This window comes from Metopolophium dirhodum, chromosome 2 (assembly GCF_019925205.1).
Source record: "Metopolophium dirhodum isolate CAU chromosome 2, ASM1992520v1, whole genome shotgun sequence".
NCBI lineage: Eukaryota > Metazoa > Arthropoda > Insecta > Hemiptera > Aphididae > Metopolophium > Metopolophium dirhodum.
Genome location: NC_083561.1, coordinates 3,227,177 through 3,371,355, shown reverse-complemented (window position 1 = coordinate 3,371,355; position 144,179 = coordinate 3,227,177). Strand labels below are relative to the sequence as shown.

Here is a 144,179-nt window from a genome sequence, read left to right as displayed (position 1 = left end):
TTTGACATATTATACCTAAATCCAGAACGCCTGTTAGTTGCGATACTAAAACAGTACATTGATAATGAATTATAAATATACAATATACCTACCTAATTACTACATTTGAATCAAAGTCTTAAAAACGAATAAATTATGATTATGAGTACTTACATACTAAAGTCTAAGTCCTTTACTAAATACTTTAATCTGGTTTTTATTCTAAAAGACATTACCCGAACATAACCTATTATTTTTAATTATTAATAGAGGTATTACTTTTATATAGTTATATTAAATAACTAGCTAATAATTTGATTTTCTTACGTCATAATAAAAAGTACATTCACTGGTTATTTATACTCAACCAAAATATCATATAAATTAACTAAATTAACTGCAGTTTCCACTTTCCAATAACTTCAGCGCATTTAGTAAGTACCTACTACCTACCTAGGTAAAGTATAAAAATACGGTGCCATGTACCAACCTCAAAAGTATAACTGAACAAGCCGATCATTGTAATGTCTAAACACTAATTATTTCCAACAAAGTCTGAGCTTAGCTTATAAGTATATTTGGTGATATTTAGAAAAAAAATCTGTATTTAAAATAAAATTACCGAAAATAGTTACAAAATATTAGGATCATTGATAATAAAAATTAGATACAGTATCGGTACATATTTTAAAGTATAGTTTTTAATTTTTTTATTAGTACCTATATTTTCGAGTATATTTTAGTAGGTATATTACCTAATTTCTTTTATTGTCGAGTTATAAATAGCCATTAATTTGTTTTAATATTTTAATACTCATAAATATAAGTATAAACTTAAGTAGGTATCTGAGTAAAATAAGATTCAATTTAGAAAAACAGTTAAATATAACACATCTGTAGTATTTATAGGTCAAATTTGTTCGGTGGGCAATAGTTATTAAAGTACCTACCTACCTAACTATATAATGTATCATAATAATCATTAATTATTAATAATTACTACATTTAACTAAAATTACATAATTATAATATTCTGAAGTTTTTATTTATTTGGGTATATTATTTATTGAGTATTTTACTAATAGGTACCAATATAAGTATTTCATTTTAAACAAAATTGAATAAGTAATAGATAAGAGTTAGGTAGTTGATATAAATGATTAAAAATTAGGCCACAAGACAGGATTCGATCTGTTCAGTCGAAATCAGCTAGTCGATGGGTTGCATAAACAGTGGCCTAAAAAAGATTGAATAGGGTGTAATTCGGATTTAACACACGCACACTTATATGTTACAATGACGCGACATCGTTTGTAGAGGTTGGAGACACTATGTAGACCTTCACCCCTAGTGTTGTTCCGTCGTCGCATTGATTGATACCGGGTTGGTTATATAGCCCTTGTTGGCGCCTGTGCGATTATGATGAGGCATTGTTGTATGCAGTCAACCAAATATATTATGTACCTACTTGATATTTTAAAATGTAAGTACTTTAATAAGGTTTGTTTTAAATGTTAAACGTAGTTTGGTAAACGTTTGTTGTAATAACGGAAACATACGAGAAATGTTTTGATTATCGATTGAAAATTGCACGTATACCTAAAATCGAATGTTTTTTAATTAAAAGGTGACAATATTATAATAGACTAACTGATTAGGTTATTTGTATAACCAGGTTGTATAAAAATACCAAGACATTGATTAAAGGTAACAATTTAAAACATCATTTAATTAGACCATGTTTCACATTTATTGCATTTAATTATATCTAATTGTAGGTACCTAGTTTAAGTTAAAAATAAATCCCGAAATAAATTGAAATTATTAATTGATCAGAAATTCAGAATGGTATAGGTAATTCTGATTTTTTAGGTAATAAAAAATAAATGAGCAATAATAACAATAATAATAGGTAGGTATTTCAAAGATTAAAATTAATAAAATAAAATCTCCGACATGGTCTAAAATCAAAAATATGTGATAATTAACTTATTTACTTAGATACTAATAAGGGAGCATAAGGAAGTTAGATCATTAGACGAACACTTACATTTTGTATCTTCACTAATACTTTGTATTTCAATATCTAGAACAAGCTTAAATCAAAACCAACAAGTGATTGTTCTTAATGTTTTTAAATATTTAAAATTGAAATAACACTATCGATTAATAAAACAAAGAAGATAGCAGTGATTAATAAAATTGAAATTTAAGTGACATGTAAGCAATATATTGATGTATATGGTAAAATAAATAGATGGCTTACGTATTTTTAAATTTGAATTGTGCAGGTATTTATGTCGCTGGATTAGAGATTATAGCGATGGATACAACTATAGTCGCTAGAAACTCATAAAATATTAAATGGATAGAAAAGTCGAGTGGGCGCAACATATTAATGACTATAATACTTGAGACGCGCAAATTGTATTTATCGTTATCGTTTATTTCGAATAAAATAATTAATTAATGATATAATTTTAAATAAGTATTTACAAGGCTAGGTAGGTATTACCTGTCTGGTCTTTTTTTATTTTGTCTATTATTTGGCCTAAATTACTAATACAAGTTTTTAGTTTTCTGTAAAAATTTCAGCAAGTTTCCGAAACTTTGGCTTTTAGCCAAAATGTGGTTTGTCAACACCACTGCCGTGTAAAAATGCCGAATATAATTTAACTCAGTAAAATGTCAAAATTTAACATTTTATGTTGATTATATATTCAAATTCAATTAATCATAAATTATTATTGTTAAGTAGATAATGTACATTTTAAAATCAATGTTATAAAAGTACTATACGGAGAACAGTAAAATATCTAGTAAATATTAAATATTTGAACACGTAGGTATATGTTTTTGGCGTGCTGTAGTATCGAGGAAGCATTCAGTAGGCGGAGGCGGAATCTCGTCAAGATGACTACATTAACCGATGACCTACCAGTAAGATATGATGTCATCATCGCAAATAATATTATTCCAAATACTTACAATGGTTTTTTAAACGTAAAGAAAATACTATTAATCAGTACCTGTAATATTTTTAAATTAATTTTTGTAATTTAAAAAATGAAAATAGTAGGACCTAATTAAGTTTGGCATTTACAGTGTTTAGTTTACAATTTCAGTTCCGCAGTTTGAATCGAATGAGTCTATGAATAATAAAATAACTCAGACCTCAGTTGAAGTTAAATTTTTCCTCATCCGCCGAATAAGACTACTTTAAATAATTAAAAATATAATATGTACTCATGTCACGACAAGCCCAATTTCAATGTAAGATTTTCGTATTGCTGTATGTTTCAAAATATTAAAAAAACCTATGAAAAAACTTTTAATAGGTAGACAATTGTCTTCAAACCTACCTATCCGCCTGATTGATTTTATGTATCTACTTTCATTTCAATAAGTATGTAAAGACGTTGTTAACTTCTTTTTAAATCTTTTATTTCTTTTAAGCATGCTTGAACAATAGTTTACATAGCTCTATCATTTATCAGCAAAAATAATTCAAATAGGTACCTGATATTTTATTATAATTACTAAATATGTTATCCATTATTACTAGGTAGATATATTGCAAGAGGTATAAATTCTTATTTATGCAATTGATAATTTTTTACAGATTACCTACTAAATATTAATTTTAATATTGTATTTAATAAAATAAATATAAAATTTGGTAGGTAACATCAAGGTTTCAAAAATTGTAACAATTTTAAATTTATCATTATTTATTTTTGTTATTTTACATTTTCAAAAATGCTGTTTGGTCGATTATTAGTTTACATGTTGCTATATTTAAACATTATCTAGGTATACGTTTAAATCAAAATAATTACACAATGATTGATTGCAGAGGAATTGGCCTTACTTAGTTTTTGTAACTTGGCAGAAAGTAGTGATTTCCGCTTATATTATACCTAAATACGTCTCTCATTTGAACATCATCATCGTTAATATTAATTTAAAACAATTAGGTACTTATGCATTTATTATTATTTATTATAAATACGTAACAATATTTAAAAAAATAATAAAATATTATTAATTTGAAATTATATTTGGTAATATTATAATATACATTGTAATAACAAGTGGAAAATTAATTATCTATAGTACACTTTTTTTTAAAAACTCCGAAATTACTATGTAATAATATTATTGAGTCCAATAAATTGTAATCAATTGAATGTAAATACGATAAAACATTTACAATCGAGTTTACAATTAAATATTTAATGAATGATAGCAAATAAAATAAATTGGTTTTATGAATGAGATTATGAGAACTGTGTATAATTAAATTAAAATATAATATATTACATTCTTTTTAGTTTATATATTCATTAACATATTTTATTTACATACATTTTACCATGATAATATTTTATGATTGTGTATGATGACTATAGACATCTCGAAAAAGCTCTTCCTAAAATTAAACCTAATGTCGTCTAGCCTTGCAAAACTTGAGAGCGTACAATAATTAACAGTAGTCGGTAACACATACAATTCCAAACGGAAACGCCTGTTTTATTACCTACTTAATAAACGTTAAACAAACGGAATTCATTCATGGAGGGAATGCATGTGCACAGACATCATCGGACAACACTGTGGGACGATTTAAATTGAACGAGGAGAACCGGCCCGAAGACGATTGACGCCCATTGAGGGGGGCGACTTTCGCGAAACCATCAAACGCGCATTGTGTAACACAATCCTAAAATAGTATCGATACACGATTATCGTTCGGGCGTTATCGTCGTGGGTAGTGCGGGTCCTAATGAAATCTATAATTCTTAAAAGTGAAAAGTTTTCACTGAAAACCAAACACTACTAATTCAGCGGCTTTGTGTTTTTCAAAAATATGTAACCGTTATCATACAATTGGTCTCCGGTTTCGCGATAACAATGAACGACTTTAGGTCGGACCGGCTGTGGCGGATTAACGTGCGCAGAGTGCAGACGTACAGGTATAGGCATACAAATGTCACAAGTACTTTCAACGAACAACAAATAAATAGTTGTTCGAGTGGTTCGACGATTGTACTCAAAATGATGAAAGTGAGCAAAAGTGATTTTAGACGTAGGCCTTAAAAACGGTTAGCGAAGAAAATAATATGACCGATTCATGCGCAAGTGCCTCCTACCCTCTTCTCCGAACTTTTGCAGACGGAAATATTTCCGTTACCCCTTAGAAGCCGTCGCTTGCATGGCGGGCGGAAACGAGTTTCAGTGTGCAAATCCAACTGTGTCGGGTCGACGCGGCGACAGTGATGACGACGGGTGGTAAATACTACATAACTACTGTCATCGCTGTCGCCGATCTGATAATATTATAATACATATTATTATTAAACGTTAAAATTTAATATTACAATAGTAATGCACATCGTTATGTTGGTCAAGGCTACCGAAGCGGCGGCGAGTTCGCCAATAATTATAACCGCCGTTAAGCCGAGTGTGTGTGCACGGACATCTCACATTAAATAACATTTTACGAAAACGACCGGCATAAGACGATTACGATGAAAAAATGCATGATGCATAATAATAAAATTCGCTTACCTGGTGCCGAACCGCGGACGATCAAATATTATTCCGTGTTTGGGGTGGTGACTGATGGATATAGTATACTTCTATAGATCGCACACACAATACTATACTATCGTCGAATAGTAATATTACAATATTTCCGGGCGTTGCCGATCGCCTAATTTATTATTATCAGAGCATCATCACTAGTGTGAAAAAAAAATAAAAACAACACAACACAGCACACACAAAAAACCTCTCCGTAGCGTCCGCAGCCGGCCGACAAACTCAACTAATGGAGGGCGTCGGGCAGCAGCGGCGGGGCGTGCGCGCAGACTCGCGATCGCCGTCACGAACCGTCGACGCGTCAGTGTCGCCAACCCGTTCCCAGCTCGTGCCGGATAAGACCGTGTCGCCTCAGCCCAGCCGAAAAAAGGAAATACAATTATAGCCTAATATTATGTATAATATTTACATCACTTCACTAATTCATTTTTACCACATACAATATTAATATTTTATTATTCACAATATTATTCGATATTACTGTTTTAATTAATATCTACAACAAATAACAATCGATATCCAATCTTATAACCATTTTTCAATGTTTTCATTGCGCACAATCAATCACACAGTGTCCCGTTTCGCCAATCGCGTTGCCCGGACAAACATGACGACAGAACTTAAAAATCAAGAGCGCCAGTATGGAACAACTTTACAGCTATAATACTATAAAAGGTACTTCGCAACAACTAACAGATATAAAACCATAAGTAATGCAAAAAGATTAATCTTTTAACTTTGTGTGTGTAATTCCTACCTACATACTTAGGTACACTATTTTTCTGCTTCCGACAAAAGATGGACAATTCTTCTTAAGTTCGATTTTTTTTAATCAATTCATTATTAATATAGACAGTAAAAAAGCTGGTTAGTGGGTAACGCTCTGCTGTACCTACACTAGGTGTCTAGAGAGTCACTGTAATGAGTGTAATGGATGTGTTAAATTTGAATTCAATGACATAAAATCATTGTACACGAAAAACGATTCAGATTCTTGTCAGCCTATAACATTAGGCACTGTAATAACTAAAGATATAATGTACACGAATATAAATTAGTTATAATAGTTTAATTAAAATAATTACACGAAACATGAGGAGACCGACACGCACTGTACGACGTTCGATCGTCAACTAACTATCTAGTATCTACTGACTACTACTGATAATAATAATAATAATAATACTGAAATATTTTATAATATCTTACAGTACCTACTTAAGTTTGGCGTTTGATGATAATATATTGATATTATTGTGATTAATGTAATTTATTTTACTGTTAGGCATTAGCTATTAGTAATTAGTTATACCTTGGTATTTGGTACTATAGGTTAAATTCATTTTTGTTGAAAATATTGCATTTGATAATGCCATTGTCTGTAATGTCATTGATTATAAATACTATTATATCATTACTAGTATTTATAACCAATGGTAATGTGTATGCAATATAATAATATACATTATACCTAATTTCAAATGTTTCAATTACCCACGATTCATAAATAATATTTTTAAATTACGGAAAAATAACTAAAATCGTTATTTTTGGTTTTTATATGTAATTTTGTCCAAATTCGAACTTAAAATATCACAAACAGAACTAAGTTGTGTGTTTATATATTTTTTGGTTTCAGTATGAACTAGATATTTATGAGAATCCTTGTTATAAATTTTCAATCCTTAACTATAAAAAGCGGGTAAGTGGGTGTCTCTCTGCAGTACTTACAGTAGGTTACAAGTGGGCTGTAATGGATGGTGTTAAATTTTAATTCAATTATATAATACCATTGAATACAAAAACGAGACAGTTTGTCAGCCAAGGATATTTTATATTATATTTATATCGTTATAATTTACTGTAGCTGGCGTAAGTTGAATTAATATTATTAATTGCATATTGCCATATTTCAGAATTTGTGTAACATAATAATATAATTGAAAAATTTCAAATACCATGAATGATATTTTTAAAATATGACACAAAATTAAAAACGTTCTTTTTCCTTTTAATATCTAATTTAGTTCAAATTTGTACAAAAAATAACTATGAAAAACTGTGTTTATATATTTTTTAATTTTTTGGTTACAGAATAGTCTACTCACGTGGAACCTTAATTTAAATTTTCAATCCTTAGCTATAAAAGTCGAACATTTCATACATTTTTAACAAAATTATTTTAAATTTTAAATTTGAAAAATATTGTCAAAATTCAAATTTTAAATGCTCATAAAAAAAATTGTGCCTATGTATTTTTAATATTTTTTTTACAGCAATTGTAACAATATATCAGAAAACTTGTATTAAATTTTCATGTTTTTGGACAAAACGAATAAAATGTTATTGACATTTATAGAAATAATAACTGTCAAATTGGAAATTTAAAATGTCCTTAAACAGCTCAAAACAAGTCAAAATATTTCTAACATTTCATGATTTATAGAAAATGCTAATATAAAAATTCAGTGAAAATAGTAATAGTAAAATAATCTATGGTTAGGCATTCGTTTTTGAATTACAAAAAAAATAAGAAAATCGTTCCATGAGAAATCGAGTGGAAATTTGACTTTCCGGTAGACATTTTTTTCGTTAAAACATTTGAGGAGTCTTGTATTAAATTTTCAAATATAGATATAAAAGTAAAATTTTTTATGAATTTCTTACTCAAAATGATTAATACATTTTCAAGATTTCTACAAATTTTGTCAAAATTCTAAATTCAGACCATCATAAAAAATTATTGCGGACTTACGCTCAACTTTATTTTTAATTTTCATTAACAACAACTTATGAGGAACCTTATATTACGTTTCAAAATCTTTAACCGAGCAAAAGCAAACATTTTTATTGACATTATTTTTAAAATAACTACTAAAAATTAAAGATTCATATGATTATAAATAGCTCAACATGAGTAAAAATATGGTTTATAGAATTGCTTATACAAACATTCAGTGCAAATTTCATGTATTTATGTTAATTGTTTTTAAGTTAGGTACACCAAAAATCAAAATCAATTTTGTCAAAAACCGGTTTTGCCTAAGAAATTCCAATTTTTCCTTAATTTTTTTTTGGTTATTACCGGCGCTTTTGAATATAACTGGAACCTTAAATTTCTGAATTCACCAACTATAGATTTATTTTCCTACCAAAAGATGTTGAAGTTAAAAATTGAAGCATTATTATTTCAACTAATTATCGTGTATACACTATACAGACACAAAAAAAATATAACACACATCATTATAAAATCAATACGTTCATACAAAAAGGTGGAATTTTAGATACACTTGGAAATATTAATTAATTAAATAAATAAAAGCCTGATAGGCTTCGCAATTGTTTTCGCACCAGTAAATCCAATGGTCCTGACTCCTGAGTGAGGTCCAGTGACTAGTGGTAATTTAGTTAAAACGTTAAAGAATTTAGAATGAATACTTTTGTATTTAATATTTATACAAACTTCAAATCGGTATAGATTCGTAATATCATAGTATTGTATAATTGATAATTGTATAACGTTTTTTCAAAAGGTTAATCTTCAACTCCATTTTTCTATTATATCATTACACTTTATAGATAAATTTTAAATTTTTTAATTTATCATCTAATACAAATTAACATAGTACATTATTTAGACATTTTTTTATGAATATCTAACTCTTTTAAGCAAGCTTGTGATGAAGATAGAGAGTAATACGATATTGATTATTTTTAAACAAATAAATAAGAAAAACTACAGATTAATACATTCAAACAAAATATAAGAACAAATATTATTGAATAAAACTTAAATGAATAAGTATATTAAAATTAATTAAAACAAGCAGATACTTATTAAAAAAGAACTTAAACATGTAATTGTACCAATATTGAACGAAACGATTTAGCTCAAATCTAAAAATGACCATTTATATAAAATCTTTTTAACATTACTTTGCATAATGTGGATTTTTTTTTTGTACTAAATATTTATTGAGTTAAAATACATACGGCCTAGATAATCAATAAATGCTTTATCTAATACTATTATATATATTTTTTTATATTTATCAATAATTGGTATTAATTTGACTAAGTAAGTGAATTTATTATGAGTTCGAACTACAAAGAATTTTAGGGCGTGACGGATGGGTCAACCCTTACCCGTCATCGTTGCATTCCAATTATCAGATATTAAATAACAATTATAGTTATAGTGGGAGGGGTGGGAGGAATGTTCACGATATGCAACTGGTTCTAAAAAAATGTTTGTAATGGAATTTACAATAATGTTTATGATACTATATTGAACAGTATTAATATAGTAACTCTTAAAAACGAATAAAGCGAATACAGATTAAAGAGTCTTTAATAAAATGCTTCAATGCATAATAAAGTAGGTAGCTTAATTATAATAAATATGCGAGTGGCCTTGACTAAAAATATCAAGTTTTAATACACAAATCTATTATGAAAATAATAATTCTAAAATAGTTTGCTGATATTTAAGTTATTGAACTATCTATCAAAAAAAGTTTATGATTTTTGACATTTCTAGCATAATATATAATTTGTATGATGTATTATAATATATTACTTGATGTATTACATTTTCCAAAGGACAAAAAGGCAATTTTGTAGGTTTATGGTTATAAGATTCCTTTAAAAAGTTATATAACAGACTAATAGAATAAAAATACATACATGATTGTAAAATCAATAGATATCTCAGTATCTGAGCACCTATCTCATATTCTCAGTTCACTCAAAACGTAAAAGTAGATTTATTTTCTGTGTGGAGCACTGGAGCGATAAATGTATGAGTTATTTAATATGATGTGAAGGATTAGGGATTTCTAGCATTTGTATGTTATTTTTGTATAGTTAAATGAAGAGCAGGTCGAATAAAAAAAGTTGGGCACCGCTCACTGTAATGGATGTGTTAAATTTGAATTCATTAATATAAAACTATTATATGCGAAAAATGATTTTGGGCGAAGATGGGCAGACAGCCTTTATATTACTAAGTATAATTTATGGCATTATTGCTATTAAATTAATATATTTTATTGTTAATAATACAGTATATCTTTTATATTTTTTGATTACACTATGAATTACTTATATAGTTATATCTATGAGAAACTTTGTGGGTTTTTTTCATTAATGAAAATTTTAAGTTTCTATGGTTATTCAGTTTTGAATTACATCAAAATAAGTAAACCATTGCATGAGGTTTACGGGTAAACATTCAATGTCGAAAAACTTCAAACGTTCTTAAATCATCGCACGGCTCAGAATCTAACACAAACCAGGCTATAACTAAGGAATCAAAATCTAACATTTTGTGTACAATTTCCAGTATTCCTTCATTTTTTGTTTTTCCTGACGCTTTTGAAAACAACTGGAAATTGCTGACCTCTTAAAAGTACTAACTAGATTCACTTTCTGCCAGAGAAGATACTTTAGTTGAAAATCGAAGCATTACTTCGACTACTTATCGTGTATACTTACAGACAAAAGAATACCTAATTGTAAAAGTATCGATTAATGAACTAATTACATTTTCATTCTTTAAATGGATTTTTTTATTGTATTTTAATTTTTAACTATATAAGTTTAAAAAAATAATGATGATATACACGGCGATTCACCAAGTATCCTTACCCCCATTTATTCAAATTCTGATTTTCGGAATTTTTAAATATATTTAAATAACATATTTTCATATCATCGAAATGTTTTTGTACTACTTCAAAATGTACAGAAAAATTATCTGCTAAATAATGTACAGCAGAAAAAGGGGGTTCTCATTTAAAAAAAGAAGTTTGTATCACCACAGTACCTACACTCCTTAATTAGTAGTATTAAAAATCTTAAGCATTTGCATAATTGCAGAAAAAATGCATGCTTGGGGGTGAATCCCCCTGTCAAGTGTAAACTATATGATTTATGCGTCTATTCATTCTTATTCATGCATAGTAGGTAGTTTTAATTTTTATTAGTTTACTACAATGCCAGTGTAACAAATATGAAATAACCTAATAAAATTAAATGATACAATATGTTAAATCTCATGGTCGTCGTTTAAATATTTATGATTACCCATTTACCTACATAACCATGATCAATGTGTCTCCTAACTACTCCTTTTAGACATGACAATATAAATTTGAGTTGTACATATTATGTACAATGTACATTGTACATTTATTTTGTGCATATTATATTTTTGAATTTAATATATTATTCATGTATCACGCTATACATGTATCTTATTAAGTAATTTCTACAGGAGATAAACATATTTGATACCTAGCCTTTTATAATGAATTATCGAATCATTGATTAAAATGACTATGCTATCTTATACTGAAAACTGAACTTCTTATAAAATATTTGTATGCCTGTTTCCATTTCAATTCTCTATAATGTTTAATATTGGCATTGTTCTGAATAACTGGATCGCATCGTTTATGTATGTTATTCAATTATGTAGATAATAAGTAATATTGTAATAAGTTATTACTAATAATAATATAATTCGACGTTTGGGTTTGAAGTTATAAAGGTCAGTTATAGAACTAACCAATAGTTTTTAACTAGACGTATTCATTTTTATTACGATTTTATAAATTTATAATAATTTAATGATACATAGTTACATAGAGATAAATGCGATTCAATACATTTGTTCACACATTGTTGAAAAATTGTATTTTAGATTATGATTCTAAAATTCTAGATTAAAAAACTACAATATTTGTAAATTATAATAAAAACATTTTACAACGTACTATACTGTTAAGACGGTGATGTTAGTGTGTTATAATAGTACATTGTACAAATTATACATGCATTTGAGTAGGTATGTAAAAATTAGATGTCAATTATTGAACTCCTAAGCAAATTTTAACTAGGCTACTTATATTACACCAAATGCTGTTATATTACTCTCTATAGTATATAATATAGTGTTACATAATTACATTCACACTTCAATACTCCATACTAATATTATAATGTATAGGAATTTCATAGTCTATATTAGATATTATACTCTATCAGTATTTCTGAATCCCGGATCCGTCGTAATTGTAATTTGTAATACATTTTGTATACATGCCTAGACGTTGCGTGTGTTTTAGTTATTATTATTTGTTATTGTGTAAATATAGCACACACGCCTTATTATAAAAAGTAAGGCTGTTAAAAATATGTGTATACATTACCGTATATTTAGTAGGTACTCAAATTGAAGGAGTAAACTGTATACTATAGGTACTATGATATTATTACGGTCATGTCGAAATTCAAGTCAATGGCCTCAGGGAGTGGGGCGTTATTCACCGGCCGGCTCATCTAGTGTTGCCAATATTGGCTATTTTTGCATACAATTATTATGGAGATATTATAATATAATATTATGTAATCATGAGGATAAACCTATCATACTTATTAAAAATATTAAGTTCGAAACTAAAATATAAATATTGTTTGTATTCTCGATTTCCATCTCAGAACTATTACTTCCTAATTGACTAATTCATATTAATAGATATTTTCGAATATTAGTTTTGTCGTAATATAAACTTCAGCAGATAGTCACTATCTAAAATATTATAATGAACTTTTAGAGGACGCTACACCCTCGTGAATAATTGTCTTCGTCTTAAAAACGCATAACAGCAAATTGTACGTTCTGAATATTCCATTTTGTCTACTTCTGTTATGTTTAATATGACGTGAAATGATCTATCATACAGTTTTATATTTTAATTGTAAAGCTATGATTATTTAAAAATTGTAAATTGTTTGCACATGTTAAAATGCTCATAATTTGTTTTAAAATAAAATATATAAAAAAAAATCTAACCTGAGAGTATATGGGTGTAGCGTAATTTGTATATCATCCGAGTCAATCTTTTTCGCGAGCGTCCGGAAAATTTCCACCGTAATCGATTTTATAATCCTAGGAATACTAAAGTTATTTTTTTTAACGAATATATATTATTTATAATCTTTAAGCCAAATTAAGTTTTAAATTAAAAAAAAAGTTATATTAACGATTGTTTATTTTTAAATACGTACATATATATTTTATGAAAATACATACTTAGTCTTACTCGTTTTAGGTTTCTCTTGTTCTCTACTAGGTGTGGTCGTGTGGAATATCTTAAATTACTTCTGTATAGTAGTCCATCGCCTGTTTGTTGCAACTTTCGATTAGGTATATGGGACATCGTTTTTATACACTGCAGTCAATGACCAATATGGCAAGACTATTGTTGATTTTATAAAAATTTGAAAGATTTTAGAGCTATTTTTAGACATAAGAAAATTTCGACTTTTATTAGTTTTTTTTTAAACTATTTTCGATTAAAAATTCTTTGCTTGGTCAAAAAGCTTGAAATTATAATATAACGTTCCTCATAAATTATCTTGTTAGTGGAAATTAAATAAAAGTAGAGCGTAAATCCACAATAATTTTTTATGAGCCTCTGAAGTTAAAATGTTACCACAATTTATCTAAATCACAAGAATTGACAAATTATTTAGAGTTAGATATTCATAAAAATGTTTCAATTTATATATAAGCATTGATAATGTAATACGAGATTCCACTTATGTTTTCCTACATTTAACAAAAAAGTTTCCTGGAAAGAAAAATTAAATTTTTATGAGCTTTTGAAGTTAGACATTGGTATTCATCCGTAAATTAACAAATTCTCATACAACGATTTTCTTATTTTATTGTTATTCAAAAACTAATAACCGTAGCCTGTATAGGTACTTTAAATGTTTATTTTATCATACATGATAACATTTTTCAAATACTTCGTTTTAATTTGAGTTATTTACCTATATACATTATCAATTTTGAATTTTGAATTTTTTACTTTTTTTTTCTATAAATGTCAATTAAATTTTTCAATTGGTAAAAATGCTTGAAAATGTAATACAAAGTTCCTCATAAGTAGTTTTAATAGCAGTTGAGAAATATTAAAGATGTCTTTAAAACAGCAATTCTCATAAATATTTCATACTGTAACTAAAATCTAAAAAATATATAATTTTACAGCATTTTAAGTTCAAATACGGACGAAATTACATATTAAAACCAAGAATAACGACTTTAGGTATTTTGTTGTAATTTAAAAATATTATTCGTGGGTAATGGGGACTTTTAGAGTACATTATTATATTGTATAGGTACAGCAGTGTTTACTAAACTGTGGTTCACGGACCTCTAAGGGTCCGCATGTATGCTGAAGTGGGTCCACGAATTATTATTATTTATTATTGTTATAGGTTGTATGGTCGAATTGCACTTATTTTAGTCGAATTTCACTTGGGTTTAAAAAAGGAATTCCAACAAAAATATCATGCATTTGAAGGGATTAAAGGTTTATAAATCATTCATTTCCCTCCCACTTACAGGCTTAGGACTGATAATGATTTTAATCATTGGCGTAGTTAAAAATTATTGTTTTATACATACCATTGCCCATTATGTTAGTATAATATATTATATATACATATATTACGAGGACGCCACACCCGCATGTGTTGTCTCCGTCTTACAAACGCGTAACATACCAAATTTACGCTTAGAATTTCAAGTTTTATGCCGTTAACTTAAAAATTAGAGTGAATCTACCTATTATGAAACTTGATGGTAAGAATATTATCTGTGTTTTGTTGGAAGTTTTTTACGATAATCCAGTTTTCAAATCAGTTATAGCGTGTGTAATAAATTTAAATTAAAAATGCTCATAACTCACTTAAAAACTGAATTATCGTAAAAAAACTTCCAACAAAATATAGATAATATTCTTACCATCAAGTTTCATAATAGGTCGATTCACTCTAATTTTTAAGTCAACGGCATAAAACTTGAATTTCTGAGCGTAAATTTGGTATGTTACGCGTTTGTAAGACGGAGACAACACATACTGGTGTGGCGTTCGCTTAAATCATCAAGTATTATTATTGTTATTATTATAACTTTTCTTTAAACTAATTTTTGATTATTTTTGTTATAATAATATAATATATATAATTTTTTTATTCCTTTTTTTAAATCGTCAAATATTATTATAATAATAAACGTGAACGTCCATAGTGACCTTAAACTTTAACTCCTTATTTTGAATGAGTGCAGTTCGACCTTTTTTAAACCTAAGTGCAATTCGACCATTTCTTTTTAGGTAGTAAGTGCAGTTCGAGTATCCCGCCCTAAGGTCCGGTGGAGGAATGGTTTGGAAAACGCTGGTATACACTCAATGACATTTTCAAATGCAATTTTTTTTGGCAAATGTTAATTTAACTTCTTGTAGTACCTATTAATATCTAATACCTGATAGTAAAATAAATTACTTTATAATCTCAATAATATTATACAATTTACTCAGTTATATTAAAGGTTACGCTTAGAATCGTTTTTTGTAAACAATTGTATTATACCATTTATACCTATCATTAAATTCAAATTTAACACATCCATTACAGTGACTCTCTAGAGTCTAGACACCTGATGTACAGTAGAGCGTTACCCACTTACCCGGTTTTCTTATCTTCTATTTTTCTGTTCTTAAATGGGTCTTTGTAATGAATACTATGTTGATTCTTTTATCGTTTAAATCATAAATTAATAGTTTTGAAATGATACATATTTACATTTTTTAAATATATAGGTACATTTATGAGTTTCTGACAATAGGTACCTAGGTACTCTAAGTTATACCAATAACAGAACAAAAATATTCATACATATTTTATAAGTACATGCTGCTCAAATGCCATAAGAAATATATAATACATTCTATAGTTGATAGTTTTTATTTATAACTATTTAGAAATAATAAATTAAATATATTACATTTTTGATTTAAAAATGATTTCAATCATTTATTCTTATGTGAATCATCAATTAAAGTTTAAAATGTGTTGTGTTATTGTAATATTAGAAATCTACTTTAAATTTATATTATTTTATAAAATATAAGAGACAAAACACATTCTTTATGAGATAGTTACAGGTTTTAATTTAATTTATAAATCATTTTATTACTTTCGATCCAATAATATGATATATTTATTATTTTTTTAATTGTATACGAATTCTCGGAAGTTTTTGTAGTCTCCCCGCTATTACGGTAATACCAGAGAGCACCTAAGAAAATATACCTCACGTTTTTATGCTAATTATAAAAAGAAATGGGAAGTGGCTGGTTCGGATGTTCGGATGAGTCAGTGTAGTCCTGGTGAAAGCATTGATACGACGTCGTTTGGTCAACATGACCGATAGACGTACCCTAGCCGTACTTTTTACTTTGTGTACTTTTGGAGTCCCAAGGATTTTAGCCGCATCCAAAAATATCCCAAAATGGAAAAAACAGGTAAACAATATTATTATAATTTAAGAAGTATTATAAAAATGCTAACTTTTTATAACTTTAATAATATATTAAATCATAGTTATATTGTTTTGTGTTATTCACCACAAAATAAAAATATAAATCATGGACTAGTGAGTAATGATATAATTTGTTTGCTTGTTTGTTACATTTTTGTTACAGTATTGGTAAGGTGATAATTTCAATATTTTTGTAGGATTTATTTTAACGAAAAACAATTATATATTTTAAATGAATCAATAAGGGTTTAGTGGTTTATACTGACTTTCTAATTATGATTATCATCGGTCACGTTTATGTATACGACACTAGTTAAGTCCGTGATCAGATCTGGTAGCCTAGTGACCCACTATATAAACAAGGATGTGTTAGCCGAAGTGTCGATTTGTGTATCATACAAGTTATACATAGGTATGTTCTAAAACGCTCAGGTTATGTGCAACGGTAAAACTGATAGCCTACATACGATAAGCTAACAAAATTATTAAAACTTGAGACTATTCAATATTAAAATATTTTTGTAATTAATTATAATTTATAACACCGTTAAGAGATATCTGTATAATATAGTTTTTCTTAATAATAAACTTGAAAATATTTTTTCAAAAATTATTATAGAATATGATAAATAATATTTCCTAAATGTGGTACGAAAAATATTAAAGGTTGCATTTTCATCTAAAAACAAATGGTCTAAAAAAAATAATACGCGGTATGTCGATATTTTTCTTAAATGTATAGAAGCTAGAAACTAATAAAATCGTATAAATATTTTTGTCTCAATTACTTATTAGTTATTATTATAACCAAACAGCTTATATGTGTAGTAGAAACTTGATGGACAACTCTTTTTAAATATACTAGTTGAAAATTGAAACCAGTAATCAGTGGAATAATACTAACATGTACCTACAATTATTTATTATATGTGTATATTATACTTTATAAATGCGCGTCGGTACACCTACGAGTGTTTATATTACAGTTATATCTACTTTGCATAAGTATCATTTATTTACCGTCAATTAAAAATGTTTTTGAATTCTTTATAAAACAGTTTGGCCTTAAAAAATAAATATTTATGGATTAAACAATTTGATTCACAATTTCTTGCAAAACTATCCTACCTACCCAACTTTTTAAATACATATTTATAACTGATTGCAAAATATTTTTAAATGTATCATCATCAGACCTATTTATTATTATCAATTCACCACAAATAAATATAAAAGCTGACAACTATATATTTTTATTATTAGTTATCTATTTATTCCTTTGTCATTACGACTTTGGTAACATACATCATGAACTAAGAAGATTTTAACCTTGATATTATTCGCTAGTGTATGTATTTTACCAATGATCGCTTGTCATTAAAAGTGTTATAATTTATAAAAATAATTGATTCTATTGGGTATTTATAGAACTCTATAAGTATACTTTTACTGACAGACACAGTTCTTACCACATATAACACGTTAAACCATCATTGATAGCGAGCTCTTTCGCTGTGTTCAGAAGGAAGTAATACAGCGTAGGTGAGATGACTATTTTTATAGAAATATAAATCAGTGGTGTAGTCGGTCGTCGGTACTCGGTAGCGATTTTGAAAATAATAATAACAAATAAGAAAGTTAAATTGCAATAAAATACATGACGTGTATTTAATTAGTTATTAACAATTATATAAGTTTTTTAGATTTGATACTCTATTAACCATAGCTATACCTAACTATACGTTCAAGAATAATATGTTTCGATATATTTTATCGGAGTTGTATTGTTTTACATGATATGTACCTACCTAACTTTCTCAATATAGGCTTGCGAGGCGCCAGCAACACAAAATGAATCAAGTCATTACGTTTGTGATGACAATGGTGATATGAAATGCCTACCGGGGTGGATAGGTGACCTTTGCGATGTGCCAATTTGCAAAAAAGGCTGTGACCCAATTCAAGGTTACTGCAAACGGCCATCCGAATGCCGTTGCAAGTTGGGTGAGTGTCGAGTGACAGATAACGGAAATCATGATTCATCGGAATAGTATATAAAGACCAATCGCTTTGATATTATTGTTTTAGGTTTTTACGGCGAAATGTGCAACAAGTGTATAGCACTGCCCGGCTGCCAACACGGTTACTGCAACAATAGTTTCGAATGCAAGTGCTTAGAAGGCTGGGACGGCATATTCTGTTCAGAACGTAATGATGATTTTTTATTGAAAGTTTTGAAGATTGTGGACGGTGCATTAAAATTATCTAAATAATTTACATGTTTTATTTATGCGCAACGTACTAATAGCGGTATGCCATGAAGACTGTCATCCAAGTAAAGGGTATTGTGACTGGCCAGGAGAATGCAGGCAAGTTTAATTTACTTTGTGTAATTATTTTCGTCCTGTGTTGTATATCCAAACCATTTATTAACTATTAAATTTAGAGATATACGACTAATTTGTTTAAACTTTAAAGTATATTACTGAATATATTGAATTTTAAATGAATTGTTTTTGGTTGAATTAATAAAAATTTAAAAAATAGTATTTAAAGAAAAATAATTTCCTGTGGTTTAAATGTATTTATTGTAAAGAATTTAAAAAGTATAATACATTAATATGTACTTTTTATGTAATTTGAAAGTTTATGAATTAATATATGCTTTTTATGCAATTATAATTTACAATATGTTTATTTAAAAATAAAATTATTCAAGTTGCATAATTATAAATATTTTCAAGTCATAACCATACAAATTTTAAATTATGATATGGAGTTGTATTATAAATAATGTATATTGTATAATGCTTGCAAGTTAAAATTATACAAATTTGTATTTTTATAATTCTTGAAAATACTCTTACAAAGGTTAGTTCGTAATTTATTTTAATACAAAAACGATGTACTAATACATGTTTTTTTTTTATATTATCATGTCTATTGAAATTATACAGATGTCGTCTAGGTTGGACTGGTGATCTCTGTAAAGAATGTCAACCATTACCAGGATGTATGCATGGGACATGCTCTAAACCACTAGAATGTAAATGTGAGAAGGGATGGCAAGGAATTTTATGTCAGATACGTAAGTAAAATGTGTATAACATAATAACGGCTTTTTATAAATTAAAGGGATTTTGTTACAGCCGTATGCTCTGAAGGTTGTCATCGAGACCGAGGATATTGTCGTAAACCAAACGAATGCAGGTATGTAATATTATGTATAAATGAGTTATGATCAATGTTAATTACCTGAGCTAGTGTGTACACTAAAAATAAAAACAATAATTCAATGATGATATTAGGTGCAAGGTAGGCTGGTGGGGTAAGAACTGTACTCAATGTTTCGCATACCCAGGCTGTGTTCATGGAACATGTAACCGTCCATGGGAATGTAATTGTAAGCCCGGCTGGGGTGGTATGCTCTGCGACCAAGGTAGATACTTGTAAACTCAAATAACAGATAAATTAATTCCATTTTTAGGATTACGAGTAATTATCTTATATTTGTTTTAGAACTGAAATACTGCGAAACTAACAATGTCACATGCCAAAATGGAGCCACGTGTGTAAGTCTCCCAGAAGAAGATGGAAATTATAGATGTCTTTGCGCTGATGGATACATTGGACGAAATTGTGAAGTAGATAAAAAAAAGGTAATTTCTATAGGAAGGAACTAACTTACCAACCTAAAGGTACAAGGTAAAATAAAATGGACATATATTAATATATGTATGTAAACATGAGTGGGTTACGTACAATTTTAGGAGGTGGGGGGGGGGGGGCAAAATTAAAAATTCTCAAAATTGAAGCTAAATAAAGTTTCAATGTTATTTCAACATATAAATTTAAATATATTATGCTAGGTATAAATAATTCATATTTGTATTGTAAATCGTCATATATTATGACTAAATGCATTTTAATAAGTAGATACTTACAGTAAAATAAAAAAAAATTGTTGGAAAAATTATCATTTGGTATCGGTAAATGAGAACTGCAAATTATTCGTTTCATTTTAAACATAATATGTTGGATATCATTAATATTGGCATCCTCAATGAAACTATCCTTGTACAAGTTCACCCCTATATGATAAATATTCATTAAATTATAAGATCATGTAATTTTTCCAAGGGAGAATTAAAAAATAGTTTCTCTTTTGATTTATTGAAAAATTTAAATGTTAAATTCAATCCTATTTAAGTAAAACAATTACATATAATTAAAAATATTTTACGTTATAAATTGTTTTATAAACGTTATACCTTATACTATTTTTTTTATAGGTTGAAATCGTCGGGTTAATACCACCTAAGCCTAGCTTAATGCTACTTAAGTCATCAACAACTACACCTTCGACGGTGTCCGAAGATTTATTATTAGAAGGTGATGATGAATATGAAGAAGAAACTATAAAACCTAATTCCTCCATAGTTTCGTTGGTCAACGAAAATGAATCCTTAAATGAAACAATTTAATACTATAAAGACATTTATTAAAGCATTATGTCAAATAATAATTTATTCATCTTAAAATTAGTTTTATAATAATTGTTTTAATTTATTTATTTATTTATTACATTGAATTTGTACTGATACAACTATTATAAACAATATAATATTTTTATTTGTTAGTATAATTTATCTAATTAATTTTAGTTCCCAGCGGTCCCATACAATTGGTGTTAAATATACCGTCTAAGATGGGAATACGCGTGTGTCGGGTGCCCGGGAACAATACGTTTTTAATTGTACCATCACATTTGAATCAAACTATATTTGATAATATTACTGTGGATAAATAAATAAATTTATTTATTTACTTATTTACGCGGAACCTTGTTTTAAATTTTCAATCCTTAGCCATATAAATTGAACATTTTATACATTTTTAACTATAAATTTTTTTAATTTTAAATTTTATACATTTTGTCAAAATTTAAATTTTAAATGCTTATAAAAAAATGTGTGACTATGTATTTTGAACATTTTTCCACTGCTGTTGTTACAATATATCAGAAGCCTTGTATTACATTTTCAGGCTTTTTGACCCAACAAAATAAATTGTATTGTTATTTATAGAAAAAAAACTAAAAAAATTGAAAATTGTAGACGTCCGTAATTAGCTCAAAATGAGTAGAAATATTTTGAAAATTTTATAAAGTATAGAAAATATGAATATGAACAACTAATGAAAATTGCATGTATTTAGGTTATTTGTTTTAGAGTTACACCAAAAACGAAAATTGATTTTGTCGAAAACCGATTTTGTGTAAAAATTATGTGTTTTTCCTTAATTTTTGTTTTGTGTTTCCTTACGCTTTCGAAAACTATTTTACATTTTGACCTCCTGAATGCACCAACTAGATTCACTTTTCCATCAAACAAGATACTGTTGAAGAAAATCGAAGCAGTTTTACTGCTCCAGACGTTGGCAATAGACACAAAAACAAAAATAAAAATAAAAATAAAAAACACATCATTGTAAAATCAATACATTCATCGCTCCACTCAGAATCTAAAATTCAGTGAACATATTTTAAAGTATCTACGGTTATTCGTTTTTGAATTAGAATAGAATAAGAAAATCGTTCAATGAGAAATCGAGTGGAAATTTAACTTTCCGGTAGACATTTTTTCGTTGAAGGTTGACAAACATATTATTAGGAGTCTTGCATTACATTTTCAAATATAGATATAAAAGTAAAATTTTTTATGAATTTCTAACTTAAAATGAGTAACAATTTTTTTTGGTTTCCCGGCGCTTTTGAGTACAACTGGAACCTTAAATTTAATAGGTTTAAATTTAAGGTTCCAGTTTATGTATCTTCTGAATGTTGAAACACCGACTCAAACAATGATGACAGACACGAAAAAGAAATTTAAAACACATCATTGTAAAATCAATAAATTCATTGCTCCGCTCAAAATCTGAAACATATACCTAGAATTACCCAGTAACGTACCCGGGATTTTGTTAACAGTTTGGAAATAGTTAATTCTTTATTTCGAATTTTGATGAATCGTAACACACCTTACTTTATTGGTTTTATTTAGAATGTAGGTACATTATTGCAAACAAATTAAAAATATAACACTACTTAACTATATTATAGTTATGCATAATATATAGAAAATGCAAATATTATAAAAAAAATATGCATATATTTTTACGTTCACTGATATTAATTACCTATAGAATAAACTGACTTGTTCTAATTATAACAGCTGTCTTATTAATTCACATTATTAAATAAACTTTCGTTTTGAAAATCTCAGTTATGTACTATTCAACTACATACCAATATGTTTTTAATATTTTACCGTCACCTCTCCGGGAATAAAATCTGGGGTATTATTATGTTACATAAATACCTAAACCAGTTTTTGTTAACCTCCATACATAATATATATACGTATATATATATTGATATAATAGTAAACCCTTAACTCTTTTTGGATTGCATGAAAACCATTTCTTAGTTCTTAGTCTTAAAAAATTGTGTGCACACGCAGGATGTATTTCATCGACGTACAATGTTCAAATAATGCAGGTTTGAAATCGATATTGTATTATCTATCTTTTAGTTAAAAAAAAATACACAACAAATTATGGTTTCTGAAGCCTTATTAGTCATCAGTTTTATATTTTTAAAAACTATTATAAATTACAGCTCTCAGTAAAATGATGTATGCATATGAAATTACACTACAAGTGAATTATTATTAATCAAGATTATTTTAAATATTACAAGTGTGATTTTAATTGGATATACTAAATTTAAGAATTTGTACATATTAGTACAGAATTATTATACAAAAGCTGCACAATGGAAAATATTACATCCACCTTAATATTTTTTGTCAACGGTAAAAAGGTACGGATAAATTATTATTTTTTTAATCATAGAAAAAATTATAGAAAATCAATAAAATTTTAATATTTTAATGTATCATAAATTTGGATTATTCATAGGTAGGTATAGCCTATAGGCTATAGACATTAGTCAGTTCTTAGGTTTCTATAACCTAGTACATATAATATAAGCTAAAGTTAAACTTATGAAATAAAAATCCAAAAATGTATGATTAAAATATCGAATCCAAAAAAATCGAATGTCACAATATAAAGTAGAATATCCAATAAGGAAATAATAAAATCAAATAAAGATGAATTTGGAATTCTCATGTATTTAAGTACAAATTTACTATAGTCATAAAATTTTAAATCATATTACTGGCTCTTAATATTTTAAGCTTACACCCATTTACTATGTGGGGGTGATTCACCAAACACGCTCACCCGTATTTTTTCCTTTACAACCTACCTAATAACCTTATTTAAATTTTGATTTTTTAATTTTTAAATATACTTGAATACCATATTTTCAATTTTTTTTTACTTCTTTAAGAAGGTCCTGTGGTGATACAAACTTCTATTTTTCAAATGAGAACCCCCTCTCCTATTACTGTAAATTATTTAGTGAATCATTTTTTTTGAAAATGTTGCTGTACCTATTTTAAAATTTGAACGAGTAATTTCTCAGTTATTAAAATGTTTATACCTACTAAAGATAATAGTCCTTAAAAATGGTTACATAAAAATAGTAGATTTAGATCTATAATATTGAATTTAGTATTTATTATACTTCGACCATGTTTACAAATTATTTATGTTGATAGAGTAATATTAATCACAAATTAGTAATTACTTTTAAACCAATTATCATAGACCTGTTAATTATTATTCTTAGTATATTTAGTATACTATACAAAGTTTAATACCTAACTCAAAAATTACTTGTTTGAATTTTGATTCTGATACTTCAACATTTTCAGAAATATTATCCAGTAAATAATTTACCTACTGTAGAAAAGGGAACCTCTCATTTGAAAAACAGAAGTATGTATCTCTACATGAGATCTCCTGCAAAACACTCATCAAGTAGCACTGGGAAATTGGGATTTTCCCGGATGTCCCTTATATCTATATTATACTTACAGGCTCCAATGCCCAAAATTTTTTTAACAACTTTGTAATTTCAGCATATTAGTACTGGCTATACAGTTTTCGGGTGTAATTGAATACCTCAATTAGAGGCTTCTTATATAAGAAGTTAGTATAATATACGCATCGATACCCGAAGGCCGTTTTACATATTACGTATTACCTACTTGATGAATTGTATTTTAACCTCGTAACTTACGGACAAGGTACAACCACACGAAACTATGAAGTCTTGAGTTAGCATGCTCTTATTGGATATTCGGATTTGATTTCTCCGGATATTTTTTACTGGCCATTTTTTTCTCCGGGTATTTTATAACCAGATATTTATACGGTTTATCATAACTCATAAGTGTTATAACATTATACATTTATACCTATAATTTATTACACGCAAGATGGTTAATAATATAATTTTCGATACGTAAATTATAATATCACTTGTACCTACAAAATACATGTTTTTATATATACCTACCTATATACCATATCAATACGTTATAGTACTATTTACAATAAAACTAAAAATAGAATGCAAATAGTAACTATTAGAATACAATACTTGGAAAAGGTATCTATTCTTAATAATCACAATAATACTGAAGAGGTCCAACTGATTATCACGAGGAAAAAATTATATCTCATCATACAACATAACTTCTCGAACAATTTCTTGTTTGAACGATAAATTATATTGTTATAACGATATCATTTTCTAGTTTTCACCAGATAATTTCTCGTTTTCACAAAAAAAAACGTTTTTATTTATAGGGCCCCCGAAATGAAACCTCGTTCACTTAAGACGGTGTAGGTAACAAAAAATTAAAATTGTGTGTTTTTAGTGATCACATTTTTTACAGAGTAAATTTTAGAGTCAAATCAAACATAAATTGTCCAAAATTCCACAAAGCTTTGCAATAAGTAGCTGGTATATTGACGTACATAATTTTAATTTATGAACAAGAAATAATCTAATGCTCACAAGAAAATGTTGTCAATCACTCGAGAAGTTATGTTGTGTGAACGAGATGTAATTTTTTCCTCTTGATAATCAGTTGGCCCTTCTACGCTTCCATACAATAGGGTAACGCCAGTAATAGTAGTACATTGCACATATATTATATATATATGCAGAAATGCAGAATGCATTATGCATAACCTAACCTAACCTATAACCAGTATACCACAATTGTAGTTATCTAATTTTTAAATATATTTATATTAATCAAAGTATACCTACTTTGTAAAAAAAACGTATTGAACTTTATTAAACAGGTTGTCGAAACAAAAGCTGATCCACATTGGACTTTACTTTATTATTTAAGAAATAAATGTATCCTTTTTTAAATTATTGTCTTCAATTCATAAAATGAAACACGACATCCTAAACATCAATAAATTATGCCGATTAAAAATTCTTTAACTTCACCACTTCAGTGAGTTTATGTGGAACTAAATTGGGATGTGCTGAAGGAGGATGTGGAGCTTGTACTGTAATGGTATCAAAATATGATTACGTCAAGAAATATCCATTGTATCCTTTGATCTACTATAGAATATGAACGATCATATTAAATTAATACTGTCTATACATAAATACGCGTTTAGTGTATAAAGTGTACACTTGTATATTATTTATAAAGATAAAAGCTCTTTAACTAAATAATTAAACTTTAGACATATGTCTGTCAATGCTTGTTTGTGTCCTGTAGTCAGTTTACACGGGTGTGCTGTAATAACAGTTGAAGGAATTGGTAGCACAAAAACAAGATTGCACCCTGTTCAAGAACGAATAGCGAAAAGTCATGGGTCACAATGCGGATTTTGTACACCTGGTATTGTGATGTCTGTTTATGCCATGCTTAGATCATTGGAAAAAAAACCCGATGAAAATGACCTAGAAATTGCTTTACAAGGTAGATATAATTTTTTTTTAATTATAGTGTTTATAGAGCGTTATTGTTAACTATTATATTTCAGGCAACTTGTGTAGATGTACAGGTTATAGACCTATTTTAGAGGGTTTGATGACATTGACTACTTGTGATAAAATCTCTAATGGATGTTCCATGGGTAATAAATGTTGTATGAAAAATAAGAAAATCGAAAATGATGCTGAGGATATGTCCAATTTATCCGAATTTTTACCTTATGATCCTTCCCAAGAACCAATTTTTCCACCTGAACTTATAGTGAGAAACAAAAATGATATATTTTATTAGATATTATATAAATAGGTATATTTAATTATATTTGTGTAGCTTACAAAAGAGTTCGACGAAGAATATTTGATATTTAGAGGTAAAAAGACTACGTGGTATCGACCGACATCAATTTTGGAACTATTGGAACTTAAATATAAGTATCCCAATGCTCGGATAATTGTCGGGAACACCGAAGTCGGTAAAGTATACAATACATAAATATGAAATACGCACACATAAATTCACGATTGATATTTCAATATCGTTTTAAAAAAAATAGGAGTTGAAATTAAATTCAAAAACTGTCAATATCCAGTGATGATACAGCCGAATAAGGTGTCAGAGTTAAATGTCATTAAAAAGTGTACAAAAGGATTAATTGTTGGAGCTGCGGTAACTATTGACAGATTAGAAAACGAACTACAGAAACTAATTGATATTATGCCTGGTAAGAGATTTATATGATCAATTATTAATAAGAGACACTATTAATCACGTGATTATAATTTGTTAGATCATAAAATTCAAATAATAAAATCTATATTGGAGATGATACCATGGTTTGCTAGTAAACAGATTCGTAATGTTGCTGTAAGTTCACCAATCCATTTTATAATTTTCGTTTGTAATAATTTAATATAGTAATACGGATCCTACTTATTAAATCATAATTCTATATTTCATTAATTATCATTTTTGTAGTGTATAGCCGGAAATATTGTAACGGGAAGTCCTATATCGGATTTAAATCCAATATTTTTAGCTGCTCGTTGTCAGTTAAAAGTACAAAGTAAAAGTAATAACACATTTTATAATTGTATAATATTTAAGAATACCAAACAAATGTATTTATTTTACAATGTATATATTTAGAGAATGGAATAAGATTTCTGAAAATGGACAAAACGTTTTTTACGGGTTATAGACAAAATGCTCTACATCCAGATGAGGTTGTCATAGATTTGTTTGTTCCATTTACACAGAAAGTAAGCGTTTGGTGTACATTTTTAATGAAATAAAGTGTTGTAAGGTACCTAATTAAAAATTGATACATTGGTTTTAGAACACATTTTTTAAGTCGTTTAAACAATCAAGAAGAAAAGAAGATGATATAGCCTTGGTAAATGCCGCATTTTATGTAGAGATGTCAAATAATATTGTAAAAGACGCAGAGTTAGTTTTTGGTGGGGTGTCAGCTACGGCAGTCATTGCTCAAAAAACTAAATCATTATTAATCAACAGCAAATGGTCAGAGTCTTTGTTAGATGATGTGTATTTAGAGTTACTTAAAGACTTACCTCTGGCATCAAATGCCCCCGGAGGAATGGTGACTTATCGCAAAAGCCTTGTTTTAAGGTGATTATTAATGATTAAATAATCACAATAAATTATTTGTTATATTGTATGTTTGTACGAGGTGTTATATTTTTTAGCCTATTTTTTAAATTTTACCATTACGTTAGTAATCAATTAAGTTTTAAAATGATGGATGTACACAATTTAATTAATGTCAATAACCCTGCTACTCACATTTCTAAATACGCTCAATATTATCATATTGTCCCAAATTCTCAAAGTCCAGATGACGCTGTTGGTAAACCATTAGTTCACAAATCAGCTATACAACAAACTACAGGTAACAAATTATTTATAAATTAATAAATAACAAATAATAAAATTAAGACTCTAGTACCTACAGTCAAATGATAGATATTAGATAATATTACTTTTAGATTCTGAGCGGAGCGATGAATGTATTGTTTTTCAATGATTGTGTGTTTTATTTTTATTTTTTGAGTCTGTGTACATAATAAATAGTCAAAATAATGATTTGATTTTCAACTTCAGTATCTTGTTCAATGGGGAATTAAATCTAGTTGGTGCATTGAAGAGGTAAAAATTCCCAATAGTGTTAAAAGCGCCGGTCATAACAAAAAAAAATTAAGGAAAATCGGGAATTTTTCCGACAAAATTGATTTTGGTTTTTGGCGTAACTCTAAAACAAATGACCGAATTTACATGATATTTTCACTGAATGGTTATATTAGCATTCTAAATACACCAAATTATTTTCAAAATATTTTGACTTGTTTTGAGATGTTTACGGATATTTTCAGTTTCCAATTTTTTACTTTTTTTTCTATAAATGTCAATACATTTTATTCGTTTGGTAAAATAACTTGAAAATTTAATACAAAATTCCTCATAAGTTCGTCAAATTTTATCAAAAACTGTACAAGTTTTTACAACATTGGATATTCACTTGATTTGTCATGTAGTGATTTTCTTATTTTGTTGAGTTATTCAAAATCAAATAACTGTAAATAAATGAAAATTTAATTGAATGTTTATATTTTCTATACACCATAAAATGGTGAAAATATTTTGACTCGTTTTGATCTGTTTACGGACATTTCTGTTTTCCATCTTTTTAGTTTTTTTTCAATTATTGTCAATACAATTTTATTTGTCGGGTCAAAAAGAGTGAAAATTTAATACAAGGCTCCTGGTATATTTTACTATATCTAAAAATATTAAAAATACATATACACAATTTTTTTATAAGCATTTAAATTTTGAATTTTGACAACATTTATCAAATTTAAAATAAAAAAGGTGGGCAAGTGGATGTCGCTCTGCTGTACTGTAGGTTACAAGTGGGTCACTGTATAATGGATGGTATTAAATTTGAATTCAATGATATATCATTCTATAAGAAAAACGATTCTGAGTGGAGACGATATGTCAGTCTAGGTATAAGACATATTATACACTTATCTATGGTATTAAAAAAAAAATTGACCTATAATAAATTCCAAATTAATCATATTACAATATCCATTAGGTACATATAACGCGTTATACATCAACAACAAACCGTGATACTATCATCATAATATATCGATGAAAATATTACAAATTAGAAGTTTCAAGTGCCCACGAATAATATTATACAATCACAACAAAATAACTAAAATAGTTATTCTAGGTTTTTATGTAATTTCGTCCAAATTTGAACTTAAAATGACTATACAAATAAACTGTGCTTGTGTATTTTTTAGATTTTTTGGTAACCGAATTATCTATTTACATGGAATCTTGTTTTAAATTTTCAATCCTTAGCTATAAAAACTGAACATTTTATAATTTATTAATTACAATGGTTGATAATTTTCGAGATTTTGATAAATTCTGTCAAAATTTGATCTTTAAATGCTTATAAAAAAAAACTGTGCCTATGTATTTTCAATATTTTTCAACTGCTATTGTAAAAATATATCAGGAGTCTTGTATTAAATTTTTACACTTTTTGGCCCAACAGATAAAACTTTATTGATATTTATAGAAAAAAAAACTAAAAAAATTGAAAACTGAAAATGCCCGTAAACAGCTCAAAAAGTGTCAAAATATTTTCAAAATTGTATGGTGTATAGGAAATGCTAATATAAACATTCAGTGAAATTTTCATGTATCTACAGTTATTCGTTTTTGAATTACAAGAAAATAAGGAAATCGGTACATGAGAAATCGAGTGAATATCTAATGTTGTAAAAATATGAATTTAAAACGCTCATAAAAATTTAATTTGACTTTCTTGTAGAAATTTTTTTTTTGATAAAGTTAGACAAACTTATGAGGAATCTTGTATTAGATTTTAAAATCTTAGATTTAAAAAGAAAATTTTTTATGAATTTCTAACTCAAAATAATTTGCAAATTTTCGTGATTTTTCCGTATTTTTTCAAGATTTGAACTTTAAACGTGTATAAAAAAAAACTGTGACTAAGGATTTTTAATTTTTTTCATCTGCCTTTGAAACAATAACCTAGGAGCCTTCTATTAAATTTTCAAGCTTTTTTACCCAACAAATAAAATTTTATTGATATTTATAGAAAAAAAATTTAAAAAAACTGAAAACTGACAATGTCCGTAAACAGTTCAAAAAAAGTCAAATTATTTTCAAAATTGTATTGTGTATAGAAAATGCAAATATAAACAACCAGTGAAAATTTCATGCATCTACGGTCATTTGTTTTAGAGTTACACCAATAACCAAAATCGATTTTGTTAAAAATCGATTTTGCGTAAAAATTCCCGTTTTTCCTTAATTTTTCTTTTGTTTTTCACATCGCTTTTGAAAACTACTGGGAAATTAAAATTTTGACCTCCCCAATGCACCAACGATATTCACTTTCCCATCGAACAAGATACTGAAGTCGAAAATCGAAGCATTATTTCGACTACTTATCGTGTACACAGACACAAAAATAAAAAAAAAAATAAAAAATAAAAAAAAAAACACACATCATTGTAAAATCAATACATTCATCGTTTCACTCAGAATCTAAAAATGATTTTGTAGTTAAAAATGTATAAAATTTTCTAAGGATTGAAAATTAAAAAAAAGTTCCACGTAAATATAGATAAATAAATTACATTATTCACAATAATATCATAAAATATACTTAGTAATATATCATAGGCTGACTGACCGTCATTGTTTAAAATCGTTTTTCGTATGCAATGATATAATATCATTGAATTCAAATCTAACACCATCCATTACAGTGATCCGCTTGTAACCTATAATTGTACAGCAGAGCGACACCCACTTGTCCACATTTTTACTTACAAATACTACCTTTTACAGTTATTTATATATTATACCTACTATTATATATGTATTATTGTAGGTGAAGCGGTATACTGTGATGACATACCTCGTCGTTCCGATGAACTTTATTTAGCTGTTAAAACGTCTACACATGCCCATGCTAAAATTATAAGTGTAGACTATACCGAGGCTTTATCGCAACCTGGAGTGGTGATTGTAGTCGACGAAAAAGATTTACCAGGAAATCGGAATATGGTCGGTGTAATGCCGATTAAAGATGATTATGTATTTGCTAGAGAAAAAGTATAATAATATACTATACATTTGTTTACAATTTAAAGTGCTACGATTAAAGATATGGACAATAAAAATTAAATCTATTTCTCAGGTGGTAAATGTTGGGCAAATAATCTGCGGATTAATCGCTACAGATCCAATCACCGCACAGGACGCAATTAAATTAATCCATGTTCAGTATGAAGAATTAAAACCGATAATTACCATCGAGGTATGTAAAATTGTAAATCCTTATTTTTAAATTGATGAATCGAAAATCAAATTGTATGCAATATACATAATAATGGCTATATACTTGTATCCTAATTAGTAAATAGTATGTATATATCTATAATCTATTGGAACAAGACATGGAAATTATATGGTCTATGAGTGAACAGAAAACACGATATTATTACCCTGAAGTAATTTCAAAAATAAACCTGACATGGATATAAATTTATAGACTTTTTAAAGAACAATAAATGATAACTTGACAAATTAATAATATAGTCAATAGTTAAACGAATTTTCAGACGATATTTTTGGCCACTTTAAATTTTTACAGGAAGCTATTAAAAGTGAATCATTTTATGATGGCCGTTGCGCTTATTTGGAAAAAGGGTGCATAGATCAAGGATTTAAAGAATCAAATCATAGTCTAAATGGTACCTTAAGAATTGGTGGACAAGATCATTTTTATTTAGAAACTCAATGTTGTATAGCAATTCCGACGAATGAACATAATGAAATCGAAATAATCAGTTCAACACAATCACCAAACGAATTACAGGTATAACTTATACAATCATCATACATGATCCATTATTATTATTAATGTTTTATAAAAATGTAGTTAGTTTTGAATAAAAATTATATGTTTTAATTTTCATTTGAATTCACATTGATTTATATTTAAAGTAGCTAATGATACAATTTGTACACAAATAACAACTATAGTCTAAAGCATAAATATTTTATATATATTGGGGACGGAGTGAACGAGTGGACTAAGGCGTCGGTTGCAACGCACACTGACGCCGGTTCGAACACGGCCACAGGCGGCATTTTTCTTCTGGCAGTCACGGTATCCGGAGAGAGGTGCCCCCATCCTCCCACCAGGGCATGGCAAAAACCTACGCGTTCCCAACTTGAAATTCTGTCAAACCTAAAAACGTGTTTCAATCAACCGTTCCAATCCGTCCCTCGTCCCCCACTATAAAACAACAAACAAAATAGTTAATAGCCATATTATAGTTGCCAGACTTAAGTTCAGTAAAAAATATTTTATAAGATTATAATAATAAAGAAAGAAAGAAATATGTATACTGTTGTTGAATATTGTTAATGAACAACAATTTAATTAAATTAACTATACTCAAAAATTGAAAGCTTGCAGTAATCAAAACTTATTAAGCTATAATAATATTATAATTGTGTATTTTCGTTAAATTAAATTTTAAAAAAAAAATAAAAACAATAATTATAAAATACATTATAAAGACCTATACCTATAGTATATATTTTATATTATTTTAAATAACCATACAATATACCTAATACACCTAAACAACTTCTTATACGTTTTATAAGTTATGCAATATGAATTTATATCTACAACCTTTATAAATTAATTTAAATATAAAATACAATCAAATCCGAAAAACAATATTATTAATTTATTATTTATGAAGTATAAAAATATGTACCATCGTATGTTATGTATGGAAAAATGTTAACTTAAGAGTTAAGATTAACAAATATTACTATTTAAGTGGATAAATATATTGAGAGTATTGGTATTATTTTTAAAACTTTAATATATTATTTATATATTATGAAGATTCTTTAAAATAAATTTTATAAACATTTTGTTTTATTAGGAATCTATATCACATTGCTTAGACATACCGACAAACCGCGTAGTTTGCAAAACGAAGCGTCTTGGTGGTGGCTTTGGTGGTAAAGAAACTAAAGGATTTACTTTAGGTGTGCCATGCGCAGTAGCTGCTGTAAAGTAAGGCTGCAGGGATGGAAGGTTTGGTATTAGAAAATGTGTTGTATTTTTTTTTTTAGAACTGGAAAATCAGTTAGATGTATGCTGGACCGACACGAAGACATGTTAATCACTGGTGGTAGAAATCCATTTTTATGTCATTACCGTGTAGGATTTAACGAACATGGACAAATCCATGCTTTGGACGTTTCTGTATACAATAATGGTGGAAGTTCCAGAGATTTGTCCGCGGGAGTGAGTACCTATACATTTTTAAGCAATTTATATTGAGCATAATATTATATTATTAATTATTATTATTAATTTATGAGATTATAATATTGTAATATTGATGTTTTTGTTTCATAGACAGTTGAAAGATGCGTTTCTCATTTAACGAATACGTATCATATCCCTCATGTTAGAATATCAGGATATACTTGTGCTACAAATTTATCATCGAATACGGCTTTTAGAGGATTTGGTGCACCCCAAGGGATGTTTTTTGCGGAATCGATTATCGATCACATATCTAGGGAATTGAACATCGATCCAAACGCAGTTAGAGCAAAGAATTTCTTTGTAAACGGACAGATAACACATTATAATCAATTGATATCTAATTTTACGGTTAAAAATTGTTGGGACGAAGTGTTGGAAAGATCGAAGTACACTTTAATTTCTAACGAAATCGTTGAGTTCAATAGGTATACCTTTATAGCTATAGTCTATACATGTATTTATCATATTATAACTATTACGTCTATTATAGAGTGTGTCCATTAATTGGAAAGTCAGTAAAAACAATTGTAAAACTTGGTAAAAGGGAGACCATTAGTCATATATTGCATTAAAAACGGTTTTTAAATATTCGTACTGCATCATGAGCTTTACTGACTTTCCAATTAATTAAAATACAGTATATATGTAACAGCTGTACGAAAACCTTGCATGAATTATGATTTACGAGTAGTTACGATTAGGAATAATATTATATTCATATAAATCTTTACTAATGACACTCACATGAAATGAAAACGAAACGACATGTTGACATAATATATATCACGCTTTTAAATGAGGATAACTAAAGCATATTTAGCTATAGTTAAAAAAAATTAATTTGTAGTTTTCTATGATGTATAACCGTAGAAGTAGGCAGTACACGATATATTATTATATATAGGTGCTGATTTTCGATGCTTATATTTCAAACTTACTCGCCACCGGCTCATAGTCCATAGGTATATACAACTGAAATTTATGTATATCAATCGTACCCAATGCTAGAATAGGATAGGGTTCACGAGGTTTTTTTTTAAATTTTAAGCGTACCATTACTATAATTGTTTTGATTGGGACAGGTGAATTGTATATGGTTCAATACGTGATACATATTTTTTAAACCTAAACAGAAACATTTATTGGCTTTCATAGTAATAATTAAAATTAAATAATTAAAAAATCTATTTAAATTCAATAATGATATTATAAACTCTTATGATTTACTTTTGATAATATTAATAACGAGAATTATACAGATTGGAATCATCTGTATCACTGCTGGGAAGTGTATCTATAATCTTAATTAATTAACATTTACTTCATGGTTCACCTTCAAAGTTTCTCTGTTTGGTTTTTTTTTTCCAATTCATTCACCGGTCGCAACCGATACATAAACAATACGGTTTTAGAGCAAACCGGTGGAAGAAACGCGGCATCGCGGCCATACCGACGATGTACGGTATCGGGTTCTCAGGAGGTTCGTTGTTTTTGAACCAAGCCGGCGCCCTGTTGCTCGTCTACGTCGACGGTTCCGTACTGCTGGCGCACGGTGGCGTCGAAATGGGCCAGGGGCTGCACACAAAAATGATCCAAGTGGCCAGCAGGGCCCTGGGCATACCCGCCGAGTCGATACACGTCAAAGAGACCAGCACCGACAAGGTGGCCAACGCGTCGCCAACCGCCGGCAGTTTCAGCTCCGACCTCAACGGGATGGCTGTTCTCGTGAGTATACGTACACGCAAGTCCACGGAAACTTGGATTTCTTTTTTGAGGCGAGGAAGGATGACAATGCGTTATGTAGGGGAGGCTACTAGGATCGCTCATAAGTTTGGTATGCAGCTGCCGTGGCCCGCGGGTGTATATCATTTTAGTATTTTGCAGCAATTTCCATACAAATTACAATTTTAATACATGTTTACGTCCTACTCCTACATAATAAAAAAACCGAACACTTGAAAAGAGTTTTTGATCTTCCTGAAAATTCGGGGAGGGTTACAGCAACTGGCCCAAGAATTTTCGACTCTTGTTTTTTCGTTTACACCATAACAAAATAGATAGGTAGGTACAATGATAATTCACAGTTGATATAGAAAGCGCGTATCTCCTCCACGCCAGGCCTGCAATGTCATAGTTATCCAGTTCTTCCCTTCTAATGATCAATTCTTTCTCTATATGTATAATAATAATAATAATAATAATAATAATAAATAAAAATAATGATAGTAAAATAGTAAAATTTTCAAACAATAAGAAGTAAAGAACTGTAGTATTTAGGTGAAGTGAAAAAATATTAATATTTAATCAAACAACTGAGATGATACCTATTTATTTACTTATGGTTTACATAATATTATATGTTACATGAAACATTTACTGTTTTATTATCGCTGCGACGACCTTGCTACAGAATGCTTGTGAGATCGTTAAAGCCAGATTGGAACCGATCAAGAAGAGGAATCCCGGAGGTACGTGGGCTGAATGGGTGAAGACAGCGTATTTTGAAAAAGTGAACCTGTGTGCTTCGGGATTTTACGCGTAAGTATATTTCTCAGTAACACACTTTCAAACGCAGCATTGAATGTTCTGAAAAACATTAAATTAAATATAAGCTTTATGCTATAGCCTATGGTTCAATAGACAAAAATATTGGTTTGACATAACATAGTCATTTACCCATTAACATCGCCAGTGTGTGCATATGTGTCGTATTACTGTATTAGGTTAATTTATATATAATATAGATTATATTAGTTGGACCTTAAAATAAAAATATGAAATTATATAGCGTCATTATAAGTGGTATGAATATTATTATACACTTCATATAATAATATAATATTGAGTATAGATGAAGGCCATGTTCAGATGTTAATGAAAAGCAGTACAAACTTTTAATATATTTAAAAAACGCTGAATGATAATAAATAAAGAATATTGAAAATACCTATATAATATGTGCAATGCTTGTTGATGTGTTATATATTGTATACAGTATACTGTACAATAGCTTACTGTAAGGTATAACAAAAAAACGTTTGATTTTTAATACTCATCAATCGCATAGTAATTATTTTTTTTTCACAACATATTGATTCTGATAATTAAATTATGGAATAATACTAATAATGATGTTCGGTAACCATGAAAATTAATTACTTATGTTGTATGCAGAAATCACACTATAGGAACAACAACAGATCAAGGCACGGTCAACTATGTCTTGTATTATACTAGTGGGGCAGCTGTTTCGGTGGTAGAAGTGGACTGTTTAACCGGCGACCATGAAGTATACAGGGTGTTTGAGATTTTCTACATTAAACAGGTTATTATTGTCGTTTTTTTCTTTATCTCGATCAGGTTTTAAGCACAGACATAGTAATGGACGTCGGGCAGAGCTTAAATCCAGCAATCGACGTGGGGCAGATCGAAGGAGCTTTTATGCAAGGTTATGGATTATTTACATTAGAAGAACTCGTATATAGCCCAAAAGGAATGTTGTACACGAGGGGACCTGGTACATACAAAATACCCGGATTTTCGGATATACCGAAACAGTTTACAGTTTCATTGCTGAAAGGTTCTGAAAATCCAAGAGCTGTTTACTCATCAAAAGTAAAAGATAATATTTTGACATTCCGTTACAGAATATCTGCATAGTAAAAACTGTATTGTTTAGGCTGTTGGAGAACCTCCGTTATTTTTATCAGCTTCGATATTTTTCGCTATTAAAAATGCCATATATTCAGCAAGAGAAGATGCTGGTGTCACAGGGTATTTTAGGTTGGACGCTCCAGCAACTGTGGAAAAAATTCGAATGTCGTGCAAAGATAATATTACTGAAAAGGTACATATTTTATTAAATAAAACATTTAAACTATAATAGTACAGATTATTATTTTTTATATATGTTTTTTTTTCTGCAGCTTGAAAAATATGAAACCGACGTAGCTGAATCGTGGAATATTATTGTCTAAGAATTAGGTATATAAAAATCAATCAGATATAAATATAGGTAATTATTTTTTATAAACTAGTTGAATTACTTTGACAAAATAATGCTTGTAGAATAATTCAAATGAAATACACTTTTATGATTGTTGACATATTAAATTAATCGAAACGTATTATATATTATTATAGTTAACATAGGTATTATACAAATTGTTAATTTCAATATATTATAGAAATAAATAATATTTTAACTATTGCAATGCATTTTTTAACTGGCCAACACTGAAGGAATTTGTTATGTATATTTGATCAATAATGTTGAAATATAAAATATAGGTAATCTAATAATGATCTATAATCGTAATATTTAGTTATATTATATTAATATTAATCAGACTAAAAAAGAGAACAAATAGTTAAATTAATTAACGATGGTATTTTTTTTTTTTTAATGTTGTCATTAGGCTTAAGAAAACTATTTATCAAAATAGCAACGTTAATTATTTTTCATTAAGTCCTGGTGGCTAATTGACCACATAGCGACATATCTTCACATTCTATTATCAAGTTATGTCAGTTGATTCGAAAAACATTTTAAAAGAAAGTAATAAATCTTGAACTTCTGGTTTCGAAAATCAATGATGAACATAATATCTAACTATATTTGTTTGTTCTAGAGAAAGTGTGAACAAAATGTCCCGTGTTTTATTTTCATAATATAGTTTAATACTAAACTAAACTTAATAAAACTTTTTTCCTAATTTCTAATAGCAATTCAAATATTTTATGTTTTATACATGTTATAATAATCATAGATTGTCATTGTTTTTTTGAAAGTGTAAATACGCGTATTAAATAGTTATACAAATAATATTAAATATATTAATACACATATGTACCTATAATTATACTTTTATTTTTAAAACGTAAGTTAAAATGGATTTGTATTAAAGTATTATTCTAGCCTTCTATTAAAATGCTATAATATAATATGTTCGAAATCGATTTTCATGTATTTACATTTATTTATTTTTTAATGCGAAGTTACATAATACATACCTACCTAATTACGCCTATTTCAACACTTGCGTGCCTATATGCCACATGGCTACATGTACCCATATAATATATATATATTATATATATATTGCATTGAAATAAAGAAATAAAAATAAGTCTCTTATTCAATGGAATAAAGAATAAACCATTACGAATTATTTGTCCGTCTGCATTGATCCGTCGTGTCCTTGACTTTGTATGCAGCAAACACAACCACACTATAATATACTATCGTATTATATTATATTATATACACATAATACGAACGATTTTGACGATGTTGACGATCGTAATAAATATAATAATAATTATAGTAATAGTAAAAATGATAATGATGAATCAAAAATTTTCTTGGAACTGGTTATGGTGTGAGAAAGTGGTCAACCTTAGGTTACCACCGTACACAGTGTACCTGTACAACACAGTTCAGCAACAGTACGCAAGCAAGTTGGTCACTGGTTGAATAAACAATATTGCTTTCGAAAAAATGACGTAAATATTTTTAGTTTTTTTTTTTTTTTTGTGATCTCGTAAACTTAGACTACGACGTAGGAATGGATTTTGCACTTAAAGTGATCGCAGTGATCGCGATCTACTTTTGCCCAATCGGTAAGTGTTATGTTTTTTAAATTATTTTAAAAATAGTGCTATTAGCTGTAATATTAAACTGTATACAACTATACAAGTCATCAACACAGTAGATACTCGTTTTTGACTGTCTCGTATATGTATATTGTATAATATATTTTATGAATTGCATAGAGTTCGTTAAATATTTTACGTAACTGGACATAATAGGATTATTGCTGAACTTAAGTTTTGTAAAGCATATTTCAAATTATCTAATCAACTTTAAGCTTATATAAACTATATACAGGTTAAAATAATATTGTTGTACACTTTTAAACTCAATTTTTATCTGTATAGATATTTACTAGTATGTAATACTCATATTAATGTAATATTTTGTATACTTACTGTTTGTAATTTAACTTATTCTTTTTCAAAGACTTATTAAGTATGCCGATCATAATATTATATTCGAGCTAGGAGTTTAGCTATAATAATAGCTATATAAGTATGCATTTTATAAATACTATAGGTAGGTAGGCAGGTACCTATAATGTCATGACCATTAACGAAGTCTGCATTTTTCAGTTATAACAAACTAATGTGTATTTAAGGTGTTGTCCATTAAATTATATTTATATCGCAGGCACAACTAACTATTTAAATATATACCCATATGTCCTATATACCCAGACAGCATTTTGTAATGATAATATTATAATAGTATTACAATAACGTTATACTAATATTATTCATTATTACAATGTTATAATAATATTATTAATCAAAAAATTACTGTCTGGGTATTAATCAAATTGGTAATAAAGATGAATCAAACTGAAAATATAAAATAAATGTAGGTATAAATATACCTTTTCTTGTCTTCACTGAAAAAAATATTATAACTTTTTTTTACATAGGTACCTATTATTATTGTCAACTGACTCTAAAGACTAAAATTTAATAAATATTTACATATTAAGACAGTGACATACAAATTACAAACAATTGCTCATACTATTGTTATTTTTTCAAACTGATGCCAAACAAATGATTAATTAAGTTTAAATTTGTTAAATTAATTAAATTAAATTTCCTTGATAGGCAACACAATTTTTATATTATGGGATGAGAGAAATAGATTGAAATTTTTATTTAAATTACCAGTTCCCTAACATTTTTAGTTCCCGGTGAATTAAATTTAAATTTAAAAAAAGCCAGACCGTTATTTAAAACACAGGGGCCGGATGTTGAGTTTTCTAGATTCAAATATTGGTGCCAAATACTGAAAAGCTTGTGTATTAATATTATATGCTATAAACCATTGTATTCATAACAGGATTTTGAGCAAGGTTCAATTAAAATTAAAAAACCCACTTTTATTGATATTTTTTGCAGTTGTTAATAGTATGGAAAAATACTATCAAAATCATAAAACTAATTAATAAATGTATTAACTAGACTCAATTTTTAATCAAGAAACAGGCCTAAATTTAAATTTTTATTTTTTTTTTGTATTTGAAAAAACGTTTACTAAAAAAATATAAAAACATCATCATAAAACCAATAAATATTACTCTCTTTGTTCAGAGTTACGAACATTATTTAACCTAAAATTCCGTGTACTTAAAAGTCATCATAATTTCAAGAAATAAATGTATGTTCAATCTAAATCAACAAGTCACCTGCTTGATATTAGTTACTATAATTTATTTTATATTTGGAGAAATTGGTAATAAATCGTAACAAGCTCACGGTGGGTAAAAGTGAAATCAGTGAAACCGATTTCAAATAACATTTAATGACAATTTATAAATGCTGGAAAATATAAAACATGCTCATCAAATCAGTATTTTGTCTAAGATTTTTTAAATATGTATGAGCGTGGCTTATAAAAAGTAACAACGATTTATTCATTTTTGTAGCTGATCATTTCAGACAATATTATGTTGAGATTAATATTCGGCCTTACTGTGAAAGCGTAACAATTCAATTCATCTTTTTAAATGTCGATTATGTGTATACCACATGGTTTACTATCACTTCCCACAATACCTTCTCATACATCGTTATGTAATTATTATTCTTGGAGCATAATAAAAAAAATAATGTATGTGGAGTTTTTTAATAATTATAATATGTGCTAAGGTCGCTAAAGAACGTTGAACTTTACTAGACATTCCCAGGACATGGTGTACCAAACTAATTTATATTAACCCTACTATTCCAGTAAATTGTAAATTTTATAATTTAATCATATAAAAATGTAGAATACAATGCGAGCACATATTTATAAATAACTGTAACTATAGATCAATAAATAATCTTTTTTATTATTATTTGTGTACCCATTTTTTTTATAGTTTTTTTAAATGCTTTATTACATGTTATATTTCTGAAAGATAAAACTGATTCGTTTTAAACAAATTTACAATTGAAGCTAAAAACATAAAACTTTAACTTATAAGCCTAGCAATAAACTAATATGAAATCATTTTTTTTTAAGAATTGATATATTATCTTTATTAATTATCCATAAATGTATTTCAATTTATTACTCACAATTGTTTTAGCCCTCCTTAATGTATAAAAATGAATGCGGTTACTAACTCACAAATAACCAGTATTCATTTTGTGACTTCGTATCGAATGTGATAGAATTACAATATTCAAATTAATTTCTATAAGAGGTTGTTAACTAAATTTGTACATACCTATATACTAATGCAAATTGTTTACCTTTATTGGGTTTTTTTTTATCATAACAGGTTTTATTTTGACTGTTATTGATACGTTTTCTTTTTATATTTATAAATGTAAAAAGGTTTATGGTTTTTAACTGATTTATCTCCATATTTTTTTATTCTAATACAAAAAATATTGTGAACGAGAATAACCTTGAAACTTATTACATACAAAATATTTAATATACTTTTATAATTATAATGAAATTTCATAATGTTTTATAATTTGTACCTATTATTTAAATACAAAGTTTATTATGATAAGAACCTTGATATTTTTTTCCCTTATACTTTATAATAATTGTATGATAGAGTAATGGCATTTTATAAAATAATAATTAAATAAAACTTAATATTAATATGTTTTTAAATTAATGTAATTTTAGTGTTATGTGAAACTGCTGCAGAAACTTTTGTCTGCCCTGAAGTCGGTGGAAACGGAAACTATGCTGATCCAGCTACATGTCGTCGATTTTATCAGGTATTTTATACATTCGATTGTATAAATGGGTATACGGGATGTCATGTGAGGATATACCCATTAACCATAGAGGGGGACTCGCTGTCCAGACAAAAATCGGTTTTACCTATAAATTAAAAAAATATATTAAAAACCATGAAATTAATGAAAATAAAATGTTAAAAGGTCAAAGTTTTTAGAAAAATAAACTCTATAAAATGGTTATTTTCAATTGTTTCAAAAATAAAAAAATTATTTTTTAAACTTTTTTACCAAAAAATTAGATTGAATTAAAAAATAAAATATATGTAGTCCTTTTCTCTGCGAGTCTAATAAAATAACAGGTTTATTATATATTTATTATCTCAGGAGATATCGCAATGGATAAATCCTCGCGAGATACTCTGTATATATTTCTAATCACGATCATATTTTCAGTGTGTAGATAATTTTCCATACTTAAATCGTTGTCCAGCTGGCTTATACTTTGATGATGTCAATAAATTATGTACGTTTAAAAATGAAGCACGATGTGGACCTCTTCCTTCAAGTAAGGTTTTATTCATATTAGTATGCAATACAATACTAACAATATAATATCATGACTTGATTTAGCTGAAGCTCCGAGTACAGAGAATCCTATTGATTTAGCTCCAAAATGTGATACAAGCCAGTGTACATTACCTTATTGTTTTTGCTCTAGAGACGGAACCATCATACCTGGTGGCTTGGACCCAAAAGAGGTATTTTTTTTAACTATTATCTAGATAATATTTTGACTATGTTTTCATCCCCAACAATTTTTTAGACACCTCAAATGATATTGTTAACGTTTGACGGAGCATTAAATCAAAATAATTATGATCACTATCAAAAAGTATTTTCCCACAATAAGAAAAATCCTAATGGATGTCTCATTAAAGGTACATTCTTTATATCCCACGAATACTGTGACTATAACATGGTACAAGAAATCGCACACAAAGGCCATGAGATTGCTGTTGAAACTGTGTCGTAAGTGTAAAAAAATATACAATATAACATAATGTACTCAAACAATTGTATAGGTTTATAAGTTAATTGTACAGATAAATTAAATTATTGATGTTTATAAAGCCACAATACTAATTAATAATTAATAAAATATACAACTAACTTTATTAGTTGTATATTTGATGCAAGAATAATAAATGTTCAACGTTTTGCTTTTTTTTATTATTCGGTTTTAATGTCTTTTTAGAGTTTAAATAAATGGCAATGTTCTAATTATTTTTAAAAACATATACAAGTAGAATTTATTTTATTTTTAAATACAATTGAACCCGAGCAGTCTTGTGAGCATGAATTTAATTTATTATTTAAAATTATTTTTTAACGATTTATTAATGACTAGTTACTAACTTATCTTAACTAATAATTAAATAAACGATAATAAAAACAAATCCGCTTTTATAGCTTGTTTTAAGGCTTGGTTAATTTATTTTAAATGCTTATTCTATAGTTAGTGTGCTTCAAAATCCATATTCTAATAGATAATATACATATTTGTTAAATAAAGTTCATTTATTAAATTGTGTATTTGTAGATTACAAAAAGGCCTACATGATAAGGGATACGAAGAGTGGGTCGCTGAAATGATTGGAATGAGAGAAATCTTAGTGAACTTTGCAAATTTAACCAAAAGCGATATAGTCGGTATGAGAGCACCATTCCTGAAGCCTGGTAGAAACACACAATATGAGGTTTTTATATTATTTATGTATATATATACAATAGATTTCCCTTTAATAGAATACAATAATAGTTTTAAAATAATGCATTAAAAACATAACATGACTGGAAAATGTTTAGAGCTCTCCAAGTACTGACTTTGATTTACTATATTAATTTTGTTCTAGGTAATCGAAGACTACGGGTTCGTATATGATAGTTCAATCGGTATACCTCCGTCTAGGGTACCAATATGGCCATACTCTTTAGATTATAAGATTCCACACGAATGCAAGTCTGGAACTTGCCCAACCAAATCATTTAAAGGTTAATTTCTAGACAAAAAAATATTAAAAAGTATAATCAATTTGAGTTTGATAATTTTACTCTTTTTTTTAATTAATGTACATTTTAATGTTACATTTTTCAAATAATAATTGCAGGTACATGGGAAGTTCCTTTGAACGCTCATTACGTGGCGACTTACGAAGGCGGTCACTGCCCATATTTAGATCAATGTGTATTGCATAGTCATGATGCTAATGAAGTATTCGAATGGCTCCGTGAAGATTTCGAACGGTATTATTCGCAAAATCGAGCGCCTTACATGATGCCTTTCCACACCAACTGGTTTCAAATTAAAGAGCTTGAAGATGGACTGCATAAGTTCATTGACTGGGCAAATAAACAGTAATCAATATTTATATAATTGCACGGGCTGATAACAACTTAAATAATTACAACTACATTTTCAATTTAGGCCGGACGTATGGTTTGTCACAACTACACAAGCATTAACGTGGATGACTGACCCAAAGACCACTAAAGATTTGTCTGGATTTGAACCATGGATGTGTGATAAACCCGATCAATTACCTTCGCCACCTTGTAATTTACCTAACAAATGTCAGTTATCATTTAAGCATCCGGAAACTAATGTTGTCGGAACGAGGTAATTTACTATAATATGTTTGTATTAGGTACGACTATACGAGTAAAGTATTAAACTGAGATTCTTATTACATGTTCGGGCGATATATTTATGTACGGTGGGAAATATAAAAATGATTACATATTAATCGGGCATTTTATACAATGACTAAGCTCTAGTGAGGAATATAAAATATGAAGTTATATTTAAGTTTCATTTATAAATAACTAAAAACTAAAGACAAAAATAATTTTATACATAGGTATATTATATATTTATCATTATATATTGCTAATTATAGCTAATACACTGATTACTTCCATAACATTTTGACGTAGGTACAAATTCATTTAGCAACATTGTACTTCGTTTAAAATGTAAAACCATTCTTTGTTATATTCATATAATTTTTAGTTGTAGACATTGAAGTTGGTAAAGTAACGTTTATAGACATAAACTTGCGTACTGCGTATACAGGGTATCATGGTAGGCTGTTGAATATAGTTGAATAAACATTATATATTTATGTGTAATATATATAGTACATACCTAAGTAGGTACTAATAGTAGTTAAGTATCAACAAAAGTTGGTAACAAACTTACAATTTATATTTTTAAAATTTGGTAATGTCAAGGTAATAATGATAGAGAATAGAGAAATATGACAATTATTTTTGAGTGCATTCACAATTTGTATTACCTTGATAATTGTTAGTGATTTAAAATTATGCGACCACTATCACCTATCCAATGTTTGGAACGTTCACTAAAAAAATGAATTCGTTCACGTTAACGTTCAGTGCTTAAAAAAGGAACCCGTTCACGTTCAAATTCATATTTTTTTCAAATTAACACGTTCACATTCACGTTCTTCTAAAATATAAATGCGTTCATTTCATCTTTCGTTTAATTTATTTTATTTTATTTGTATGCATCGTTTAAACTTTAAACACGAATACAAAATCGTGGAAATCATAATATTATTGTTTTTTTATGTCCAGGCATGCCCATTGGAATTTCATGTATTTTATTTTTATAATTCGTAATATATTATATCATATCATTATAGTAGGTATCGATCAATATTTATTAAATAATAAATAAATTTGAACGTCTTAAAAAACGTTCAAATTCATTAAATATATAAACGTTGTTCACGTTCACGTTCTATTTGAAAAAAACGAGTGACGTTTACGTATCGTTCACTAAATATGAACGTGAACGTGTGAAGAACAAGTGTTCATGAACAACGTTCTTTCCAAACACTGCACCTATCGCATATAGCTTGTCTATAAATTATAATATGTGTGATAAGATAATATAAGAAATCAAATACGAACTGTAGTTTTAATATTTTTTCAATTTTTGCCCAACTTACTACATAATTTATTTGCACAAATACCTTCTTAATTTAGTGATTTAATACTTGGCAATACAGAAAATGTTTAAATCTAACTACATAAATGTGAAATGAAAATCTCGTTACAGGCTAAACTCCGGAACTACTTATCAGATCTTCTTGATTTTTTTTTTAATCGAAAGAGTATATCACGGAGAAGGTTCTTATGAAAGAAAATTTTAGGAAAATCCACCGGAAAAGTAGGAAATCTGGATGTAAAAAATACAATAGTGACGCCATCTGTCCAGAAAAAAATAAACTAAATAATAAAAAATGTAGTTTATTGTTGCAGATTAAAATAATAATAGAGTATTATATATTGGTTGCTATTGGTTAATCGGGCATGTTTGTTGATTTGTATTATTATTTCTTGTCAATATATAAATATATATAAGAAAATGAATGTTTATGGATAGATTAGACCTCTAGGAAGAAGATAGGCTAAATTAAAAAGGGTTACATTTGGTTTTTTTTTATTCATCAGATTTTCGTACGGTTAGGTTAGGTTAGGATGTTGTATTAATTGATTAATTAATCCACAGTAGGTGGAATTAAGTAAAAATGACAGACTTGGTATAACTTTGATACTTTAGTGTTAAATCATAAGTACGCTTACGTAAAATAGTACGGGGTCCACGATCTACCGCAGGTAGATTGCCAACCTGATAATATACTGCTGCGAATAAGATTTTTTAATCCGGGTAACAGAAAAGTTAAGGGGATTCCATACCGTTATTTTCTGTTTTTGTCTAACACACGCGCGACATAGGATTTTAGATGGATTCTTTGCCAAACATACCAATTGATCTAATGAAGCGATAAGAATTATAAAAAAAAATTTGAATTTGTCATGAAGTCTTCTTGACTTTCCCACAATTTTTATTTTAGCTTCTCCAAAAATTGAAATACAAAAATGTTTAAATACTCTTTTTTTAATATGGCGTTTTCTGGAATTCGGGGGGATAATATCAAAAATGTGGGAAAATCGATTTTAAGTAGACTTGACGACGAATTCAAATCTGTTTTCAGTATTCTTATCGCTTCATTATAGATCAATTGGTATGTTTGGCAAAAATCACGTCTACAATACTATGTGGTGTATGTGTTAGACAAAGACAGAAAATCACCGGGTGGAATACTCTTAAGATAAATTTTGAACACCATACACCAAATATTAAATAACGAATTGAACAAAGTTTTAGTCATATAGAGTTGGTACATTTGACGGGCAACGAAGTGCACGGAATCAGCTAGTAATTTTATAAAATCTCGGGAAATATGCAGAATAACTAGATATTCCACAATTCACATAACAACATAACATACTTAATATGTTAAAATCTATATAGATATAAATAATAGTATATTTCATAATATGTTCGTATTTATACACAAATATTTACCAACGTTAAGAGGACGTAACACTGGTATTTTTTGTCTCCGTCTTACCAGTGCGTAAAATACCAAATTTACGCTCAGTAGCTTCGTTAGTTTAAACATGAGAGTGAATTGACCTATTATGAAACTTGATGGTAAGAACATTATCTGTGTTTGTACGTTGGTTTTTTACGATAAATGATAATTCAGTTTTTAAGTGAGTTATGAGCATTTTTAATTTACGGTATATTATATACGCATAACTTGCTAAAAAATTGAACCATCGTAAAAAACCGGTGATACGTCCTCTTAAATTGAGTCAACACGTAAAAGTATTAAAATTAAGTTGTTTTATATGATTTAGATAAACAAGTTAATAATGAATGTATGATATAATTACAGATATTTGTCAACGTGTAAGGAGTGTCCAAGGAAATATCCATGGCTGGGTGATTCAAAAGGAACTGGTGTTGCTGGAGCCGATGTGTACTCTCCAGACAACTTAAAATAGTTTTATAATTATATTTTACTTTATAAACCAAAAATATTTATTATTTTCTTTTTTCAATTTTTCAATTAATTTAATTTTTTATTTTTAATTCAGTTTAAATTATTTGACAAAAAACCAATTAAATGTTTTACTAATTATTTTAATAAATAATAAAGTTTTTTAGAATTTTATAAATGGTATACAATACATGTTTTAAAACATTTTTCGTACAATTTAGATTTTTTTATTTAATCCTATATTTCTAATATTTAAATAGTCTACTAGTGCCAACAAATCTATACTAATATATAAAGCTATAAAGCTGTAAGGTTTGTGTGTTTGAACGCGATAATCTCCGGAACTACTGGTTCGAATTGAAAAATTATTTTTTTGTTGGATAGTCCATTCATCGAAGAAAGCTATATGGGCTATATAACATCACGCTACGACCAATTAATAGAAGTGCTCAAACAGGGATTTTGAGATTTACAATGGAAATATTTGTTTATAAATGGTTGCTATTGGTTATAGGAGAAATAATTAATAGAAATAGTATTTATTTATTATTGTTTGCTATTGGTTAATCGGGCAGATCAGGTAAAAACATGAATCAAATGGAATTTTCACACTTTGCCTACCAGGGTGGCTGAGTTGCACTTACTGCAGTGAGTTACATCAAAAAGAAGTTGAACAATCACAACTTTTTGTCATTTTTTATGGGCCACGAAGTGCGTAGGATCATCTATATTATATATAAATGAATGTTTGTGTGCAGATCTCTGGGAAGAAGATGGACTAAATTAAAAAGGGTTAAATTTGGTTTTTTTTTATTCAACGGATTTTAGTACAGTTAGGTTAGGTTAGGGTTATGTATTAATTGATTATATTAATCCACCGTATTTTATCAAAATAAACTTGGTATAACTTTGATACTTTAGAGTTAAATCATACACTTACGTACAAACAGCACTGGGTCCGCGATCTACCGCAGGTATAGATTGCCTACCTTATAATATACTGCTGCGAATTAGAATTTTTATTCCAGGCAACAGAAAAATTAAGATAAATTTTGAACACCATACACCGAATATTAAATAACGAATTGAACAAAGTTTGAGTCATATAGAGTTGGTACATTTAACGGGCAACGAAGTGCACAGGATCAGCTAATTATTTATATAACAATTTACATAGATACAAGTATACAACTGAATCAAGTTAAATTACCTAATACTTTAAAATTAAATTTACTCAATTAACTTCTTAGTCACATATCACATCGCCCGCCGCAGCGAAGAAGGTTAGTAGTTTGTAGTTGTAGTTGTCATCTGTTTTTGTGTAGTTATCGCGAAACTGATAGTAGCATAAAACAATCAAAGATGTACTATACAATAAAATTCAGTTACTACCGTCTTCACGGGAACTATACACAAAAAAAGTTATGACAACTTGAAAAAAAAAATTTTAAAAACAGAGATACGACCTTCTTCGCTGCGGCGGGTAACATATATATCATAATTTGAGTTTGAAAAATAATTATTTACATACGTATTTAACAATTTAAATTTTAAACTATAAGTAGATGGGTAACCCGGTAACCGTAACTGTATCTATGATTAAAAGTTAATATGTACATAATTGATAATATCATTATTCATTAATAATAATATATTAGTATAATATTATAAATTAATTATAATCAATAATTATGTTTGTATGGTTAATAGTTATAATGAGTTAACAGATATTTAATATTAACATTTTTAAACTTAACTTAAAAAATATATTTTAGGTATCAAACGGTTGTACCTATACTTGTATTAGATAGGTAGTATAGATACTGACTACCTAATTAAGTCTATAGAGTATAGGTATGTAAATGTATTAGTAATTTCTCCCGAAATAAATATATTTTATACTTTTACATACATATAGGCTATGACAGATATAAAACTGATATAAATAATAAAATAATAATCATAACCGTAGGTATTCAATATATTATTAATATTTATTTGTGTAAAAATATTTGTTTGGAGTTTGAATATCAGAATATACCTATCAATAATTTCGAGTTGAAACTTTTATACTTTGATTTATAAGCTGTCTAATAGCACTTGAGATATATCAAAATTATCAGCGATATCATCATGGACGCACTAGAACTATTAAAAAGCTACGATATACTTAACGGGACGCACTCGGGCGACTAAGTCCGAAAATACAAAATGTTCTATTAAATTGTCATTTATTTTAATTATATAATGTTTTCAAGACGTAATACATTACAACGTATCATGAAAATTAGTACTTACCTAGGCTAAGTACCTACTGTTGGGTTCACTAATACGACGTTTGAGAATTATATACGACTTCGGAAATTCACTGCATGTTGGATAAAGATATAAATCGTCGATGCAGTTTTAAACTGGTGATATCATTGTCTTGAAATCTTTTAGGACGACTTTGCCGCAGATCGTCAAACACCTGTATCATTATTTCGGTAGTGGATTGTATCTTGGCTTCGGACGAATTATTCACTGCTGTGATATTAAACATAATAATAATTAATAATCTGATATAGGCTACGACAATTTTACACTGTATTATAATCAATGAATGTTGTAAAAAATATATTTACTGATTTAATACGAACTATTATTAAACAGTTATATGCTGCCCATAGTTACAAGATTTGTAAAGTTTTTTTAAAACCAGTCAGTGGGTCCCATTATTTTTTTACAAGAATAAATAAAAAAAAATAGAGTGTGTTGGTTGTTTGTAGTTAGTATGAGTTGTGTGCAATACAACATTAAATCGCATATTTGTACGTATTCGGCATCTGTACCTAGACCATTTTTTACATCTATAATATTACTAGCTGTCACCCGCGTGATCCGCCTCCGTGGAGAGTTGTTGGCAAATTGTGGGGCTGTTTCGTGGCTCCACCAATCCTGTCTATCTATCTTGCAACATTTTTTTTTTTTTATGAAGAGTAATTGAACTGTATGCAGAGTAGTGTAAAACTGTTAAAAACTTATCTTAACTTTTCCGTTACCCGGAAAAAAATTCTGATTGTTCAACTCCTTTTGGGTGTAATATGATGTGGAAGCAATATCTTTTTAAGTGTAAATGATATTATAACCAGCTCGACCGGCGTTATCCGGTGAGATTCGCAGCAGTAGATTATCAGGTAGATCGCGGACCCCGTGCTGTTTGTACTGGTGGAAGACATAAGAACGTAAAAATGAAATAAGAAAAAAAAAGTTGTATTGTACGAAAGCACAAAAATCCCAGATACCTGTGTGTCACGCTTAATAGATATTAGGTACATTTGGAACTATATATTATATTTTAACAATTTATTATAATATAGAAAAAATAAACTGATTTATTCAAATTATATTTATTTGTATGTATATTATGTATGACATTTTTAAATAACTATTTATATGAAATATTAATTTTGGCACAAATATATTATAGTATGGATGTAAGTATTGTATATTGTACTCAATTATGTATCTGTTCACTGTTTGAATGTATAGACATTACATAATATGTGGTTTTACACATAATAATAATTCACGTGATAATAATATAAATACTAATTTCATAACAATTATTTCAATATTTAAAAAGCTTATTCGTCGTAATGAGTAAAATTATAATTACAGTTAACTCAATTTGTGAATAAATAATATTATAATATTATGTGTGTTTATGGCTAGGTATATATTTATTTAAATTAGCAGTATAATATAATTATGTACCAATGACCAGTCGCGGTCCTGCTTAATCAGAGTTTATTAGTATACGAATGTTCGCATATAACTATATTTCATTGTTTATTGTCTATATTATGTTATGTATTACATATGATTTTTGTATATATTATTATAGCTGTTCTTATATAATGATAACTATATTGATTAAGCTTATTTATGTTAAAATTGTTACTTATTTACAAATGTCACTATTTTAAATGTATTTGAAATTGGACAATTCATCCATAAATTAATAAATAAAATACATTAATATAAGCTACAGGTGACAAGACTTGGTTGATTGCATGCGTTTCGTCCAGGATCTTCATTACAAATGTAATTGTATTATTATATTACCAATTTAACCCACGTGAGGGACGATAAGCAACAACCAAACGTGGTTCTATAAGTAATTCACTTTATTTATTAAAGTAAATTAATTATCGGCGATTTAAGTTGGTCTGAATGCGTATCTAATTTGTATCTTAATTATTTTCTAACATGTCGAAAGCATTTAGCCAGCATAATATAAACAATCAATAAATAGATAAATGTGCATTATAAACTAATAATTATTTTAAAAAAATATATAAAACGCATTTCAACGGAATTCCCGTGATTTTTCAAAACGTAAATTGTAGGTTAGTGTGTCAATCGCTAAAAATTACATCTTTGAAAATATCATGAAACACTGATAGAACGAATCAATATATCAATATAACATTTAACATTTTAAAATTTGGATATTTACGTGAAACCAATTTTTAACAAAATTGACTTTAATTTTTGCAATAATTCAAAACGAATAACCATAGATTGGTAGGTAAGTAGGTACCTGAAATATTCATTAAATATTTATATTGGCATTTAATGAAATGAAATAGTTAATAGTTTTAAAAATAGTTTGTCTCCTTTGTGTTATTCAACATATATTTGTTTGATAATACAATTTTTGTTTTAAAATTTACTGAAATTCAAAAAAAATGTAAACTTAAATCCACATAGTATTTTAATGAGTACCTTGTGTCCATGTATATATATAATAATAATAATAATTTATTCAACTCAACTTAGGTAGGACACATAAATATAAATTAATTTAAATGATAATATGAACTGACCTGATTACCCCTCTCTTGAAGCAAGCTTGTGATGAAAGGGGGAGGCTCAAGATATTAATTACCTATGCAAGTAATAAATTATTAACACATTTTTTAAATTCATGAAAGTGTAAATAGTAGTAAAACGCCAGTGTCATATTAATGAATTTAAAGTAATACATGGCTGTCGTTGTCATCAAATATGAACAACAAAATTAAAGTAGTGTATAGAAATCAATGATTATCGATTATTGTAAAAGATTACGGCCGCGGCAATTAGTACGATAAGACTAACTTCAATAAATATAATAGTATATCCAACACTAGAGTACAATGAGGTTAGGTTAGGTTAGGTTATGTAGTGCCAATGAGGTAGTAAAAATAAACGAGTATAATATGATAACCCCTTGTTAAATAATAATAATTTACAGTTTAGTTTACCTACTAATGCTTATAGTAAAATAAATTACTTTAATCACAATCATATCATAAAATATACTATCGTTAGGTACTTAGCAAATAGTAATATTATAGTCTGGCAGATCACCTTCGCTCAAAATCGTTTTTCGTATTAATAATTTTATATCATTGAATTCAAATTTAACACATCCATTGCAGTGTCACACTAGACACCAGCAGAACGTTACCCAAGTTTTTTATATTATCTACAATGTTTTTTTTTCTTTGACCACTCTAAATGTTTCAATTAATATTACCTACCATTATAGCGATAACACTGGCGTGTAACACAGGGTCCAAGCGTTGCTCAGGCCACACCTTAAATATGGGTGGGTAGGCATTGATAGAAGAAAAATAGGAAATTTTATAGGTCGGTATAACAGTGTTATGAGGGGTAGGTCACCTAAAATTATTTGAGCAACACAAATTTTTTTATGATACAGCCACTGGGCTCTATAATATATGGAAATTGACCACAACATTTGATCAATCAATGAAACTGTTAAACTCTTTTACAAATGCTTTCATGCAATACTTAGGTAAATACTTCAATTCAATTCCAACCAGCTTATCAGTTATCTTACGGGAACCCGCCCAGACGCCTCAAACGGAACTGGTAACGTGACCTAACACCCGGACTTTTAAATAATCCAAAATTATATTAGGTGGTCTTCATGCATCAATACTTATATAGTTCATTGTAAATAAATTAGTTATTAAACACTAGGTACTTAAACAAATTGAAATTTTTGAAAAATTAAAATATATTTGAAAAAAACTTGATCTTCGCAAATGGAATATTGATTAAAATATTAAATAATATCATCGTACTTACTCCACGACTTAAGATACCAATAATTATAGTACCATTGATTATACTATTATTATCTTACTATGTATAATCAATGCTAGTGCCTATAGTACTTACACTATATTATTAAGAGGACGTTATACCCGCATGTGTTATCTCCGTCTTACAAGTGCGTAACATAGCAAATTTTACGCTCAGCAAAACACGTGGTAGCTCCGTTAATTAAAAAATTAGAGTGAATTGACCTCTCATAAAATCTAAAGGTAAGATTATTATCTAGGCAACCTTGTGGGTCTTTTTAGTATATTTTAATTTTAAAGCGAGTTATGAGTATTTTAAGATGTATAAAAAAATTACAATTTTAAAATACTCATAACTCGCGTTAAAATTAAAATATAATAAAAAGCCCATGAGGTTCTCTAGATAATAATCTTACCTTTAGATTTTATAAGAGGTCAATTCGCTCTAATTTTTATACTAACGGAGCTACACGTGCTGAGCGTAAAATTTGCTATGTTACGCACTTGTAAGACGGAGACAACACTTGCGGTTATAACGTCCTCTTATTGTATGTTATAGGTATATTATCTTAAACCCGTGGCAATGACGACATGACCTATAATCATCGGAATAACGTGATTTAAACAATTATACACAATATTATCGATATTATACTAAAATCAAAGATTATACTTGATCAATTAATATCAACATTACGCGGTGTGCAGGAAATATTATATTATTATGGGGTCGACGCTGAATAGTTTTAATATTGACACATAGATGGCGCATGCAGTTATGCGAAATTATATAAAGTATATAATTAATAATATTATGCCGAATGTTATTTTTCAGTGTCACACGGCGCCTCAGAGTCCTACTCAGCTACAGTCTACACTTAAACACTTTAATTTCTTATGCAGTACCTAAGCACTAGATACTAAATATTAATTAATATTTTAGTAATAGTATTATATATTTATAACAATTATAACGGGTAGCTGGTTATAACTGAGAAACGAGTAGATAGGTAATTAATTAATTATATTGCTTTATAATTATATTAGTTAAATAATTTAAGTTTGTTAATAATCAGACTAAAAAGTTAAGGGTATAAAATATTTAAATGTATATACTACTATTATAATGCATGAGTGGGTTTTAGATTTGTCGTAAATATATTTCACATTTCCCCTAGCCGCTGTTAAGATTTAAATTGTCAAGTATGACATCGGATGTGGCCTGTCGTCTGTTGGACACTTCATAGCCCATAGATAGTTTCTATTAATAATACATTATTAAACCTAATGTATTTATATTATATTATTTATTTTGATTCTGAGCGGAGTGCTGAATGTATTGATTTTACAATGATGTATGTGTGTTAACCTATCCGTGGACACATGAAATGTATTGGGCAATTAAATCTAGTTGGTGCATTGAGGAGGTAAAAATTCCCAATAGTGTTAATAGCGCCGGGAATAACAAAAAAAAATTAAGAAAAACCGGGAATTTTTACGCAAAATCGATTTTCGACAAAATCGATTTTGGTTTTTGGTGTAACTCTAAAACAAGTATCCGTAGATACATGCAATTTTCAATGAATATTTCTTTTAACATTATTTTGACTTGTTTGGAGCTATTTTTTGGACATTTTCAGTTTCCAATTTGTCTAGTTTTTTATTCTATAAAATATGTCAATAAAATCTTGTCAGTTGAGTCAAGAAGCTTGACAATTTAATACAAGGCTCCTAATATATTGTTAAGTAGGTGAATTGATGGTTAAAAAATAAAAATATTAAAAATACAGTCACAATATTTTTTTTTATAATGATTTAAAGTTCAAATTTTGACAAAACATGTAAAAATCACGAAAATTTGCAATCTTTTTTAAGTTAGAAATTCATAAGAATTTTTCTTTTAAAATCTAAGATTTGAAAATTTAATGCAAGATTCCTCATACATTTTTTCTACGTTTATCAAAAAAAAAAAATGTCTAATTAAATTTTTATGAGCGTTTGAAGTTCAAATTTTTACAACATTGGATATTCACTCGACTTCTATCATGTAGCGATTTTCTTATTTTGTTATAATTCAAAAACTTATAACTGTATATACTTGAAATTTACACCATATGTTGATTGTATAAATCCTTATATTTACACAATTTTCAAAATATTTTATCTTGTTTTGAGCTGTTAATGGACATTTCAAATTTTCAATATTTTTACTTTTTTTTTCTATAAATGTCAATAAAATTTCAGTCGTTGGGTCAAAAATCTTGATAATTTAATATAAGGCATATATACATTGTTACAAAATCAGTTCAGACATTTAAAATTTTTTTTATAAGCATTTAAAGCTTCAATTTCAACAAAATTTAAAAATGATTTTATAGTTAAAAATGTATAAAAGGTTCAACTTTTATAGCTAAGGAATGAAAATTTAAAACAAGATCCCACTTAAGTAGGTTATTCTGTAACCAAAAAATTATAAAGATTCAATTTTTTTATAGTTATTTTTTATTAAATTTGGACGAAATTAGATACTTAAACGAAGAAGAATGATTTTAGTTTTGTGCTATATTTTTAAAATATATTTTGTGGATACATGAAACTTCTAAAGTATATTATTATATATAAATATGATAAAAAATAAATAATAATAGTTCAACATAACCGGCTATCGTATTAATAATAACAATATAAGTATAATATAAAATATCCTAGGCAAATATTGTCACCGCTCAGAACCGTTTTTCGTACTTACGTATTTTCGTTTTCGTATGATATTATAATATCATTGAATTAAAATTTAACACCATCCATTACAGTCACCCACTATAACCCTACTGTACAGCAGAGTGACACCAACTTACTCGCTTTTTTCACAGTTTATGTGATAGATATATTTTTATTTAATAAAAGATATTACGTACAACTACACATATATAATAATTATGTAATATCATTGATTATGAATACTAGTATTAGTATTAGTACCTACCTAATACCTATTATTAGTGTAAGTATTAGTATTATTAGTATTCATAATCAATGGTATTATGTATAATTGTATGAATGTATAATTAATAATTATAATCTATAACCAACAGTTGAAAATCAATTATGCTACAAATTATTTATAAAGATTTATGTATGAAATATAAATTGTATAAGACAATCTACCTTCAACTTAAAAACTATTATTATGTACATTATTGTACACGTTTATAATGATTATTAATATTTTCTTTTTGGTATAAATTAATAATTATTAATAGGTATAATAATTTATTATTTATTTATATTATATTTTTGAATAATAATTACCTTATAATATAGTGTATGTGAGTTGTATGTACATACATGTCAATGAGTTAACCAATAACCAACAATTTAATAAAAACATATTATAGATACGTGCACAATAATATTTAGACATATTATACCTAGTACAATATTTCTCTATGTCAACCATTTTTTATACGGGGACCTTATACTCGCCATGTTGCTAACGATGAATTTATCGATGAAAACGAATGGAATGTATTTTTCTTCCATGATACCCATCGGTGGCGCACACATGTCTCTATGTGCATTCCGTGATTTGGAAAATCGGTAAAAGATGTTGTTTTTTTTATCGTAATAATATTACCCATTATGTTAAATAATAACGTTATTATTTTATTGTTAATCTGTTGACTTTCTGCTAATAATCGGAATTTGATTGAATTTATACCTGAACGATTAAAATATTCTGTTTTTTGATAAACGCTTACACAGGTAAATAACATTTTTAATTTGTACATAATTTAATAGGTATTGAATTACATTTTAAAGTGAAATACAAACCATTTTTGTGTTGCATAACATTCGTTTTTGTATAAAATCAAATCCCCTATAGCCGTCCCTTTTTATTCATCAAACAAATATTACATCCATTGAAAAAATCACTAGTATGTAGGTAGAAATATGTAATTAAAATTATTGTTATTTTAAAACAATTTGTTCAAAACATATTTAGGTATATAGGTATATATTTCAACATTTAATGCTAAGGATATACATAATGTATTTCATCAATAATGAAGATATTCCTGAGGAAAAATCAAAATTTCTACCAAAACCGGAAATCGTATCAAAATCAGAAATCTTGCCAAAATTGGAGGTCGAGCCAAAATTAAAAATGATATTACCACCAGAATTGCCTACGTCTTCTACTGATAATAATACAATCCACCCATTGGTTTCTAATGAGAATAATGCTGGGAAACGAGTATATGGACGAGCTAGGGCGAATTTGAGCTTCAGTTCATTTTATATATTCTGCGAAGACTTTCGAAAACAACTTAGTTACTTATATCCCAATAAAAGTGAAACTTATCATAAGACTATGTAAGTATTTTCAACAAAAATGGCATTTCACATTGTACATGTTTCATAAATTATATTATTCTATCCACCGCGTTAGTATTAAAGTAGAAGTTATCTATAGCTAGATCATTTACAGTTACTTATTAGCTACCTAATTAATAATACCTAATCTGATAGTAATATTATAATAGTATAGGTACCTAGGCATTATTGTTTAAAAGCAGTATCTTCCACTTCACAGTTTCTTCTTTCACTTTCTTGATAAACATGCGTGATTAAGTTAGAACCTAGTTATAGTAAGTATCTATGTATATTATTATTAATTATTAACATAGATATATATTATAATAATGTTCTTAGGTATGTATGAACCTATAAGAAGTTGGATAAATTCCTACTCAAAAATAACTTAAAAAGTATAAATAAATAAAAAGGTGGGTAAGTGGATGTCGCTCTGCTGTACAGTATGTGACAAGTGGGTCACTGTATGGATGGTGTTAAATTTGAATTCAATGATATAATATCATTGTATAGGAAAAACGATTCTGAGCGTAAACGGTCAGTCAGCCTATGATATTATCAAGTATATTTGATGATATTATTGTGAATAAATTAATTTATATATAACCTATTTACGTGGAACCTTGTTTTAAATTTTCAATCCTTATATAAGTTGAACATTTTATAAGTTTTCAACTACAAAATAATTATTAAATTTTAAATTTGATCAATTTTGTCAAAATTCAAACTTTAAATGTTTACAAAAAAAAATTGTGCCAATGTATTTTTAATATTTTTCAACTGCTATTGTAACATTATATCAGGGTACTTTTCACGCTTTTTTACCCAACAAATAAAATTTTATTGATAATTATAGAAAAAAAAACTAAAAAAATTGAAAACTGACAATGTCCGTAAACAGCTAAAAAAGAGTCAAATTATTTTCAAAATTTTATCGTGTAAAGAAAATGCCAATATAAACATTCAGTGAAATTTTCAAGTATCCACAGTCATTCGTTTTTTAATTACAACAAAATAAGAAAATCGTTATGAGAAATCGAGTGAATATCGAATGTTGTAAAAATATGAATTTCAAACGCTCATAAAAATTTAATTTGACTTTCTTGAAAACATTTTTTTTTTGATAAAGGTAGACAAACTTATGAGGAATCTTGTATTATATTTTAAAATTTTAGATTTAAATAGAAAATTTTTTATGAATTTCTAACTCAAAATAATTTGCAAATTTTCGTAATTTTTACGTATTTTGTCAATATTTGAACTTTAAATGCTTATAAAAAAAATTTTGAATATGGGTTTTTAATTTTTTTCATCTGCCTTTGAAACAATAACCTAGGAGCCTTGTTTTAAATGTTTAATCCTTAGCTATAAAAGTTGAATATTTTATAAATTTTTAACTACAAAATAATTATTAAATTTTAAATTTGACAAATTTTATCAACATTTGAAATTTAATGCTTATAAATAAAAACCGATTTTCTCATCAACATTTTAGTCACACGTCATAAAATCAAAGTTATAAAAGTTGTTACAGAAAAGGAAACTTTGATACAAGTTTTATAAAAACACTAGTCAAACTCCAAATAAACTGTATCATATTGAAAGTAAAAATAAAACTTGGACGATTTGCGTATCTTTACAACAAGTGTTTGGTTTAAAATGATAGTAAATAAATGTAATGGCCGATTAATAATGCACCACTACCTATAATAAACGTGTTGATATTGAAGATGACATTTAGTGGAGGGTAGAGATCGAAAACTATGTAGAAACAATTTTACCTTAAAGTAATAAAGGTGATGGATTGTTATTATATAGGTACCAAAATTAATTTCATAAACTATTAAGTGGGTAGATTGGAAAAATTAAATGTAGTTGAAAACTTTTTTTATCGTCTTATAAGATAATGACTAAAATATAAGCGTGTGTGTGTTCGTATACATTTAAAATTAATCTGGTAATTCGGTAGACTTTATAAAAATAATGTCCATAATATCTTCTACTATAATACTAACAAGTAACACAAAACTAGTAGCCACAATAATAATAATAATAATATATATTCCAATAACATTGTTTTCATATAAAACATAATAAATTTTTTTTTTTTTAATATTAAATTCCAAAAATACATACTAATATTATACTTATCTATCTAGTCATAAATTTTTTGACTAACTTAACCTACTAGGTAAGTACCTTTTATTATACGATAAACTGTTAAATGGTGTAGAAAAATGTGCCTAAGATTAAAATAATTTTCATCTAATTAATTTAAATTACGCTAAAACGTAAGTACCTTGTCAAATAATCGATTATCTGATAATCCGTTATTAGGTTAACAACTTAACACATTAAGTTACAGAAGATAATTTATTCTAATAGTTGATTTAAACGGTATTGAGTATTTTACATACTCAATTTATAACAAAACATTATTAGATCACAATAGTGATTAGTGATACGGATTATATTATCTATATCTATATAAATAAAAATTTAATGTTGTTTGTAAGTCGCTAAAACTCGAGAACGGCTGGACCGATTTGAATGAATTTTTTTGTATGCGTTTGGGTGACGCCTCGGATGGTTTAGATTCTCAAACCATCCCCCTAGGTTCCAACCAGGGGATGTGCTCAAACGGGGATTTAGAGATTTACGGTGGAAATTTTTGCTTATAAATGGTTGCCATGGGTTTTAAAGCTATTATAATAATAATTATTGGTTGCCGTGAAATCAGTGTATTCATTCAATGCATTTAATTTTTTTGTATGCTGTGTTTTGAAATTTTATGTATCGGTGGTTAATCTACCGTAGGTGAATTAAGTAAAAACGACAAACTTGGTATAACTTTGATACTTTAGAGTTAAATCATACACTTACAGCACGGAGTCCGCGATCTACCGCAGGTAGATTGCCTACCTGATAATATACTACTGTGAATAAGAATTTTTATTCTGGTCAACAGAAAAGTTAAGATGAATTTAAAACATCATACACCGAATATTAAATAAGGCATTGAACAAAGTTTGAGTCATATACAGTTTGTACATTTAACGGATAACGAAGTGCATGGGTTAAGCTAGTAATATATAAATATTATAATCAATGGATATAGTATCACCATTTTGATATATTTAATCTCTACAATGAACAAAAACAATAATTAATAATCATAGGCTCTTGTTAATGATATTTGTATTTATATGTATTAAAATAATTAAATAACCATAATGGTAATTTTATATAAGACTTAAACTTTTTGTCATAACGTATATTATTATTTTCTTATTTCTATGCATGATACACTTTTAAAAATATCGAGACTTATTTCGAGTTATTTATACCATAAACTTATTCACACCATTCTACAGTAAGTAGGTATGTCGGTATTGACTATTGTCAACTTACTACTTACAACCTACATGTCTATTGTCTACATCAGGGGTCACCAACTGGCGGCCCGCGGTCGACTCTACATTATATAATATTATACTAATATTATCAATTGATATTTAATAATATAATAATATGTGTGATAACATGATTTTGTAAAAAATGAATTCAAGCTTAACATAAGTACAGACGTACGCAGTATCATCAACAGAAAAATAAATAACTTACCTATACTAATATAAATATATTATGTTAAGTATCTTTAGAAATAGAGATTCACACATAATCTCCGCTCAGAATCGTTTATCGTACACATACAATGATTTGTAATTTAATTCAAATTTAACATATTGACTTTATATATCCATTACATTAACTTACTCATTAACGACTAACGAAGTAAACTCAAAATCTTCTGTAGGTAAAGCTTAACGAGTTTATCGGGATTTTTCTGTATGCAATTGTATAATACTTTAACAATATATATACAATCTGATAATTATCTAAAGCATTGAGTGTCGAGTGTTTTTAAGTGCTGTATCTGATTATAATATCCAATTGGCCACTGATAAGTATTATAAAATGATGAAAATGTTGCTGTGTGTTCAGAGGTTGTCGTGGCAGACTATGACTTGACCCCACATTATATAATATTACTTAATTTTTATATTTGCTATAGTTGCTTCCACATAATATTTTGGAGATGAAATTATAAAAATTAAATAAGTTGGTTTTGTAGTTATTCTATCACTTATTATAAATAAAAACTATAATTTTTTAGATACTGTTTTAGAGTTTAACACCTGCAATATGTATTTTTTGTAGATACGCATTTTAAAACAAACCACCGAGGGTTGCTTATTAGTTATCACTAACTTAAACACAGATATAAATTGGAAATTCATATATATTTAAGAATAACTTAGTAAATACTTTCTTGGCTATGATTATTTGTTGAATTTAAAAATTAAGACTAATGATTAATAATTAATTATTATATGATTATTATTCTCGTACGTTTTACACCTGAAAAAATTATATTATTTATTATATTTAGAAATTAAAATATTGTGAAATAATTTTTTGTTGACGGGTTTTATTTGACATTTTTTAAACAAATTTGGTACAATCCAAACAATAATAAATTATTATTACATATTATTATTATTATTATTAATAGTTTCTTTATACTATGTTTAACTCGTTAGACTCAACTATATGTGGAAACATTTAAATATCAGAGACAAACATAAATACTATGAAACTGCAACTAAAGCTCGCACGATGTACAATCTACCAGAACTTCCATATCTTACAGGTAATATTTGCAATTGTTAAGAATTTTTTACCAATATATCTATTATAATATATTATATTATAAGTAATATAACTTTTTTAAAGTTTCAACATCATAAATGTTTTATAGCATAATACCATAATTTTATGAATAATATGATAAATTTAAATTTTATAAGTTATAATATAAAATTTATACTACACGAATGCAATAAGAATAGAAAACTCAAAATGTTTAAAATAAAGCTTTTAGGTACTATCATTTTAATATTTAATGTAATACCAATTTAAAAAAAAAAAGTGGGTGTCGCTCTGCTGTACAGTAAGTTACAAGTGGGTCACTGTATAATGGATGGTATTAAATTTGAATTAAATGATATAATATCATTGTATATAAAAACGATTCTGAGCGGTGACGGTTTGTCAGTGTGGATTATTATATTATATTTATATTGTTATTACTTATTATTAATACGGTAGCCAGTAAGTTGAATTAATATAAAAAAATTACAACAAAATAACCAAAATCGTTATTCTTGGTTATTTAATATGTAATTTCGTCCAAATTTGATTATAAAATAACTGATAAAATAAGTCCTAGTCTTAAGATTCTGTTCAGGTTTTTAAAAATTTAATTACATACAATTATAAATTATTGATACCTACATAAGGTAATATTGTATGACTAAGTCAAAAAACCAAAAAAACCATAATACGTCCTTAAATCGTTTTTTAGAGGTGGGGGCAAACTCAATATAGTATGAATTACACGTATATTTTATCTATATTGTGGGAGAAAAAAAAATATCTTGAGAAAGCGGAAGAATAACCCCTTCGCATATCTTCTGAAGACACTTATTCTGGATCTGCAGCGTTATTATATGTATTTTTATGAGTTTATGACTAATAATGGGTTTAATTAGAAAGGGTGAGTATTTTGTTTTATACGTCACTCGATGCGTTTGACACATTATTATACTTCTATATAATATATATTTTATTCTAAGGACTTCATTTAAATGTATACAAATTATTATAATAAATATATACTATATAGCGCATATGCATTTATGAATGGCCCACAGAGACAAGCAATTTGTCCAACGTGGTAACGTCAAACTAATTCTCATACCACAAGGATTGCAGAAACCACACCGCAACACACCCCATCATCATTGCCCTTGTTACTACTTCTCGATCACGTCCGTCAGCCAATACCAATAATTATATACACAGTTTAATACAAAATACAATTTTAATATAATATATCTAAATAACTTATACCTACCTAATGAAATACACCAGGAAATACATTATAAAGTAATAGTTTTTATTTCTAAAATCTACAATCTATTATATTTTATACAGTGTGTATTAGACCAGAATTTTTAACTAAATAAAATTTCTATTATTTTATTGCAATATTTATTTATTACCTTTGTTAGTCATATAATATAAGAGCTTGAAAACTGACGAGACAACTTGACCGGGATACGTTTTTTTTTGAGTTTACATGTTTATTGATTTTTTTTACTACATCACATTGTAAACGTGTAAGGTCAAACTAGGTGATTGCTTCATAGTTTATAAAGATTTATGTAATACTCTCAAGTATTAAAATGGGTAATTTATACATACTCGTAACATATTTACGTGGAACCTTGTTTTAAATTTTCTATCCCTAGCTGTAAAAGTTGAACATTTTATACAATTCTAACTACAAAATAATTATAAAATTTAAAATTTAAACTTTAAATGCTTATTAAAAAAAACTGTGCCGATGTATTTTTAATATTTTTCAATTGATATTGTAGCAATATATCAGGAACCATGTATTAAATTTTCACGCTATTTGGCCAAACAAATAACATTTTATTGTTATTTGTAGAAAAAAAAAATTTAATTTTTAAATGTCCGTTAACAGCTCAATAATTTTTCAAAATGTTATGGTGTATATAAAATGAAAATATCAACATTCAGTGGAATAAAAATGTACCTACAGTTATTCGTTATTGAATTACAACAAAATAAGAAAATTGCTACACGAGAAATCAAGTGAATATGCACTGTTGTAAAAATATGAACTTCAAACGCTCATAAAAATTTAATTTGACTTTCTGTAGACATTTTTTTTTTTTTTTTTTGATAAAGGTAGCAAACTTATGATGAATCTTATGTTTAAATTTTCAAATCATAGATTCAAAAAGATAATTTTATGAATTTCTAGCTCAAAAGTCAAAATAATTTGTACATTTTCGTCATTATTACGTATTTTGTCAATATTTGAACGTTAAATGCTTATAAAAAAAAAATTGTGACCATGGATTTTTAATATCTTTCAAATGTTATTATCACAATATATAGAAATGCTAATATAAACAACCAAAATTTCATATATCTACGGTTACATCAAAAACCAAAATCGATTTTGTCGAAAACCAATTTTGCGTAAAAATTCCCGGTTTTCCTTAATTTTTTTTTTTGTTATCCTCGGCGCTTTGAAAATTACTGAGAATTTTAAATTTTTACCTTCTAAATGAACCAACAATATTCACTTTCCCATTGAACAAGATACCAAAGTTGAAAATCGACTACTTATCGTACACAGACACAAAAAAATTTTTTTTTAAAAACTCACATCGCTCCGCTCAGAATCTAGAACATGTCTACAAAATATAATATTAAAGTATAGCTGTAGGTTACAGTGGAGCTAGAGCGCACAACCAGATTTTTTTTCATGAAAGTTGGAGATTTGTAGAATCAAATTAAGAAACTCACTTTTATTACAATATTACATCTTTTGTTGTCAACTTGTATTTAACTTCGATATCACGCATATGGGAAAATAAAAATGACAATGATTACTTAAAACACATTTTAATTCTGCATCCAATTTTCTATCGAAATCAGAGTATAAGCTATGAAGTAATTGGATCCTTCCTTCTAGTTTCTACTACTATATAGTACCTACCTATATAGTTCTATCCAAATTATGATTAGACATACAACAATTAAAAAGCCCATCGTTATAAAATTTCCCGAAATATTCCTAATAACACCAACAATTTTAAAGCATTTTGTGATTTATAACAATTTCTAATTATTTTATTAGTCAGTATTGAAGCACCTTAAGAGAGTTATATTTTGTCCATCTATGAATAACCTTAACGATTATGGATTGATGACATAGAATTTCGTTAAAACAAAAAAAGACGTGTTTCTTTATTTTTAACGGGCAATTTGCTTATAACAATTTCAAAATTTTTAAACACGCAGGTGTACCAATAGCAAAATCAACTTTATTTTTTCAAATAGTTACTACTATATTTTTTTAATAGATTTCGGTAGAGCTTTTTTTTCTGAAAATTTCGATAGTCAAATAATCCATTTTGGTTCGCTAGTTTATTAACTATGGTCCTCTAAAGTTTAGTAAAATATGCATTAATACTTTTAATTTAAATAATTGGTAGAGCTAAATAATTTTTTCTTATAACTAACTTTTATAACTTAAAATTTAAACCATAAGTTCCCTATATATGGTAGGTATTGCATGCAAAGTATGAACTTAGCAATTGAAATTCTTTAAGAAATATTTAATAATCGTGATTAAAAATAAACTATTTGCAAGATATTAAGATAAAAAGTCAATCTCAATATAGGTTTGTACCTAATTTAGGCATAATTTTAATCTGATATAGTTCATTATGACTCTAACAATAATTGGAATATTCAAAATCACCTCGATCATTCCCTAGTAAACTTGTTGATCAATCATAATCCGTTTTCAAAATTAAAATCTGTCAAACCAAATTCTTTTTTCTAGCTTATTGGTCTAAAAGTCACTTTTTTTCATCGGCTGCAGCCCCCTTAAACAACAAACTATAATAACTAATAAATTGTTTTTATTCTGATTATTTATGAATAGTTTTTATCCATGGTTAAACTTTCAACATGTAATTTGGTACCCACATTCACCACTTGTTTTCTGGTTATTTCAATATTAATTTCTTGTCAGGTGGCACCGCGGGAGCCTTCCTACTCTACAATTAATGTTATTTTATGTCACCACACTTACTTATTATACCTTGTCGTATAGATTGTAAATATTTATTTAAAAAAAAATAATAATAATAAAAAGTTATTTCAATATAAATATATTATTAGAGTATAATTTATATTGAAAAAAATAACTTAAGGTGAAATTCCATATTATTACTTATATTAGGTATTAAATTCATCGTTGTTATTTTGAAGTATCGAACGGAGCCTCATATCTAAAGACTTGTTCCTTTAGTACTTTTTTTTAGGCCTTTAGATATATTACTGCTTGAAGAATTTAAGTTGTTATGTATTTAATTCTTCCTGCTACATACACTATACAGTGCACATTTTAATAAAATACTTAGTATACTATTAGTGAGTCAAACTTTACGCTTCAAATCGTTTGCGAACTCAGCTTAACTTAGAGCCACGGGATATGAAAAAAACAAGTCATATAATTTAATATAAAATTATAGGTTCTTTAATATATCTTTGCCTTATACCTACCCCTATGTATGCAGATCGTAGTGTATATACCCATTACCTACCCGTGTATGCATAGTTTTACCATATAATAATATATTATGAATTATATTACCCACTGCCACTAGTTTAGTAGTGTCCTAGTACCTATACTTATACTTAATATACGACTGTTCGTGAGACTATCGCATCACGAAATGGTAATGCACTAATGTGTATACAATAATACGATACATATATATTATATATTACAAGGAAAGAGTTTTTCTCTCTCACGTTTACCCCGTCACCACTAAACAACACCGGTTTTCCAGACCATAGCATAACTTATAACTACGAGCGTGGTTTTTTTTCTCCCTCCGCCCCGGGGGCATACCAACCATGAAACCCTCGGAATACTACATAGGCGACCAACGCCTACCACTCCCGCCTCAGCCAAAAATCCATAAGTATATTATTATACAGCATGCGCCCATGTTGTATAGACGCACACACACAGAAGCGCAATGGCTAAGGGTGCCTAACACTTAGCACTCTGAACTCTACCACCACGAATCCTATAGTAGAACTATTGGCTATTGCTAGGTATGATATTATCTTGAATAATTTGTTTTTATTTATTTTCAGTCAAAAATTATTTAAAAATATCTCTAAGTAACTATTATTTATGTATATATTATAAATTATGATAAATACAGGATAATTCTTTTTTTTTTTTTTTTTTATTAAAAGCCGCTAGTATAACAGGATAATTCTTAAAAGTACGAATCAACATTTTCGAAAATGTTGAACAGGTATACATCATAGACGGAAATCCATTAAAATTCAGGGGGGCTAACATTATTAACATCAATGTGAACGAGGGAGCTTTGATCTTACAAAACTAAAAAAGAAGGGGGCTGGACAGACAAGCTCCCTCCCCCGATTTCCACCAATGGGTATACTAGTATACTTTCATGGAATTCTAATATTTCCTATTGTGTTTTATTTTTCATCCATGTGGTGTTCGGACTTTGTTTAACACATATAATATTATCTTTTGTTTATTAAATCGCAACCTTTAATTTCTTATAGCCTTATAGGTAGAATACTTTTCTAAAAAATAAAAATGTTGATGAATACAGATTATAAGCATTTAGAGTCTATAAATAGACGAATTGTGCCTGTATGGACACACACTGCATATACAAACACAAACACACACACACGTACGCATGCACCTGTACACGGCGAGTAGTGGTGGTGCGACGTGACGACGGCGCCTCGGCGCCGTGCGGTCGAAAACCGATGGATTGGCCGCGGCGACGGTATTGATTCCACTGGCGTCGCGCGCGAACACCGCCACTGTCGCCTAAACCGCGCGCGCCTGTGTCGGCCGCCGGCGTCGGCGTCTGTGGCGGTGGCTACCCACGCGTCAGCCAGCCGCGCGCGTTTCCAACAATTCCTCCCCCTCAATATGCGGCTATCCCATAGTACAACACCACTATCTGCGCTCGTATATACCCATTATTATTATTACGTTCACACGCCGCCACCGCGCCGGTGTAACGTTGGTTCGGCGCAAACGCACACCGAGAAAAGACTCCTGGCGACACCACCGCATGTGGGTGTGGGGTGTATAGAGTGATGGCCTAACCGTAAACGTTTCTCGCTCTTTTTCCGTTTGTTCTCCTCCGCGTCCATCCCTGCCGGTGGGGTACTGCACCACTCCGCCGAATCTGACTCGCGCAGTCGCGCTCGATGGGTACGTCAAACAGTGGTGCGCGCGCGCGCGTCTTTCTTACCTGCGCGCGCACAGCACTATATACGTGACAACCGGCAACCAGCACGTGCGCCCGAAAGCTCAATACGCACCGCCGACGCTCCAAGACTGCACGCATACATACAATTATGCTTACACGTACGTGTACTGTAACACACCACACACCCACGCCTACCCACAGCTATCATGCTCTCGTGCATGTACAATAATATATATGATGCACCTATGTATGTTGTTGTTTAAAGTGATCCGAATTATTCCCATCGAATTCGATGATCGCACTGCTGCTCGGACGCGTTATTAATCGTCAGAATAATAATATTATAATATCATATACTATACCATTGAAGAATTATCGTCATTATTGTTTTTGATTTGCCCGCGAATCACGGTGAAAGTCCATCAATAACACCGGAACATTTGCTTGGTTCTTCAAACAGCGAATTGGTAATATTACGATTTACTATTTATAGGTACATTAAAATATGTACACTGACGATACAACATTCTAAATTTCCAAACATCATTGTCAAAACGCGATTTTATTAATTAGAAGTATGTAAAATAAACACTACTCTTATTAAATTATAGTAAAATATCGGTAAAATCAACTACAATAACCTTAAAAACAATTAATATTTAACAAAATTTCAAATCACATATAATTCTATAGGTTTCAAATTTTCAAATGGATTCATAAAAATGTATACATTATATATGTAAGTACTTGTATTTTACAAAATGTTGGGTGTCAAATGTTCGGCATCATAATATGAAAATGAAAATTAATTTTTGTAGGTTCTCTGTCAAGTTAAGAAAACGTTACATCCACTGTGTGGTTTTTGTTTTACAAAATGGACAACTTGGAAAATTTGCGTTGTTCAAATTTTGTGTTGTTATAGCTTCAATATTAAATTGATTGACTTATCATCTAAAGTTAAGGACTTTATCTGTGTTCTCCTTCTTTCGTTGATTTTTAAAATATTTTAATTTTTAATATTTAACATACTCATAATTTGCTTAAAAATTTAAATATCCTAAAATTACCAACTAGATATTACATATAATATTCTTACCTTAAAGTTTGATAATAGGTCAATTCACTCTAATATTTAAGCTATCAACACAAAATTTGAACTGCTGCACGTTCATTTTGTTATGAAGTACCTATATAATAGTCAGTAACTATAATGCGTTATTAGTAGACAAAAGCAACACGTCAATACGTCATGCGAGTACGGCGTATTAAACTTTTACAAAAAGAAGATTTGTATAAAAATAACTGTTTAACCATATTATCAAATGTAGTGTAGTATAATATTCATATTTATTTTGTGTTTATGTTTATGTACATGGTTTTGTGTTGATAGTAGTATAGTATTTACTATTTACTATTAATTCACCAACATATTTAAAAATGTTTTCATAAATGCTAAAATATTCATTATTGAATTCCTTAAGAAGTTAAGTAAGGATCAAAATTTATTTCAAAATACAAACTTTTCTTATCCTATAGATTACTAACGGTTTTGTAGTAAAACAGAGAAAATATAATGTACCGAATACCAATATACCTAGTTCTGTATTAATATAATTAGTTTAGTAGTAATTTAATTAATATTATTTTATTTATAAAATACAAATGATCAAAAGTAGGAAGAATATAACAAAATATTAAAAAAAGCATTTAAATATTTTTTTCTGTAATTTTGTTTAATTCAAATGTATGTATTACACTAATTAAATAATGGCAAATTTACTACACAGATTGACAGATTACAATAGTATCTACTATCTAGTACGTACTACGTATATACAATAAATATGTATTATAAAATTAAGTGTTGTAACTTATATATAATATATGAACGTAAAAACATAAGCATTATTAGAATCAAAATTTCAAAATAATATCAATAGTTTATTGTATAGAATAACTTAATGTCGTCAACATGTTATTTTTTTCAACATACAATAATTAATAAAATTGTGTAATTTTTAGAAAATGGTCCAGAAAAGTTAACATACAAATTTACAAATAGTAACAATAGTACAGAAGCTATTAACTCCGATGGTTCAAAAATAGTTGGGAAACTTGTAAAAGTCAAGTTTTCAAAATCATGCACCGCACCAATCATAACGCCTCTGGTAAGTGGTAATTTTCTACTTTAAATTTATAATAAATGAAATAAATTGTTCTAGTAAATTATTTTACATAGTGAATACTAAATTAAATATATGAACATTAAATACTATTTATTAAACTATTTAAATATGTTAAAGAAGTGTTTTAATAACATATATGACGTCATGATTAAAGAGATAAATAACTATATATTATACTATAATAGTGATATTGTAAACAATATTCGTACGTTACCTTATGGCTTACACCATTTGTTGTTGTATACAACATATTATTGTTTTATTTATATAAGTATACATTTATTTAAGAATATTTTCTTAATATACTTAGGCATTTTAATTTTATTCATAATTTTTATATTTATTGACGTCTATAATATGTCTGTTCTAAAATTAATTGTGATAGATATAGGCTCAAATAAAATAGTTGATTATTTAATGAATACCACGGTTAAAGATATCTTAAATCACGATGAAGACCTAATATTTTAACAGTAACCATAACTTACCAAGATTAAACTAGATTGTTCATACAATAGAACATTCATCAAAAATACGTATTATATACAATTTTTTTAAGAGACACTACACCCGCATTTTTTAAACAGATAACCTCATGCGTTGTCAGCATATTCCACATGTATAGCGTGGCAAATCTCCGTAGGTACCTTTTATAGTACATTTTATTCATAGTTAATATTAGAGAAAATTTAGAAATTTTCGAATTTGATGGGGAGAGTATAAACTGGCTTCAAACAGATAGTTAATTTTCATATTTTTATTTTAAAATTAGTTAAAACTACTAATTATTACTAAGTAATTCATTTTTTCAAATTCATAATATAACATTTTAAAATTAAAATAATATGAAAAGCCCTCTGCTCGGAGTCAGTTTATATTCTCCTCTTCAATTCGATAATATAACTATTTTGCCCTAATTTTAGTAGGTAAACCTACCTGTTATTTGTGTTACCAGGTACACTGAAGTGCGTAAGTAATCTACACCAAAATATAAAAAAACCAACATGTAATTTGCGTCACATAGGTAATATTAATTTTTGTAATCTACGCCACGATAGAAAATGAAATGGCAATTATAGTAATGTAATCTACGCCACACATTCAATCCAATCATTTGAATTTATCTGTTATATGTACGTAACTCATATCAGTTATAGAACATAAACGTGAATAAATAACACGAACAAAGCACAATTAATTATAATAGGTATTCATGATTTTTACTTTTTTTATTATAGACCAAAATATCACTCATTTATACACAAAGTGTGTAGGTATATCTACAAAACATACATTACTTTTAAATTCTAAGTGGGGCAATGAATGTATTGATTTTATAATGATGTATGTTTTTTTTTTAATTTTTTATTTAATTTTTTTTGCGCCCGGTACACGATAAGTAGTCGAAATAATGCTTCGATTTTCAACTTCAGTATCTTGTTCGATGGGAAAGTGAATATTGTTAGTGCACTGGGAGGTTAAAATTCCCAATAGCTTTCAAAAGCGCCTTACTCCTTACTGTGTTACCTAGATATTAATAATAAAAGAAATTACTTTAATAACAAAAATATCATAAATTATACTTAGTAATATACTTAGTACTATATATTAAGCAGGCTTAATAGTCTTTAATCAGAATCATATTTCGTATACAATTATTTTTTATATCATTGAATTAAAATGTAACACAATATCCATTACAGTGAACTACTCGACACCTAGGTACTGTACAGCAGAGTGAACCCACTTGCCCACCTTTATTTTTTTTTCTTATCGCAAATTACATTTGCCCCTTAATTCAACTGCATTAAAGTGCACTCTTTTCTAATTTCTATAGTATAACAGTAATATATTATGCTTAATATATGCTTGTGCATAGGTACCGTAGTATTGTAGTAACTAATTTATATTCCATAATATTATGTCCATGCATATTCTACATATTATATCATTGCGTCAAACTATGAAAAAGCGCCCCATTTACTAATCACTTAGGGGGTCCCATCGGGAAATTCTCGGTTTACCGGTAGACATATCCATCCATAGTAGGTATACTATGCTATCGCCTATCTTCATTCGTATTAGTAATTAACAATTAGTGATACTTTTATAGCACCTACTATTGCTCAACTTTACTACAGAATAACAAGATAATAATATATATATGTATCTATGAGAATAACTCTGTGAAAATACTATCTACGACCATATGGTGTTTAGTGTTTACCGAGGTGTACCTGCCACTCTTGAATCTGTAACGTGTACAATATCTAAATGGTCTATCGAGCACGTTTGTAGATAAACGACGTCTGGTAAATGAAATTTCTATCACAAGCCGACAGCTACTCAATATCCAGATATATTTAATATTTCAATGTAACGGTTCTTAAATTTTTAAAGCATAAGTGTCCCCAAAATATTTCTAATAAAGTTTCACAAAACATTTGTTTCAATTTGTTATCACATGGTAGCTCAATTAGTTGATTTTCAATATCAGTAGACATATTTACTGTCATTATATCTACTGCGAATGGTTGTTCAATCCACTTATAATTTACTCGAATATCCTCAGGAAAATATTGGTTAAAAAATTTTTCTAAGTTTGTCAAATGTTCGTTTACTAATTCAGAAATGTCTTTATTAAATAATCTTCTTTTAAAAACTCACTAACGTTAGTGAAATTATCAATATTTCCAGAATATACTCGAGCTTTTATTATACGAAGTTTTTTCTTAAATGATTCAACTTTTTTTATATGATCAAATATGTTAAAAAAATTTTTCTCCATAGACAGATTTAACTAATTAAGTAAGTTGAAAATATCAGCCAAGTATGCCAAAGTACTAATCCATTTTGAATCTTCAAATAAATCTTTGTAGATTAAATTTTAGATTCTGAGTGGAGCGAGGAAGCTAGTGGTTTTACAATGGGGTTGATTTATTATTTTTTTTTATACCCTGTATACAAAATTTCTACCAGAAGGAGTGCTTCGATTTCAACATAATATAGCACCTTATCTTTTAGAAAATTAAATCAAGATGGTACTTTAGAGAAGTCATTTTTCGATTTTCTCAATAGTTATTGAATGCCATGGGAAAAACCACCGACAAACTACGAAAAACCACTAAAAATGAGATTTTAATTTCTAACGATTTGTTTATCACCGTAGCAACGAATAAAAAATAATAATGTTATAATATTAATTCAACTTACCTACATGATATAATAAATAATAACAATATAAAATATCCAGACTGACAAACCGTTTTCACTCGTAATAGATTCGTATTTCTTATACAATGATATTATATATAATTGAATTCAAGTTTAATACAATCCATTATACAATGACCCATTTGTAACCTACTGTACATTAGAGCGACATCCACTTACCCGCTTTTTTACTATTTAAGAATAAAATTATTTCGTGTCGCAATTCGTAAACTCTTTGAAGACACTTACCTCTTGATAACCAACGTACTTCAGTGTGTAATAATAGATATTCATGGAATGAACCGATTTCTGAGCAGAGTGTTTTAAATAACCGTGAATTTAGAGTCTAGACGACTATTATACAATTATATAGACCTCCGGACCCTCAGTCTTAGCTAAAAGTATTGGAAGCATAGTTGAGTTATAATAGTCGCACTTATAATGAAGGTGATTTTGGTGGTCGGAGATGATTTGTTGATAAGAATTTGTGATAAGGCCTGGCTCTTTGGCGGTCTCGTATTATTTCTAAAGAAATAACAGACGAATTTACCATAAATAAAGGAATCTTGTATTATATAAAAATTCAGCCTGCCTATAGTGCCTATGTTTGTAACTTATGGACACCTCAACATTTTAACCGATCTTGATGATACTTATTTACTTAGAATTTGTTATGCAAAGGCGATTATAACATAGGCTACTTTTCGATCCAGAATTCAACCCCTAAATCTTGACTGAGGTATGAATTTTGTTAGGCTCACGAAAATTGAATATTTTTTCAGTTATTTAAATAGTTTATATTTTTACATAAATTGTATTAGGTAACATGAATAATATGAATCAATAAAAAAAATCAATAATTCAAGAACATTACATTTTTAAGATATTTTAGTTTTTTTTTAATTGTTTTAAACGACAAATATGAAAAAAATTGTTATGTAGTAGATAACTGGTGAGTATTAGTTTTATATTGATATATTTAGATACTACATTTCTGTTGACACTTTTTTGACTGCATTGTAAAGTAGTTTGATCTATAGATTTAAAATGGAGTCTAGTAAAAATATAATTTGTCGATGTTTTTAGTGTGCCTCCTAAACGTTAAAAAAAAGCTATAGAAGGAAACAGCAAAAAATATCTTATCAATACGTGCATGCAGTTTTAAGGGAAACAAGACAAGTGCCTAAATAATTCTAGATAGATTTTTAGTTTTAATAATGAATATTTTCATAAAAATAATTGATTTGAAAAGTATTATTTACTTTTTCGGATGATCTATACGTGTTTTAAATCGAATCTAATCATATTTTTCAATTTAATTTTCAATTTGTTTTTATTATTGTGAAAATAAGTGCAAATTGTTTTTGCATCAAACAACAAGATTTTTGTTTTAATTTATAGTTTCCTGAATTTTATTCCAATATTTTTGAATTTTCATATTATACTTTAAAAAATATTGTTTGGCGATCGTTCATTTGTTTGTCTGAGCGGCTTATTTAATTTCTATAGACCAACTAAATATATATAATATATATATCTACCATTCAAGTATTCAACCACTTACCAGAATTTGGTTATAGTCACATTCTTGGTACCTAGATAATAGTTTTGTATTATTCGTTTTTTATTTTAATTTTTATTAATAACAATCTATAAAATATTTAATATATTTTTTTTATTAGATTAAGATTTCGACAACTAAGGCCATTAGCCTGTAAGGTTGGTAGGGTTGGTATGGTAGGGTTGGGACAGTTGGTACGATTAGTTCGAACCACGTGTATATGTGGTAAGGTTTTTGCCACTACGAATCCGGTGGTCACCCATCCGGGAACTAGTGGCAGAAGAGGTTACTTAATCCCAACTACGTTGCGTGATTGATTGTAGCCACCTTGCCGTACCAAGTCACAATAATATATAATATTATAAATTATATTTAAATTGTTAAGTTTAATTATTGTTAGGTTATTGTTTTAAAGTATAAAAATCAAAAGTAAAGGTATTTTTTTTAGTCACAATTATTCCATTGTTTATTTATTGACTAAACTTAATTCACTACAGTAAGTAATAACTGTAAGATTTAAAATATTTAAATTATTTTTATTAATAATGTAAATTTTCTGAATTTTTCGGGTAACTTATAAGATGGGCAACTTTTATCGGACACATTTAAATTACCACCTTGAATTGGCTCCCATATCAGCTGGGTGTTGACTATTTAGTGTTCGAATTGCCTCCGATAAACAGTTAATCGATAATTTGAATATTATTTTACTTTAAACAATGGTTTTATATTCGAAAAAACTCGATAGTCGTTAGATAGGTACATTAATTAATTTAAATTATCAAAATATAATTTTATGTTATTTGCTAGATTTTGTTGAAAACCATTTAATACGTCACTAATTAAAATCTTTTCTCTTTTTCGCTACAATAATGTTTATGACAGACAAACGTATATAACAAAAGATTTCACGTAAATTTGCTATGTTGTGCTAATCTAATTAGTAATCTTTTACCACCATCAGTGATCGACGATATAAGAAAATATTGAAATTATTTTTCCAACCTGTTACGAATAATACGGAAATTTCAAATTAATATAATAATCGATTTTACATTAGTACGATACAATATGTCGGTACCTATATTTTTTTTTAAATGGGTATTAGAAGCAATTCGAGGAGTACATCTAGTTAGTAATATTTTAATAGGTAGGTATACTTGAACTATAGGCAATTCTAATAAAAAATGCAACCTATCTAGATTAAAGAGGCAATGCTAGTCGAACTTTTCATTGGTATGGGAGAGTTCATTCGAATCAACAGGTAGTAGTAGTAGCAGTTACGGCGGCACCAACCGTACGCGTATACAATTCTGATTATCCTCTCTCCCTGGCTGTATATATCTATATACGTTCTGGCAAAGAAGGGGGTAAGACATATTGCTAAGATATAGACAACGGTCAATAGGTATTTCTTTGGCCATTTGTTCTATAATGTGATTATTTAAAATGTATTTAATGAATTTCTAGTAATGGGAAAAGTTTGTATTTCATCTAGATATAATAAATGAAGAAACGATAAATGATAATATTATACTTATAAGGCTTAACTGATATAAGAAAGTTAATTTATTAATTTATCATTTTTTAATATTTGTATCGTTTTAGTTAGTACCTACTGGTATTTATTCTTAAAAATACATTAACGTATACGATAGATAGTACTATCTTAAATCGTGATAATGAATGAAATGTTTTGCCCCCGAGAAAATGGCGGCCGTCGACAGCTGAGCTTCACTTGATAACAATGTAAATTATATAGGAGTGCCTTATCTAGTTAGTATATAGATATTTGTGCCAATAATTAATTAGTGGCGCTCCAAGCGGCAGTATTACAATTAACCGATTATAGATAATAGATATATAGGTGTAAAATTAGTTCTAAATGTCGACACATATGGTTGAGAATTGACATCAAGTGCCACAATTATTAACAGCTGATTTTTATAGTCACTTGGTAAATCAATCTGTAAGCCGTTTATTATAGGGCGATGCGCAACCTGTATATCTTTAATCGTGCCTGCAACCACGGACTAAAATAAAATGGACTGGTAACGAGCAGCTTATCAGTGGCCTCGAAAGTATGTACAAGAGGCAAATGCGGGGGGTTGAAATCATAATTGAGAGTTTACAGCACCATCTGTATAAAACACGGACTGAGATACAAAATGTGACGCTAAATGAAACCACTGGTAGCGCTGAAAACATTCAATTATGAGTGTTAATGATAACAGAGGAATCTTTTGCGGGCCGTCCCCCGTCACCCACCCACCCACCTTGTCGTTTCCAGTCCATTTTATCTTAGTCCGTGCCTGCACTTATTACATCTGGACACGGACTAAGATAAAATGGACTGGAAACGAGTAGCTTATCAGTGGCCATGAATGTATTGACAAAAGGTAAAGTGCGGGGGTCGCAATGGGGACCCAGAGTTTACAACGCCATCTGTATAAAACACGGTTAGGTAACTAAGATACAAAATGTGAAGCCAAATAAAACCACCAGTAGCGCTGAAAACATTAGGTACCCTGTATTCTTATCTATGGTGGAACCTTTTGGTGGCCGTCCCCCGACCCCCGCCAACCAGTCCAGTTTCCAGTCCATTATATTTTAGTCCGTGTATCTTGATAACCGCTATGCTATAGTGCCTCAATAACATAAGGTAATACTGTAGTAGAACATTTTATCGTAATTATCAACTTGAATGATATTGTCATTCTACGTAGTTATATAGGTATATTTTATTGTATACAAATACAATAACCAAAATATATTTTTTTTTAAAAGCTTCGGCATCAAATTCATCAACTGGTGGGCAAGAGTATACACTATACACGATATAATTGCAAAACAAAGTGCACTACAAAAATTGTGGTTGTACTGTTGTAGAAATGTTGGCATACTATATAGTACAAAATGTCATGACAGTTATGTTGCAATAAGTAATAACTAATAAGACATAAGCAGAATATTTTTTCGTTTTTTTTTTTAATAGTAATTTTGTATGGAAAAATAATCGTAATTAAAATTAATAATACAAGTATAATATTGTTTAATACTAATAATTATAATTAAACATATTATTTTTATATATATTATTGTCTATAGACTATACATATAGTATACTAGCTATACTATTATATTAATAGTTTAATAATTAAAACTAAAAACTTGAAATCAAATATATTATAAAATATTATATTAAAATTCAATAATACAGGCAATAAGAAAATATATCTGTACGTGTTTTATAAAACGCATGTCTTTATAAAAGTTAGGTGTATTCATAATGATTTTTCAAATATCCGTAGATATATTGAAACATTTTGTAGATTTAAATTGTATTTATTTATTATTATGACTTTTTATTGCTTTTTATCAGTTTGATTAAATTTTTGAAATAAATAAGCGAATCCTGATGCCCGAACCAAGCGGAAATGGTAAAGGAGGAAACTCGATAAAGCCCTTCTAAACTGTATATTATAATTTCCGTAGAAAAGACTGTAGCAATTCATTAATATGTAATTTCTTATTATAATTCTTATATTCTTATTTACTTTTTTTATTTCTTAATTCGTGTTTAATATTTTTTTTGTTATTACTTTGTTATTTTACTATTATTTTATCTAAATATATTTTTACTTATGTACTTATATATAACTAATAATTTAATATATTATTTCAATAAATACTTAAAATAAAAATTATAAACTATTGATTCAACTAGAGAAGCTAATAAGAAGTAGTAATTTAACAGTACTATACTTACATAATATTTCCCCTCCTACATATTAGTTATCAATTATCATTGTGCATTTTCATAATGTAATATAAAAATCATTTGATGAATCATTTACAATAAAACCCGTGCTTATTATACTATAAAATGTTGAAAAGAGTAAGTTAGTTATTCATTTCAGTATTTCATGGATTGTTATAATGTGTTACCAACACACAGAACAAATTTATAAATTATACCAAATGGCCAAATCTTACACGCATTTATGTTTAGTTTATGCATGGATAATATGAGAATGGATAGGACATAAGAACTTATCACTTGAAAATTTAGTGATACGTTTTTAATGTTATATGGGGCCAATATTGATATGATAATTGGTAAATGATAATTATTAATAATTAACGATCTATATTATACTATATTCTAATTACAATTAATTATGTACGCAAATTGTTGAGTAATTTGAGTATTTCAATTTCCATTTTCAGGCATTACAATCAAAATACAAAATTGAAATTGACAAATATTGTAAACAGTTTTTGGACATAAACTTAAAAAAAAGCCCCATATCGTCTTTCTATCTTTACGTTCTATCTTCCCCAAAAAAGCACACAGCCCCATATGAAACTGGTGTACTGTGTAGGCATGCACTATCCATTCTTATATTATCTATGAGTTTATGCCGTTAAAAAAATTATTTTATACTTACGCTGAATGCTGATTCGATTTCAAATATTTTTAACTATTGATCTTTAACTAGGTACCAAACTATATATTTTTCGTACCTACATATTGAAATGTAAAAATTTGGTAATTTTATTATACACAACGATACAAATATACAATATACATAATACATACCTATAATACCTATCGTATTATAAACTATATAATATTATATGTATTTTAATATTTCTAACAATATATGTATAATAGTATTAGGTATACATATTATAACCTAACCTGCTATCACCTAAATATTAGGTATATTTTATAGTGATCCTTTGATTTTCATAGCGGGTGATGTGATTATGTGAATATTCAGCTACAGTAAAAAACTAAAAAAATCAATATTTTTTTACGAACCTTTATACAATATATTTTATGGACATTATTCAGACACAAAACTGTACATTTCTATAAAATTATGTTATTGTTTTATTGTGTATACTGTATACATGTATAATATATATTTTTTTTTTATTTATTTTTTTTATTATTGGTTAAGCATCAACTGCATAGGTTATTAGCTTACAGGTGTTAATTTCTACATTAAATAATTATATGTTATTGTACAATTCAATTTTTTTTAAGTATAAAATTATGTTATGAAAGTTTGAAAATGGACCAATTGCTTCGTACAAGTTGTCTGGAATGTTGAAATCTTTTCTAGCTTCGTTGAAGTTTGGGCAGTGGATGATGATATGTTTAATGGAGTAGTTTGTATTGTATGTTGGGCATAGGGGTGGATCTGTCTTTGCCATAAGATGTCCGTGTGTGAGTTTCGTGTGACCGATTCTGAGTCGATTAAGAATTACTTAATATATATATTATTATACGTCTATATACCTATTTGTTAGTACAACACAAAGTTTTAACCTATTAAATTAATTATTTTCAAATATATATACTTGAACTAATATTTTTATTGAGTTATGTTCCTGTATGCTAACAAGTAGAATTTTCCAAATATAATTTTTAAGTCATAACACAATAATATACAAATTCAACTAAATAATATTGGTATATTTTGTTCACTTCATATTAATAAAATTATTAATAACTAAATTAAATTAGCAAGTTATTCGTTATGTTACCAAAGTTAATTTTAATATATAGGTACATGGATACCGTCACACGGATCAATGGTAATATATAATCTATAATATAGGTTCTATATACTTCTATATACTTATGTAATTACGCTTATACAATACATTAAAAACCAATAGGCTACCTATTTCCGATAAAAATGTAATTAGTCCAAGAACATGAGAACCTATATATTATATTATATTTGTAGTATTATAATAATCCAGCCTAGCATATTATATGTGTACACTATACATAATACGTTTTGCATTTTTATTTAGTTATAGGTACAATTAATTAATACATTGTTAACTAAAAGTACATTTTTGACATTCTACTATAGTGGCGTACCTCTAACATTTTAACACATATGATATATCAATAGTTATTTTTATATATCAAAACCTTCAAGTTAAAAACCATAATATATTAAATATAATATACCTAATATTATAATAGTTATTAATATATAATATAGCATATGTGATTTGTTTTTGGTAAAAATTAGTTCAATATACCGTATAAGTGTATAACTAATAGAAAAAGAAATTACCAATAGCATCTGATAGCGATATAAATATTTAAAAATATAGATTATAGGCTAACAGAATCCGCATAGAATCCGTTTTTCGTATGCAATGATAATTTAATTCCAATTTAACACAATATATCCATTACAAATTACAATGACCTACTCATTGATTAGGTACATTCGAGTACACAGCAGAGTGACTGCCCCGTTTTTTTTCGTAAATATATAAATGAGTTTTGGGAGAATATTTTCCTAGTTTTATTATCAATGGTGTAGTGATGTTCCTACTCCTACAGCGTAGGTAAATAGGTAGATTTCTACAACAATAGTTGAACATTCTGGCTGATAGTGCGATTAGTAAGAGACGCGTAAATCTGAAATTCAAATCATTAGCGCTATCTGGGAGTATTTTAAAAATAAAATGAAAATAGCCATCTAGGTACCTATATTATGACATTTTACAAAATTCGTTTCGGTAACGCAACAAGTTTATTCAAACAATATCTAACGTACTTGGATTCTGGTCTCCGGAACATGATTTATTGTTTCGATCGATGGCACTATGATACTAGCTACTTATTTTTCAACTGGCTACGATGAGAATTATTTAGTACGATCAAATTATTTGGTACCCATCCACATATTGTGTATCTAAAATGGTGTAATATCGAATATAACCGGGAGGGAAAAAACCCTCTATAATTAAAAAAAAAATTGTGTTATTCAACCGTTCACCATCGATTCAAAATATATACCGACCATCACTGACGGAACGAGTGAGTGGACGCGAAGAATAAGGGACTCTTATATTGACTAAATACACACTGAAGTGAGCAAGAGAAGAGGTAGGGGTACTCTGAACGGAAGAATCCTTACAGGTGCTTGTTATGTAGCCCCTGTATATGTACCGTATGTCAGTAGATACATAGTATATACATTATACATTATATACATATACTGTGTGTGTATATCATATAAACATACATACACACACACATATATATATATATACTATATATAGTAGTCGTGGCGAACTTGAAGAGGGGAAGGGATGATATTGTGGAGGTCGGTGTAGTAGGTGAGGTTTACTGACCCACGGCACCGTATTGATCACCGCCCCCTCAGTGTGGCTACCAACCCTCCGGGGTGGTGGTGATCTCCCTTATCATCGACACGAGTGGTCGCACGTCAACGTATTGATCCCCCACTCCTTGAGTTCCTCTGCATGTACTTGCTTATATATATAGTATATAATATATATACCTACATCTCAAAGCCTTACAATGTTATGTACTGTTGTGAGGTTCTATGTACAGTTTTTCGACTTCGATCGAAAATGTGATTCTTATTTGACACAAGCCACTCTCTTACAATATATTTTGTATACTACCTGCACAAATATAATATATATTATTCGTATTAGTGTTTTACGCAAGTAATAATAATGCTACCTATTATTTTATATACATTTTTATATTTATTTTTATTTTTTATTTTTTTTTTTTTTTGGGGGGGGGGGGGTTATAACTAAGGGAAATAAACTTTTTTAGCGTCAATAAACAAATATTGATAATTTATCGTTGTGTATTTATATATTATTATAAATGTGTTTGACATCAATCTTTATAAAAATGTAGATAATATAGGTATGAAAACATTGTTTTAAACATCTCGTGGGGGTGTCATCCAACCCCCTGTATATACCTGTATTCTTATTATATGAAAACATTATATTATACAGGTATGTAAATGAGTAGTATTTATAGTTTCAGGAAAAATTCGGAATGAAATAATCATTAAGTATACCTTCACAGTTCACACTGTTCACAGTACCCATTTAATATACTAGATATTATTGATGAATTGGCAAATTGGATTTTTTTGTACTCTTCGATACTATAAGTAAGTTGATACTTAAGACTGTTTTCTATACAAAAGTTCTAGTAATTCTACACGTTTTTTCGAATTTTTTGGTAATTTTCCAATTGTTATGCAATATTTAAAGTTATACTAATTTTAAAAACAAATATTGTCGAATTATTATACCTTCTTGAAGACATAACAACAAGAAATACCTTAACTATATTTATATACTTACGAAAACAAAACGGTTGGAATGGCATCTTTAAAATATAAATGTAACTTTTTTCAGTTTGATAAAATTAGTGTTAAAATAAAATAAAAAAAGAACTTATGTTCAGTGGTTTTTTTATTTAAAGTTTATAGTAAATAATTTTTTAATAATTAATTAAATAAAAATATGATATTTATAAGTAAAATATTAGAATTTTAAATAATTATTTTCATTGTTATACCACTGAGTACTCAATGGTAGGTAATACGTATATTTGATACAGACAGAGTAAATTTTACCATTATAGTTTTTAAACAGCAACAATATCCTTTGTCCTTGTCCTAGTTATAACTTAAAAGTCTTACGTTTATAAATTATAAACTTATAACACTTTAAGTATAATAATAAAATATTTCAGGTATACTTTTAAGTAGATATTATATTATTATGTTAATCCAATAATACTTTCAAATATTCAATCAGTAATTATAAAAGTTATCTTACTTAGATAATATTAATGAATCTGAATTAATCTGGGGTGGCAAGAGCCGTTTTTTCGAGAAATATATATAGTGTTCAGGACATAATAACGTAGGTTATCAATATTATAGAACTGCAGGATCATACTACTTTTCTGAATTTCACATTTCCACGGTATTAATTTATTTAAAAACTGGGTGTACCGCAAATAACTTACGTATAATAGTTGACGGTCATTATTATTAATATTTTTTTAGTTTTTCTAACTCCCGGCAATGCGACAACACGTGAAACTGTGAAAGCGTCTGCAACCACGGTCGGCCCAAATGGCACACCCACTTGTGTTCTTCTCTCGCATCTCTACAACACATCGCGTTCAAATCGCTCGCCTTATATTATGTATATTTCTAATAAAAAAGAAAAGAGTGAAAAAAACTAAAACATAATAAGTCTATTGTCGTAGCTGACTTTCGAACGCGTAAGTACCGGAGGGGATTTCTGAAAAAAAAATTAAACACATCCTTGCCTCGATGGTATGTATAATGTATATATACAGCTGACTCGTTACTGTGGAAAGTACAGGCTATTGTTCATCATCTATGTATAAACCAAGTATTTGAAAAATTTAGGGAATTTTTAGAACACTATTACAACATTTTTCACACGTCTTGCTCTAAATTATTAAAAATCTTCTTTTATTTGAGATTATGATTATCTAGTTATTAGTTAAATATTATATAATGTAGGTACCTATAACTTTTATCCAGATTTTATTACATTAAAAACCAGGAAACATATTAACACCACTAATTAGTAATTACAATAACGATGAATATTTATGATATATATATAAACACACAAGGTATACATTATAATATAAGAATAGGTATAATATATATAATATTTTATGCTATTTGTATAAAGATAAATACAATATTATTCAGCCAGATTAGGCCTAGAGGGGCCAATAATTAAATATTGGCAGACGTATAAGTGCTTCCATTAAAAACAAACAGCATGCACTGAGATTATAATATAAATATTTTATAATTTTGATTGGGTTAGGTTAAAAGTGTAGAGCAATTACAGCAGTCTGTAATATCATAAATACAAACAAAGTTGTAAGGTTAGGAAGGTAAGGTAGTCTTAACTTTTGACAATAACGCACTAAAAATAGTTTTCTAAGAAAGATAGGTATGCAATTTAAATTTCATGGATTTAATGTTAAAATTAAAGACTATTTTCATAAATACCTAGCTTGAATTTTTATAATTTATGTATCAAATCTATAATATTAAAGACTTAACCTAAATTTTTTTAAATACACAAATAAACGAAATACGAGCCTCATTGTATATATTATATTATACATCAGTTTAAATTGTACATTATTATTAGTTATATTATTATTGAATACCAACCAATGTTATAGTATTAATAAAATACTAAACAGAAATAATATACTAATTAGAAGTAATTACTAACACTTTTATATTATATATATTATTTTATAATAATACACTTATAAACAATATTTTTATTGTAAGTACCTACGTTAAATTTAGGTATGTTAAATTGGAATTTTAAGAAACATCCTTAATTGTACTTACTGGAAGTTAATAATAAATCATACAGTTGTTAAAATATTTAAAACATAGTCTCGAAATTTGTAAAATTTCATTTTTTCCAAAACGTAGGTATTAGGTTATTTGAACGTTTTTTTTTCAGTCTAATCATGCTAGTATTTGGTAAAACTATTTCATAATATTATGCTCATAGAACGTATAGAAATTCATTTTGAACTAGATATTAATTTACATTTTTACAAATCGTTTAAATTGTATTTAAATATATAATAATTAATAATATATAATATAGAAAAATTGTTTTAACCGCCAACATGAACATATCGTAAAATAAGTCATGTTGCTGAAGTAGTGAAGTAGAATGGTCAGAGTATAAAAAAAAAACTTAACGGTAGTGTGATGTACTGATGTATTATATGGGGACTTCTGCAGGTTGCATGTAACGGTTACTGTTCAGTAAGTACGATATGGGCTCGTTCAGTCGTTCCTATTGTTCTGTAACCAAATGCATAACTCATTCGTCGGCTGCTTGTCGCAGAAGTCAATATTAAAAATTATCGCCTTCAACACATTTAGGTAAACATATTATTCTGTGTTAATATTAGTGTTACACAGTTACGCGTACAGTAAACTTGACATTCTTATAACGATATCTTGGTCGGGCTGCAGGTCATGCTAAATATGAACAATATAATATGCATCTGAGTTCAGATGATAACGATTAATGGATCTAATAGAATGAAATAAAAATATCTACCCGATGTACTTGTAATATGAGCGATAACTTCTGAGAATGTGTTAGGTTTGGTCGAGGAGCTTGCAACTTATATTGCAGTAGGGATTTATATAAGATTCAAATGAAGGTCGACAGTGGTCGAAATTGCAACGAGTAAATAATTATAATTTATAATGCTCGTTTGGATAAAATTTTGTTTAAGTAATTCCATTACCACTTATATACGCCATAGCCAAATTATTTATCTTTCGTTTTGATGAAAAAAACAAATAACAAACAAACCTAACGTGTATATTGACAAACAACAAAGTTAAAACTGCTAAATAGAAATGGGTAAAAGTGTGATACAGGCGATACGGCTACTCTTTTAACTGACATTGGTTAACCTAATTGTTATCATTTTTTATAGTTTATAATATAATTATGATATAGCGAAATATGTGCGTACAACGCACTTGGATACGAATTTATCATTACAAAACTATTTTGACGAAAATATTGTGGCGCCATTAATTTTATTTCCCGAATCACCGACGTATAAACATACCAATATGGCAATAAAGTATATATCATACGCACGAGTATTTGTTTCTTAACCAATACACGAATATTTTAGAATTTAAATTATTATTTATTAATATTATTTGTGAAAACTGTGTTTATTTATTATTACGCAGAGGTTTGTTGACTGTTGACTGGTTCAAATAAATAAACAAACATAGTTTACATATTTTTGTTTGAGTTAGCACGTAAGTTGACCTTGGCTTTGATTAACGTTTATGCATCACCAATATTACAATATTTTAAAACACTATATCAGTTGGTAGTAATGCTATACATACATATTGTCTGAGGAAAATATGTCAAAAGGGTATAGGGATAATCTGATCAGTTCTACAATATTATTATGACGATATGGTTTGTAATGGGAACCATCACACTAAGCTGTGTGCACTTATGAAATAATTGGCCGTCCCGTAAACAGTTATAAGCAACACACAATGTGTTCAGTAATAATAATATGTGACACGTAACTGAGTATTGACACGATCAATCGCTGTAAAGTAAATATTAAAATAATAAACAGCCCGCGCGTTCCATATGACATGGCGTGTTGGCATACATATCGTAATTAACGTATGGATTACAAATAAATAATAATGCAATAGTATAATATTATTATAAATATAATTATTGAATTCGTACGAAAACGAATGTGTCATATACTCATATCATATGTGTCGATTCTACCGATGGAGCGGCGTGACCGATTTGTTCGAACGTTGTCAAATCTTAATTATTGCAATGATAAGATAAACGTTGTTTTTCATATATAGCGATAATTTTTATACTTAATACTTATCCAGGGCCATAGATGATAAAATAATGGTTTAGCAAATTCGACCTTATCAGGAGGGAATTTTTAATAAATGAAAATATACCCTATATTAGACAGAGAAACCCAAGGGCATGGATAATAATAGCATAATATATATTATATAAAAATTAAAAAAAATTTATTTTTTTATCATTCACAAAAACCACCAGATCTACATATTATTATAATGTTGATATAGCCATGCATGGCCAATCCGTATCTTCATTATCTATATTCCGTGTCCACTGTCTAGGGCATGTAAAACCACTAAAGCCATACAACATACAACACGTCAAAACTTTCTCGTCGAAGACCATAATCTCGGATAAAGTATTATAATAACTCTGTCCCGTCCGGGGATAAAAATATTTCGTCCCGACTAAAGCCAAGGTGAAAGATTACCTACGTCGTTTTTCAGAGTGGAACCAAGTCACAACTGTGCAATTTTTCCGTTACGCGCTCCGCAATGCTTGGGGAGTGTAAAGGAACGTTTCTGCTGCGTTCTACGGCAATCGTCCTGAAGACGTACTGCGAATATTTTTATACATTCAAAATCGTGTGCGATTCCCAATATATAAGTAGGTGCAGTGGAAATAATAATAGGCCCGTCTACGGCACCCGCGGCCATGAGGCGATTACCCGTTGTAGCGTTTCTATAAATACGCCGATGTAACCTTTATTTCATTCGGTCGCGCTCGTCGTTTGACCTTTCCGGCGGGCAGTCTCGAATTAAATTTAAAAAAAAATGACCAAACGGAAAAAAAATTTGGTCTTTGGCAACTGTCGCGCCACTACGGCGATAACCATCGGGACACGTCCAAGGAGGAGTGTAGAGTAGGTACTAGAGTGCGAAAATAAACAAAAAAAACTATTAACCGAAGTTGTCGGCCATGTTATAACGTCCATATCCGACGGCAATATTATGCGCCGCGGCCGTTATCGCGCGAGCACGTGTGCTATTTCGGGCGAAAACTGATAACGTGCGCCCGCGTGAAAATTATCATGATAACGCAAGCAACGAAAAACGTCGGCAGCGGGCGGACGGGCGCGTGTCTAGCGCGGCGGTCTGCGCGCGCGCTCCCTGATCGAATAGATATGGGTGGGGTGGGTGGCGCGGGCGTGGCACTTAACGCGCGTAACAGCCTTGGGGCTCGTCTCTGCCGCCGCCGTCGTCGTCGTCGTCGTCGTCGTCGTCATCGTCGTCACCACCACCTCCGACGCTGCGCCGCCGCACCGTGCGCGCCTCACACACAGTGTGACTATCGTGGTGTCGTGCTGTACCGCCGCCGCCGTCACTCCGCACTCGTTGTCGTCGTTACCGGTGCTCTTCTCCGCGATCGTTTGCCGCGCGAAAATTCGCTCGTCACATTCATATTATAAACCGATGCCAAGTGGTTTTCCACAGTCTACTGAGTGCGTCGATTGTTACGATTATTTTTGTTTGTAGTTTTACTCGTCGGTTTTTGCCAAATTCAACCCAACCGACGAAAGTTTGGTTTTGAATTTTTTTCGCGCCCAGGAAACGGTTGTTAACATTTTTATTCGTCTCGTGTCCGGCACCACAAACAGTAAGTACGAACACCTATTACACTCGTTTATAATTTTGTCATTACATACGGTACGATTGGAGACTTTCTAGTAAGTGAGCAGTCGTAGGTTTTTGGGTTGACGGTGTTATTTTCTAACTCAATTTTTAATATTATCGACTTTTTTGACATGGTGAACCGAATTACCGATTAATAATATTATTACATTATTAGATTTAAAACTATACTTATATACTACATATTGCCATACGGAGATATTATGTTTAATGAGCAAGAGTTCTGGTGCTTATGTTTACTTCATGGATAAAGCATAACGGCATAAGTGACTTTTAGGATATAAGATTTCTAGAAACAAACTTATTTTTCTATCTAATTGTACTACCTTTGCGTTATTAAACTTGTACCTCAGAGTATTCTATAATACTTTAGAGTTAATATTTTGTCGGGTCACATTCATTTTGGTCTTTTTAATTTTCTTAATTGTGCCGTACTGTCGTACCAAGGAAAGAAACAAATTGCTTGTTTGAAATAAAAATTAATGTTTAAAATAAAACCATTTATTTTTCTTATTAGAAAGATTTTTCCAATTGATTAATTATTAGGTTTAATATTTAACTGAATGTCTGTATGTATGCTTTTACATTTGTTTATATATTTTATAGTTTTAGTTAGTATACCTATACTAATATGAAAAAAAATTGGAATTCGGTTTTTTTTTTAATAGTTAGTAAATTAATTACCTAATGGTTATTGCTTATTGATTAATACACAACAATTATTATTTTCGTTATTCTTTAATTAATATACATTATAGAAAAAAAGAAACAATGAATTTAGAAATTATATTTAATCCAACTGATTTTGCGAAAACTGGTACAATGAGTTTTTAAAATGGAAATTGTGTGTAAAAAGTGTACAACTATTTACATTTTATAATATTCAACAACTTTTAAGTTTTTAACTAATAGGGCTCATAAGTACACTGAGACATTTACAACTTATGAAGTAGTATTATGATGAGTTACCTATTCTTTCTAGTTTCTCGTCATAGCGGAGTATTATATTTTTATGAATGTGGTAGGTACCTTATTTCATGGAATAACTGAATAGAAAATTGTAAGTAAAAATATTCAAAATGTAACCAATTGTTTATTACCTGAGACGAGTTTAAAATGGAGACATTTCCTGGGAAAACCATTCATAAGCTATTTAATATAAATTGTAATGATATAACATAAACCCCAGACGTTTTCCCCAGTTTAAATATAGTTTAAAACTTTTGAGAAAACAAATAACCGTAATCCAATAATGAGTGTGAACCTAATTGTGGGTTTATACTGACTAAAAACGGACGGACCTCGGAATAAGTTTCAATTACGCTCTTTGACGGTGAAGGCGAACTGTCCAAGAACTTCCTATAAATTGACTTACTTTCCTTTATTATACCATACAAAACACTTTAAACTCCTTCAGAAACTCTCCAAGAAATTACGTACTAAAATAATATACAATAGACCCTTTAATGTATAATATTATACTATAAAGATTAAAGGTGGACTTATTTTAACAATTAAATCCTAATTTAGAATATTTCATTTAATATCACAATTCACAATATTCTGTTAGTATTGGTAAATACAAATTATTTCCGGTACTTGTGACGATTTTAGAATCACACGTGTTGTATAACGAACGCAAGACGATACGTTACGTACGTGAACCTAAACGAATACGAACATTTTACCTTAGTATTGTTATTGTATTGTCAACAAGTGGTTTCTGCGTTACTGTATTAGACCGGCATTTATCTACCAGTACGATTTTCACACAGAATTTGACATTATAATATTTTACAATAGTCTCTAGAAAGTACCATAACTATGTAAGTAATACAATTAAATACACAATATGTTTAAGACTTTTTGTATTTATATTTTCTTTTGCTTTAAACTATCCGTTAATACTATTTTACTAATACTGTTAAATGTTTAAATTCTAAATCAACTAAAATTCTCTTTTAAAACTTATCTGTAACGAATTTTACTAAACATAAGACATAATACCAATTATTTTGTTATTTTTAAATGATGTACAATAATATCTATAAAATATTTGAGTTAAAGTAAATTTATTTAAATATGACGTACATTCTAATAGAATTAAGGAAGATATTATCACGAGATACGACTAACTTATGTATTAATCTATTATGATTTATGAGACACAACGATCAAAATTGTTATATAATCATCAAATTTAAGCTAATTAATAATTATTACAGATTGTAAAAACTACAATTAATAAGTATAGAAAATTGGTATTCATAACGTCAACTTCGTTTCATTTTATACTTGTTGGACTCACTAAATTTTTGTTTTCGTATTCACATATTTATTGAGTGCTCGGACTTTATAATATTATAGAGCACTATAAAATGGGCTACCTAATTAATATTGAAATATTCATGTTTAATAAACTTTAAATATCTCTTTAAGCTTTAATCTTATTGAAAATAGTAACAAATTTTTTTTTTCTATAAATGTATTATTATTTATTAGTTATTCACTTACTTTTACATTTTAGATTGAGATTGTTAAAATTATATTTATTTGTTTTGATCTTCAAAGCAATACAGTTCATAATTATCTAAAAAAAATTAGATACTGACTGTTATATCTGCTAACTTTTTTTCTACGCAACTATATTTTTTGAAAAAACAAAAAATAAATCTGATTTTAAACACAAATTGGCAATAATAATATCAAAACTAGTAAAGTGGCATTAAAAATCTAAAATACATATTATGATATTATATTAATATATTATGCAAAATTATGAAACTTTTAATTTTACATTTGCAATGTCTGTTTGATGTGTAAAACAAATGTCGGCTATTTGTATCTGTATTTCATAAAACTAGTAAATGCCATGAACATCAACTTATAATATTATGTCGTTTCCACGTGTGTACTTTGTTCTCAACTTCAAGTTATATCTTGTATCCTTTTCATTGTCCACAGAACGAGGTTACAGAATCACACCAGTAATTATTATTACCACGATAATGTAAAAATATTTTCTAAAAACGATTAAACTCATTAAAATAAAAAAATCTGCGATCGACGAGGAGCAGTATAGGCTGTGCAGATGTGCAGCGTATTTTTCCCAATGTTTTTATATCATAAAGTAATAGTTTCTTTTTATGTTGTAGCCTGGTATAAATGATTTATTATTCAACCACTATAATTGTATAATAAATAATAATATAGTCACTATACTGTATAGTGCGGCCAATGGGTACTATAGTGTAAACATTTCAATAATATTCCGTTGATACAAAAAATGGGATATACACTTGTCACGATGCAGCAAATGATGATTTCTATCGAATTATTTTTATTATTTATATTTTCTCACGTACAGTTGACAGGTGTTTACTACACTATTAATTAACACGATATTTGACCGTTGATATATCCACCACACCCTGTTTAATTAGAAAATAATATGTCATTCTAATTTTATCGCAAAAGAAATTTTAATCGGTCGACGTGTTGTATTGACGATATTATATTGTTAATCGGAATCTTAAAGTAGCCTTGGCTGATGCACGTCGCACGGAGTGCAGTTCATCCGATGCGATTGTATTACATCAGCAGTTTTATATTAAGTACTACTTTGTCGAACGGTTTAACTATTAAATAATATGAAAATATATTTTGGCACCGTTGATAAAACTGTCGACATTTTATTGTTAGTCAAAAAAAATTATAATTATATCCCGGCATAATATAATTATTAATATATTATAATGTAGGCATTGCCGGTATAATAACTTATCGATACGTATCAATTCTGATGTATATTTCAAAATTGTCGGGGTTAATATAATTGGATTTCGAATTGCTTGATGTCAAATAGGCAATAACACATATTTCATTCAAAAATTGTCATGATATGTATATGTTGTGTGCGTCAATAACAAATCAGTATTCAAATCGGATATTACAATACAATAATATAATGACACTATGACGTGTTACCGTGGTAACGCCCAAAATATAATATAATTACCCCAATAAATATTTGACAACAATATTATATACTGTAGAGTGTAAAAGAGTAAATTTTGTGATCTAGAATTTATTAATGTTATTCATCACGCGGTGTCTCACGCGGTCGACGATATCGGAAATAATAATTTTATGTTGAGGCGTTCTTAAACATCACAATTTAATATATTATTAATATTATGTAAATAATATGTTGTGTAAACGCGTTTAGTTTTTTTCTTCAAACAAATAAACACAAAACTTTATTGCGTTGTACTGTTATTATTATTATTTTTTGTTTCGTTTGTCCGTTAGGCTTCCACGACTCCACGTCTATTTCGAACGATTGTGAGGTAGAATGGTAGATATATTATAGTATTTATTTTGTTTTATCGTAACGGGGCCAAAGGTTATCATTTCGCCTTCTCCCTGACACAGGCGTTTGTACATATTGGTGTAGTGATGATGCCTGCAACCAGTGAACATATACACATTAAACCCGAGTGCTTAAACGTGTACTGAAATATTTTGTGATATTATATATTATTATGTCTGCCATATAGTATACTCAATACTCATACTTATTACGAAACGTTCTAGAATGTTCTATATAGTTAGGTTTATGATAAAGTGTAAAAGATTACACACCCTCAAACATACCACGTTGGCGGTAACGTATAACCACAATATTATATTTTTATTTCTATTATTTTCATATAGTTATATACCGGTAATCGGTAGTATAATGTTCAGATATATTTTACCGCATATACAGGTCTCGCGAATCGACGACGAGGAATTTGTGCATATTTTTGCACGCATTAAATTCAAATTTAGTACAATAGTGAAAATTACATTAATCTTGTTACGAATATAATATTGATTGTTTAGGAGGTACGACTAAAAACGATGAAAATTTAGTCCACATTTTAAAAGCAATTTGAATTTTCCATCTAATTACTTTTATGATTTTAGTTTTTATAATTTTGATTTATTATATATACCCATAAATACATACTAAATTATGGAAAGTATATTATTAGATAATTTGAATCATAACTGAACATAATACTTGCCGTTGTTTTTCAACTTTTTTCTTTAAACGAAATAAAATTCCTAATTGTTTAAGATTTTCGATTTATTTAAAAAACCCTAGTAGGGATCAATTCGTATGTGAGCTGCAAAAATATTAGGAACCAATAAATTCAAAGGCTGCATCCACGCTGCAGTTGGGTCCCAAAAATAAAATTTTAGGTTGTTGGTTGCCTCTAGTTGCTGCGTGCCGGATTTGTTTTGTTAATACATATACAGATATACTATTTGGGTCCAAGATTTGCTTTAAATACATAAAATTTATGTTTATCGCAGAGTGGTAGACACAACTGTACTCGACGGTTATTAGGATTTATTAGATTTCTATGCAGACAATATTGATCGCATACAATATATTTCCAACAATTGTAAATTTGTAATTTGTAAAATGTACCAAAATGTAGGTGGTTAAAACTGACACCGGTTGAGATGTTGTATGCGTCCAATAATTGTCTTGCGTCGAACTTACCACATCCAATTGACGCGCGTCCAAATTACCACGTCTATTAATGACACGACACCGTGTAGGTGTAGTATACTATTATACGGTATACCTACTTACCAAAAAACATTTGGCACCCAACGACCTGTAATCATCCCTAGTGTCTAGGACCACCTTGAATGTCAATTTTTAGGTATAGAAACCTCTGTAGAAACCAATTCGGATGCAGCCAATAACATGCTACCTAGTATTGTATAACTTGTTAGAATAATTTGAATAATTTTCTGAAGATGTTTGACGACTTAACGACTAAGCGTATTATGATTCCGCTATTATACAGGAATATGTATAAAATTAATTTATTTTTATATACCTACCTAATATAATATTATGACTGACAAATGTAGAATATCATTGATGGATAAGTGCTGTAAATTAGTAATAGGCACAAACGTTTATTTTTCCATACCAATAATATTAATTATTAAACGTATTGTCTTAAATCCATATAATTATGGGCATTTTGGGTGGTTCACTGTTCGCTGGTTCCAATCGAATTTCTAGAATACGCATATATTTTACATCCATTATCGTCAATTAACTGCATTAAGTAATAAGTATGTATAATAGATAAAAATGCCTATAATTATAAGCAGTATAGAATTTATGTAGGTATAATACTTAAAAAATATAAATGTGTATTTTAGTTGTATGTTAGCTGTTACAAGTGGAATACGAAATTTAGTATTTTACTCTGTACAAGTTTGATTTATACTTTAGTTGTAGGTTAAATTGTACGTATAGTGTGTGGGGAAATATGAAAATATCATCATCATCATCTTTTTTCCCCTATTGACACGAAAATTCGAATTTACGTATCCATATTGCCTTTTTTTCGATATTGCTCTTTTTTTCTGAAACTCTTCATATTATTTGACAATGTCAGTACATCACTGTTAATTACGAATTTAAATATAATTTAATTTTCAATAGGTATAATAATATATCATACTTTATTAGTCGCAAAGTAATACCTAACTAGTAACTAATAACTAAAAAGTAAGAATAAGGGGTTTTTTTTTTTATCACGTAGGTATGTTTTCATCGTTAATGCTACGTGGTGCACAATGCACATCGATCGTACCGCTTATTACGCATAATACAAACAAATCGCGTTTAAAATTCCTACTGGCTTATACACCATATTATTTACATTATATAATATATTATGAAGATACAATCGTTTTACATTCAAATTCGGTACGGATATCTGACATAATATCGTCAACCGTTTATGTAAAAGGCACACAAATATATATAGGTATCGGGTAAAAACATCGTTTTTATTCTTCCCTATATACTTTATAGTGTATAGGTATAATATATATTTTATTCGAAACGTTCAAAAGCATTTGTATGGACGCGAACATGTTACTGAATAAAGACAATAATAATAATAATAATAATATACAATATTTGAATATTACAATAATATGTATAAATAAAATATCGCCGTGCTCGTAAATATCTCTGGGCGACGTGCGACCGCCGCTCACGTCCAAACCGATGGTCACGTTATTTAATACAGTTTACGTGCTCAATAACCGCGTAAGACGGGTAGCATAATGTTTCGAAAAAATACAAATAAATCTATCTAGAAATGCCGAATTACGACGATTCCACGGTTCGTCCACTCGTCGTTTTTAGGCGTATTGCCTCCGATTATTGTTGTTGTTATTGAAATAATGATAGTGTTACCTATATACATTTCGGCCGATACCTACGAACGGGTGTCGTGATGGAAAAAAAAAAACGTACCAGTAAGCACCCTTTTCCCGCGCCCACCGTCGCGTGGCGCCAGAAATCGGTGTCGGATTCGCGGTCTCCTTTCTCCCAAAGTTTTCGCTCCACTCTGCCGCCGGTCGGTCGCGTCTCGCCCGGCATGGTATAAAAAAAAAAAAAGAAGAAAAAACCTCCTAATAACAATATAATAAATAACCGTCATCACCGAGACACCGCTGCCACCGTCACCGTCACTGACACCGACACCGCCGCCGACGTTGATTTCAATATCGCACGTTGCCATGTTTCACGCGTGTGTGCACTACATTTTACACGCAGCAGTGTGCGCGCGCGCTCGTCTGCACACAAACCGTACGCGAACGGCGGCGTCCAACGGTTTTATAATTTTTTTTTTCATTTTCGTTTATACTTATCATTTCGTTTTCTAAAACATTTACATTTCTCCGTCTTGTTCGGGTTTCCTGCTTGACCTCACCGAAGTCCATTACTATATACGGCGGCGATGGTGATGACGACCACCGCTTACCGTTTGATATATTTTATTTATTATTATTTTCGTTTCCCGCTTTTTTCAATTTTTTTATTGTAAATTTCCGTCAAAACTTAGCAATGCGCATTGTAGCGGCGGCGGCGTGGTTGTGACAGCAATACGGTGCGAGAATATTATAATTTATAAGTAATAACAACAACAACAACCACGACGTTTAATGTAGAACGTGCGACAACGCCGACTTCGACCTGATCGCGCACGACGCAAAAACCATAATTGCTAGGGTAGGGTTTACGTCATACCTGGAGAATTTTACGATAATTGCTCGTTTAGTTGTTAATATTATCGTCAAATCTACCCTCCAGCTACACCCTAAATACTTGTATGTCTTGATACCATTGATTATATAGATGGTAAAACTGCCCGTACGGTATATCACAATGTCGAATATACACGCGTTTACCACCCTTCTCCTCCCATGGCAATAAAATATTTTGAATCCAACGCACGTTCACATTTCCGTAGTTAAGGCCAAAAAATATGTTATTATCGTTGTTACGATTTGTGTCCCCCGTGTCAATGCCGTGACCTCGACGGTACCTCCGATGATTATCGAATAGTAGTTATAGGTTACAGTGGCGTAATTTGATCATGTTTGTGGGGTAGGGGGTTGAAACATTTACCTACCCTCCCACCACTAAAATAAAAAATGTGGTTTTTATCATTATATAGCACCTTAGTATAACCATCGTGATCTGAATGATATAAGTACCTACATGTATAAATGTAACATAAATAATTAGGTACATACTTTTAATAGAGTTTTGTAGATTCGTGGAATAATCTGCGTATAGACGTAAAATACTCGAAATAACTTCAAAAGGTTACAACTTTTAAACTATAAGTCCGACCGAAAATTCTGATTGCATCATTATAACTCGATGAAATATATGGGTTTCCGAAAAAATTTCCAAATATCGCTTTGGATATATTTGTGCAATAGTGATTAGTGTTTTTTATGAAGTAATATTATTATCTTAGTTATGCGTAGAGCAATCATAGTTGGGGGGGGGGTCGGTTTTGTATGTATTATTTCTGTAAAATATACCTATAAATAATAATATTTTTAGTTAGATATGGTTTGTGGCAGTTTAAAAAAAAAGTCGTGGGGGAGGGGGTACGACACGTATCCCCCCCCCACTCCATAATTACGCCACTAATAGAATGGTCGGTCGCGGCGGGTCGTGTTATTTATCACGTATCACTGGATCATCGGCGACCCGACTTGCACGCGGACGCACGCCGTCGCCGGGCGGAGGATTTTCTCGTACGCTCGCGACTCGGCCGACTGCAGTGGAACACGGGGGAACCGAAACAATGGGACATTTTTCGGTAGTATATATTTAGTGAAATTATTATTGTCAGTCGGATAACACCGGAAATCAAACTTATTGGACCCGTGCGCGTGCGCGAGTGTGTGTGTGTGTGTGCGTGTGTGTGTGTGTGCGCGCGTAAGTAAGTGTGTGCGTCTACCTCCCATATGTATACACGAGTGCAGTGTTAGTATACAATGGTCGCGACGCGCATTTACGCACTGTTGCCAAGTCTAAGTATCATTATATAAATTATCTCGGGCGCGACTCATTTCCTATCTCGATGATTTTAAAATGTGTTGCATATATCATATATGCAGGTACACGACACACGTACATACAAATATGTATTATAATATATATATATATATATATATATATATTAACGCGCGCGTGTGTGACGTGGTGGACACTAAAAAATTAATATGCAACATCCTTTATGATTTTTATCGTTACCGTAAAATGACACTAGTTTATTTCGTATTACATTCATATAAAATAACTGTAAATATACGCGAAAGCCGAAAGGTACCTTTATGTTTTTCCAGTAACGAGACTTTGTAATATAGCAAACGCACTTGTAATTAATACTGCGTTTTAACTATTTATCACAATAACACATTTTGAAATTACGCAATTTCAAGATAATTATCTAAACGTTGTAGCCAAAATTACTCGACTCCAATTGTCTGCGGGTCGTCTACAGTTGGTGTTTGTGTAAATGAACTTTTTAACTGAAGCAATAACAGTTGGTTTATAAGTACATTTTTGAAGCGTTAGCTCAACATACCATTCAGGTATAGGCAATAGCACTAGTTGCACCGCCTATATTGTTTTATACGACCCAAATGTTTTCTGATGAAATATTTAATACACAAATACCAAATTTCCAATAGTATATTACATTTTAATATAGATCACTAAATGCTAAACGTTTTGCAGGGTTACATTAATGTCTAATAGAAATTTCACGAATGTTAATGTTCCCTTTTGTTATCAACACTGCTCAAAAACTAATCATAATTTCCAACGAGATAATTCTTGTAGTAAAGTATTATATATATTTACAACTGTAGTGAGGAAATAATGGCCTATAAAGCAGAAGATATACCATTATTATACAGCGTTTATTACAGTAAAATATCTGATGTGATAACAGAAATCAATCTGCTATTTATTGCTATAAAATGTCTAGTCGTAGGTATTATTTTCACAACTGTTAGTGTTATTCTTCGAAGTAGTTTTTATATTTGAATTTTGAAGACGCATATTTTCTCTTGTTATTAAACTCCAAAAATTTGTGATGTATTATGTATGTATAGTTCCATCGCAACTGTAAATATATAAATATAAACACACGCAAACCTAATTGTGCAACAAATAACAATACTAAATTATTGCGTCTTGCGCCCTGCAGAGGCTTACCGAACAGTATGGCATTTTTCGAATGCCACAAAATATTTGCGAGTTTATTTTTGTATTACCATACTAAAACAAAAAAACTAGAGTTGTTTAGGTACACTGCTGCAGAGGCGGTCTTTAAATCTGAACCCAAATAAATCGAAACATTAAAAAAACTGGGCGTATTTCAGTTTTAGATACCAAAAAAGGTCAGTATATTCGTTAAAAATGTATGCTTGCCAACATTTTTTCTTATTCGTTGGATTTTTGCAATTTTTCATTCTTTTCCGAGAGAGCAAATGGGTAAAAAAAACAGTCATTTCGATCCCTGTACAATGCCGGATTGGACAAATTCGGCCCATCGAGTTTTCCGTACTTTACCACTTACAAATAACTTGCGAGCTTCGTATTCCGTGTATAGTTTTTTTTTTAAAAGTCTCCATTTCTTCAACTTTGAACTCTTAACATATTTTCAGTCATCGGGCCCTCATGACTTGAGCGGCCCAAAATTTTTGCGGCCCATCGATTTTTACTCTGTAACTCGCCGGGCCAATCCGGCCCTGTCCCTGTATTATGATGACATGTATACGTTGCGTGCGTGCGTACAAGGTGCCGCCGTCAAACTGAAAACGGTAAAACGCGTTGCGAAAATTCAACATATGGGGCGGCATCGTCGGATACACTTGCACGGCATAACTTCTCTTACCGGTTGCGCGTCGTCCGGAATCAATTCCAAGTCGGATAATAAAAAAAAAAAAAAATAAGAGATATTTTCGACAGCGTTCTCGGGATTTACTCGTGTGACAGCGGCAGCTTTTATCCCATTCCAAAAACATAAAGCCAAGCCACGGTGCCGCCGAAGCCCGCCCCCACGTTGTTTCGTAAATCCTATTAGCGTTGTTTTTTTCTCTCGCTCTCCGGTTGCGCCGCCGCCTGCACTAAAACAATAATAATAATAATAATAATACAATACAGCCGACGACTGGCTTCTCGTGTACACATTATATATATAAGCGTTCTGCCGTTGCCGCCGCCGCTACTGCTCCTGTCCCCGGTCGTATCGAACACGCGAAATCCTGCTGTGCACATCATTATGTACATATATGATATATATTATGTACTTGCGTTCGTATGCCATATATATATATATATGATATTATATACTATATAGTTGTAGTTAGGTATATAAACACACACGCACACAATATTATACTACGGCTCGGTGACCGCGCGCCTCCTGGGCACGTTATTGATTTCGGACGACCCTTTTTTCCGTACCTATATATACGTATGTTGTAGCGACACGATGGCCTATAGTAGTTTTCGTACGTAAGCAATAATTATATTGTATATATAGTCCTCTGGGCGATTTATCGCAAATGTGACGGATTGCGCAACACGCACGCCACTGCCGCTGCTTTTGCTACTGACGCGCTGCACGCACGCACACGTATAAAGTACTATATACGTATAATCGGATGTGTGTGTGTGTGTGTGTGTGTGTGTGTGTGTGTGTGTGTGTGTGTGTGCGCGCGCATGTAATGATATCGCGTGTGGCCCCCTCGCCGCCCCTTGCCCCTACCGTTCTGTCGCACGCTGCGTGTCCCGATGACGAAAACGACTGCGATGCGCTACAACTACGACATAGGCGTGTAACATCACGGCCACCGTCTATCCGGGCACCGCCGTCGTCGTCGTCGTTGGCGCACACATATCATAAATTCATAATATTATTTAATACCTATTATAACCGCGCTGCTACTTTTCTTCTCTATTATTATGGGTTTTGTAATAATTGCTGGTTCACTGTTGCCGGTGTTGTCGTCGTTGTCACCCGTCGCCCCTAATTCGGCCGCGGGATAGGAGACGTTGTCGACACGGAATGCTTCCGAAAAAAAAAAACCGTTTCGGATCGTTTATCGAAAACAACTTCTATAGTTCTGACACTCTGCACCGGGTCATTTTCATGACGCGACGTGTCGTGCACACACTTGTCAATTCAGGGGCGTATACATATTATACATAGTGATAAAGGTCATGTGTTTTTTTTCGGAGAAGGGTGATGGAGTAAAACAATTTCTTAAATTCGGCGCGAGCTGTGTTTTGTAAATAGCGGATGATACTTTTCGAGTATATTTTTTGTACAATGTTAGACACTTTTTATAAAAAAAATTCCGAAACTTTAAGGCAAGGAGAGCTGGGAAGACTGGAATCCCTGCGATCCGCCTCCCCGAATACGCTCTTGCATCGTGGCATGTACCACAGTGTGTCATAAGCACACGTAATATTACCACCGTGGATAAAATACGATTATCACAGTTACTACACGCCAGTAATAATAATAATATAAATTATGACGCTAACACGCTCAAAGTATTGTTACACGAACTCGCACCGGCCGGGTTACAGACAGTGATAGGCGGTATACCGCGATGTGCACAGTATGACTATATATCATGATATTGTGTATATAATATAATATTATAATATTATGTTGTGTAGACGTCTGCTGCTGTTAAACACGCCGCGTACGTTGTACGGTATCACTACGAGCACAGCGTACTACTACACATACGTACGTACACATTATATACATGCACACAACGCGTTATATTATCCCCTACAACGAAGTGTTATTGTTTTATCTCTCTCTCTCTCTCTCTCCCTCTCTCTCCCTCTCTCCCCCTCTCTCCCTCTATCCGTACGAATGTACGATATTATTACAATACGATATGTAATATCTCTCCATACTATACTACTACTACTACTACTACAACTGCCTAATAATAATAATAATAATTCGACTGCTACCATAATATATTGTATTATAGCCGTGTAGTACTCGTGTGGTGTCGTTTCCACTAGCGCAACGGACGCCGGGCGCGTGCGCGCTACCACGAATAATTGATTTTTACCACCTGTGGAACGCACAACACGCGCGCGCACACGTACACCGAACGGCGCTGCTGATTCGGACTGTTCTATATTATAACAATAATACACACACACATACACATACTGCGTCGACAACGACGATATATAATATTATTATTATAACAACATGCCCGCGTACGAAGAATAATGCTCGTGTTTAAAAGGAAAAAAGTAAAAAAAATTCGGTTTGTGGAGAGGGGACAGTTTTGTTTTTTTTTTTCATGTGTGCAGTGTGCGCCGTTTCGATTTCAAGTCGTCACCACGTTAAACGAAGATAGTTCTCGCGTGTATACGTCTCACAATATTATTCGTATACATGACATAATTATATAATATATTTGGTACATATTGAAGTATAAACGAGGCATTCCAAAATTATCTATCCTATTTCAGTTGTGTAAATCTTGAACTCGTACTCCGTAGTTGGTGCTGTGACGAACTATATCTGTTTAAACTATAACTATATTTATTACCATCTGAAGAAGGGATTCTCAAGGTTTTTCGACTACCGGTTGGTTGCATTGAGGAACACCAGATCCGAGTGAAGCGTTTCGATCAGTTGCTATTGAAATTCTAACTGATAAATTTAAGCACTCTTATTTACTTTTGACCACCATATGTTTTTTGGACCTTCCGGTCTGCAATTCTTTCTTTGGGAGTTCACATAAGACAATGTTTATGTACCCCCCCCCCCCCCCCCCCAACACACATCCTTTCGAGAAATTTTAGTGAACTGAAGTTGCCCTATAAACGTCATCAACTTTAAATGCTTCAACAGGTTTATGAAAAATGTTAATTTCGCTCAGATGTTTGTTGTGCAACTGTGTAAGTAAGGCCACTTTTAAAGGTTGCAATTGCTTTGTCGGCGTTGTCGCATTGAACATTTGTAAACATTGTAATAAAACTTAATGTAATTGCTAACTTATAAAACTCATCTTAACTTGTAATTACTCAAATTGCACAGTAAGTATAACTCGTGTTTGGTACCCGCGGTGTTACATCGGTGGTTATCCTTCTCGATCGTATATCGTGCACACCCCTATTTTCATCTCGTAGTTCAAGCCGGACCGACGCTCACAAGTGTGTATAATATAGTTACCTACCGCATCATTGACTCACAATTTTTGTCGTATATATTATCAAAATAATAAGTTATTATCTACAGTTATAATCGTTTTTTAGACACACACAAAAGTTTGATTTTATGATTTAAAATGTAGCTGAAACCATATTGTCCTCATTTAACGTGCCTAAATTACAGTGTTGTTTACCTTGTACGTACGTAATGACATCATATTATTCTGCCTGATAAACACGAAGGTCTATTCTCTCAAAGCTATACACGCCAAACTTGCACAATTAAGAAAATTATTTCTATTTTGTGGTGGTATACTGTGTACATAATATAATATATTAAGTATATACTTACGTTTCGAATTAAAATTGCTCTCATCACACGATGCATTTGTCACTGAAAAGAGCTACTATAGGTTGAAATTACTTTATACAGTATAATATACAAATATATAAACGTGTGTGTTTAATATATCATACAAGTATATACTCGTATAATAATGTATATTAAACATTAAATTTGATAAATTATGAAGTATCGATATACATTATAATTTCATTAGAAGTTTACGAAATATTAAGTTTTTAGCTGTGAATTTAGTAGTAAATTGGAAATATACGTTTTATACCACTGCGAGGACCAAGTTAAGTTACTTCTTAAAACATAATTATTAGTTGTTATGTATATGTATCAATATTTATTGACGATGCGTTTCAAAAATCATAGTTTAAATGGAAAATAAAATAAAACAATTCTGATTGTGTTTGTTGTGCAGGCCATTATATAGGTACACATGTCATAAATGTGCGTTGGTCAATGAATAATTATATATTTATATTATACACATTTACCTGTCATCGAATATCAAGTTCACGCAGCGGTTAACGACTTGTATTTCTGTATTCGTAATTCTCAGTTGGATATATTCGAAAAATATAAACTTGCATATACCCATTATACCCATGTTCTAAACATATACATATACATTTTACATACGTATATTATATATTTCACGAATAGAAATATTCTTCTCGCCGAACTAATTTCAACGTTTTTGATATTAATTATTAACTAGTAATCATTATTTTATCATTTTAAAAACAATTAACTATTTAATTCTATTGTTTAAAACAATTAACTATTTAATTATATTTAAAAAAAAAATTAAATTAAATCATTTAACACAAGATATAGCTGCACAAGTAAACAAATAGTTACTATCGATTTGACATATATAAACTGTTCACATTAAGGATAATTTAAGTTTATAGAAACATTAAGTAATTATGTGTATATTTAAATTATTCTAACTAAAGTTTAAAACTGTTTCAAAACAGTTAAAATAATTTATCCTCGAAAAAAATAATTGTTTTCGTGTTATATAGGTACCTAATTTATTAACAATTATGTTTTTAAAGTATAACATTGCTGTCGAATAACATACAATATCATCTTAACTCTGAAGTAAGAACTAATTTTATAAATTATTATACTTTAAAATATATTGTGCGTATATTTCAATGTTTGCTATATGATTGCACGTTTATAAGTGTTTCATTAATTTCTCAACTTGCCCGTGCAAAAGCGTGCAGTAACTGTATCATCACTCTCTTTTATCCTTAAATAATTGTTCTATGAATTTTAATGTTTTTAACAATACTTATTAATTCCATTATAGTTTCAAATAGGTATACGTACTTAGATAATTTATACAATTTACAGAATAACATGTGGTGAAACAAACGTCTTTGCTCAAATAAAAATCACACTTTTTTACTGTTAATTATTAAGTGCACTTAAGCTATTATTTTTATGCATCTGAATCAAGATTTGAACGAGTAGTTTCTGAGTTACCAAACTTAATAACAGTTTTAAGTAGGTACATAAAATATAATATTTAGTCTAGTATACTTATTATACTCGGTAAATTCTTATAAATTATAATGAATTTTAATTAATTACTAAACTTTAGATCATCATGGACTACAATCCCCTTATCATATAAATCTATAATAATATCATGGTCTAACTTAACTATTATCTTTTTTTTTTTGTTTTTAACCGACAGCAGAGAAGGGTTTGTTTGCACAATATTACTCCTCTGCTGCCATCGTTTATTGATGAGAACTATCATCTTTAGTAGTTTAGTATCTACATAAAGTTTAATTTACTCAGAAACTACTCTTTAAAATTTGATGTAAGTATGTGCATCAAAATGTTAAAAAAAAAATTTCTGTCAAACAATTAGTATAGACTATATGACGTAGTAAACTTAGTCACAGGGCTTTAGATGGTAAAAAAAAAAAATCAAAGTATAATAGTATAATCAATATATACCTTAAAATATATCAATAAATTCCAAAAATCTGAGTTTGAGAAATTCACAATATTTAAGATGAGCATGCTTAGAAAATCACCCTGTATTACAAGGTAAAATCAAGTTAAAATTTAAATTTACGTTAACAATATTAAACGTTGTCTTACTTTGTTGACTTTATCAGATAAATAAGTTCAAAGGGTTTTATTATACTATACTACAATGTAATTTACTCAGTAAAATGTCAATAGAAAAAGATATTGTACACTATTGAAGTTATTAAGTCTAACGAATCTATTAAAATAATAATTTTCGTATTTAGATTAGAAAGCAATTTATTATTTTTTCGTTGGATCAAATAGGACACGACGCCATTAAATATCACAATAATTAAAAATTATTCAATGGTAAAATTACAATTTTCATGTCGTAATGTCTCTACAATAACGCTAAGGTCGACTGTAATAATAATTATTTTTAAGTGGGGTACCATGCCGTAGTGACGAACTATACAATAATTCCATCCACGAAATTTCTCGATATAGTTGATTTAATTACAAAACGAAACGATAGCGACGGTTAATTGTCAGTAATAAGTAATAACTACCGTGTATTCTCCAAGAAGATAATGGGCCCCACTGATTAAGTTTGTGTGGGGCCCTTATAATATAATATATTAGTATTGTTGTAAGATGAATCGTTTAAAGTAACATTGATGTCGCAATATATCGCTGTTCAAAACGTTTTAACATCTTAACGGTGCACGTTAGCGGTTTATGTGTATACTGTATAGGTACTGTTTAATATAATATAATATAATAATATTTGTCGGAGAAAAAAAGCGATTTTGTGTGGCGTTAAGTTTTTACATTCTTTGCATAATATAATATAATATACTCATAAAGTCATAATATTAGACCTATATATATATATAATATACATATATGAATAATGTATATGTGTTGTTATGATACTATCACGCTGTCGAGTTGGTGCTTTTTTGAGGTGTAAAATATTTTGTTCTCGCGAGAGTCATTTTTGCAGAGAATGTTAGTCAAAAACTGTTCATTCGTTCAACTTAGTACGCACCGCACGACCCCCTACCACGCTTGGCTACCGTCCGTCGTCGTATATCTCAGGCCTCCTCCGCCCTCCGGCCATATATTTGTTTATATATATAGGTATATAATGTATAACCTATCTATAATAATATTATTATTATATATAACCTCCGTGGGCACACCAGCTTGGAAATTGAATTTAGGCGACGTCAACCCCGACGAGGAGGACGGTTTTTCGATTACGCGCGCCCGTCGGCTGTCGGCCGCCGCCGAGCGTCCGTATCGATTCGGCGGCGGTGGCGTAGGCGTTTCTGCTGAGCGAATTATAGGGTTAAGAAACTTCTCGCGCGTCTGGTTCGTTAGCCGTCGCCGCTGGTTCGTTTATCGCGGCAACGCGTGTGTGACGTCGTAACGTGGTTTGTGTTCACTGTAAACGGACAACGCAATATCATATAGTGGCCGGTCGATTGACATTTATTTTTTTACGATTATAACATTCTAAAATCTGTTTGTCCGAGTTAATGAATGCCTAACTAAATGAATATTCATATGATACCTGGTACGCGATAATATATTTTAGAAGTTGACACGTCGTACTCTACGAGGTTAGAATCTTATAAGAAAATGTATAGTAAAACTTGTTAAACTCAACCGATTTTCTCAGGTCTTCCGTTGGTACACCTATCAGTCGTATTTCGTGTTATCTCGATTTGTGTGTACCTAGGTATGTGTTATTGTTTACAATATCATTACATACACCTTCTTATCTAGTATACTATATAATAACGTCAAACAGTCGGGTGGTCGTACGATATAAAAATAACAAACGCGATGCGGTCATGACACCAAACGATTGGTTTATATCAAGTTCAAATTTCGAATCAAACTGTTTTTCTTATCGTACTTTGGACTCTTTTTTTTTTTTTTTACCGTAGCCTCAATAGCGTTTGACATACCATTTATGAAGTACCGATGCGCGGACGTTTCCTATCGGCTTATTGTGTAGATATAGGTGTATTATACTATTATTCGACTGTTCGTAGTGTCAGCTATAGATCTCTTAGATTATTTTATACGATTTGTAGGTATATCCTCCGTATGTGCTAGACATAAAACCCCACATAAAACCATGAGACGTCGTTTTTGAAAATCCACAAAACTCTTGTGATGACCATATTTCTGGATTATTTCGGGATGTATTGTGTGTGTATGGATTACGCCGTTTACGGGCCTCTGTATGTCTATGTATAATAATATATATAAAGTTCGCTTCCGTTTTTTGGTGGTGGAGGGGGGGGAGAAACCCCCGTGGATAAAAATTTACGTTTTCCGAGGCTCGTGTGTGGTGGTAGTGGTGGTGCTGGTGTGGTATGGTGGTCGTTATTGTGGTGGTGGTAGTGGCGGCGGCGGCGGCGGTCGTCGTCGTCCGACGCGGAAAATCCATAAAAACCGAGAAAAAAAGGAAACGGGCAACTCCCTCGGGCAAAACGGGAATACGTGGTGCTGGTGGGCGGGCGAGTGGATAGAGTTGTGTAATAATATAAGCGCGGGAAAAAGGCGGCGGTGGTGCGTTACATTATCATATATTACTATATACGGCGTGTACAGCGTGCCGCGTACAGAGCGCCATCTGAACAATCCAATATATTATTATTATTATTATTATTATATGCGGTGAGCCACGTGTTGAGTCACGTGTAGCCGACCGCCGCCAGTGCACCACACGAGAGGAATTCGTGCGCGATATGCGTGTGTGTATGTGTCGTCTCCGCGCGGTGACGTGCGTGACGGACACACGGTTTCCGCGAGATGAAAATGGTAAAAACAGCGTTTCTGTTGTGATAAATGACAATATATTACCATGTTGTAGTGTGTACACACGGGCGCGCAATAACAACATAATAATATCGCGCGACCGCGTTCCATTAATATTGTTATCATATTATAATAATTAATATTTATACGGTTAAAATAAAAACATCGCGATTTTTGTGCTGCAGTGAGCGAATTTTTTTTTTTTTTTTTTTTTATTATTATTCAACTTTTTACATAAATTTTTTTGTTCTCGTTTCATACTGATCGTTGCAATTTTTTTTCGCATCGTTTGCTAGTACGCCCTGCAGTTACGTACATTTTTTGAAACATCATTATTATAATAAGCCTTAAAATTTCATTTTAGGTCAAGCATTTGTATTTATATATGTGAATTAAAAAAAAAACGCTATACACACGTTTTTTTTTCTATTTTAAAAATATAATATAATCATAAGCATTTTGCAGATGTTCAATGTTCAACCGGCTTATCTTTTAAAACAGATTTTTCATTTTTAAAAGGGTTTTAAATAATCTTTTCACATTCACATCGACAGTCCGGTAATATTATTGCATATGTGTACATAATATATTCTTTAATACATACCAATCTATATTATATAGGTAGCCAATATTGAATATTATATTAATATACAATAATATATGATATTTATAATTTATCGAATCGATAAACGTTAATCGGATTACATGTGCGAATCGTTCGATATTGTTGTTGGTACCTATACCTACGTCCTACATAATTCACCATAGTATACCGGTATATCACTCAAGTGCGCACAGTATTATATTATCATATATCTATGTACATTTTTTTTATACGTATTTCGTATGCTGAGAGGGGCGAGTATAGTTGTAAACATACATATCAATACATTGTATAATACTACAATAGTAATAATAATAATTATGTCGGGCGCGCTCGTTAACATATTTTGTTATCATTGTGGGTCAGGCAGTCGGAACAAAAAGGGTTTTGCAACCGGTCCTCAGAAGTTTGATGTGGCCGATGTTCTGACGAGAATATCAAACCTGTTGCTGGCTTGCTGATGTATTTCACGTGCACTGGTGCACGCATGGCAGTAGCGGATTTAAGATTTTCTCGTTGGGAAGAGGACATATATTTGTATATGTACATAAACACATAATAATATTATACCTACACTTCCCCTGACAAGAAAGCCATTTTTTTTGGCCTAGAGCGGGAGATGTGACCCTTCTCCCTCCTCCTCCTCATAGATGCACCACTTTTAGGTGTGGTTCTGAGTAGATCCTGTGCCGCCCACTCTACGACTAACTCACTCAATGAGTAGTTTAAAGTTTTATCGTAATAATATTTCATTAGGCATGCATCGCCTCCCTCCCCCACCCATCACTCAATAACGAATATTTACGGACTTCATTTTATTTGTCTAAATCGACGATTTAAAATTGTGTTAACTACAATGTTTTAATATATATATATTAACTGGTCTATTGTATGTACCTCGATTATCACGCGTTTGTAATATAATATCACATATGTGATTCTGCAGAATAATTAATTCTGTGATAATTGTATGTATATAATTGATGATAACGCTCGAACTCCTCTCTATCTGATTCCTCTTCCGCCCGGCATCGTAGTAGTACGCATGTAATATTATTATAGTTGAGCAATCAAATCGCGTCCGAGTTGAAAAGGGCATTGCTTTTTTTCGTTCTCTTATCTTTATCAGACGTTTACTCTGCAGCTTGGCATAATAACTATTATACTATATTACTATGGTTATCGTTGGTCGCGTTTTATTATTTTATTTATTTTAATGTGGTCTTAAGCATTCAAACGAATGGTGTTTTGTTCACTGCAGCGTGTGTATTGTCAAATGTATTATACTTGTATAATATATAATATGAGAAAACGTTTATTAAAAAAATTGTTGATTCGTATATTATTATTGTATGTCAACGTATTTTGTATTTTGATAAATAATACATCTTAAGTTTTGCATTCATGGGATGGAAATTTAATATAATATTATAATATCTGTTTTATATTATTATTCCACTCATTGCGGTCAACTTATAATGCAAACCTTAGTATTTTTTTTTTATTAGCTTTTTGAAATTAATAATAATAATAATAATAATATCTAATAATATTTATTTGACACCAATTACAATTATAAGATAAATAAATAAAAGTACAAAGAATATTTAAAGCATTGGTTCTCTTTTCAAAAGCAAGCTTGTGCTTATAATTACAATTATAGCTAAACAATTATAGAAACCTTAGTATTTAAATGTACCTATTAATAATATTAATTTTTCAAGATAAATGTTCATAATATTGAATATAATGCTTTTATAGAATAGGTACCTATGCAAAACTAATTGTTCAAAACTTTAAGAATTCATGTGCTCAAGCTAGCTGTTGGATCATTCTATATTTTTGTGGTTTTAGACCAAAAATTTGGAAGGTTATAGTTTATGTAGGTACTTCCTGATGTTCGATTCCTATATATTTCCACTGGTAAATAAGTTGATAATTGATTGGGAAATTTTAAGTAGCATTTAAAATATTTTTGAAGTTTAAGTGATTTTAGCTCTCTCACATCACTAATGTCGACATTAATGCATACACAACACACATTACTCATAGGCATTCCACAATTCCATACATATATATAGTAAATTGCCAATACTCCAAATTGTCTGTTTCAAATTCTAATAGCCTTAATAAAATCCATCTGGTGATAAATAATAACTATATAATTACTAATTGCGCAAATCAACCATCAGATGTGTGTATAGTAACAGCTAACAAATTAATGTTGTGTGTTTCATTCTGGTATTCTGATTTAAATGTCATTCACATTCAACAGGGGCAGTGTAATATAAAATGTACCTAATATTAGATTGTATTATATAAATCGACTAAATAATGTACGCTGTAAATCGGTTCGATCTATTTATCAGTATCATAAAGCAGAAGCTCGTTTGATCGGCAAACTACCAATTTTATTCAACGAAGTTGTAGGCATACATAGATATTTAGTGTATAATAACGCCAGTATTCGTGCATGTATTTTTTACTGTGTAAATGGACAAACACAATATGATATTATTATATCATTTTAAACCAGTATCGTCATTATTGTCGTGATGAGACAAAATAGAAACTTCAAATCGTTTACCCTTTTTGCAATTTGTACCCGCGTGATTTGATCCTTATAGACTCTCAGCATGTGGTGTAACATCTTAGTGTAAGGATTGACGTTATATGACAATATATGTTTATGTATATATGAGTACGGTGTGTATAAAATTATATAATACGTAAAATTGACCCCAATCTCTTGTGGAGCGTGACGCGATACGACACCAAGAAAAAAACGTCGGCAATAAAAGGTTTGAGCATCAATAGGGGGGAGAACTCGTCAAATAGTGCGGTAACAAAATTATTGTCAGCTTCACGTCACTAAGTATAATGTTGTACGTATATGTTGCAGTATGTGCTCTCTAAAATATTTTTTATTGATTCTTTACAATCTGAACATATTGTGTTATTATAATTTATTATGTTCTCCTTCAAATATATTGTTCAGAAATCCGATAGGCCAAGTGCTTAATATTTCATGAGATTAAGTTCTGAAGAAAATAATAACAATAGTAAGGAAAGAGTTGAGTGTAAAGATTGTGAAACGTATAACCATAACGTGACATTCCCACATAAAAACATACATTTTACGACCTCAAAATAGGGACGTACTCATTCAAAATATCTAAAAAACTATCGTTTTCTCTTTTTTTTTCTCCGGATCATTACACATATGTATATACTATACGACATAATAAGTTGTGTAAACATATCGTACGCATACCTAATCATACGCAGCATGGTATATGTACGGGATCTGTGTACTGACCCTGCAGAGCCAATCGAGGAGCTATTATGATTTGCAACATTCAATAATTACAACATCTTCGATGACATAGTGCAAATAACATAGTATTTAAATCAATTTCTAATTCGCCCCTTCGCGCATTTTGTATACACTTATATAAAATACGATACTGACCATAATATTTTTGGGAAAATATGCTGCAGAAGGCCGTCGTTACAGTGTTCCTAATATTGTATACATACCATCACTTAGGCTTGCGGACGCCACTATATTGAACCGTAAACACTCGCGAGACATTACAATTTTAGACATGAATCATGATAAAACTCTTACCATATAGGTATTTTGTTATTTGTAGGGACAGCTATAGTACATCGACAGTATATAATATTTTGTACACTGCTCTCTAAACAATGATATTAAATGATTGACCGACACCGATAATGATCGTCGCACCCTGGCTCCGGGGCACCCGTGTGAATCGATGAGCCATAATAGGTATAATAGCTCACATAATATATAAGTGCGTTTCCGGGCGCCATATAGCCGTCGCCGCCCCTATGTCTGTAATATATTGCATTTCGGTCGTAGGACATACTGCCGACCTTACTGCACTGATGCACTTCCGACCTACGCGCGTTTCCGTTTTCCCGCCGTGGCGTGCAGTGCGCAACTGCATGCACAAGCGCTGGACCCCCGAGTAGCTCGTATACGTATTTATATGGCCGATATATAGGTATTATATCATTATTTATTATATGCGTGTATACGAATCCACGAATACGGAGGGTGAATAAAAAAGTAAAAAGCCGTAGTAAATATTATACACTTTGTTGTTGTTTACATAGCGTGCGGTCGGAGTCGTCGTATATTATATATTATGTACAATACGTTAGACAGAGGAGGGACAGTGGTTGGATTTATTAACGGTAAAACGATCGGTGGACGCCCTCAACACCCTATGATGATGGCTAGCCGCTTTCGTATTTATAAATATATATAATCGTAACGAAATAATTTAATAACCTAACGTTGTTATAAGTATATACACGAAAGCTTTGAGCATTTTTAAAAGGATATAATTTAAGACAGCTATATGCATTATTAACATAATACGCCTACTTAAACCTCTAGTGGATTTAATATTTATGGATGTCTATTATGTCATTTTGTTATAATAACATACGCGTTGTATAAATAATTAATCTTCTCACTCGTCAAAGTATGGTCACCCATGTCGTCGTCTCACGCGTGTTTTCTCGTATGACATGAGATGTGATTTTTGGCGCGTCGACGCCGCCTAATCCATTATTTTGCGTGTGCATTTTTTCGCGCAAATAAACTGCTCGTTTTTCGACTTTGATAGATGCGTACTAAGTTGCAGTACTGTGGCGATTTTTTATTCGCGACGAAAAACATGCAATTCTAAATTCGCACACACGTCGCACATTATATACTATATTGTCTGTACACCCGACGATGGCGTATATCGACATCGTTTTCCGTAAAATAATAATAATAATAACAACAACAATAATCGTTACTGCGACGTGTGGTGTTTGACGAATATGGTAGCGATTTTTTTATTTTTTTGCGTGCGCACACGCCGCGGTGTTAGATTCGCGGCGGCGGGAGAGACGAAACGGGCGAGGAAAAAAATAACAATATAACATAATATATATGCATGCATGTATGTATAAAAAAAATAAAATGTTTATATAGACTCTCTTATTCTCGTCGTCGTTAATAATTCTCGGCCTGTCGGTGCATATTATTACTATATTATATATGCTCGTATACATCATGCGTGTGTGTTGCGTATAATATATAATCTATGTAATATTCATATATACATGGTATATACAGTATATTATCCAGCATATAACAGCGTACATATAATATAGCAGTTATGAAAAGTACCTACGTGATGCTTTTTTAATTTTAAATTGGAAGACTTCGACGACAATGATGTAACACTGTGGGGCGGCTGCGGAAACGTCGTTCTGTGTCGGTGAGCGTTCCACGTGGGGAGGGGAAGGGGGGGGGGGCGAAGGGGGTTGTCGAACTGACGCGGCTGCTGCTATATAGGAGTTTGCGTCGCACATATTGTTGTAGAATTATGTATACCTTCGCCGATCGTTACAATGTACTCGGGCAGAAATAATTATCTTTGAGCCGGGCTCACACATTTGCAGTTTTTAAAAGCCTCGAGAATAACTTGCTTTTATGCAATTTTTAAAAGTATCTTAAATATTCATCGTACATAGTTATGTGTCCAAGAGGTATGTCAATCAGCTTACAAGATATAACATTCAAGAGCGTATTGCATGCGTATTGTCGTATTCAGATTCGTACAATTTCGTTCAGCCATCATGCGCAAAATAGCTGGTAACGCATGCGAGCAATATGGTTGTATAGACGTGAACTTGGCTTTTCTTGTATTAGGTAGACATTGACATTTTATCATTTATACATTTATATTTTATATTGATATTGCATTGTGGCCGAAATCATCGGGGCAAAATTTGCACACGGAAATCATATTATTTTTTTTTTTTGGTTCATTCGTCATTGTAGTAGGTACACATATTTATTATTATGAACTGCAGTGTCGTTTATCGTTACTGCAGGACGTGTGTGTATTTATTTTATATTCAGTTCTAACTGACCGGTTAAATAAATGTACATTTTTTCCCGAACGCCTATCGGTTGTATGGTATAGGTACCTATAATATCATGTTGTTATACGAATGTATAATATGATATCGGTGTATACCGGAAATACGTTTACGCGAGGCCAAAGCGCACCCGTGTTATGTTTAAATTTATAGTAATATATTGGCAGTATATATTATTTGTTTTTGCAGCCGTCTGCGATTTTTCTTTTGCGGATTGTGACGGTCCGCTGTCGTCGAAAACCGTTTTCGATATACCTGTCATAATCGTTTTTTTTTTTGGGGCTGAGAGAAAAAGATAATTTTACGATAATTCGTATATAATATACAAAGCATAATATGCTGCGATCCGATTTAAAAGACACTTAATTCGACATTTTCGATTAATCGTTTCCAAGAATATGTATACGCCAATTAGACTATTCGTTGTCTGATCGATGTCGGTAAATTTGAATTTAATTTTGATTTAAATGGTCTGGGAGAATAAAAAAAAGATTAAAACTTCGTTAATTAATGCTGGTATAGGTATTTATTTAGTACTTATAATATATTTTATAAAAATAATTCATTAAATCGAAATAAGGTGGAATCTCGAACTGATTCCATGTCACCGATTCATCAACATAAACTTACTGTCAGTAATGAGTATATAAATATATAATACACTACTTATATATTATATACTATTTATATTATGTTTGTATAAGCGCCGATCTTATGTATATTGTGTATAATGTATTATATTCTAAAATAATATCTATGATACATAAATACATAGTCTACCTACCCGACAGGTTAAAGGACCTTTTATAATCAGCATTAGGACAGGATTTTTTGCGATCTCGAATATATTGGTTTTGAAAATAGTTCAATTAGATGTACAACAATTTGGTAACAGTTTCCCTTTTCTTATATTGGCGTATGGCGTTGGTGTTTTAAATTATTTTTCATAATAGTAACTCAACAAATGATTTACTATGAACAACTATTTTCTTAATAACATATAGTAATGAGTATAACTATGATCATAACTAAAATGTATTATTTAAATTTCCTTTTTAATACCCGAGCCTACATAATACTACTTTGAATAAAATACATTAAAAAATAACCGTGATGTAGTAGCGGGTTTCTAGTGTATCTTGTCATTGAATAGGTCACTATAAATTGTAATGGATGTGTTAAATTTGAATTCAATGCTAAATCATTCCATACAAAAAACGTTTGTGAGCGGAAATACCGTGTCAACCTCTAAGTACCCATATTTTATCATTTATTTATACTACTATTAGTATTACGGAAGTTTAACTAATTTTTGAAAATAGCGCCTAATTTACCATATGATAATTATTTATTATATACTAATAACATGTTTACTAAAAAAAATATGTGCTCGAAATTTCACCCGAGAAATAAATCTGCTGAAAAATAACTGGTAATACCTATCCCTAATTTTATAAAAATTTGAACTTTGAATGTCTATAAAAAATCATACACTTTTTGAGGAATTTTGTATTAATTTTTCGAGGTTTAACCTTGTAATTAAATTGTCTGGTCTTGTTTGATTGAAAAATTATAACGGACAAAACTAAAATATATTAAGCTGTAACAGGTACCTACATCTCTCACTTCGCTAAAAATCGTATATACACTTATCAACAAAAAAATAGATGCTCAATATGCTCTTCGATATTTAAGGAATCCATAGTATATAGGTTACCATCATGAAATTTTTATGATGTGTATTGTGGATATTATTACATACTATAATAACAATTTGATAAAATTGGATTTCAATTGGATAAAATAAGAATTGGCGGTGTAGTGACTTTTATCTCGCCTATATACTCTCACCGTGAAAACGCCTTATTGCTGTGTATATTTATAAATCCTAGTTACTTAATATACTATACTTTACAGTCTATAAAATCGTCTATTTAATTAATATATTATTATAAATCCCTATGGATTTACGCTGGTACATAATATATCTCTGGGATTCTGAAATGGCGTGATGCACCCTGCAGGTCATATACAAAAAATCAAATGTCCCCTCCTCTATACATATCACCAAGTCTTAACAGATGAGTTACAGGGATTTGCTCTTGATTTTTTGAAATTGATAATTTTTTTGATCTATCCCATCACTTCGAATAATAAATAAATTTTTTTCTAAATGTATATCACACTCTTAACGTATAATATATATCCGTATATATTATATTGCGGTGTAATGGATTTTCCCTTTTTCTTTCCTCATTTTTCCCCTTTTTTCTGTCACTCCCCTCCTCCCACTCGTTCTCTCTCTCTCTCTCTCGTGCGCACACCTCTGCTCTCTCTGTGGGCTGACCGGATTGATTTTTACAAGTGGCGGGACTTTTCACACGCACGCCGGATCCGTTATAGAGTCTCGACATTTTAACCAAAAACCCATCTCTCTGAAAATATAATATTATTTTTCAGGTCAGAAAACTATGATGAAGGTAATATTTTAAAGTTATATACCTAGTAAATTATATAATCATCCGGATTAACCTGCGGGTTATCGATTCGCTCGAGTTATTTAATTAATCATTAATCAATAAACATATTATTATTTTAACTCACATTTCCAATTTTTTGTTTTATGAGTTTGTTGCTTATGTTTTGTGAAATCTAAAGTATCAACTATTAAACATTACCTATTAATTTTTTATATCTGTCAAGTTTATTAGGTACATTTCATTTTACTGTTTAATAAATTGTATACCAGAAAATAAACATTATAATCACTTCAGAATACCTATCTGATATAAATATAATATCAATTAGGTTCAACAAATTTTGTTTAATTAATGTCTGATTTTATATCTATTTATAAAGTCTACAAATGTAATTTGTTGTTTACACTGTTTATTTAAATACATTTTACAGTTTAATTAATTCATTACTGATGAACTTTAATTGATTTATGATAATAAATTAAATATTCGTGATATGTGTAGGTTATGTACTGAGATATTGAACAAAATATGATGAAATATTTTAGCCAATTTCAGTCAGTTACCTTTTTTTAATGGACTATTGTGGCTTATGAAAAATAAATTGTATATTTTATACCTAAATAAATTAACAAAACTATACAATTTGTTTGATCGAATTTTAATTTTAATTTTTTTTTTAAAGAAAACTTAACAGAATTTTATTAATTCCCTGTACGTTTCAGATACGATTGGTACTTTGTGAATTATTATAGGTACAGAAAATTAGGAATTTAGGATTTTTGGACTATATAAAATACAAATTACCAACCGAGCATTATTATTTCTTATACATTTGAAACCCATATGTCCAAAACCTATTGTAGATTAATAAAGTAAATATTGCAATTATATCAACATATTATATATAGGTATATTAATAATAATAACTATTTATAAATTATAAGAAATAATTAAAATCAGTTTCGATTAATATAAAAAAATCGTCACGTGTTTTCTTTGTTTAGTACTTTTTGTATTTTAGCTTACATCGAATGCCGATGTTATTATAATAATTATTCAAATTATTATGATCCGATCATTTTCGGAATTCTCCATGATAACCAAATAATTAGTTATTAGAATTAGATTATTTCAGAAAGATAAAAATATTACCATTATATAGTACACAATAATATAGTACCTAAGTACCTTTATACATTTTTACATAATGCTTATATGTATACTTATAATTTATATCGATTGATAAGCTTTAAACATGAGTTCGTTGTGAAAAAGTAATTAACTGCAGTTTTAGAAAATCTTAAAATTTGACGAACTAGTATGAAATTAATTTTATAATTTTAAATATATTTTATTACTAAATGTTTAATTTATTCACTTTTAAAATAATCTGTTTGGGTGTAACCCGAGAGTTAAATTATTAAATTAGGCCGAAGGAGATTTAAACGTCGTCGCCCCAACCGGTAGGTAAAAACACTGGTTAATCACACGTCTAATTGTATAATATTATCCCTCAGCAACTACTTAATTAAGTCGGGTGAAAATTGGTGAAATGAACAGCTGTACTCATAATATTTTAATGGAATACCAAGACGAGAATCTCATAAATGTATAATGTGGAGATATATTTTTTGAATGAAAAAAAAAGCGAAAAGATTAAAGGGGGAAATGTATATTGCAGCAGTAATCTCGAATATTCACTAATACCTATATAATGGTCGGAAAGTTTTAAAAGTATTCTGCAATTATATATATATATTTTTAAGAAATACACGATGATTTTTCTGGATTTAAATCGCCTGCACAGATAGTCGCAATAAAACATTTTAATTTTAGACTATATAAATACCTACTGCAGGATAAAATATGAAAGGGCCAAAGGGGAAACGAAAAGTGATCGACGGGGATTATAGTATATAAACCGCGGAACGTCGTCTGTCAAAAAAGATTTGCCGTACGTTTCGTTAAATGTATATCGTAATATCGTATTAAACGTATTGCGTACGTACAATGAAAATAAGTTTTAGGATATAATATTATGTTGTTATTAAGCAGATTGCCCGTTCCTTAACCTTTGCATGCCACGAGTGTCACCGTATTTTCTCTTTGAATTGGATTATACAATATAGGAGTGCCATTATATCGTTATATTATACATTGCTTTTCTACATATTTCGCGTTTTACCCGAATCGCGCTGTATACTATATTATATTAGGTATAGTACGAGGTCCGACCACGTATATCGTATATTATTATTTATTTCTGCAGTAATAATTAAACTAAGAAATCATGTAAGTATATAATATTATAAGCTAGAGTGGGCCGTGGTTTTAAGATCGTATTAACGTATTACCAAATAATAAATATTACTGTACCCATTATACCTATTAATAATGAACATAATGTCTCATCAATTATTATACTGTGAATAATTATTGTATTATACTCATTTTCCTGTCGTCGCGCGTGTTTCAGAAGTTACAAGACGTCGTTGATCAATTAGAAAAATCGGCGTGCGGTCGGCGCCAAGACGAAGTTGACGGTTTCGGTGAAGGAAAGCTGCGACAAGATCACGGTGAGATATCGGAACACCAAGATCACGGTGCGGAATACGTGCCACCGCCTCTCGGTCACCGTGACGGTCAAGCTGCAGGCATCGACGCACCGCGGGGACGGTTGATCGCCGGCTGTGACGTCCCGTCGATCGTCACCGGTCCGGCTCCCATCTATCCGGCCATCCGCGCTTCGCCCAGTCCCACCACATCCACCATCACCACCAGCCGCTTGCAGCTGCAGCAGTGTCTCCAGCATCCTAAGGTCGAGGGATCGACGACGTCTTCTGCCCGACCGGAAGTCATGTTGCAACAGTATCAGCAACAACCGGATTACACGCCCTACGGCGGCATCGGGTACGGTGCGCAGCCCAACGCCGGTTACTTCAACTATGCCGCCACCGAGTCGTCCTGGTACGGTTCGCCGTCGTCAGGTGCCGCCGATCACGCGCAAATGGTGAGTAGTGGTCCAAAGTGTTTAAACGTAGGTACCGCTGTACAACTGTAAGATAGTAAGTACGGTAAGTAATATAGATACCCCTATAGGATTGCACGTGTGTTTTGAGGCTTAGGAGCGAGTCGAACACGAATATTGTGTGTCGTCTCGGTCTTATAGTACCGCATAATGTACCAACAATTACGTTAAGTAGTTTCAAATGTTGTGTTGTTAGCCCTATATTACTAAACCTAAAGGTAATACTGTGCTCTCGTTGTTTTTTTACGGTATTTTAATTTTAAGTGAGTTTCGAGTATGAAAATATTAATAAATGTTTGAATAACTCGCTTAAAAATGATAATATTCGCAATATTGTAAAAAAAAAAACCAACGACAGATAATGTTCTCGCCTTTGTATTCACTATAACTGTTGTTCAGCTAACGTCTAATACAAAATTGGAACCGCCGAACGCAGATTTGCTGTTTTGTCCTATGTTAGACGGATACGCACGTGTTACAGTGTTTATCGAAAGTATAGTTAAGTTCAATCTGTGATCGTCGGTTTACTGTCGTTGAACTTTTGTCATCGCTATTATCGTTTACGCGTATCGCGCAAAATATTTTAATAACAATAATAATTTTATATGCGTACGTTTTAATATCGCAGTTGTGCATTATAAGTTATAACCTATAGTACGCCCGGGTGCCCGACGATAAGAATAATGTAATATTATTATGTTATCGCTGCAAAATGCGAGAAACGCGTTGAATTATTCGTCTTATGTTTGCGTTTAAATTTGTGTTTCAGCATGCCGGTTTATCACATAACGCGTGCAACACACATATCGGCGGCGACAGTACAGGAAACTTCCTGAACCATGGTTATCATCAGGCTACGTCGACAGGTTAATTTCGTTCCAAATAATATTATTATTATTACATTATATTCTATCTCTCGCACAAATTCGAGCACACAATTGTGTTCGCTCTACAGCGGCGATGTTACCTATACACGTATTATACCGACTGAGGCGTATACTATTATGGTTTCCATTTATGTTGTGCAAATGACGTTATCTGTATAATTTATGCGCGTACGTCATATTATAATCTTTGCAGGAGCGTCGACGTCTTCGGCAGAATCGTTCGCCGCCAACAACCATCCGGTGTCCCAGGCCGACATGGCAGACCCAATGGCCGAGTTCTTGGGCGGCCACCAAAACATGACCGAAAACGATAAGATCATCAAGGTAAGTCCGACGAAACCTACTGTGAAAAACCTGTACTATTCCATTTCCTATACCATGCACATATTATATTATAGTGTAACGATTAACGATGTATTTTGTACACACCGTCCGCACTATAGCTGTCGTCCGTCCACGCATTAACGCCACGTGCACGTTTCTATATTATTTATTTCTATATAGTTCGTCGAGCGTGGTGATCCGTCCGCCATCCATTCCTTCCCCGTCCGCGTCCGCATACATTCCCGTTTGGCATCCGTCGCTAAGGCTAATATTTATAATATACCTATTCTACTATGTTCCGCAAGTGTTAGTAAAACGAGAAAACCATTTGTTTTTTTCCATGCCGATTTCACAGGAGGAGTCCATAGACTGGCTCTCGACCATCATAAACGACCAAGTCGTCGATCACGGCACCCGGTCCGACGCTTGTGATGGGGGCGGTGGAGGTGTGGCGGGCTCAGGTGGCAACGGCAAACTCGTCGGTGACTTAACGTGCGAGGGCAGGGAGTCCAACGGCCGGTTGCCCAACTTTCACCAGGCCTTCGGGTCCACCGAGATAGGCAGGTTCTCGCAGCACGAGTACTACGAACCGCCTAAAGACACGGCAATCGGCGAATGTCAGTCGGCCGGTCGGTCGGGCTCGGCCGCCGCACAACAGCCCGGCGTCGGGACGTCGCAGCGATCCGACGAACAGCACGCGGCGGCGGCGGCGGCAGCGTCGTCGTCGTCGTCGTACGAACCACCGCGGCAACAGAACAGGCGTGGACGCGCGCAGCGCGGTGGCGGCCAAAATAGGCGCAACAAGCAGACCAGAACGGCAGCCGCCGCCGCCGCGGCGGCTGCTGCCGTTGCCGCCCAACAGTACGCGGGTTACGACGTGACCGGTGCCGCGGTGGGCAGGCACCAGGTACCTCCGTACCACCACCAAGACCCGTACAACCGGAACCATCATCATCACGCCCAACAGCAGCGGTACCACCAAGAATACCATCACCAAAACCAACAGACGCCGTACCAGAACCACCAACAGGAGTATTACAGGCCGTACGACCGGATGCATTACCAGCAACAACAGCAGCCGTTGCCATCGAACCAGTACTACAACAGCAGCAACGGTAACAACAACGGGGGTGGAGGCGGTGGCAGCAACGGCAACATCAACATCAACAGCAGTAACCGGGAACAGTCGTACGCTGGCGGATACAACCGGTTTCACTCGTGCTGCTCTACCGAGCACATAGCCAGGCCCAGTCATCACCACAACTACGGTCCGGGCCAGTACTACGGTGATTACAACACCTACAACCAGTGGTGATGAGAAGTCCTCATCATCTCGCCGCCGCCGCCGTGTCGTAAAATATCGTTTTTAACGTCGTTCTAAAAAAAAAAAAAAATAATAATAAAGGTATGTTTTGTTCGTGCGCACCAACAACGGCGGGTGTGCCTTTCAAACACCCCCTCCCCCAAACCCAGTCACCCCAACCCCTATCAGATACAAAAATAATATTTATCAAATTAATATTTTTAACTCACTATCTGTGATACGATGACGATGGTAATACACGGTATAACGATTATTTCATGTATTATTATCACACGTTATTGTGCAACAACAAAATTTGTGGCTTAAATGCGAGTAGTAAATGTCGTTTTTTTTTTCTCGGACACTCAACGAGTCAATTATAACGTCGAAAACGAAATTCCCGATTTGTATGTTTAAATAATCCTCTCGTGACACGTCTTACAACAGCACTTGGCGTGTAAAAACGGTAACTCGATGTCCTATTTAAAATGAAAACTTTATGACTTTATATAACTATATTCAAAACAATATTATTATTGTTGCATTAATTAATATAATAATATGTCGAACAAAAACCGAGCTCGCGGTCGCTGCGTCCCACACGACCGACAACGACATTATTGTGCGCATGGACACCGAAATCGTAGGGCTCGAGAGATCTATAGTATTTATGTGAAATTACAACGTGGTGCCAGAGAAGACTTTCGGTATTGTCAGATCCGTGGATCTTGGATCCTCCGGCGTGCAGTGTCGTCCTCATAACACGCGTGTGTTCTTCCCCCCCAAACGCGGAAAGGGAGAAAACAAACCGCGACGACGAAGGTCTTGTCTCGTTTCGATGTTTTACTATCGTATAATTTACATTATAGTGTTTAAGTCGTTGTGCCTTATTAATTAACGGTTAATGTTGTAAAATGCACCATTATATTATTATTATTATTATTATTATTAAATTATGAATAAATTATATATTACTGTATAAAATAATATTATCGATAGCATATTTTTTTTTTACATATATAATTATTATATTATATTATAAGACATAATATAATTGGCGAGCGAATCCGCGTTTAAAAGTCCGGTGCCGGCAGTTTTATTTACATTTTGTTTTCATTAATGTATTGTTCAGTTTTGTTTTCCGATTCCGTTTGTATATTAAAATATAATGATATATCGTATCCGTATTGCTGGTAAGAGGGAGCAATGACACAAGTTTTTAAAGCTGTGCGCCATATATATTATATTATTTTGTTTTAGAATAGATAAGACAGAGCCTGCAGCAGTGTTTTTATCCTACTAATATTAGTTGTCCGTTCGTTTGTATCGTTACTATATATTATTATTATATTTTGTACGTGCGTAGTCTTCCTGAATACATTATATTATATTATATTAATATTAGGTCCGGTCATATAATATAATAATATTATTATTATTATGTTGATATATGCGCTAGAGCTTCCTCCGTTAACAACCTCATCGCGACAATATATCGCTTATACGGGTCATTGCGGCCTGCGGGACCGCGATTAGTTATAATTAATCATTATTATTATTATATATTTTTTTTTTTTATGGTCATATCTGTTTTTATTATTTTATTTTTTACTTTTGAAAACGGAATTTAGGCTCAACTGTTACACGGACCAATAGTATAATGAATTTATATACCTACCTACCTAATTATGTAATATTCATAAACCGAGTTTTCTGTCACTGTGATCGAGTATATATTATTATATGTTACACACTAATACTATGTCAAATAATGACGTATTATTATAATACCGTAGTGCGTGTTTGACCTTTACACGATAAAATTAAAACAAATGACGATAGAGCCATTATACTCCGCTACGAGTTCGCAAATCGTGAGAAAATAAAATAATAATTAACCTGCAATCGCTTATAATTATAAATTATTCATTATTTCAAAGGAAACCACAATCTATATACCGTATGGATACGTAAATTTAAATTTTGAGTAGAGAACACTTCTCGCAAGGTACATAATATCGTTGCAGCTTTAGGTATATACCGCCATCACGGTATAATAATAATATAATATTATGATGTGCATACACACAAAACGGCTTGATAATAATATTATACATTTCATAGTACAGTGGACCGTGTGGGTTCGGGTCAAAAATCTATGGAAAAACGTTTTCTTTTCCGTTTCGTCTCTGTCAGAGTGGTCGCGTCCACACACGCGTGATTAGGATGTAAATTCGTAATAATGTTGATAAATAATGTTTTTATATAGTTTTTTCTTTTTTTTTTGTGTTACGCTTGCCGACGTTATTCGAACAACACTCGACACACACACACGAGACTTGCCATAATATGATATCATATCAGAAAATTCAAAATGTGGCCGTGCCATAATATATCGATATTTGCCTTAATTACGATTTTTATCTTCTCGTGTGATGTGACGTGTTATAATAATATGTTGTGTTGTTTCACACCGCGAACGACTTTCTTCTCGTCACTCGACCCCGGCAATCGCACTGTACATTAAATAATTACTTAACCCTCTGTTTGATGTACGACTCGATGTCGTGGTATCCGATTCCTATACCGTGTGGACGCGTGTACCCTGCAATGACAGCAGTACAGATCATGGCTGTGCGTCGACGTCAGAGCGTGTGTATAGTGAGGGTCACACGGACGTGTGAAAACGATCGATTTGTACACCGACTATAATATTTAATCATTATAATATGATTATTATAGTAATAATAATAATAATAATATCATGCCGTATATGTACTGTAACCGGATACACATACACTGATAACCGGGTAATCGCGGTCGTCCGAAAAACCATCGGACCATATTATTAATATTATATTATATTATAGAATTTTTTTTTTTTTATTATTACTATTATTAATTTATGCACACATTGCGGTTCAGTCCTCTTGCAGTGTTGTGTATACAGTCCTCCTTTACGTTATTATTTTATATTATAAAAAGTGTTGTTAACATTACTATTATTATTATTATTATTATTAATATTGTACTATTATGTTTTTTATGTTAATTATATCCCCCCCTCCGCGCGATATAAGTACATATTATTTTATTATTATATAATTCAATTTCGAATATTATTATTGTTTGTTAAAATGACTCGTTTATTTTTATGTTATTTCAGAAGACTCTGCCATAGTTAAGGAAAAAAAATTATGTTGTCTACTAAAAGTACGTGGAATATGTATCGGAACAAAATATCGATTATATTATTATGTACCTTTGGTTATTTTTTATGGAATTAAAAACACAAAACATTTGGGATGGTTTTTGCATAATGTTAAATTATATGATTTAGGCTGCATATAGTTATTGGATTAATTTATTATAACCCTTATTATATTATTGACTTTTGTAAAAGACAAACGAAATAAACATATTATGTTACTGTAAACTGTTACCACGTTTGTACGATTATTGTTTTCCATATACATTATTATACATTATACTATAATATTATTAAATATTGTTTTCGCCAACTAAACTCGAATTCTGTTAACTGTTCGACTTGAAATACGTAAGTACCTGTATAAAATAATGTTAAGGTATCAAGGTAAATATATTATATCTCTTAAAATATCTGAAATCTGCAAAATTGTTCGATTGCTTTTAATAGTCAACGCATATTTTATAATGCGTGTTTGTGAACTTAGCGATACATGACTTGTGATTAGTTTTATGCATTTTTGTGATTTGTGTTTAAAAACAAGTTGTAGATCATTATGCATTTTGCAACATGTTAATAATATATTATATTTTTGTTTACAACGAATAACGTCATTAAACTAACTGTAGCAATATAATATATTCTATATGTCTATATAATATCGTGTACAACACAGAGACTCGAACTAAGGACAAATAGTTTGTCTTTTAGCGGTTATATAAAAAAAAACTTTTTTTATTCGAAGACGTTCATAATTAAATAGGATAACTTTATCCAACTGTTATTACGACATCTAAACTCGGCAGATAATTAATTATTTATACTTGAGTATAAATAATACCCGTGACAGTGAGGCTATAGCTTAAATATGTATTTGGCCATGTAAGTAGACAGATAATAATTACTTCAAACAACCAAATGGCGCAAATAACGCATGTACAGAAGAAAAATAATTAATTGATGTTATATTATTTTCAACAGGCTTTTTTAGAAATTAATTTCACTATTTTTATATATTATACTAAATATCTAAACTATATACATATAATATATACACAAATATACAATATACATATTATATAATATCATCTTCAGGATGATTCCTTCTCTGATTTTGATGATTAGTGCGATTTCATTTCTTATTGCTTATAAAATGTAAAATATTGTCTAATTTATTGTGTTACATATTTTGTTTCCAATAAATATATTTTTATATTTAATATTCGATTTGTAACTTATATATAGTACTATATAGGTACCTACGTTGTATGCTTAATCAAATCCAAGCCTGCATCACATACAAGTTTGAAACACACGATCACTCAGGTATTGATAACTGTACCTACACCTACTCGTGAGTCGTGGGTACTGAACAAAATCTAGTGGTTTTAAAATATTTTCGAACTTAGAGTAAATTGTAAATTACATTTTAAATAACAAAATACGGGGAAATAAAGTACTTTGAAAATGTCATAATAATATTATGATGACGCTTCAAAAGGTATAGGTATATAATAATATCTGAACTTTACCTATGGGTAATAAAAATCTATATAATTGAAAAAAATTACCATTGAAGCAGTACAAAACAGTGCTATCTGTCCCATAATTGAAATGAAATATTATATTTTTCAACACAATATGTATATTTGATAATACTACGATTGACGATTGTGTAGTATAGTTTTTTTTATTTAAAGGTTATTTTTAATTATTTTACACGCAAACAGGTCACAATACTGAGTATCATTTTAATCAAAGTTATAACTACTGTCACGGCTGTCTGCATTCTGCAATATTGAATCATATCGGTGAGGACGATAATAATAATATATTGTTTTTAAATGACCTTTGGAAACAAAGGTCATTGGGTGTGTGGCGGTGGTTATGGTTGGTTGAGGAACACGTGTTTATGTGAGGCGTGAATTTGTCGCTAAAAATCCGGGTGGTCACCCATCCGGGAGCTAGAGACCCCGGACGATGCTTGATCGCAGCACATTTTAGTGACCGGGGCCAACCATCGCACTACACACACCAGGCTGCCCGGAAAAAAAATTCCGATTGTTCAACTCCTTTTGGGTGTAACACGATGTGGAATCGTTGTCTTTTTAAGTGTAAATTATATTATATTTTAATGTATAGACATCCCGGGCGCAATTAAACTCCGCCACGAGAACCTTTTTTTAATGTAAACTCCGCCAGGAAAATAAAACGGGTAAAATTGTGTTCGTGTAAACTCAAGTAACAGTATACACTAAACGATTTAAATCATATACAGATAATTATTAAACAAAAAATCATAATTTTATAATAATAATTATCCTTATTAAATAAGTATATGCCAAAAAATATAAAAAAAACTTAAAAATAATAATCATTCGAACAAAATAATACAAATTGCCATGGCGGCTAGTATTCTGTTAAAAAATAGTGATAGACAATTTTGTAATAACCAATAATCAAAAAATATAAAGGTATATTATGTTATATTATGTTATAACTTATAATACTTTGAACTGTGAACTAAAATTATGACATACAATTTGGAGATATTCAAACCGTTAAGTCTAATATAAATCCATTTTTATATAACTATTTAGTATTTATAGCTTTCTCTAACATAATATTTATTTTTTTTCATTTTGAATTTTTTAGTTTACTCAGTAGAGAAATATCATTTAGTTTTACACGAGTAAGGCCTTAATACTGGCGGAGTTTACATTAGACCTTTGCATTATCTTTTTATCTAACCGGTATTCTGGCGGAGTTTACGTCGCTCGACATCCCGACCGGCGTTTCCGTGAGATTCGCAGCGGTTTACGGACTTTTAGTAAAATATAGTACGTAGTGTCGTTTGTGTCATACATATTATTTTCAAATATCAAAATGCTTGGAAATAAAATTTTTTTAAAATGTCATATTTATATTGAGGTGACAATTAAAAAGGTATGTATGTAATAATATCTCGATGCGAATTCTGCAGGCTTACCTACGTGCTTCGTCTTATTTTGTCATTCCATTTGACGAGTGGTAACCTCCTGGGGCTCCTTTGCAGTAATCCAACAAAACTGGTGTGAAATGACGATGAAGATTTTCCATATCCGGTATGTACCGCTAAACATTTTTTCCTTAACATTTTGAAACAATTTTTTTCGGTTATGAAGTAATTGTTTATTTTTAACTTGAAATTAGATGTATTTAATAGGATTAAACTTTAAAGTAATAATTAAGTCAATTATATACTTGGTAAAACATACTATACCTAACTATATATTATGTTATGCAGGTTCCACGTTGCACGAATAAGCTTTATACAGCTCACGCATTTATATAGATGTATATTCATAAATTAAAAAAATTACAATAAATTAATTATTGACTTCTTCTCACTATTTTTTTATATATTTTAAATCCTGCCGATTGCATTGTCCACAGCTGGATATAATTTATTACCATGTATGATTTGAAGACTTGTCAGTGCTGATAAAGTTTTTATTTTTCCACCTTCATCCAACTCATCGACTTATTAAAAAAAAATAAATCATTTTTTTCAGGAAAAACTTCACAATCGAAGTCGTTAGGATATATACCTTACCAAGATTTAAAAAAAAAACTGGTAGTTTACCATACAATCTTGTCAAATCAAATCTTAGTCTAAATATATTATTTAAATCTACACATTATAATATAGTGTACAGGGTGTCTGTCCTGTGAGGATATATGTTGATAAATGTTAAAATGTATTATCTTAGGAGATATCTTAATGGGTAAATCCTCGAGAGGCATCCTATATATACATTCATAGGCGCATAGCCCTTTTAGTTGTATGATTTTTGTCATATTTGTTTTTTTATTTGTACAATCTGTATAAAAATATAATTACAATAAGCACAATGGAGGGGGTAATACAATTATAGGGCATTGGTCATGGTTGGCTTGAAGAAGAAGCTATTCATTAATAGCATGACTTCATAGTTGTATGATTTAAAATAAAATAATTGTTTTAGTAAATATTGTATAAATAATATGATATGAATAGACATATAACTAGGTATAAATTAATATAACGTAAGTATCTTGACTTATATACGTTATATATGTAGGTTATAGATATACATAATTAAAATTTTTTTTTAATTAATTAAACAGTGCATACATAGTTAATATACGAAAAAAAAAATCAGAAAAATATAATATTTAATTATCCAATTAAATGTACATCGAATAGTGAGTACTAAGTGACTGGAATTAAATTCACTTCATGGTGCTATCGAGTTTCAAGTTTCTACTAATCAACTGTGTGTAATACACTATTAGGTACTGAATAGATTTGATTTTCCCTCGAAAACGTTTAATTTTCCGTTCACGGGGACGCGGGGCATAAAAACCAGTGCATTAAAGTTGGCTCCCGCGAGGCGAATCAAATGTTTACATTACATAGCAAAAGTTCTAAGGGTGACTGATTTTTTTTTTATAAATTTTCTTTTATTTATTATAAGTATAGTCAGTAGAAATGTACTAAGTACCTTTTTGAATAAATATAATACACAGTGCGTATAGCATGTGTAATACACATTGTGTATTGTTTATATAGGGATCTTTTTATTTATTTATTTTTTATTGCGAGGTGGATAATCCCCGCCCCTATTTAAATCACTGGCTGACCTGTATGGTTTATTTAATAAATTAGTCCGAGTGTTGCAAACATTTTATAAATATTCATGCTATAAAATGGGTTGTATTCATATAAGTATATTATACCGTATGTTCTAATATGTATATTTTTTTATTATGAACATATAAATTAAGGCTATTAGCCTCTAAGAGAATAAAATAAAATATTATATTATGAAATGAAATGCCTTTTATTATAATAATATACATCATAATTCATATTAAACACACGTGTACCTATATTAGGGGGCATACAATACTCAACTGAAAGATTAAATTAATTTTCAAATTTCACAGCAGTAGAATCATTCGCTTAGGTGTTCAGGGCAGGCCAAGCATCTCACCTATAGGCTCGCTGGCCTTTGGTATGGGGGTTTCCGTTTTCCGCTAAAATGACCCTCGTCCGTTATCACCATGACCGTTTTCCGCCAAAGCTAGATTCCGATTTCCGCCAAACAAAATTAATAAATTATTTGAGATATTTTTTGAGAACCCCTGAACCTTAATCCTTCAAATTGTATTGATTACGATGTATCGGTACCTTGTATCATATACAATGTCGGTTATCGGCTGGGGGGGATTATTACAATATAAAATAATGGGAGGGGTTGTACGTCATTACCTCTGTGGATTTGAAATTCACCCCTCCCCTCAGAACTAGAATATATCCGCCGATGATCACAGATGACAGATATTACATAATACATATACAATTAAACGAATAGTGGGTATAAACAGTATAAATATAAATTATAAAAATTAAAACTTTATAAAAAGTACAAACATTTAAACATATTTTAACACATTTATTATTAGCAAAGAAGATGAAAAAGTTCTTTTGAAAGGAATAAACTTATTTCTCAAAATTGTGTTGAAGTTATTTTAGTTACTTTTTACGAATTATCTATACGATTTATTATGATACTGTATAACAGCTATGGTTAATATTGATTAAATTGTAATTTAAAAAACATACGCTCGTAAATAAATATTAATATAAATTTAAGAAAAAAAAAATTGTTTTTTTTTTGAATACGAACGACTTGATCAAAACTATTTATTTTAATAGCTCTTATAATAGTTATTAAGTAAACGTTACTGGATTAATAATGAATTACAAATAATAAGTTAACAATTAATTAAAGTCTAATAAAAAAAAAAAATGTATATACCTAGATACATTAGTGAAAATAAAACAACTATTTAAGGGTAATCATATAAGTATATACATTTAACCTTGTTGCGTCCGCGGTTTTCGTTATGTATAGAAAATATGCTAAGTGCTAGTTTGTAAACCTTACGATGTACCTACCTACCTACTATATATTATTATTATTATTTAATATTATACTGCCACATAAATATATAATGTATTCATCTGTTGCTAATTTTAACCCTTGTCGAACTTGCATGCTTATCCCGTCTAGAATTCAATTATGTACCTATACTAACAAGAATAACGCAATTTTAATTTTACTGTATAATATTATATAGGTAGTGGCACTGTCGTATTATGTAAATATCAAATGAAAATCAAGGAAAATGTACTGGTTTTATACTGCGTCGGTTATTCAGCCTTTACCTACCTACGTTTTTTTTTTTTTTTTTTTCATAGATTTACATATAATTTTTCGTCGAGAATAGGTATAAATTATAATATCAGAAAATGAAAACTTTTAAAGTATTTTTAGTTTTTACACATACAGTTTGAATGTTATCTCAATAATCGCATTACTTTACCTTGACTTTTTGTTCGTGACATTACTCCGGCGAAGTGTTTCGTTTACCGAATGCACATACATATTATTAATATTTTAAATGCATACTGCATGTCTATAATAGGTTATAGGTACAATACACAGTATAACATATATATATATATATATATAGGTAGGCCCCTTTAACGCAAGTGTATAATATTATACACGCGCTCTTCTCGCATAATGAATTTTTAATAACAAAAAAACTAGCGTCTGACGTCTAGCTATTGATATAGCCAATATCGCGATTGTTGATAACAATTGAAATGTCTGGGGATCAAAGTATCTTTTCTTCTCCTTTCTACAGACTATACACACAACGCGCACGTTTTGGTGAACACGCACAACCGATATAATATTATATACACTATTTTTTTTTTTTTTATATATAATAACGTATGTGCGGCCTATCTATCACTATGCATATAATATATACACAAGTCTACGGAGTATGGACAGATATCATTATTATCGGTCAAAACCGTGTAAAGTAATTATTACTCTGCAGTGGGTAAAACACTCGTCAGCGCAATATGATGTTTACTTAGGTACTTAAATAATGTGGTATATCACTGTACAGGGTGATCGATTTAATTGTCTACTTGTACACTCATTACTTCGAAAACTTTTGACTTTTTTTCAAAATGATACTTTTACATAATTTGATTTCATTGCAAAACAACATTTAAAAAAAAAATTATATTTTAACAATTTCCTAACGTTATCATTTTTTAGTCTTTTTCTTTTTTTAATGAAACATTTCATACTTCAAGCAAGAAATTTGTCCGATTATTTTGATACATGCAATTTGAGTTTTGAACTAGAAGCTACAATAATTATGGTTCAGTATAATTTATAAGTAGGACTTGTACATTTTTGATGCCAACATTTTGCCAAAGGTGCCAGTGTGCCCCTCTTCTCAGCTCCTCTAAACTTTATAATTGTAACTAATTACTATTCGTTTGGAATTCGATTTATATGTATCGAATTATTATATTAATAGATATTCGGAATATACAATTACAAATGTATGTTGTAATTCAAAAGAGTAAAATTTAAAAAAATAAGGTATACTTATATTATTATTTTTCAAAAATGTTATGCAATTACTTGAAATGTTGTTAAGAAAAATATTTTCAAATAAGTCAGGGCTTCGAATTAATGTGTACATTTCAAAAATGTTTACACTTGAATTAAACGGTTCGTCTTGTTTACGCACGACACGTGTTGTTGTACCTACGTATCATATTATTATGGTCCGTGGTATTATACGACAGTGGCACCGGACCGGAACTTGGCGACGAATAATAATTGAAGACGACGACGTTACCTCTGGTCAGGCGGCGGTTTTTCCCTCTGCGTGGCGGTTGTCCGCTGCCGTTTTTGTTTGCCCGGCGCCGCGTCAGTGTAATAGAATAATAATATATGCAATAATAATAATAATAATAATATTAAAGTGTCTAATACTGTACGCGCTCGGTTGGGCAGAAAATATGACGTATGTGTCAAATATATTACGCACGAATTCGTCGGCAATCGGAGTAACAACCGGCGCAAAATTATCATAATATCCATTAGGTGCTGACAACGTATTATTCGACGTCATTATATAAATCATAAATATAATGTTTGATTGGCGTCCACGGTGTACACATGTTTTTCACCGTGTATGGAAGAGTTTATCTGTTTGTACGTAACATAATTATTATCAATATATTATATCATCATTGTTGTTTGTCTATCGTAATATCATTTGATAATCATTATGATATTTTCGTCTAGTTGAGCCGTGTACGATGATGATTATGACGCACGTTGTCAAGGGCGCGGTCAGGGGTCATGACTGGCAACGGGACACCACGCGGCCGAAAACATGTTTTCGCCCAAAATCGACCTTTTGGTTTTCGCCTCGATGAACCTTTTCACCCAAACTCTGAAAATGAGTGATTTAGTTTTCGCCCAATGAAATATCATTCATAGTAATCGAAAAAAAATTTTGGTTACCACTGTCCACCATAATTTCGCGATAAAACAATTTTTATAGGTATACAAATATTAATGACGTATAACTTTGATAAAAATGTCAATGCAAAATCACCGTCAATCATGCCATGGCTGAATATTATTCTTAATGAAGTTAAACCGAAATGTATGTTAAAATTAGTTGAAACTTGAAATTATAGTTAAGAAATGTTTTAAACATTTCGAAAGAACCGACAAGAATTAAATCAATTTAAAATTACATAATACAAATCTGGTCTGCTCACACGGTACGAATTTATCAAATCCATGTGCCATAACTTTGGACAAATAAATATTTGGTATTTTATTAGTACCTATATTTTTTTTTCTAAATTCTAAAAGATTAAATAACATTTTAAATAAAAATAATACAGTGGCAAGCGAAATGTTTTTTTGTTAACTATGAATAATATTTCTTTTTGGCAAAACCAAATCATTTTTTTTTTAAGTTTGGGTAAAAAAAGGTAATTTGGATGAAAACCAAAAGGTCGATTTTGGGTGAAAACAGGTCCGTCCCACTACGTAGCAAATAGACAAAATTCTAGAATTTAGATAATATTATTCAATCTCAAATCGAATTTCAACGCTATATATAATTATGTTTTTTTTTTTTCATAATGTATAGTATTATTATTAAGTTAGGCTTCTAGGGATCATTTAAAGGTAGGTAATGTTACTGCGTATCAATTTTGAAAATTGTAATTGCGGTAAATTTGGTTTGAAGGGCATTGACCAATAGCATCTAAAACAAAATTTGGGTTTTAGATTTTATTGCACTCCTCGAATTTTCTTAGACGTTTGATAACTATTCTATTACAGTTTCGGGACTTAAATTGATACATTATAATTTATAACCAACATTATACACACGCGTATTAATTTGATTATATTATGAGTGATACTTATACAGCTATCATCTAGCAGTTAAAGAGACTAGAGTCTAGGTAAACGGAAAAATTTCACTGGTAAAACGTCCCCATTAATAAATAATCATATGCAGGAAAATAATTGTACATTTACACTTGGGTGGTTGGGTGGTATACTATTAATTAAAATATTAAACATTTGTACATATTATATTTTTACCTGTGGTTAACTTAGGTTACGTTTGTTTCGTAATAAATACGGATAGTGTATACAATGTATAGGTACTATACCTACATATTACCCGGATAATAAATACTAGTAGTTGTTTTACATATTATTACACAGGTAATTTACGAAATGAAGTGTTATAAATAATATTTTTACTGTATCTAATAGATATGGGTAGTGTACACGCTTGTACGCTTATATGGTACCTTACCCGTATTTTTTTTTATTAGGGTTAAGGCATCAACTACTAAGGTCATCAGCCTGCGGTACTGTACTACTGTGGGGGACGGTACTGTAGATTTGTTTACGCGTGTATGTTTGTTTTGGCAGAATTTTTGATTTGGGCACCTGTAGGTATCTGCCATGCCCGGTCGGGGGATGGCGGCCTCTTTCTCCAGACGGATGTCTGCCCGGAGAGAAGTGCCGCCCGTGACCGAGGTTCGAACCGGAGTCTGGCGACGGTGTGCATTGCAACCGCGACGCCTTAGTCCGCTCGTCCACTCCGTCCCCCTTATCCGTGTTTTATAATGATACATATTATATAATAAGGAAAAACCATCACTTATCTATATAAACGATATTTTAAGATTAAACGTGTCTATAAATATAAAACAATATAATTTAACGTTTGTCAATCGATAAAATTGAAGATGTTGATGAGTTCACTATTTTCACGTGATTAGTCTGTGGTCAATCTCCATTTAAAGTGTATCACGGTAATATTTAAATCGGTTTTTGACTAAATCGCTTTTGGTTTTTGGTGTAGGTAACTCTAAAACAAATAACCGTTGATAATATACACGATAACATTTTCAAAATATTTTGGCTCGTTTTGAGCCGTTTACGGACATTTTCAGTTTCCAATTGAATTAGTTTTTTTTTTTCTATGAATGTCAGTTCATTTTATTCGTTGGGTCTAAAAGTTTGACAATTTAAAAATAAAAATATTAAAAATACTAATAATAATCTTACCTTTAGATTTTATACTAGGTCAATTCACTCTAATTTTTTAACTATAATGGAGCTACACGTGGTCTGCTGAGCGTAACATTTCCTATCTTACGCACGTGTAAAACGGAGACAACATAGCTGGTATCACGTCCCCAAATTGGGACTTTTTTTCCGTTTTATCGTTAGCCGTAAATCGATTCGTTCACTTCGTTGTACTACTTCTTGCACTGCACAATACTGTTTTTTCCCCATTAATGTACATACTATGTGACATGGGGAAACATGATGATACTTTAAGATACTTATTTACAATATTATGTACAATTATTATTTATTTTATTATATTTATTATAGTAAGTTGATAAGTGTTTATTACTGTATGTTTTTACTTAACTTAAGGAAAGTAACAAAACATATTTGTAAGCTGTTACGATGACATAAAATATCTAACCCTGGTGAAAATCAGGTACCAGTGTACCACAGCCCCCAATGTCCATCTTTCATTCTTTCCAATTTTGAACCACAACAACTTGTTATCATTTTATAATATATTACTGTTCTTTATTTATTAGTACATATACTACAATTCGTCATTGATATATAGCGTGTATTTTATTTTTTTAATTTAAATAACCATTGTATATTATATTTAGCACAATAAATTGGTCTATCAACCCTGAAAGTGAAAATTACCTATAGCACAACTGGTCAATCGATCTTAAATGCTTTGAACTCTGGCTAAAACACTTTGCCAATAAATAAAATATCTAGAACCATTATATAATTGTATACTGAAGGAGCCAGAATTGCAATTGTTCTGGCCGAAATTCGTTCCTATAGCTATATATAGTGCTCAGCTCCACCTCCCAAGAATATATATTATTATTATATAAGTATATGAGCAGGTATAACTATAATAGATTTTCCATATGCCTGTATTTATATTTATTTATATTAGGAATCATGAACGTTCTCATAAGGGAGGGATAGATCCCCTCGTGATATTTTCTACGATCCCAAATAACAGATACTTTTGATATAGAAGTGTTTTTCGTGCACTACTGCAATATTCTGTAAGTGGCAAAAACCGCGGTTATATAATATAATGTATAGGCAAAAAATTAGTCATTTATTATATTATTATACTATTTTTTCTATCTGGAAATTGGCTGATTGAGAGTGAGTTAACGTTTCCATGTATGCATGTATTCATCGCATTTTTCAAATGTCCACCTACGATTTTACAAAATGTATACGATTTGTTGAAACTTTAACTCACTCTCAATCAGTCAATTTTTGAGATAAGAAAAAAACTAGACAGCTGATTTCAGAATACAGTTAAAAACTAAGAGTATGCAATATGAATCCTTTATGCAGTAAAAAAAAAGCCAGAAACAAGTTCATGGCCATCCGACCAGAATATTGTGTGTTAAATCGTGATCACACTGTATGATGTAAATTATTACAATAACATTTTTTTTTTTTAATTTAAGCGTATTAAAAATAATGTTTATAGCGATGCAATGTTTATATTGAATATTCTATTGTTATTGTATGGGATATCATGGTAAACTTTTCAATCAATTTTTCGATCCCCTCCATTAAAAAAAAAACCGAGAACGCCACTGGCAGTGCATACCTATATCGGCCAATACTTATTAGAGAATATAACTTAATATAAAATAATATAACACGCGCGATCCGTCTATCACGTCGCGAGCGGACGGATGGATTTTTATACTATAGTAAACCGATGTCTTCTATATTAGATTATTGTGTAGCCGGCTACAGAATCACAATCGAGTAAATAAAGTTTGATGGGAGGGGGTGGGTTTGGTTTAGCGCCGGACACACCTCGACCGTTATTATATAGTTATTATTATTATACCTGTAGTAGACGTCGTAACCATAATAATATACTATAATACCTATATATATATATGCAGTTTGATAATGTCGGGAGAGGCGAAATCTGGGAGAGTCGATCTGCAAACTCTCTCAGCATTGGTGTACACATTTTTTAATGTAATAAACGTCCGCCGTGGACTCGATATCCGAATATCAAATCGTGCTGGCTTTGGCGAGGCGGGGAGGAGTCGTCACCACGGGCCGCCCTGCTCCAAACTCGGGGACCCGTTAATCGTTATTATAGTTTATTACTTATTTCCCAATAATAATTATACCTAGTCGACCTTATAATAATATGTCGGACGATAGTATTATATTATATAATTTTTTTTTTTCTTTACTGATACAATTAGGCGTTACTGTGAATTGCTTAACTGTAGGTATTGCGTACTAACCTGCATGGCTGCATGTTAATAGCTTTGTCGTCGTTGTATATACAGCGGAGACAGCTGTGGCCTGTGAGGCGCCGGTGACTTTAGGTCAACTTGTTTGAATAAAAAAAAAAAATATTGCCGGAAGGGGAATACCCATATCGACCCCCTCTCCAAACCACTGCTTCGTATCATCATAATTCATGATATATTATACATATTGTGATCGTGTAATTTTAGGAGAACACAACAATAACAGCCAAGGATTTTAAATTTTAATATAATTAATATATTTTAACACAATTTATCGACCAGTGCGGAAAAGTGTTGGGTATGGGTTTCAATACATGATTCTGATTGAAATCAGCCTAAAAAATAATATTAAATGTAAAATGCGCCAGCAGTTTTCTTCATTAATCTATGGTTAAGCGCACACACATGTGTATGTTTGTTATTTATTCAGGAATCAAATTTGTATAATATATCTACATGTTTGATATTAAATAATTTTACTTAAAAATATGTAAATTTGAAAAATTATTGTTAGCGAAATTAAATAAAATGTGTAAGCCTATGACTGACGATATTTTGTTATACAACTATAACATAAGTAGTTATATTATATCAATATATCATCTATTTTTTTATAAGCCAATTACTGATATTATTCATATAATACTTGTTCCTATTTTATAATTTATCGAATGCATTTTTTTGATAAGAATTATGAAATATACTCAACAGGGAGTTGCGGCAATCGGAAAAACTTTGGACATTAATAAATTATTCTTTGCTCATTGCTCGTCCTTTGAAAATGTTACATGTAAAATGTAAAACCCTGAATGCTATCCTCCAATCACTGACTAGGAAATACTTTTAAAAATGTTAAAACAAGTAGCTTCTAAGTACTAACGTCCAACACATATTATTATATACTAATGTGTATATAATACATTAATACCTATGTCTTGACTATTATACCTACTTGAGTCTTGACTCATAATACAACTGAGCATAATAATTGTATGTTAAATTTAAATTTAAAAACCATTTGCTTACGATATTAAAAACCAATTTTTGGATTAAATATTATAATGTAATACTTTGGTTATACATAAATATATACACATTACCATTGGCGCAAATATGAAGGGGCTTGGGGGGACTTAGTCCCCCCAAATGTCGGTCAAGTCTCCCAGTTCAAAATCTAGTAATTAGTACTAATTTTTATATTCTGTGGTACTAAGCAATATGGCCTGTGGGGACGGGGGCTTGAGTCCCCCCAAAAAATTCAGTCAATTTGCGTCTATGCACATTACACATTCATAAGCCATAACAAATAACAATACCCAATATTTAATAATATTCGTATACCTGGCCTGCTATACACATTATAGGTAAAATATAAAACTTATATATATGGGCATATTATACTACACCAGTTGTACTACACGATTCCCCGCAAGGGAAAAAATTAACAACACAAGTTCTAACACGGACACGTCAGTCGTCAAGTGGTTCCGTAGAATATTTCTTAAGAAGTCGCACCAATCAAACCGGATAGATGGCGTCACGGGTGTATTCCTATTTAATCGTTAAGTTGTCCGAGATGAGGAGTTGAGTCGGTGGTATATATAGCCCAAGTCGATTTATAAGTGAAGTGCCATTCGTCAATATATACTCGGCAGTTTTAGAGAAACACCCCTAGCCCTAGGTCCCGATCGTAGGAGGGATACACACAATCGGGATTCGACATTTACATAATAATATTATAAAATATTATCATGAAACTAATATACCTATGGATAGATGAAATATGCGTCCGCGCGAATAAAAAACATTTCGCACGAATAATATCGTTTGTATTAATGTATTATATAGGTATATAAAAAATCGATATACTTAAAAACCAAGAATGCCGTAAATATAAAATATTATAATACAATAAACGCGAAACCCTGGTTTTTAAAATAACTTTGGGGATTTATATAGGCCAGTTGTATATAATATGAGTATAATAATAATAATAATAATATATTTATGTATGTATAGCTGTTCTGTATACGGTGTGTGTGTGTGTGTTTACACATAATATAATATATTGTATATGCATATACGCGTATATATACCTACAAGGCTGGGGAAATCAATTTTTCGTCGCGGCGTCTGTCTTACGACGCGGAAAACTGCACGACGGCCGGCTGAGGGGTGGCAACGAGGGAAAGCCGCCGAGTACATTGACGTTTTCGGAGGTTGTTTACCGTTCATAATATACTTTGCCAACGACGGTCGAACCGGACGATCGAGCGACACTGAAAATACGACGCC

The 144,179-nt window shown here is 30.1% G+C and overlaps 5 protein-coding genes across 8 annotated transcripts in view; 4 read left to right on the top strand and 1 right to left on the bottom strand.

Annotated features, from left to right (window-relative positions):
• LOC132939699 (spectrin beta chain) overlaps nucleotides 1–6,197 on the bottom strand; it is a 28,062-nt gene extending 21,865 nt beyond the window's left edge. For 3 of the 4 annotated variants that reach the window (XM_061007017.1, XM_061007015.1, XM_061007016.1), the window contains exon 1: nucleotides 5,551–6,197. The gene's annotated coding sequence lies outside the window, so the exon portion shown is untranslated. The remainder of the gene's footprint in view (nucleotides 1–5,550) is intronic. The other variant, XM_061007018.1, reaches the window with a different exon arrangement.
• Nucleotides 6,198–16,796: 10,599 nt separating this feature from the next.
• Nucleotides 16,797–21,619, top strand: LOC132939700 (delta-like protein 1). The gene is made up of 9 exons (XM_061007020.1): nucleotides 16,797–16,970; nucleotides 18,814–18,991; nucleotides 19,076–19,195; nucleotides 19,296–19,356; nucleotides 19,945–20,075; nucleotides 20,137–20,197; nucleotides 20,296–20,426; nucleotides 20,507–20,646; nucleotides 21,280–21,619. Exons 1-9 carry the CDS (start codon nucleotides 16,869–16,871, stop codon nucleotides 21,469–21,471), a joined length of 1,116 nt encoding a protein of 371 aa, XP_060863003.1. The 5' UTR covers nucleotides 16,797–16,868; the 3' UTR covers nucleotides 21,472–21,619.
• Nucleotides 21,620–23,496: 1,877 nt separating this feature from the next.
• LOC132939198 (xanthine dehydrogenase) lies at nucleotides 23,497–39,300 on the top strand. Its single transcript, XM_061006255.1, has 25 exons — nucleotides 23,497–23,546; nucleotides 23,667–23,870; nucleotides 26,276–26,333; nucleotides 26,438–26,534; nucleotides 26,678–26,916; nucleotides 26,981–27,192; nucleotides 27,262–27,403; nucleotides 27,485–27,652; nucleotides 27,719–27,795; nucleotides 27,907–28,000; nucleotides 28,078–28,190; nucleotides 28,268–28,560; nucleotides 28,638–28,840; nucleotides 31,898–32,121; nucleotides 32,207–32,326; nucleotides 32,663–32,887; nucleotides 33,978–34,111; nucleotides 34,171–34,345; nucleotides 34,460–34,797; nucleotides 35,785–36,097; nucleotides 36,783–36,910; nucleotides 37,547–37,661; nucleotides 37,733–37,987; nucleotides 38,052–38,219; nucleotides 38,299–39,300. Exons 2-25 carry the CDS (start codon nucleotides 23,823–23,825, stop codon nucleotides 38,347–38,349), a joined length of 3,990 nt encoding a protein of 1,329 aa, XP_060862238.1. The 5' UTR covers nucleotides 23,497–23,546; nucleotides 23,667–23,822; the 3' UTR covers nucleotides 38,350–39,300.
• A 505-nt stretch (nucleotides 39,301–39,805) lies between these two features.
• LOC132939417 (chitin deacetylase 1) lies at nucleotides 39,806–49,299 on the top strand. Its single transcript, XM_061006573.1, has 10 exons — nucleotides 39,806–39,994; nucleotides 43,086–43,180; nucleotides 43,598–43,709; nucleotides 43,775–43,902; nucleotides 43,968–44,173; nucleotides 44,745–44,901; nucleotides 45,058–45,196; nucleotides 45,313–45,559; nucleotides 45,630–45,821; nucleotides 48,979–49,299. The coding sequence occupies exons 1-10, from the start codon at nucleotides 39,940–39,942 to the stop codon at nucleotides 49,085–49,087; spliced, it is 1,440 nt and encodes a 479-aa protein (XP_060862556.1). The 5' UTR covers nucleotides 39,806–39,939; the 3' UTR covers nucleotides 49,088–49,299.
• Nucleotides 49,300–59,274: 9,975 nt separating this feature from the next.
• Nucleotides 59,275–126,849, top strand: LOC132938033 (uncharacterized). The gene is made up of 7 exons (XM_061004693.1): nucleotides 59,275–59,600; nucleotides 64,205–64,314; nucleotides 72,581–72,726; nucleotides 122,797–123,330; nucleotides 124,118–124,214; nucleotides 124,429–124,559; nucleotides 124,915–126,849. The coding sequence occupies exons 1-7, from the start codon at nucleotides 59,275–59,277 to the stop codon at nucleotides 125,872–125,874; spliced, it is 2,304 nt and encodes a 767-aa protein (XP_060860676.1). The 3' UTR covers nucleotides 125,875–126,849.
• The last annotated feature ends 17,330 nt before the right edge of the window (nucleotides 126,850–144,179 follow it).

Bases quoted from the DNA above. Each gene is read 5' to 3' on its own strand.
- LOC132939198 (XM_061006255.1), top strand. From the start codon at position 23,823: ATGGAAAATATTACATCCACCTTAATATTTTTTGTCAACGGTAAAAAG. The intron at 34,112-34,170 runs GTAAGGCTGCAG...TTTTTTTTTTAG, and splicing joins TGCGCAGTAGCTGCTGTAAA to AACTGGAAAATCAGTTAGAT. The intron at 38,220-38,298 runs GTACATATTTTA...TTTTTTCTGCAG, and splicing joins AAGATAATATTACTGAAAAG to CTTGAAAAATATGAAACCGA.
- LOC132939417 (XM_061006573.1), top strand. From the start codon at position 39,940: ATGGATTTTGCACTTAAAGTGATCGCAGTGATCGCGATCTACTTTTGC. The intron at 43,710-43,774 runs GTAAGGTTTTAT...GACTTGATTTAG, and splicing joins ATGTGGACCTCTTCCTTCAA to CTGAAGCTCCGAGTACAGAG. The intron at 43,903-43,967 runs GTATTTTTTTTA...ACAATTTTTTAG, and splicing joins GTGGCTTGGACCCAAAAGAG to ACACCTCAAATGATATTGTT.
- LOC132939700 (XM_061007020.1), top strand. From the start codon at position 16,869: ATGACCGATAGACGTACCCTAGCCGTACTTTTTACTTTGTGTACTTTT. The intron at 19,196-19,295 runs GTAATGATGATT...ACGTACTAATAG, and splicing joins CGGCATATTCTGTTCAGAAC to CGGTATGCCATGAAGACTGT. The intron at 20,647-21,279 runs GTAATTTCTATA...TTTTTTTTATAG, and splicing joins GTGAAGTAGATAAAAAAAAG to GTTGAAATCGTCGGGTTAAT.
- LOC132938033 (XM_061004693.1), top strand. From the start codon at position 59,275: ATGTATTTCATCAATAATGAAGATATTCCTGAGGAAAAATCAAAATTT. The intron at 64,315-72,580 runs GTAATATTTGCA...TGTAATTTTTAG, and splicing joins AGAACTTCCATATCTTACAG to AAAATGGTCCAGAAAAGTTA. The intron at 124,560-124,914 runs GTAAGTCCGACG...CCGATTTCACAG, and splicing joins AAAACGATAAGATCATCAAG to GAGGAGTCCATAGACTGGCT.